Source organism: Prunus persica, chromosome G7, assembly GCF_000346465.2.
Source record: "Prunus persica cultivar Lovell chromosome G7, Prunus_persica_NCBIv2, whole genome shotgun sequence".
Classification (NCBI taxonomy): domain Eukaryota; kingdom Viridiplantae; phylum Streptophyta; class Magnoliopsida; order Rosales; family Rosaceae; genus Prunus; species Prunus persica.
In genome coordinates, this window is record NC_034015.1 from 19,740,685 (window position 1) to 19,878,272 (window position 137,588).

At 37.2% G+C, this 137,588-nt stretch overlaps 21 protein-coding genes, 2 long non-coding RNA genes and 1 pseudogene across 37 annotated transcripts in view; 8 read left to right on the plus strand and 16 right to left on the minus strand.

The window, feature by feature from the left end:
* LOC18770656 (putative ABC transporter B family member 8) lies at positions 3,694-9,657 on the plus strand. Its single transcript, XM_020569470.1, has 9 exons — positions 3,694-4,122; positions 4,263-4,317; positions 4,666-4,844; positions 5,039-5,496; positions 6,226-6,766; positions 6,875-7,054; positions 7,138-8,424; positions 8,518-8,945; positions 9,034-9,657. Exons 1-9 carry the CDS (start codon positions 3,829-3,831, stop codon positions 9,383-9,385), a joined length of 3,774 nt encoding a protein of 1,257 aa, XP_020425059.1. The 5' UTR covers positions 3,694-3,828; the 3' UTR covers positions 9,386-9,657.
* LOC18770146 (histidine-containing phosphotransfer protein 4) lies at positions 9,870-10,933 on the minus strand. The gene is made up of 5 exons (XM_007202893.1): positions 10,874-10,933; positions 10,485-10,615; positions 10,304-10,372; positions 10,103-10,174; positions 9,870-9,990 (listed from the first exon to the last, which is right to left on the minus strand). The coding sequence occupies exons 1-5, from the start codon at positions 10,931-10,933 to the stop codon at positions 9,870-9,872; spliced, it is 453 nt and encodes a 150-aa protein (XP_007202955.1).
* On the minus strand, positions 11,806-15,666 carry LOC18769799 (protein phosphatase 2C 56). Its single transcript, XM_007202060.2, has 4 exons — positions 15,125-15,666; positions 13,437-13,724; positions 12,975-13,080; positions 11,806-12,743 (listed from the first exon to the last, which is right to left on the minus strand). The coding sequence occupies exons 1-4, from the start codon at positions 15,584-15,586 to the stop codon at positions 12,427-12,429; spliced, it is 1,173 nt and encodes a 390-aa protein (XP_007202122.1). The 5' UTR covers positions 15,587-15,666; the 3' UTR covers positions 11,806-12,426.
* On the plus strand, positions 18,985-19,755 carry LOC18771816 (E3 ubiquitin-protein ligase CIP8). Its single transcript, XM_007203670.2, has one exon. It carries the CDS (start codon positions 19,057-19,059, stop codon positions 19,468-19,470), a length of 414 nt encoding a protein of 137 aa, XP_007203732.2. The 5' UTR covers positions 18,985-19,056; the 3' UTR covers positions 19,471-19,755.
* LOC18770472 (2-oxoglutarate-Fe(II) type oxidoreductase) lies at positions 23,210-26,674 on the plus strand. The gene is made up of 11 exons (XM_020568521.1): positions 23,210-23,434; positions 23,546-23,741; positions 23,852-23,953; positions 24,108-24,159; positions 24,498-24,619; positions 24,706-24,806; positions 24,908-24,966; positions 25,250-25,306; positions 25,498-25,543; positions 25,843-25,922; positions 26,274-26,674. The coding sequence occupies exons 1-11, from the start codon at positions 23,324-23,326 to the stop codon at positions 26,362-26,364; spliced, it is 1,017 nt and encodes a 338-aa protein (XP_020424110.1). The 5' UTR covers positions 23,210-23,323; the 3' UTR covers positions 26,365-26,674.
* LOC18769323 (NADP-dependent malic enzyme) lies at positions 27,145-32,238 on the minus strand. The gene is made up of 20 exons (XM_007204155.2): positions 31,979-32,238; positions 31,474-31,776; positions 31,141-31,261; positions 30,861-30,935; positions 30,530-30,681; positions 30,340-30,445; positions 30,161-30,226; positions 29,870-29,965; positions 29,690-29,761; positions 29,504-29,587; positions 29,311-29,409; positions 29,131-29,178; positions 28,938-28,991; positions 28,744-28,842; positions 28,559-28,648; positions 28,375-28,452; positions 28,150-28,224; positions 27,964-28,054; positions 27,642-27,770; positions 27,145-27,531 (listed from the first exon to the last, which is right to left on the minus strand). Exons 1-20 carry the CDS (start codon positions 32,080-32,082, stop codon positions 27,443-27,445), a joined length of 2,031 nt encoding a protein of 676 aa, XP_007204217.2. The 5' UTR covers positions 32,083-32,238; the 3' UTR covers positions 27,145-27,442.
* Positions 33,128-42,834, minus strand: LOC18771238 (probable RNA-dependent RNA polymerase 5). The gene is made up of 19 exons (XM_007204213.2): positions 42,098-42,834; positions 41,764-41,955; positions 41,560-41,677; positions 41,307-41,430; positions 40,541-40,615; positions 39,717-39,909; positions 38,898-39,096; positions 38,712-38,799; positions 38,446-38,586; positions 37,836-37,907; positions 37,550-37,656; positions 37,099-37,247; positions 36,659-36,884; positions 35,702-35,927; positions 35,098-35,246; positions 34,376-34,538; positions 33,844-33,982; positions 33,577-33,743; positions 33,128-33,490 (listed from the first exon to the last, which is right to left on the minus strand). Exons 1-19 carry the CDS (start codon positions 42,570-42,572, stop codon positions 33,254-33,256), a joined length of 3,240 nt encoding a protein of 1,079 aa, XP_007204275.2. The 5' UTR covers positions 42,573-42,834; the 3' UTR covers positions 33,128-33,253.
* LOC109950260 lies at positions 45,028-46,668 on the minus strand. The gene is made up of 2 exons (XM_020568690.1): positions 45,853-46,668; positions 45,028-45,756 (listed from the first exon to the last, which is right to left on the minus strand). Exons 1-2 carry the CDS (start codon positions 46,346-46,348, stop codon positions 45,260-45,262), a joined length of 993 nt encoding a protein of 330 aa, XP_020424279.1. The 5' UTR covers positions 46,349-46,668; the 3' UTR covers positions 45,028-45,259.
* Positions 47,468-54,260, minus strand: LOC18771293 (golgin candidate 1). Of its 4 annotated transcripts, none has more exons than XM_020568758.1 (21): positions 54,004-54,260; positions 53,330-53,407; positions 53,008-53,057; positions 52,143-52,907; positions 51,968-52,030; positions 51,660-51,737; positions 51,349-51,552; positions 51,000-51,056; positions 50,819-50,893; positions 50,659-50,730; positions 50,174-50,236; positions 49,990-50,088; positions 49,420-49,497; positions 49,225-49,293; positions 49,073-49,120; positions 48,888-48,983; positions 48,681-48,757; positions 48,467-48,512; positions 48,294-48,392; positions 48,151-48,195; positions 47,468-48,009 (listed from the first exon to the last, which is right to left on the minus strand). In XM_020568758.1, the coding sequence occupies exons 1-21, from the start codon at positions 54,029-54,031 to the stop codon at positions 47,938-47,940; spliced, it is 2,262 nt and encodes a 753-aa protein (XP_020424347.1). In that variant the 5' UTR covers positions 54,032-54,260; the 3' UTR covers positions 47,468-47,937. The 4 variants fall into 4 exon arrangements, 3 of the variants coding, with proteins under 3 accessions (XP_020424347.1, XP_020424349.1, XP_020424348.1); XM_020568759.1 differs by having other exon boundaries at positions 47,602-48,009; positions 49,420-49,491; positions 54,004-54,247; XM_020568760.1 differs by lacking the exon at positions 48,888-48,983 and having other exon boundaries at positions 54,004-54,247.
* Positions 57,267-58,342, minus strand: LOC18770571. Its single transcript, XM_007202503.2, has one exon. The coding sequence runs from the start codon at positions 58,225-58,227 to the stop codon at positions 57,595-57,597; it is 633 nt and encodes a 210-aa protein (XP_007202565.1). The 5' UTR covers positions 58,228-58,342; the 3' UTR covers positions 57,267-57,594.
* On the plus strand, positions 64,134-66,506 carry LOC18769621 (uncharacterized protein DDB_G0290685). Of its 5 annotated transcripts, XM_020568312.1 has the most exons (3): positions 64,135-64,478; positions 64,574-64,660; positions 64,787-66,506. In XM_020568312.1, exon 3 carries the CDS (start codon positions 65,158-65,160, stop codon positions 66,286-66,288), a length of 1,131 nt encoding a protein of 376 aa, XP_020423901.1. In that variant the 5' UTR covers positions 64,135-64,478; positions 64,574-64,660; positions 64,787-65,157; the 3' UTR covers positions 66,289-66,506. The 5 variants fall into 5 exon arrangements, with proteins under 5 accessions (XP_020423904.1, XP_020423901.1, XP_020423900.1 ...); XM_020568315.1 differs by lacking the exon at positions 64,574-64,660 and having other exon boundaries at positions 64,134-64,478; positions 65,127-66,506; XM_020568311.1 differs by having other exon boundaries at positions 64,574-66,506.
* On the plus strand, positions 66,684-67,623 carry LOC18769175 (lachrymatory-factor synthase). Its single transcript, XM_020568316.1, has one exon. The coding sequence runs from the start codon at positions 66,788-66,790 to the stop codon at positions 67,412-67,414; it is 627 nt and encodes a 208-aa protein (XP_020423905.1). The 5' UTR covers positions 66,684-66,787; the 3' UTR covers positions 67,415-67,623.
* LOC109950273 lies at positions 68,251-70,972 on the minus strand. Its single transcript, XR_002272593.1, has 5 exons — positions 70,630-70,972; positions 69,998-70,108; positions 69,289-69,404; positions 69,108-69,181; positions 68,251-68,600 (listed from the first exon to the last, which is right to left on the minus strand). It is a non-coding gene; the product is annotated as an uncharacterized LOC109950273 (long non-coding RNA).
* Positions 72,253-74,144, minus strand: LOC18769706. The gene has a single exon (XM_020567688.1). It carries the CDS (start codon positions 73,911-73,913, stop codon positions 72,780-72,782), a length of 1,134 nt encoding a protein of 377 aa, XP_020423277.1. The 5' UTR covers positions 73,914-74,144; the 3' UTR covers positions 72,253-72,779.
* LOC18770744 (cell division cycle protein 27 homolog B) lies at positions 75,682-83,420 on the minus strand. The gene is made up of 16 exons (XM_007203722.2): positions 83,215-83,420; positions 82,428-82,500; positions 82,179-82,288; positions 81,934-81,980; positions 81,227-81,324; positions 80,657-80,961; positions 79,892-80,044; positions 79,008-79,221; positions 78,561-78,787; positions 78,413-78,478; positions 77,685-77,804; positions 77,176-77,252; positions 76,948-77,067; positions 76,614-76,833; positions 76,225-76,506; positions 75,682-76,122 (listed from the first exon to the last, which is right to left on the minus strand). The coding sequence occupies exons 1-16, from the start codon at positions 83,317-83,319 to the stop codon at positions 76,075-76,077; spliced, it is 2,265 nt and encodes a 754-aa protein (XP_007203784.1). The 5' UTR covers positions 83,320-83,420; the 3' UTR covers positions 75,682-76,074.
* On the plus strand, positions 84,249-86,766 carry LOC18770814 (protein phosphatase 1 regulatory subunit pprA). Of its 2 annotated transcripts, none has more exons than XM_020569187.1 (7): positions 84,249-84,621; positions 84,719-84,949; positions 85,068-85,214; positions 85,311-85,453; positions 85,544-85,658; positions 86,220-86,371; positions 86,480-86,766. In XM_020569187.1, the coding sequence occupies exons 1-6, from the start codon at positions 84,319-84,321 to the stop codon at positions 86,298-86,300; spliced, it is 1,020 nt and encodes a 339-aa protein (XP_020424776.1). In that variant the 5' UTR covers positions 84,249-84,318; the 3' UTR covers positions 86,301-86,371; positions 86,480-86,766. The 2 variants fall into 2 exon arrangements, with proteins under 2 accessions (XP_020424776.1, XP_007202248.2); XM_007202186.2 differs by having other exon boundaries at positions 86,220-86,367.
* LOC18769327 lies at positions 86,953-88,918 on the minus strand (annotated as a pseudogene).
* Positions 90,215-96,588, plus strand: LOC18769916 (dolichyl-diphosphooligosaccharide--protein glycosyltransferase subunit STT3A). Its single transcript, XM_020569137.1, has 23 exons — positions 90,215-90,499; positions 90,895-90,957; positions 91,165-91,220; positions 91,344-91,415; positions 91,518-91,623; positions 91,708-91,758; positions 91,853-91,948; positions 92,169-92,228; positions 92,312-92,425; positions 92,554-92,640; positions 92,727-92,830; positions 92,927-93,022; positions 93,609-93,729; positions 93,847-93,927; positions 94,022-94,153; positions 94,241-94,471; positions 94,864-95,007; positions 95,137-95,323; positions 95,403-95,500; positions 95,643-95,722; positions 95,848-95,935; positions 96,023-96,112; positions 96,194-96,588. Exons 1-23 carry the CDS (start codon positions 90,383-90,385, stop codon positions 96,254-96,256), a joined length of 2,337 nt encoding a protein of 778 aa, XP_020424726.1. The 5' UTR covers positions 90,215-90,382; the 3' UTR covers positions 96,257-96,588.
* On the minus strand, positions 96,883-102,198 carry LOC18770275. Its single transcript, XM_007204602.2, has 5 exons — positions 100,962-102,198; positions 99,637-100,503; positions 98,934-99,389; positions 98,514-98,703; positions 96,883-98,419 (listed from the first exon to the last, which is right to left on the minus strand). The coding sequence occupies exons 1-5, from the start codon at positions 101,463-101,465 to the stop codon at positions 97,491-97,493; spliced, it is 2,946 nt and encodes a 981-aa protein (XP_007204664.1). The 5' UTR covers positions 101,466-102,198; the 3' UTR covers positions 96,883-97,490.
* Positions 103,930-105,235, minus strand: LOC109950445. Its single transcript, XR_002272645.1, has 2 exons — positions 105,156-105,235; positions 103,930-104,176 (listed from the first exon to the last, which is right to left on the minus strand). It is a non-coding gene; the product is annotated as an uncharacterized LOC109950445 (long non-coding RNA).
* LOC18771671 (pentatricopeptide repeat-containing protein At5g04780) lies at positions 105,461-108,747 on the plus strand. Its single transcript, XM_007204186.2, has 2 exons — positions 105,461-108,445; positions 108,602-108,747. The coding sequence occupies exon 1, from the start codon at positions 105,514-105,516 to the stop codon at positions 107,599-107,601; it is 2,088 nt and encodes a 695-aa protein (XP_007204248.1). The 5' UTR covers positions 105,461-105,513; the 3' UTR covers positions 107,602-108,445; positions 108,602-108,747.
* LOC18771268 (ethylene-responsive transcription factor TINY) lies at positions 118,414-120,539 on the minus strand. Its single transcript, XM_020567714.1, has one exon. The coding sequence runs from the start codon at positions 119,847-119,849 to the stop codon at positions 118,998-119,000; it is 852 nt and encodes a 283-aa protein (XP_020423303.1). The 5' UTR covers positions 119,850-120,539; the 3' UTR covers positions 118,414-118,997.
* Positions 124,254-127,636, minus strand: LOC18769529. Of its 2 annotated transcripts, none has more exons than XM_020568325.1 (10): positions 127,438-127,636; positions 127,155-127,216; positions 126,748-126,880; positions 126,415-126,658; positions 126,074-126,178; positions 125,759-125,887; positions 125,573-125,622; positions 125,373-125,470; positions 125,005-125,289; positions 124,254-124,895 (listed from the first exon to the last, which is right to left on the minus strand). In XM_020568325.1, exons 2-10 carry the CDS (start codon positions 127,200-127,202, stop codon positions 124,377-124,379), a joined length of 1,611 nt encoding a protein of 536 aa, XP_020423914.1. In that variant the 5' UTR covers positions 127,203-127,216; positions 127,438-127,636; the 3' UTR covers positions 124,254-124,376. The 2 variants fall into 2 exon arrangements, with proteins under 2 accessions (XP_020423914.1, XP_007202351.2); XM_007202289.2 differs by having other exon boundaries at positions 126,748-126,904.
* Positions 134,862-137,588, minus strand: part of LOC18770192 (glutamate receptor 3.6) — a 6,544-nt gene continuing 3,817 nt past the window's right edge. For all 6 annotated transcript variants that reach the window (XM_020568323.1, XM_020568319.1, XM_007203173.2 and 3 more), the window contains 5 exons: positions 136,874-137,588; positions 136,511-136,791; positions 136,277-136,308; positions 135,752-136,158; positions 134,862-135,552 (listed from right to left, as the gene is read on the minus strand). The exon at positions 136,874-137,588 is cut by the window's right edge and continues 631 nt beyond it. In XM_020568323.1, the coding sequence (XP_020423912.1) occupies positions 135,103-135,552; positions 135,752-136,158; positions 136,277-136,308; positions 136,511-136,791; positions 136,874-137,588 (1,885 nt within the window). In that variant the 3' untranslated portion in view covers positions 134,862-135,102. The remainder of the gene's footprint in view (positions 135,553-135,751; positions 136,159-136,276; positions 136,309-136,510; positions 136,792-136,873) is intronic.

Here is a 137,588-nt window from a genome sequence, read left to right on the forward strand (position 1 = left end):
GCATAAGCAAAAGCATAAGCAAAAGCAGAAGCTGGTTTTCTACCACCTTTGGCAAGAAAAGTCACGTGGAATATTTGATTTGATTCTAGTTTAAAATTGGTTTACGATCTTAGTTCAATGTTTACGATGACCTTTTGAACGAACCCACCAAAATATATTTATACACATAAAAACTCGGAATCGCAAGACATTGTTATAATTTGTTAGGGATTGTTGGCCTTTATATTATAGTATTATTAAAATTACCTAAAACTTTTTATCATGGGATTAATTACAAAATAAATATTCCATTCCATTATGGCACGTGATTCATGTGCTTCTTTCTTACCATCAATAAACTTTAATATACTCATGCATATTCTGATTGTTGGATTGACTGTTTTTGAAAGATGTGCTCATGGGTTCCTTTTTTCTTATTAATTTGTTTTTAATGATGATGATTAATGACCATCATTACATTTAAAATATAGTTTATAGAGGATTTAACTCTCTTCAAGTTCTAGGTGAAGGTGGGCCAACAAAATGATCGATGCCTCCACAATCTACATTGTCTCTCCACTAGTGAAATTAATTAATTAATTAATTACCACCTCCTTTGTTAATTAATTGTTATAGCTATCATATTCTGCCTATTGATTACAACCTTAGTTTGCGCCGAGAAAACCGCATTGTGAGAAATTAGATTGAAATTATAATTGGGTGAAGATGTGATGGGAGGTTGAAATTTTTTTTTTTTGGGTTGAAAATAAGCGATAGCATATTATTGATGAACAAACAAAAATACAAAGTAATTATAAGCGATAGTATATTATTGATGAACAAACAAAAATACAAAACAATTATGTGCCGAATATGGGTAAATTTTTTCTAATAACTAAATACAACAACATGTTGAATTGATCTGGAGGTTGATTTGAATGACTTCTCACACTCAAACAAGAAAAACCCAATAAGTTGAAGATTTTGGAAAGCAGTATTACGTGTGCATAGGGCAAAGTACCTGCACATGAGATATCTCCTAATTAATTTTTTAAATAATGACATTAAACTGTTAATTAAGGTTCAATATGATATCATAAAGCAAGCAAGCAAGCATATGTTAAAATTATGCAGAAAACCCTAAAATTATGTAGAAACTCGTTGGAAGCATTTTATGGTCAGGGGCAAGCCGAACCTCAAGCAGAAATTAATCTCACCCTTCAAATGTGGGGACACCTTATGATATTTACCAAAAAATATAAAGTTTTCACCCACTTTAAACATGATAAACTTAGACAATATAATAACATTTAGGCTTTTGCTTTAAGTCTGTTAAACTTGTTTTTTTAATAGTTTTTAACGAAGTGGAATTAATATAGAATGTCATATTATAATAGTAATAATAATGGCACGTTAAACACGTACGATAATCTTATAAAGAAAACAATACCTCACTGTCTCCCCTTTTTCAGAGGAATTTTAGTGAACTTATTACTACTGTCTGTGATAAAGCTAACGTGTTGTGTTCCTACAGAAACAACAGGAATCAAAGACGATTTATTCTTTTCCTTATTTTTTTTGAGCAAATCAGGGATGATTTTTCAAACGGAATCCACATGCCAATCTGAGAGCCTGCAAAGCTTATAAGATGCTTCTTTATCTTCCACTCCGAAGAATCATATAAAAATTACTGTGCAAAGGAATATATATATATATATATATATATATATATATATACACCACAGACACAGAGTCCAGATTCCAGATATTGCACAAGATACATGTTATAAGAGTGGGAGAGATCTCATATATATAAATTTTTACCTTAAAAAAATTAAACAAATGGTATCCCATATGATCGTGCATGGAAAATGAGGGACAATTCATGGTTTTAAGAAGAATGTAATTGGATAAGAGCAAGGATGAGAAAAACCGAGAAAAAACCTAGCACTGAAGTTTGATCAGTTGGGTAACTGTTTAATAATAAATTGACCAAATAGGTTCTGGTCTCATGACGTTTTCCTTTTGAATGTTATAGAAGATGTTCTACGTTGGAATCTCATTTCCCTGAGATAGTCTTTATCATAAATTTATATATAGAGAGAGAGTACTCTAATCAAGATGATGATCAATACTTCAAATAATAACAAGAGTAGATCAGTCATGCCAGTGGGATATAACTTAGTGTAGAGGTTCGAAACCCTCAGAAATTCAACGAATATTTGTGTAAACCCACCTATGTCCAATCGCTTATACTAAAAAAGAAAAAGAAAAAGAGTGGATCAGTCATCAGTCATTACTAGGTGGTTGTGGTTGTAGAACCAAACAAAAGTGAAATTAATGTTCAATGTTGAGTTATATATACTACCTTATCAAAATTCCACAAATGGTATAAGGACAAGAATGGTGGAGCATGGACGGCAGGGGAGAAGATCTAAAAGATATCTCCTAGAGATCATTTCATGTATATATGATTATATATCGGACGATCTAGTTAGGTTAGATACATACAAATACCCAAAGGTTACATATCCATCTGTTTTATGTCATGTACAGGTCATCATACAATTAAAGTCAATCTATTGCTAAATTAAGTATGCATGAATTGAATAAAGAGTTTGCTTTTGATTGAGTAACATTATATTGGAAGTCCGATTGAGTTTGTTGTACCATATATGTAGATATTGTGCCTGATCTTTGATTCAAGTTGAGCATTTGAAATAGATGAGAAAGAAAGAAAAAGAAATTACAAGGAAATGTATATGTTGTGAGAGAGAAGAGACTAGACTAAGAAACCATAACAAATACAGCTAAGGGGATGACAGGATATACGAAATGGACATGCAGCTCCCCCTAAACCCTATTAGTTTATAATTAGCAAATAAAGAGGAATATGCTATTCTGAAGCGAAATAAAGTTCCCAATTTTATCTTACCATATCATTAATATTCTGGCAATCAATTAAAGGTGCTTTCTTTACAATAATTTAATCAAACAGAAACTTTTTTGTTGTTGCATTTTTCTATATATAATAGTTGCTCAACCGATGACCTGTTAGTAAGTTAATACGTTGCTAATTACTTATTCGTGGTCACTCCACTTAAACCTGAAAGTTAAGAAAAGTAACTTTTTATCGGCATTTTATTTTTGAGTGGGGGCAGTAAAGTAATTTTCAGCTGTATATATAGAACTTTAGAACCAAAACAAAGTAGTATTATATTTGTGTCTTTGCAAGATACAAATATTAATATTACCATTTTAGCAAGGCTTGCTTGCGCAAATGAGAGCCGAGGCAGAGAGAGAGAGAGAGAGCCCCCAATGTCTCCAAGAACAACATTATATTAAACAATGACAAATCAAAAGCAGACAATAAACGACATGAGTTCGAAGTAAACTAAACAAACCTAAGGGAAATGAAAAAGATGGATGGGGGGAGGGAACAAAGACAAAAGCTAGGTCTGATTGGCCAATGGGTCAGTGGTCATAGTCAACTTTGTTGAACAGTATATACTGGTCCAAAAATGGGTTGCTGCCTGCCCTCGCTTTTGGTCTCTCATGCTGTGTTGAAAGTAACAGCCACCATCAGTATCTTAATTATAATTAAACAAACCATGACATAATTAAAGCATATGATATAATTAATAGGGCTGCTTCACAGAAATCACTTGCTTCATTGCTTGCTGCTCACTTTATTTTCTGTATGTATATAAAGCTGAGTGTATATCATTTCTTTGAGCAAACACGACAAGGAGCTTGAGCTTGTACCCTTTTGTGCATCCACTTTTTACTTTCTTTTCCTCCAAACATACAAACACAAACACATATGCAATATACTTTTGATTTTTGAGAATGAGCAAAATGGAATCTCCTGAGAAGAATGAGATATTGGCAGTGAAGGAGAAAGGATCAGATGAACGCAGCAGCCATGGAAGTAAAGGAAGAAATTCTGTGGTGAAGATTTTCAGATATGCTGATTGGGTGGATGTGGTGCTGATGGTTTTGGGGACAGTTGGAGCAGTAGGAGATGGGATGTCGACAAATTGCTTGCTGGTGTTCGTTAGCCGTCTTATGAATAACTTGGGATATGGTCAGAGCCAACAGAACAATAATCATGGGATCCATTGGATGCACGAGGTTGAAAAGGTCAGTTGGATTATTATTATTGTCTCTCTCAGTCTCAATGGTGCTGCTGTTGGTTTTTCTTTGTCTTCAACAACTAACTCATTTTCTCATTATGTCTCACATTTTCCATCTGTTAATTGTGTGTTTTGTTTGGTTAACAGTGCAGCTTAGACTTTGTCTACTTGGGATTAGCAGTAATGCTGGTGGCTTTTTTGGGTAATTTCAAACTTCTCTCCTTTTTCTCTCTTTTTTCCTCATTTGCTTTGCTTTCCAAGGACAAGGGGCCGGATCGATGCGAGGCGCAATTATATGAAATTAAACCCAGTCCATTATCTTCCTAATGGCATCGATCTGATAACAAAAGTTGGTAACTTCATGGTATAATATATAATGAAAAAAAGAAGAAAAAAAGAAAGAAAAGGAGAACTTTCTTTCTGTGGAACCCTAAAATGCCCTAGTCATGGGGCCTAGCTTGTTACAAGAATTAAACGCATCTGAAAAACCCTCTAAAAGCTGATGAGGGCCAAACTAATTAAAGTAATTAATGATTAATAATGGCTGCAGAAGGTTATTGTTGGAGCAAAACTAGTGAGAGGCAGGTGCTGAAGATTCGTTACAAGTACTTGAAAGCAGTTTTGAGACAAGAAGTTGGGTTTTTCGATTCCCAAGAAGCCACTACTTCGGAGGTCATCAATACCATATCAAAAGATACTTCTCTCATACAAGAAGTTCTAAGTGAAAAGGTAAATTACTCGCGATCACCATCAAATTACTAATTGATGAAACCAAAAGTTATGCAATTACTATTTGGTAATTATTCCAGCCCCAAAATGTCATTCAGAATTTACGAGTGTAGAATGACAAACTAAGAGCGTGAATAACAGTTCCCGATTCTTACATTTTATGGTTTGATTTGTTTTTCATTTTTGGTGATCAGGTGCCAACATTTGTTATGCACTCATCAGTGTTCGTCTCGGGGCTGGCCTTCTCCACATACTTGTCATGGAGACTGGCCTTGGTAGCATTTCCAACACTACTTCTCCTAATAATACCAGGAATGATCTATGGGAAATACCTCATGTACTTGTCGAAAAAATCATACAAAGAGTATGGGAAAGCAAACAGCATAGTAGAGCAAGCTCTAAGCTCCATAAAAACTGTTTATGCATTCACTGCCGAGAGGAGAATTGTGGAAAGATATTCAGCAATATTGGAGAGAACAAGTAGGCTGGGGATGAAGCAAGGCATAGCAAAAGGTCTGGCAGTGGGAAGCACAGGGCTGTCTTTTGCGATATGGGGGTTTCTGGCATGGTATGGAAGCCATTTGGTGATGTATAAAGGTGAAAGCGGTGGGAGGATTTATGCGGCTGGGATCTCTTTCGTATTGAGTGGACTGTATGTGTTTCATCCATCTTATGCATTAATTATGCTTTTTCTTCTTCATTAATTTGTGTTTATCTCAATTAAGCACATGCATGTTAATAATTTCTGATTATATTGATGGTGATGACTGATAATATTGGACTTTAAGAGAAGTTCAAATGATTTGATTGACAAGTACTTATCTTTAATTTTTAGTAGATTCAGTTTAATGTGTGAAATTTTCAATTTTTTTAGGTCAAAATGTGTGAAAATTTCGATAACTCCATTAATCGTGTCGATCAGGAATATATAGCTTCACAAATGAAGTATGTGAAATTCTAGAGTCAATCTCCTAATCCGAAGTTACAATTATGTTTTTTTTTTATGGTTTTATTTTTCTATTTTTTAAACTTCCCTAATTTATATAAATGATGTAGTAGTACAATGATGATTACCTTTCAACATACAGGTGGATTTTCTCAACTGTCACAAGTTAATTTACTCTTGGATTTTAATTTAGCATAGCTATCTATGTTGTTGATGTTAGAAGTGATTGAATCGATGATCTTAATTATTTTTAATTTGTTGGCAATTAAAAGATGCAGTGATGAGATTTTACTAGCAAAAGATTTCATGTTTAGAAAAATTTTATCATGAACAATTTTTATGCATCATATGCCGTGCTCCATGCATAAACTATCCAATATTTACATGAACATATGTACTTTTGGCCTCATATTGTGAATGTAAATTATACAACAGATCCCTGGGAATGGCACTTCCGGATTTGAGGTACTTCACAGAAGCTGCGGTTGCTGCTACACGAATATTCGACCGGATAGACCGTAGGCCCTTGATCGACGGTGAAGACACCCAAGGACTTGTCTTAGACAACATTAGAGGCGAACTAGAATTCATTGGTGTCAAGTTCACATACCCTTCTCGTCCAGATTCCATGGTCCTCGGAGATTTCAATCTGAAGGTTGAAGCAGGGAAGACCATTGCTCTTGTTGGTGCGAGTGGAAGTGGCAAGTCCACAGCAATTGCATTGGTGCAACGTTTTTATGATGCGGATGATGGGGTTGTTCGGATCGACGGTGTCGATATAAGGACACTTCAGCTGAAATGGATTAGATCAAAAATGGGACTTGTTAGTCAAGAACATGCCTTGTTTGGGACTTCAATTAAGGAGAACATTATGTTTGGTAAGCTTGATGCCAGTATGGATGAAGTCACAGCTGCAGCTATGGCTGCCAATGCTCATAATTTCATAAGGCAACTTCCACAAGGGTATGAGACCAAGGTGAATATTTATGCACTTTTGAAAGGGTTTTTAATTTTGAGCATTTGATCCTGATCATCAGATTTACAGTGTCATTTTAATTGACATATCCATACATATATGTGACAGATTGGAGAGAGAGGAGCACTTTTGTCTGGTGGACAAAAGCAGCGGATAGCTATTGCCAGAGCAATTATCAAGAACCCTGTAATTCTACTACTTGATGAAGCAACAAGCGCTCTTGACTCTGAATCTGAGACTCTGGTCCAAAATGCTCTTGATCAAGCCTCCATGGGGAGAACCACCTTGGTAAAAGGAAAATGTTGATTGATATATACCTTAATTAGTGCATTAATTAACTTCATCATCTCACAGCTTTTTAACATGAACAGGTTGTTGCCCACAAGCTTTCAACTGTTCGAAATGCAGACCTAATTGCGGTGGTCAGTGGCGGTTGCATCATCGAAATAGGCTCACACAACCAACTCATCAACTGCCAAAACGGTCACTATGCAAAACTAGCAAAGCTACAGAGACAATTCAGCTGTGACAATGTTGACCAAGAACGAATTTCAGTGTCTTCGGTCACAAGAAGCAGTGCTGGCAGGCTAAGCACAGCAAGATCAAGCCCTGCATCAACGTTTGCAAAATCACCGCTTCCCCTCGAGACCTCACAGCCTTTGTCACACCCTCCAACTTCCTTCTACCGCCTTCTGTCTTTGAATTCCCCTGAATGGAAGCAAGGCCTAATTGGAAGCCTCTCTGCCATAGCATTCGGGTCAGTCCAACCTGTCTATGCCTTAACCATAGGTGGCATGATATCAGCCTTCTTTGTGCAAAGCCACGAGGAAATGCGTGCTCGAATTCGTACATATTCCTTGATTTTCTCTGCACTTTCTGTAATCTCCATCACCTTGAATCTCTTGCAACACTACAACTTTGCTTACATGGGTGAGCAGCTCACAAAAAGAATCCGGTTGCAAATGCTTCAGAAGATCTTGACCTTTGAAACAGCTTGGTTTGATGAGGAGCAGAATTCAAGTGGGGCATTGTGTTCAAGATTGAGCAATGAGGCTTCCATGGTTAAGTCCCTTGTGGCAGACAGGGTGTCCTTATTAGTCCAAACCACTTCAGCTGTCACAATTGCCATGATCATGGGGCTAGTTGTGGCTTGGAAGCTAGCACTCGTTATGATCGCGGTCCAACCACTCGCAATCCTATGCTTCTACACAAAGAAAGTTTTGCTGTCTAGCCTATCAGCCAACTTTATCAAAGCACAAAACCATAGCACTCAAATTGCAGTTGAAGCAGTGTACAATCATAGAATTGTGACTTCATTTGGAAGTGTGGGAAAAGTACTTGAATTATTCGATGAGGCTCAGGAAGCGCCGAGGAAAGAGGCAAGGAAGAAGTCATGGCTAGCTGGGCTTGGGATGGGGTCAGCCCAGTGTCTAACATTTATGTCATGGGCACTGGACTTCTGGTATGGTGGTACACTAGTAGAAAAGGGGCAAATATCAGCTGGGGATGTGTTCAAAACATTTTTCATATTGGTGAGCACTGGTAAGGTTATAGCTGAAGCTGGGAGTATGACTTCTGATTTAGCCAAGGGTTCAACAGCAGTTGCATCTGTGTTTGAGATTCTCGACCGCCACTCACTAATTCCAGGCTCTCGTAATGTAAGTAACAAATTAATATCCTAATCATATCTGTTCTTTTTCTTTTTCTTTTTGAAAGCAGAAGTTTACTTGGGATAATTTTATCTTTTTTAGGTGGGGGATGAAGATGGTTCTAGTGGGAATGGGATAAAGTTAGAGAAAGTAACTGGGAGCATAGAACTGAAGAAGGTTGATTTTGCATACCCAAGTAGGCCAGAGACATTGGTGTTGCGCCAATTTAGCTTGGAGGTGAAGCCAGGCACAAGCATTGGACTTGTTGGGAAAAGTGGGTGTGGCAAGTCAACCGTGGTTGGATTGATACAAAGATTTTACGATGCAGAGAGTGGGTCAGTGAAGGTGGATGGTGTGGACATAAGGGAACTAGATGTTCAATGGTATAGGAGGCACACAGCCCTTGTTAGCCAAGAGCCCGTGATATATTCCGGTACCATTCGCGACAACATCATGTTTGGGAAGCTTGATGCCCCAGAGGATGAAGTTGTAAAGGCCGCCAGAGCAGCCAATGCCCACGAATTTATCTCGTAAGTCTATTATCAAATCGAAAAATCGTTTAGCCATTTGATTATCATAATTATGTTTTTTTTTTAAACATTGTGTTCTTCTATTTAGGTCATTGAAGGACGGTTATAATACAGAGTGTGGTGAAAGAGGGGTGCAGTTATCAGGAGGGCAAAAGCAAAGAATAGCAATTGCAAGAGCAATACTTAGAAACCCAACAATACTATTGCTAGATGAGGCAACAAGTGCACTTGATGTGCAATCTGAGCACCTTGTGCAAGAAGCTTTGGACCGCATTATGGTGGGAAGGACAACAGTTGTGATAGCACATAGGCTTAACACCATCAAAAACCTTGAAATGATAGCATTTGTTGCAGATGGGAAGGTGGTGGAGAAAGGCACATATGCTCAGCTCAAGCACAAGCGTGGTGCCTTCTTTAACCTTGCCACCTGTCAAACTTAGGTGCATGTAAATATATCTCTACTGTAAAAGTAAAATGGTGTATGTTGCTGTAAACTGTAAAATTAGCTAGCAGCAGCATCTTTTGGGTTGGTTAGTTTTGTGGCTTTGTGCCTGAGGATTTAGAGTTCTTTCAATGAGGGGTTTTTGACTCTTAGACAGGAACTTATTGCAAAGGCCTGAATGTAATATTGGGTTGGTCCCAAATTAATGCTGGTGTTGAAAGTCAAGAACAAATAATAATAAAAACTATATATGCTAATTGTATTATCCTGCAGATTTTTTTTATTTTCTTTGTGTCTTTGCACAAACTACAATTTGATTTAACATAAGAGAGCCTAGGAAGCTCATTCTTATACCGTCTGTTACAAAAGCATACAAAGATTTCTGGACAAAACAGCCACAGACGACCTTTGTTTTTATTCCAACATTAAACTAAACACTCTAGATAGAACACTTCATGGCTGAATTTGGTTCACCCTTTCCTTCACTTGGGGCGCTGAGCAGTCTCTGAAGGTCCAACTTGTCGCACCAGATGAAAGTAAGGCTCTACTTTCCCTCTTAGAGTCTCATGAGCTAGCTTAATCAGCTGGAGCTGAGCCTTGGTCCTGCTCACATGCATTCATGGATCACGGACAAGTTTATAATCACTAATTAGCTTACAATACCAGGTCTAATTAAGCGGCCATTAAAAGAAGAAAACTAAAAAATCATCATCACCCTTCGAGGTCCCCTGCCTTGATACTTTCCCTCATCTGGTTCGTCTCGATCCAAACCTTGTTAGCACCAACGCTGTGAATTGATCATGAGAATAATGTAGAAACTAACAAAATGAGCAATGATGATAAATGCTATAAGCACCCAAATAAGGTATCTTTATAACAAAACAAAAAAACTTGAGCCAATCTAACAAGCACCTACCTGGCGCTGCTACCTTTGAGCTGATGGAGGGACTTGTCCAGCTTGTTGACATCATAGGGGGGTTTCTCCCTTTGGAAACAGAAACGAAACAGATCGGATTGATAGATGTTTTAATGTTAAAGTGCATGCGTTGTGTATCATTCAAGAAATTAATGTCAAACTAAGTTGTATTAGTACTCACAGTGCTTGCTCCACAGTAGCTATCAGTTTCGTAGAGTCCCTAAAGTACAAGGTCATAACCTCCTCTGCGAAGTTGGGATTGTCAACATCTTCCAATTGCTCCATCTGCATAAACTGCGTGTCCAGAATTTCCTGCAACATATGTATATTCATCTTCATCATGTACAACACAATATATCTCTGCAACTGCAACTTGTACTTTATTTCAGCTCTTATCTCATGAAGAATGCATTTTCAATTTGTCACACTCAAATCATGAGAGTCTGTAAAACTTCTGAAAACCCATGAAGGAAAAAAAGACCAATGTGCAGCATTATTGAAAACAAAATGAAAACTAGGACCAACATGCCATGCTAATTCTAATTAAAGAAAAAAAATAAAAAATAAAACCTCATCAAACAAAGATTGCCTCATGCTTGCAACTTGTTGGCGCAAGGGATTGCTCCCCATTGTTGCTCAGATATTCAAAGACTGGATTGAGAGTACCACAATGGTAAGCCAAGAAGATGAAATATATATATATTGATGAAAAGAAATCAGGATGCAACACGTTTTATAGGCATGCATTTACTCATTCTGAAAAAGTGCAGATTACAGAATCTAAATAGGAGAAATGGCTGATTGTGTTGGCATGTACGACTGGTGGAACAATATTTGCCATAGTCGTATGTAAGATATGATGTGCAGTGTAGCCAATTATGACAAGGCTGAAACTAGTGTCTTGTTTCAAAACTTGTTTCTTGAGCTTGCTTTGCTTAGAGCACTTGTTGACCAGCGCGTGGTTGGCTGTCAACTGTTAATGTGTGTGACTAATCACTCATGTGCGTCAACTCACGCGCGTTTAGGCGATTGTTCTTAGCATCTTATTACTATATATCCTCCTTAGATTGTAAAATAAATGCATAGAGATTTTGTTTGTTTATTTGCAATAGATATGGATTATGGAATAAATTCAATCCAATCCAATCCGCCCAAAACGGAGCAACAAAAACACTAATTTGGTTCATTTTGATAACTTTTGAGTAGATTGTGTTACAAACATTTTCCAATGTGGTCCTATATGCATTTGATAGAGAGGGAACGAAGATAATCTAAAACCTTTGACACAATTATGTTCGTGTACATCACATGATCAAAACACTTCTGACCTAATTCTTTAAAGGTTGTGTTTCAATTTAAGTCGATGATAGCTTTATTAGTATTTTCTTATTTTGGTGCTCTCTGCGGAACTCATGGTATTTTGGTTTCAAGACGTGTAAACAAGAATAGAAAGAAGCATTCATTGTACAATGCAATATTAAATTATGTCCATCAGAATGAACTTGACAACAGGACAAATATCCATGACTTTGATTTCACATACCAACACATCCCCTTCTTCATTGTTGCAAATAATCAAAATAAGCCTATATTTTCTATTTAACGCATTGAACGGAAAATAAATAATAAAATGCAGGCACATGATGAAGCTTTTGTGTTTCAAAATGCTGAGTTCGCGAATTTCCCTCCCCCCCAAAGAATTCCACATTTTTTAGTCCGAAAGAAGACGGGTGTGTCGAAAGAAAAAAGGCGAGAGCAAATAGCTAAAAAGGAAATCTTTCTTGCCTTCATGCTTTCTTTTCTTTTCTTCATCCTCAAGCAAATATATTATCGAACAACTTGCAGTTTTCTTCATGATCTTTTACTCTTTTCTCGACCAAACCAATTAAAATTGAGGATTGATCTAATGTTTTGTTGTAACAAACTGGTTTTTTTTTTCTTCCAGTTGTTACAGTTTGAAGAGATTGATCGAGTCAGCTCTGTACATGTCAGATAAAGGTAGCTGAAGGATGAAGATGGGGGATGCTACCCGAGAATCACTACATCTTTCCTGTCCTCTCACCTCTGAACTTGAGAGGCTGAGATAGAATCGGATTTATAGGAACAGAGAGAACCAATCCATTTCATTGCCTTTGCTGGCGTTTTCTTTTTGCTTTGAGATCAACAACAATGATGGATATGTTATCGGAACTGTTTCTTCCATATGCTATTTCAGTGAGATGATCAGCAACAGCTTGTGCCGGAGGAATGTCATCAGTCAAACTGGAGATTGACCTTCGCCGCCTTCTTAGAAGATGCCGAGCCACCTCTCCCACTTCTTCATTAGTCATGACATCCCAAAGTCCATCACTTGCCAAAATCAAACACTCGTCCTCATCGGTCCTTGTCATGAATGAAATCTCAGGGACTGGAATTATCCACGGCCTTAGATATCGATCACCTGAAACGTAACCACAACCATTCAAAGTACCATGAAATTATGCTTGCATTAAGCAAAATGAAATACGGCAACTTATCAAAATGAGATTATGGTACTAGTTTAAATGTCTAATTGAGTCTTCTATCTCTGGACATGGCACATTCACATAGTTGCCTCGGTCTGGGAAGATAAAACTTTTGACAACTGCAAAACAGAAGACTGCAAATTAAGCAGAGAAATAGAGATGAAAACCTATAGCTCTGGACATGGCAAGAACTCCAAACACCCTAGCACCATTCCAGTTTATGACTTTCCCTCCCCCTCCTTCAATCCTCAGGAGTTCATCTTCCCTATCAGGCTGTAAAAGCAACAACAAGAAACAGCGGGTCCTTAGTCTTGTTAAGAAAAATAGTGTCAACAATATAAATAAAGAGCCTAACTCATGAATATTCAATAGCTAGCTGTCAATAACTGGCCAAGTACTTCCTCTAATCTTTTCAACCTGCTCTCCATGTTTCACAGACAAAAAAAAAAAAAAAAAAATTGAATGATCTTAATTCTCCCCAGTAAGAAGGATTCTTTTTTCTTACTTAATAGACCGTGCAACTTTAGCTCTAAAATTTGAATGCATAATGAACAATTACCAGAAGCAATGAAGCAGAAGAGTTCAAATCTAGAAAAAAGTTTAAAGAATAGAGGAGTTAATGATGTGACCTTCTGATCAACAGTTAAGGGGATTGTTTCTGTCCCTCGGCAAAGAACTGCCCTCGAGTCACCACAATTAGATGTGATAATCTGGCAACCAGATAGAATGGCAACAACTGCAGTTGAACCAACCATCTCTGGCGCAATAGCCTCCTCAAGGAGCTCATTGTCAGCCTTCTCAAAACCAATTGAGAATGCTGTTTCCCACTTTCTCTGCCATTCGTAGCCATCAACCGTCTCCCGATCCCACTCTTGTGCTATCACTTCATGCATCCGCTCAGCACAAAAGTTAGCCACCTATGTATGGTGTCAAATATGGATAGATTAGCTCTTGTCTCACTAACAACGTACGGGTAGCAGTAGTTCCAATATCCACAAAGTAAAACACTTAACTTGCAGTAAGTTAGGACATACAAGTCTAAATCAACTAAACGAACAGAGTCAGATATGCAGATGTCTGATGTTTGGTTATATGTTAATCCTATTGTCTTCCTGGAAAATATGATGATTAGTTGATAATACAATATTTGTTAAACCATCTGATATGCCATGTCAAAATTGTTATTGATTAAATAAAACATATCTGAATATGCAGTTCCAATTGGTAGTTTGATAATAAACCAATAAACAAAACATTAAGCATCACCATGTACAACACAAGGAAACAACTCAGCCATTGCCTAAACAAGTGCAAGAAGTCTTTCCTCCAATCAAATAAAGTCTTAATTAACAAATTATTTCCAGTAGAAAAGCTGTTACAGAAATAAATGTCAAAACACAAAGGATTTGTCCGTCCATATCCGGTGAGACATCTTGAGAAAGCACCCAAACAATGAGATTCTAAAAAGAAAATAATATAAGGGGACCCAATAAACCACCGTCCGCTTATAATAAAGTTCACACTAAACACACAAAAAAGAATGGTCCCGCCTAGATTTTTTTTTCCAAGAAAAATGGAACCTCTATGATCTTGCTGATTCGTCTTCTTCAGGCAATAACACACTCAGCGCCCCCACCAGCTACCAAAATTATTATTCAATTAATTTTTCCATAAATACAAAAACCAACCAATAATCTACTTAGATACAGTTCACCGATTACTCAATAAGAAAAACTAAAATACTACTCTCTGCAAAATGCTTGGTGAACAATAACAACACAGCCCCAGATTTAATTTGTTAAATTCATGGAGGGCCCAGTAGGTCATGCTGTTGATACATGATGCGCCTGTGACGACAGGACAGAGCATGCGGGTGACGGTAGCATTATCCCCCCAATCCCCATGCACCCGATGCCAAAGAAGAATAGGCGCGCCCAGCTCACTGAGCCCGAAAATTTGCACGGATTCTAAAGCCACGTGTCTATGCTGAAAACGAAACTCCCCATAAACTCCAGTAATATGGACCACTCCGTGCCGGACACGTGTCGGCTTTCCTCAGAAACAATGATGGCTCCAAAATAAATATTCATACTGCTACAGTCTAGTGTTTACGCAAATATTATTTTATTTTCTTCTTCTTCAATTTAGATTATAAATTATATAAAAAATTTGGTCTGAGATTAAAATTATAAATAAACAAATAAATTTATCAGATTTTTGAAACGAACGCGTCACGCGCGTCCAACAAATTGTTCCACTCAATTTTTTTCAAGAAAAATAAAAAAGAAACTCAAAAATAGAGCAATGGAGGGTGCACCTGATTGCCGCCATGGCCGTCGTAGACGCCGAAGAAATGAACAGGGGAGATCTCGGAAGAGGTTTTGGAACCTGGGGCCGTGCAACCGCCCACGTGATCGCACGTGCGAGACATGAAGCCAGGAATCAAAGCGACGGCGTCCTCCATCTCTCTCCGTCTCCCAATCACCGAAGTGAAGCCCCAAGTCACTCCCTTGTTGTTCCTCCCGACGCACTTGGGCCTCGACACCGCCACTCTCAGCTCGTCTCCGGTCAGGAGCGTCCGGTCCACCAGAACCGGCACTAACAACGCCGGAATCTCGCCGGAGCTGCTCGTCGTCGTTCTCGAGACCTCTCCAGAGCTCGTGGTGCTTCTAGAGTCTTCTGTGGTGAGTATCGAGGACGGGCTCGAGCTCGTGGACGCCAGTTCGAGGTCGGGGAGTGAGTTGACTCGCTCGAGTTGCTCGTCCTCTGTGGATTCCATGCTGCGGAGAGAGAGAGAGAGAAAAAGAGGGAGAGAGAGAGAGAGAGAGAGAGAAGAGAGAAAGGGAAGAATGGGATAAAATAAGAGGAAGGGACAGCTAAGAAGGCGACACGTGTGAGGAGATATAAGTTCGATGACACACGCATCCGTAGTGAATGAAGAGAAAGAAAAAAGAGGCATTGATTGCAGTCGTACTCATTTGCTTTTCGCTGCACCGCTACGTGTCTTGTTTACAGATGGCCGTGCCACGCTGGAGAGCTGTGGTTCTCTGCGGCAGCATGTTGCGGCTTCATCTCTGCACCCGCTATCAACGCCTCATCTGTAGTCTCCTGTGCTGCAGATCGTCTGGTCAATCCGTGGACCGTGAGAAGTCAGCAACCGATTTGATGACCGGGCACATGTGACATTCGGCGCTTCCGCGTTTTCCGTATTGTGAGCGCGATGTAGTGGATTTTTTCTGCTATATCCATGAGGAATCTAATGTACGCATGAGGTGGACCCCAGCTAATGGGTACACCATCTCTGTAATAGCTAATAGGTGGCACGTTGGCAAGAAGTGGGGCCAGCCCATTAGGTATAATTTGACATTTTTTACGGAAAAAGTGCTAGCGAGTAAATAATGGATTAGAGCGGTGGGAAATTTCGTAACAGTAAAAACAAGAAAAAGACCTGCTAAAGTGCCACGTGGGAGTTGCGTTCTATTTGATGAATTATAGATGATGGCATCACTCGGTTCGCGTCATTATCCTCTATACCGCAGAGAAAAGAGAATGGAGCCCGTTAAGAATCCCCACAGCGAACGAGGGGAGGTGGTGGATGGGACCCGTTGTATCGGACCATGTCAATTCGAGGGGACCTGATATGATCAGATCGAACGGCACTCAGGCCGAGTGACTAGTTGTATATCAACACGTGGCCCTCGATGGCCCAGTCCGGTATGCGTTCTTTTACATGCAATCATCCATGAGTGGTTAATAGCGCGTTCTTCTCCTCCTTCTCCAATATCGCTTGTATAGAATAAAAAAAATATGCAAATAGTTGTATGAATTTCCATTCCATAGTATCGCTTGTATAGAATTAAAAAAACTTTGCAAATAGTTATATGAATCTAATTGGGATCTCAACTAGAGAGGAAATACTTTTCTACTCCCGTTTGCATTGCCTTTAAGAAAAGATAGGAAAAAGGAAATACTTTTTCTATTGAGGGATTAGGTTCTCTACGAATTTTTTTTCCAACGATTCAAACCATCTATTTTTTAAGTCTTCATTCATAGATATTCTTTAAAAAAATTGGACAAATTAGAAATCGTTTAAACATCTAATTGTGTCCTACAAAATCAGTGAACATGGTACTTCAAAAAAGTTCTAAAATTTCATTAATTTAATTGAGTGGTCAAATGATATCAAATTCAAGTGATTTTTGGCGAAGATAATCTTCGAATGAATATCTACTAAATAGATGATTTTAAATTAATGAAATACAATATATAGTGGGTTATATAAAAATGTCCCTCAAATAAGCTTATTTAAAAGATTTCTTAATGGAAGCTTTGTGTGTGTATATATAGATATATATAATTTAGGTTGGAAATGGGAAGGTGATTTTATTAATCAAGGAAACTTACTGATTAAGATTGTTAATTGGTAAAGAAAAGTTTATTTGGTAAAGCTTTTGCTATTTTACTTACGATTACGTAGTGCCACGTTTTAGGGCCTTTGCGTGTTCAAGTTTTTAATCAAATGTACCACTAATTTTTATATGAGATTTGTACCGACAATTAATCGACGCAGCAAGAATGACCACTAAGTTGAGAGAGAGAGAGAGAGAGAGAGAGAGAGAGAGAGAGAGAGGACGAAAAAAAAAAAAAGGAAAAGAAAAAGGGAGTGGTTGTCTTTCGTATATAGTTTAGAAAGAATGATCAATTATATAACAATGCTGTGACACCAAACTTCAGTTTTATATGTGCCTAACTTTTTCTAAATTGATGGGATACATGATGAAGCCACCTTTCTCATTATTATGTTATAATAACCGATTAGTCACATTTCTTAATTTTATATTTAATAGGTAATAACCATTTAGTTTTGTATCCTAATCTCCACTTTATGGAGAAAACGGAAGGGATTTAGCGAATATATTCAGCGCGAAATATATTTATGGAGTACTGAGGAAAGCCAATGCCCCAATTGCCAACTCTCTTGTCGGGAGGACGTACACCTCAAGATTTCCGAGTACTTGTAATCATCTACAAATCATATCTTAACGAGCAAGTTCATATGTTTTTACACTTATAATACTTGGAATCTAGAATGTTTGAAAGATTGTAGCTCCGTCCTCTCTCAACACTGAATCATTGATCAAGCCTCGTCCTAGGCTTCGGCCCAAATTACGACTTTAAGAGAAATATAAACATGTTGTGGGCCTCAATACAAATTTAAGAGGTTGAGGAACCCACCCACAAAATTTTTGGGAAAGGAAACTTATAAACAGAAACATGGTAAGCCCAAGCAGGCCCGAAATCAACATCCTTTTTTTGAGGCTTTGGTCCTTCCCATCCATGACAGTTTTTTTTTTTTTTTTTTTTTGAGCCAAGGATCCCTTGACAGCATTTGACTCGTGCTTAATTATAAAGTTCCCCGCCGGCATCGCTGCGCTGGCTTCCACAGTCTCCTCCACTTGGAGAGCACCATCCCTCTTTCTTTAGCTATGTTCTTATATTATTTCTTTTAATTTTTATTAGGATTAAGGAGTGCTTTTAAGCCATTACGATCGAAGGAAGTACACTTTGTGTTTAAAAAAGTTGTTAAACTCTGGCTCCCCCTCTCCCACCACAGCATGTCGCCCAAATGATTTATACTTTATAGCACGTGGTGCAATGCTAAATATATAGCAAGGGAAAAAGGGTTGCTTGAACTAAATGGTTTTTCTTTCTTTTGTGTTCACATTATCTTGAATCGAATTTGGATGAAATCAGTTTAATACATTATCTTGGTCAACTCGACTAACTTAGAACGTAAATAAATTGTAGAGCAATATATTGACTTGACCATAATAATAATAAGAATGCGTGAAGTAAGTCATGATGTTAATTAAACATATAGTCCGATGGAGGGCCGGGGCGGCCCTTGCCTTGTACAGAGTCGAAATAAAAAGATAACCTATGTTGCGAGGAAAGCGACTGTTTTCCCATTGCGTAGGTTTGACTAGTTCCATATTGTTGTCTTCCAGCCATACATCCATGTCCATATATATATATATATATATATATATATATATATATATATATCCAATATAGGGCTTCAACTTTTGTACAGAATCAGACAGCTAGCGCAAGAACAATATTGATATATATATATATATATATATATATATATTTGAAGGTAGCTCTCTCCTCCACAGTCCTCTCCATCACACACACACACAAAACAGAACCCATCTCTCTCTCTCTCTCTCTCTCTCTCTAGCTGTCATGGGTACTTTCTCCAACCCAGCAACGAGCTATTCATTAATGGATATGTGGTTTGATTTGGACGAAGCACTGACACTGCCTGAAGAACATATAGGAGGTGCCTGTGGCGGTGGGAATATAAATAGTAATGCAACTGGGACAGTTAACACTTTGGTAGCCAACATGCCAACGGTGGCTGCAGTTGAACTTGAAGCTGCAATTTGCTCAGTTTGTGCTCAAGGTTTTCATCATGATCAATGTTCAGATGATGATGAAGAAGAAGAAGAAGAAGAAGAAGAAGAAATGAATGGTATTGCCACTGGTGTTGGTAAGCAAGTTCCTTGTGGGCATGTTTACCATGAAACATGCATAGCAAAGTGGCTTTCCAATTCTAACTCTTGCCCTCTCTGCCGTTCCCCAATCCTCTCTAATTAAATTATTTCATCATTTCATCGTTCTCTACCATTTTTGCTTCTTGTAACAGTAATCTATATATTTTATAATCAAGATTGCAGATGTTCTGTTCTCTACCCTTGCCAGATGTTCTGTTCTTTATATCATTTATTATGTTCCATTTTCTATATATCCAAACAGAAAGAACAAAACCGCATATGATGAGGATGAAGATATAGTTTGCAGACCTGATAAAATCAATTGAACTTGGCAATAATACTAATGTGTTTGGGCTGAGAATTACTAGGTCAACTTCGTCCCTCATCCAAAAAAAAAAAAAGTCAACGTTGTCTTTGAGCACACACAAATTTCTCTCAGCATATTTATTTATCATTTCCTATTTTTTAGGAGCCATGCTGCATGGACTATGCTATACATTTTGTCATGCTTTCTTTCTTTTGTCGGGTGGAAGAAGTGCGTCTCTTCAGGGATGGCAATGGACCGATTTGGTGCCAAGTATGGTAATACCATTTCGGTTTCCGCTTTTCATCTCTTATAAGTATTTTCGGAGAATTTCTGTCTCCATCCCCATCAGCAGGCTTTTCCCTGAATCTCTGAAATTTTTTTGCTTGAAAAAAAAAATACTTATCCTACATTATAACACTAATTTCACTTATCAAGCACATTTAATTAACCTATAAAATTCAACTAAACTATTCACAACCATCTCAATTAAATTTGACAAAACTAAATAAAAATTAAATTATATATTTATTGATTATATTATATTATAATAATACATAGTTATATTATATTATGTATATTACTTATCGGGCCGAATTCTCCATTTTCAGCCTATATACAATTGGGAACTTTTAAGATTTGGGAATTTCCGTACCTGCCCCAATTTTCTCCCGAAATCTCCTCTCATTAGGACCAGGGACTCAACAGGTATTTTTGTCATCCCTCTATCACGACTTTCATATTTTACAAATATTTCACCTCAATTTTAGGCTGTCTATATTTTGTCATGCTTTCTTTCTTTTCTTTTTTATTTTTGTTTTTTTGTGTGTGTGTGTGGAAGAAGCGGGTCTCATGCCTTTCATATTTTTCATAGATATTTCAGCTCCATTTTAGGCTGTCACTGATGACCCTCTACATTTAATATTACATAGACAAAGAACTATGAAAGCCAAATTTGTTCAATCGGCACCCTACAAGACAAAGTCATCAGGTCCCCAACATGCATAATAATAACAATATCATAAGTCAAATTGCATAGCTTATTGGCTAGTTGACCTAGGAGGATTTAGCAGCAAGCACCCTCAATTAATTTCTCTATGAGTCATGCAATCAAGTATGTGTAGCAACTTGCACCCTTAAATTAATTTTATTCAGGATTGTTTGTCTTTCTATAAATATATATAAAAACGTCGTCTTGGTTGTTCTGTTCACCAGAGCCAACCTCTCTTCCTGCAATATATTTTCCATGGCCGCTGAACCTAAGACCGTATCATCAAATTATCCCATGAGCCTACAGTTTGACCTGGATGAAGCTTTAACTTGGGAAGACAATTCCAATTCCACCCTCTTGAATAGTAATATCAACATACCAAATCCAAACTCAAACTCGTTCATGATCCTACAAAATATGCCAACTCCTCCTCCTGCTGCTGCTGCAGTTGATGATGTTTGTGCGGTTTGCATGGAAGGCTTGCAATCAGGTTCTGATGATGATGAGGAGGATGATCAGAATCAGAATCACAAGGGTAAACTAGTGCCATGTGGCCATGTATACCATGCCACGTGTCTTGCCTCCTGGCTCTTCGTCTGCAACTCTTGCCCTCTCTGCCGCTCCACCATCCACCTCAAATGATCAATTTTGCACTAGTTTCTTGTTTGTATGTAATTTCTAAGTCTGGTCTGTAATGTTGAAATGAAAAAGGCTTTTGGTTTAGTTTGTTAAGTCTAGAAAACTCTGACTTTTATGTGTTTTTTACTCTCATGATTTTAGAAACTTAGTTGAGTTTGTCGAGTGTTCTTAGTCTCTTTAGGAACCGATTAGTTAACGACTAATTTGTCATTGATGTCATTGGGCTAGATTAGGGGAAATTATGGTAGTTGAAAGGGGTTATAGAAAAGTTATTTTCGAGAGTGATTTTATCTATATCGTTTCAACTTTTCGACTAACTCAGGTCATTGAGAAGTTTTACCCATGTTTGTTATATTATTATCGGGTTTACACCTTTTACAGTCTATATCCTTTGTACTCTTTATTCTTATTAATCCAATAAAATTCTATCGCAATTAAAAAACAAAAAAAATTATAATGAACCATGTAATTGTACTTCCTAATCTTTACTTCATATTGATTGTATGTAGTAATATATAACCTTTGATATCTTTCCTTATATATATCTTGTTCTTATTACAAATAACATTTGTATATTTATTAAACATATTTCGGTAATCGAGTTATCCGTCCGAAATATGATTATCAAATTCCCGTTGTACACATGATCATAAACGAAACTCTTCATTTTCTACATCACCAATTAAAGACCATCTCCAATTATTAATTTTTGGCAGAGATAATCTAAACATTATGATTTAGGAAATCAACGGTTATGGTTGCAATTATAACATGTTTACATAATATAAACTTGCGAATCACAATTTGGATGAGCTAATAAGGTCTACTCCAGTGAAAAAAGGCTTGTAAAACTAGTGGTCTCATATTTGAACTCATATGACATCTTGGTAATGTTTGTGTGGAAACTCCCCTTCCTTGATAATTTAAACTATCTTTTATATTAAAAAAATAATAATAATCACAATTCGGATGAACTAGAAGGAGCACCTAAATATTGTTCGTAAGTTTATTCCATTAAGTAATATATATATAGGCATGAACTGATTAGCAAGTCAGTAGTACTGTGGAATCAGGAGCTTGTTCAAGGTATAGATTATTATTATATACATATATAGAAAGGTAGAGAAGGTCAACTTCAATAAATTAGTATTCCCACCACCATTATTATATAAATTGACGGATAAAATCAAAGGATTAGTTTTGTTTTTCTGGGTTTCGTAGATTTTATGATTATCTTTGTGGAAGATAATTCAAATCAAGCATCATGGTTTTGATCATCTCTATTGTCTTTATGTCATTATAGAAAGTAAACTTGTATGACATAGTTAAAAAGATAAAGACAAATATGATTTGATCTGAGCACCACCCATCACCATTATCCCCATTGCCATCACCGTCATCATCCTTTAATCAACGTCGAAGAACATCATCTTATCAATAAACAAATTTAACAAAATTGGCTATAGCATATTTGCTATACAGTCTGCACCTAAGTTCAAATTCCTCTTCCTATAATTTAGATTCGTTTAAAGTAGTTTATTACTTATATAAAAAATATATATTTAGAAATTAGAGGTGTGCACCATCCGATATTCTTAAAATAAAAAACCAAAGCGATGATAACAGGTGGGGAGAAAGCCCAGGCCTCACATGTCTTTGGCCCAAAATGAATACCACTGGGTCACTACTAACTTACAAAAGGGAAAAATGGGCCGCTGACCCAATTGCTTGCTGCTGAATTCATTTTTTTTTGGGTTCGAAAATTGCTTGCTGCTGGATCACTTGTGTGAAAACATAACAAAAATAGAATTTATTTTATTACTTTTTATTTATTTATTGAGGATGATAATTTATCTGAAAATGAAGGTTTTGCATCCAGTCAAATAAGGAGGAGGACCATCCCGCCACGTACGAATTACTCCACTTTTAGCTGCAGACAAAGCAACCGAATAGAAAATACGAGAAAACGCAGCGCAGTCAAAGCCTCCATACTTAATTCTTGGCGGTTCAGTTTCTCCGGAAATGGAAAACCAAATCGCAAACGGTGCTGTTAAAGCTGTAAGAGCCTCCGCTCTCAATTGTATCGATCTCTCAAGCTCCGATATACACCAATCTGTCTCCTTACTGAAACAGGTTCGTTCCACTTCAACTTTCCGACTTTTCTATATTTTTTTCATTAAAAATATCTGGCAAGTGAAGAAAACTACTGATGACTTATATAAATGAATCAAATTCTGGGTTTAGGCCAGTTTGGATTGCGGTTTTTTCTACGTGGTAAATCATGGGGTAAGCGAGAAGTTCATGGACGAGGTGTTTGCACAGAGCAGGAGGCTTTTCAGCTTACCATTGAGTGAAAAAATGAAGCTTTTGAGGAACAAGAATTACAGGGGATATACCCCTTCTCTTGATGAGCATCTGGACCATGAAAACCAAGTACACGGTTTGTTTATATCACTCAGAAACGCACTTTCTGGTTGTTTTTGCTTCATTGGAATTCTGGGTCTTTGTTCTTGTTTTGTAAAGATTGGTTCTTTCTTGTTCATTGAGTAGGAGATTACAAGGAGGGGTATTATATAGGAGTTGAGCTGCCTGAAGATGACCCAGAACCGGAAAATAAGCCATTTTATGGGCCTAATGTTTGGCCTGCTCCAGGTAACCAACTACGACAAGTAGGATTGAATGGCGGATTTCTGGCACCAGTTTGCTGATTGACTTAATTTTGTGCTCTTTTTGTGTCATGGGCCATTGAGGATGTACAAGTGGAATTGCGTTACTGATCTTCCTATGCATTTTGTTGTCCTTGTAGATTTGTTGCCGGGGTGGAGAGACTCCATGGAGGAATATCATAGACAATGCTTGTAAGTTGCACTCTTGTAATTGGCAACTACATACATATGTTTAATAAGATGAGAGTACCCGTGCATAGGTGTCCACAAGCATGTGATCAATGTTCCTCACCCATTAGACAATGCTTGTAAGGATATTCTCAGCAGAATTTCGTAGTGTCCAATTGCTATGAGAATATCCTTTATGTTAATGAGAAGGTTGTTTAGGACACTAAGGTCAGCCCAACTGCCATCTCAAGGCTTTTCAAAACGTTTTACGATCCTTTTCCATCTTTCCTTTAGATTAGTTCTTTCTAGAATGAATGATTGACATACGCTGAATTGAATTGTTTTCATATACATCATTTCAGGGAGGTGGCTAAAGCAGTTGCTAGGCTTGTAGCCCTTGCTCTTGATCTAGACATCCATTTCTTTGATAAACCAGAAATGATTGGCGAGGCTATTGCGACATTGCGGTTACTACACTATGATGGTCAAATTTCAATCAAATTTTTTCAAACCTTAATACGAATCCTACAATTAGTTTAACTAATGATATGGTGTTCATTTTTTATATAGGTCAAATTTCTGATCCATCAAATGGAATTTTTGGAGCTGGTGCTCATTCTGACTTTGGTTTTATAACCCTTTTAGCAACAGATGATGTCGTAGGTCTCCAAGTAAGAAGGCTGCTGTGAATTTCAGCTATATTACCATTATTAAGAAGGCAAGTATAATTGTTGCATTACTAATTTGTTTTTCCATCCATATTTCTTTGCAGATATGCAAGGATAAGGATGCTAAACCTCAAATATGGGAATATGTACCACCAATTAAAGGGTGAGACTTTCTACCCACTCATGGAGATTGATAGCATTTGAGTGGCTAAGTCTGGATGAATCATATGTGCTATAGTTATGTCCTTGTTTGCAGCATATATGGTCCATTAAGTACTGTTTTAACACTTTGCATAATTTAGCTTCATTGCTGGTAACTTGTTTTGAAGCTTTCACGATATAGAAGAGGAAAATAACATATGCCACTGTATTAACAAATATAATGCAAAAACATCTTTTTAATTCATAGTAGTGACAATTTTTTAACTTTCTGTTTATTCTTTCAGAGCATTTATAGTGAATCTTGGCGACATGCTAGAACGCTGGAGCAACGGCATTTTCAAGTACTGCACATCTCTCTTAGTCGTAACCCTAGTCCAATCTCCAAACTACATATATGCTCATAGAAGATGAGTGCTGGCAATTTCTGGAGCTGCACAATTCATTTTGCTCTTTAAGTATGTGCAATCTCCTTTTGGAATTTTTGTATTCAACTATTGTGTGACAGATGCTCCTGCTTTGGTTTTGTACTCAGGTCCACGCTGCATAGAGTTGTAGGGAATGGTCAAGACAGATACTCTGTATGACCCCTTCTCTTTTCCTTTTCTGTTTCATGGTATACTAGGCGTTTTGATTATGCATTAGATTCTGTTTTGTCTCTCATCTGATTCAAATGGTGTACCTTCGATTTCACTTATTATATATGTGCCTTACTTGTACATGGGCTCAAATCCTTGATTTTTTTTTTTGGGGGGGGGTGGGGGGTTTTACATGGTATCCATTATGTACACTTCATATATAGCTCATTCTTTTATCTTACCAGTTACAGCGCATTCCTTTCTTTTTAATGGACTTCTCATTTTCTTCTTTTCTTGGGCAGATGGCATACTTTATAGAACCTAGTCACAATTGTCTTGTTGAGTGCTTGCCTACCTGCAAATCTGAAAAAAACCCTCCCAAGTAAGTTCTGACCGCAAATATTATGCTAGCACAATTATATAGTTATTTTAGCAACTGAAAACATTTAAAAATAAAACATGGCAATCTTTCATCTCTGTTTAAAAACGGTTGATAATTTTAAGATAATTTTTATATGGTAATCTCTGAATTATGTTGATCTATATTCGAGGCTCATTGGCCTTACGGAGTAGTAAGGGACCTCAGTTGATGAATGAATACTGATGGGTTCATTACATCATCTGACTTTATAGGAAATGCATCACCTATAAAGCATGTGGCCAGTAGAGTAGTAAGCACTTGAAATGATGTTTCTTTCGGTTCATGCTTTTCTGCATTTGCCTACTATGCCAGGTTTCCTCCAATCTTGTGTCGGACTTACCTGAGGCAGCGATATTACGATACTCACGCTGATCTGAATGTCTATGATGAACATAAAAAATAAGTTTGCCACCGCTCCTGCAATTGAAGATGAATCCCCTTCTAAGATAGCATAAGATTCATATGGTTCTACCATTGTTGTATTTGATAATGTGTTCCATCGGTGTTCAAGTTGTATTCTCATGTAAATCCATAGAATGTGTCCAATGAAAAACATATCCCTGCCTCTAAATTAATGTACTGCATCTGCATAGTTGACTTCATGGTCAAAGAAAAGGCTGTAGGAAGTCAATCAAGGATCAATAAATTTTATTTATTTATTTATATAAGCTACATTTACCATAACAATAATTGAACAAATCCACTCCCTGAAAGGATTACTTGGTCTTTAGCCATGTTAGTGGCATAACAATGGTGGGGGAGGAGTGTGCTTTCTTTTTCCCTCTCCATTTCAATAATTGTCAAAAAAGATGACAAAAGTTAGCAAAACGACCCATCCGTCACAATTTCTTTTTATGTTTGTGCTACCTGTATTATCACATTTGCTTTGAGGCCTGGTGTAAGATCCAACGGTCAAAATCAATTCATCTAAAGAATGGTGGCTGGCTACCATCATCATGCATTTGAGACACGACTGTAGACTAAGTGACGACTTTCAAACGCATGAACAAGATCACCAAATGCGAGGAGCGGGGCGTAGGGGCTGTTCTCCAATACAATAAGTGAAATCCCTTCCCAATAACAGGTTACGCTTTACATGATACGACATCTCTCACAATAACAGGTCACGCAATATGTAGCTGTGAAAAAGAGACCATATAGTATCATGTTCAATTTTTTTTTAAGGAATCTAAGCATTTGACCAATGCAAGCAATAAAATTGCAAGAAACAATAAGCTGTCAATGGATTTCAATTACATGAACTGATCACATGGTGGGAGGTGGAGATGGGGATAATACAATTAGCATATTTATTTGAACTTAGAAACAGAGGGCTTACAAGCATCTCCTTAACTCATTTAAGCACCAACGTCACCAAGTGACATAACACAACAGTAATAAAAACATACTGCATCTTCAGAAAACACCCATTTAAAAAGAAGTTTGATATTAAACTTCTAAAATGTGGAGCAACACACTGTTCAACGGTAGTTTCGATACACAGGGCTGTACATGCAACTCTCAGCATACTTCACAAGATTCTCAGGACGGGGGAGACGTGTAGCCAGGCCTACAAAGCATACGATGAAAACAAATTACAAATGGATGGAAGAAGTGACATTGTTTTTGGGTCAGAACTCAGAATATACCAAAGAAAAGAAATATATAAAAAAGGCTCACCAAGTTCATATGCCTTAGCAGCTACGTTAGCAGCTATATGGGCAGAAATCTTTCTGATGTTGGAAAATGGTGGATAAATCAGCCCTTTCTCAAAATACTCCTCTGTAACTTCCCCCGCCAACGATTCCGCTGTTTTTAGGAGATGAACCAAAAAGTTGAAGAAAGAGTAAATGTAAAAGTCAATGTCTTGCCAACTAAACCTCCTATATTACAGTTGATTACAAGATTTGTGTTTGGCCTGTTTTGACCACATAATGCCATTCAAGTTTTAAATTCTATGCTTTTTCAAAATCAAATCATTCTGAATTTGCAGTCTACTTACAGGCTGCCAGAAGCATATCATCGTGCACACGGATTGCTCCAGAGATAACCAAACCGAGACCAAATCCAGGGAAAATGTAAGCATTGTTGGACTGCATTGAAAAGGAAAGCAAAAAATCTCAGTCATTGATACTAAACTCATGGTTTCAAACTTGGTCTTAATACTGCGAGATTATATTTGTATAACCTGGCCAGGAACATAAACTTTGCCATTGTATTCAACAGGATCAAATGGACTTCCGCTGGCAAAAATTGCGCGTCCCTAGCGATGAAAGCAGGACAAGAAACATGGAAGAAAAGTTAGCTTCACTTGCATAAATGGAGTAGTCAAACATTCTATTTATTGTATCACTTTGTGCTATAAATCCCCAACCAAGTAATGACAGATCAGACTAAAAAATAAATGTTATACCTTACTCCAAGTATAAGCTTCTTCAGCAGTACATTCAGACTGGGACGTTGGGTTGGAAAGAGCCAAAATGAGAGGTTTCTGCATCATTCATTTCTCAATGTCAATAAAACAGATGCTCAAAAAGTTATCTAACATGAACAAGAAGATAGGCAGGGGATGGATGTAAGAGAAAGGTGAGGAGTACCTCATTGAAGGAGGATACTGCCTCAATCACTTCCTTTGTAAACGTTCTTCCAACACCGGATGATCCAATAAGAACTGTTGGTTTAATTGCCTGATCAAGTATGAAGGGAGAATAAAAAAAACAAGTATAATCAAATAATTATGCATCAAAACTCAAAAAATAAACTTGAATCGTTTGGTTCATACCTTGACAGCATCAAGGAGATTATCAATGGGTTCATGTTCGTGAGCCCAAGGCTTCTTAAACTGTTGAAGAGAATCTTTGCGAGAGCTAACAATTAATCCCTGCAAAAATAATTCATGTGCTTAATGAAGTTTGAGAGAAAGTAAGAAAACTTAAAAGTGAAAGTCAGAATCTTTATCGAGCATGCTACCCCCACCTTTGAATCAACAAGCCAGATCTTCTTACGGGTCTCTTCCACAGGAGTTTTTGTCTACAAGAGACAAATAAAACAAAAAACTAAATAAATGAAGGAAGATCATTGATAAATCAAGACCAGAAGTCCTTTTCATCTCAGTTTGACAATTACATTAACCAGAGATAGCATGCACCTGATTGTAAAAAGTTAATACCTTTTTTGAGATCTCAAGAGCTATTAGCTCTGCAATACCCGTCCCAGCCTACAATCATGAGCAACAGCACGATGAGAATTATATATTAGAGTTAGATTATTCTTAGTTCTCCTTAGTTAATGACATGATAAGCCAGCAATATGACGTAGTGAAGACAGAAATCCATGAAACAATTCTTACTTCCCCAGCACCAAGGAACAAAAACTTGTGCTCGGACAGGCTACCACCAACCAACCTCAGTGCTGCCACAACTCCTGCAAGAACTACAGCAGCTGTTCCCTGAAACAAGGAAACAAACGGTCAGGGGGAAACTAAACAAAGTGTACAAGCCGTAAAGGCTAAAGGGCAAGCTCAAAAGTGACCTACTGTGTACCTGTATGTCATCATTGAAGACAAGATGAGTCCTCCTATATTTTTCAAGCAGCTGGAAAGCATTGTGGTTTGCAAAATCTTCAAACTGCACATTCCAATTCAAAGGGACTAGACAATCTCAGAACTACATGAAAATTTTATACTCTGGAAATCCTACGAATATATAGGATTTTATTTAAGAAGCAACCTGTATGAGAACTTTTTCCCCATAATTCTGCTTGACAGCACTCATGAACTCATCTAAAAGATCAGCATACTCCTGCAGATAGTGTCAACAATCTCTCATCATTAAGTTAAAATTTATAGTTCTTAATTACATAACTAAACTAAACTAGAGACAAACTAGGGTACAGTAGAAGCTACAAACCTTCCCAGTTGTCCTCTTTTGTCGAAGTCCAATGTAGAACTCATCCTCCAGCAGCTGCTTATTATTTGTCCCAACATCAATGGTTATAGGCAAACACTGCAGAAGAAAGTCCAAAGAATTCTTAATTAAATGAAATTTACATGCTGTGATATCAAACAAGAATTTAAATTTCAATCCTTCCTTAATTTCCAATGCAACACCTTGATATTAAAATTTACAAATAAAGGTAAACCTCATGGTTTTGAAGAAAGTTAACAATGATTAGTAACAAGTAAATAGGAAAATCCTTACCGCTGAGGGACGAACTCCTCCAAGCGCCGTGTACAGAGCCAACTTCCCTACTGGAATTCCCATCCCCTGAAACATGTCCAACAATGCCATGTGAGGGCAAGTTACTTAACCACTTGAGGGTTATTTTACTTTTGCCAAAAGATACTCATAATTTAAAGAAAGTGATTCAAACTTGTTACCTGACAGCCTAGGTCGCCAAGTCCCAAAATACGCTCACCATCAGTCACAACAATAACTTGAACAGTCCTTTCAGGCCAGTTCTTCAATACCTCAAGAACTTTGCCCCTATAAAAGTTGAAGGATTTGTCATGTCATCAGAACTTTATGTTGAGAAAACCGAAAAATCACGGTGTAAAGAAATAGTCATACTTCTCTTTCAGGCTTATGTAAAGACCCTGAGGGCGCCTGAAGATGCTTCCGAATTTCTGGCAAGCCTCACCAACAGTTGGAGTGTAGACAATTGGGAGCAATTCCTCCACATTATCAATGAGAAGTTTGTAGAACAGCCTCTCATTCCTTTCCTGTTAACCAAAGGAAACTGAATGATTCTCTCTACATCCTTGTTCCAAAGACAAACAACTCCGCAAAATAGTAAGACAAGTCCCCAGGTCATTTAACACATTGCAGGGATAAATAACACACTTGAAATAGTGTCCACGAATCTTAAGCTAAACCGATACTGGTAAACAGAAAAAACTACCTGGAGCTCTGTCAGAGCCATATATTTCTGCAGTGGGACTTGATATTGTCGAATATTGTTCATCAACTTCTTCTCCTGGTTAACAAATTTTGCGGGAAAAACATAAAAAATAAACAAGAAGTCAACATTTATCCCAACAAAGTCAATGACTGATGTTCTTGATGAATGAAACAACTGAGCTATGCCATTTTAGACTATCACCACAACACCCTAAAAGCTTAAATTAACCATGCCATGAACACTAAGCAAAGCAGAAGGACTAAATTAAATTAATGGAAACCTGAAGTTGTTGAGAGCAAGTTGCTGGAGGCAGAAGGCCGCGCAAGTAATGGGTGTCCCTCTCTTTCTCCGTAAATGCAAGCCCCTTATTGTACTGGGGATCTCTCAGCAAAGAATATCCACTGCATCAAGAGATTCAAATTCCACCAAATTTTTTTGTAATTTTACTTAAAAAAAATTAGAAGTATCAAAGTTTTTACAGGTTTAAATAAATCATCCAAAAAGTAGAACAGAGAAAGAAAAAAACAGAGATTTTCTTTTGGTGAAAAAAGAGAAAAAATACAACTTCGGTGGCAAGCAAGAATTATAAAACAATCAGGTGAAAAGTAGTGACCTGGCGACGGAGTAAGTCCAAGGGGTGACAAGCTGGTCCTCCGTGGCAGTGTCCTCACCGTAGATGTCCTCAACGCCGCCACCAACATCGGCAGATTTGGGGTCAAAGTCGAGCACAGAAGCCTTATCCCCCAACTCATTGAAGGTGCTCTCCATTCTTCTAAGTGAACCAATTAACAGCTGAGGATCAGCAACACTCTTTCTGTTACAATTACAACACAGAAAACAGAGTGATCGCTGGAGATCAAAGCCAGTAGTGAGAGAAGAAGCAGAAGATGCAGTGATCTGTTTTTGTGCTGCAACTCTGTTTTAATAACAAAGCAAACAAACAAGAACCCATGTTACATGTACACCAAAGGCAAGACAAGACTTATGGCTTTTTTTTTTACATTAAAAAGTCTAATAAGAAATGGAAATTAAAGGTAGGGTCATTTTCAATTTAACTAATCATCTTTTTCTCTTTGTTGAATTATTTAGAGAGAGAGAGAGAGAAGAAAAAAGTATACACGGAGGAGAAGTGTGAAACTTTCTTGTTTAATATGCATGTGGAGGTGGTGGAGATGAATGATATGATTGATTTGGGTGAGTGGGTTCTTTTGAAGGAGATCATTACGCAAAATATCGAGATTAGTGGTTGGTAGGGAAATGAATAGGAATTGGATGGAGGAGAGAGAGAGATAGAGACATGGTTTTTTGTCTATGTTCGGCGGTGGAGTTGGTGGAAGAGAGGAGATAGAAGGAGACAATAGTTGCAGACAGTGAGAGATTGGGTTTTTGATTTGGATAATGAAGATTATTGAACGGACGTGTCCAATGGTGGGGACCTCACATCCACAGCTGCCTCTCAATGCCCTTGCTGTCTGTCAATCATGCAAGTATATGCCTTGATTCTAAAATAAATATTTGTTTATATTTCGATTGCATGTTAATATGATTGATGGTTTAAATTATAAATTAAGGGGGTTTTTCTCATACGCTATACTATTAAAGTGCTATAAACGATCAGCCAAAAAAAAAAAAAAAGTGCTATAAATGATAATGTATAAATATTGAAACTTGAAATCACTAATATGCAAATCCAAAGACTTCATAATTCTTCTACCCTTCTTGTGAGCGTTTGACCAGTTTTTTCCTGGTGCTCACTGAAATCAGATGAGGCTGAGGTTTGTGCAGGTTAAGACACGTATGGATTGAAGCATTGACATGTGGTGAATGGTCGTGATTGTTGTGCCTACACATCCTGTGAACAAACACATCCCAATTTCGTCCAAAAAAAAAAAAACAGACACATCCCAAGGTCCCTATCAAACGTTAACCTCCAAGTAATGTGAACGAGTGTTAGCTAGTATGCTACTACATACACGTGAAGATTGAGAGCTCAGACAGCTCTGTGTCTAGTATTTATTTAGTATTTGGATTTTTATTAATAATAGGATTTATTTGCTCCGTTTAGAGCACGGCAAGGTCCTGCTGTCTTGTTAATATTATTCCAAGGTATTGAAAAATTACCAATTGATCCTTTTACAGAGTAATGCAATTAAAAATGTGACACTTATGCATATTTCCCGTAAGCGGAGAGCCATTATTACCGTGTGAATGTAATTATTTTTTACAATTCATCCATACTTTCCTCTCCATTTATAATGACACGTGTGGACATCCGAATGAGAAAACTATATATATTTTATTTTTATATATGCATACACACGTTAATGTTACAATATAATACATACAACATTTCTTGACTAATTACTGATATTATGGTACACCTAAAATTTAATTTACACTAAGTCCTTCAAAACAGAGAATGAGGCTTCAATAGTTCGGGCCCCTTGTTTATTCATGTAATACTTGCAGAGGGCTGAACCTGCAACTTTCCATGCAAAGCAGCATTTACCAACAGCTCCTTGACTTATAGCATGGTCATAAGTCACCCGATATATTGCGAGCGCCTCGTCGAATATTTCATGCAACGGCCTTGTACTATTCTCAAGGTCCTCAGCACCACCATACAGAATCTACAATTGGGGAAAAGCAGTGAGCAGAACAGGCTCTGGCAAAATGTTTTTGTTCATAATCCGGACACTTAAGTCTGAAGTCTCACCTCTTTATACTTTCTCAAGACCTTATCGGCAGCATTATTCTTGCTGTCTCGATCATCGTCCTGCATGGCCGAGCTCATTTCACTCCTGTAATGCTGGTAGTGTTCCCTCCATTTCTTCAAGCACTCCTCAGGGACTTCGACATCGAACATAGGAAGTTTCTTGACTTCTGAAGAGAGGTACAGGGGAAAAATAGCAAGTCAAAAACTCTTGTTTTTATGGACAGGAGCTTTAACAACCAGCTAATATTAAAAATACTTTTATCACACCTTTGATAGAAGCATCTTCTGCTTGATAGGCGTTCACTGTGTCATAAATTAATCCCAAAATGGACGTTGATTTGTATGAGTTTACCCTTTCCATGTAATGAGGGAACAGATTCGACTTCAATTCTCCAGGAACTACCACCTGTTACTCAGAAGTTAAATCGAAGTTTCAAGGCACAGCCAAATCACTTGAAAGGAAGATGTACTTCGAAGATTAAGGATCATGCAAACTGTAAATAACTAGCTACTGATTTCCTATATCGTAAAACAGCAGGAGGATGTGAATGTTCTTCACTCCATGGAAACTAAACAAAGGGTGAACTGAAGACAGACAACGAGTTCCAAACAAATGTAGCAGAACAAGTCAAAAGAAACGAAGAGTATCCTTTTCCTAAACGAAACACCATATGTTTAATTGCATACAATAGGTACGCCCGCTTATAATAACAACATACCGGAAGAAAGTAAAAAGTAACACCAAATCCCTATTGATACATCCAATTACACAGCTGAAGCAACAAAAAACAGAACTAACCTTTCCACCTTTTTTTGGTGCATCTAGAGCTTCGTAGTATAAATCAACCAACCGCAGCATGTTTGCCTTCACATGGGTTTTCTCACTATTACTACTATCTCCTAGAATTAACAACCGATCCATCATAGCCAGCCAGCTATCAGATGCCTCACTCATTGCAAAACTGTAACAGATGAAATTGTTTGTGCCCCAGAAACATAAGATTCATACATTGGATGAAGTGCTAAATCTGTAGAACAAATGTAATACAAATAATAACACAAGAATAAACAGTACTGTTAAGTGTGAATCATAGCCAGAGAATGCTGTCTCAGTTTCAACAACAAAGAGAGATATCCATCATCCAATACCATATCAAGAAGAATGGAACATTCAACTTGATTTATAAAAGTTGGAGGTTAATGTTTTAATTTTGGCCCGATAAATAAGCATAGCAATAATTACTTACACCAGAAAACAAATTACATTAAGGTTCAATGTAACAGTCAACAACTTACTAAATTTTAAAAAGAAAAATTCTAATTTAAAGTTCAATTTTGCCAATATACTTAATGAACTATGCTTTCGTTACATGCATTTTAGACAATATCAAAGGGTACTACTTAGGCTAAAAGCATTACAAGATTGAGCAAATAGTAACTACAACGCATCAGGAACCTAACTAAAGCCAGAATTTGAATGTAATACAATGCAAATGATTATAAATAGAGTCAAATGCATACCTGGGTTCAAACCTAGTTTTCAAGAATAGTTTAATAAGCGCATCCTCTATATGATTAGGCAAGAGCTCACTGGGTCTAGTACTCGCAACTTTTGGAGTTGATGATGAAGCTTCGATCCAAGGTTCACTCGGTTTAAAACATTCCAAAAGCTGAAGCAATACCAATAATAAGTGCTAAATACAAAAAGGAAACTAGATAACACCAATTAATTATGAAATACAATCACATAAGAACTTTGGCAATAGATAACAAAACAGGAACTCACCTTTCAGAAAGACCTAAGTGACAAATTATGTCATTGACATCTTTCCAACATGATCTCACATCAGTATGGAAACAATTTAAGTGCAATCAAGCCACTTCAATCAATGTCATGCCCGAAATTTTTCAAATCCCTTTTTTTTTAAATCATGAAAAGGTATAATAAACCTTAATATAATGGATATCTATTAAGGAAAAAATAGAAAAACTGATAGTTAAGAGGTGTGATAAACAAAAAAATTTCCAATTCCATGCATAAATTGGTTAAGTATTTCTAGAGGGGATGTGCATGTCAAAATTTCAAAATAATGATAGAGTAACCACGATTAAGGTAAATGCCAACCTGAGGGTTTCTTGAGACCCAATAGAGATCACCGTCAAAATCTCCACCACCCATTTCATCAGCTACAGAACGTGGACCTTTGCAAGAGAAGAATATAGCATATTTGGCATTGCCGACAACATATTCTAACTCCTTCACGTATCTGGCCTTTAAAAGGTGAATATCACCAAAGTGCAAACCTGGATGCCGGTACACTAGTACCTGTCCCGACATTTGTCCGCTGTCACTGCACACATCATTGGGCCGAAAAGAGGCCTCAAGCTATAAGTAAATTATATTTATTGACACTAAACTACACATAGATGAAGAACTAACATAGGATAATAAAGAAAGAAAAGATGTATAGTAACACCTTTAGTAAAGAGATACAATTAAGCAAATACAAATCATACAAATCATACAATGCCATATTATACCATATACTAGAAACAGTTCTACATGGAACTATTAGTTCATATATAATTTTTTTTTTTTTTTGGGGGTAAATAGTTCATAATTCATTAGAACATAATATACATTAGTACCACTATAATTTCAAGGCAAGAAAATAACAAACTTTGTACAGCATAACCATATAATACAATCTTATGGTTATGGCATAGATCAAAGAATTTCTGTGTTAGTTGTAGGTTGGATAAATTTTTTAACCAAACTACAAATATTGCGATTACAGATTGCTTCCAATACAAGTTAAAACTTTACACCTTTAATCTAAGTACCATGTCTCACATAGAGATAACCACACAAATGCATTCCTTCTATTACACAAGTTGTAATTCAAGCAACTGTGTTTAATAGCTAATGGGGCATGGACCAGAGAAATGAGGAAATTATTGTGCTATGCAATAAAAAGACATATAATTAATCTAGCTACAGGATAACAGATAGTAAACATATCATCAAATTCCTGAATGGATTTTTAACAGGAGAGTAAAAAAGGCCAGAAATCATACATACAGGATAATGCAAACTTCATCTCTTTCCAGAATCCCTGTTGGATCAGCTGTCCCCATCAACATATAGCTCTGAGGACTACAAATTTTGCCTTTTTGAAGACTCTTATTTTCCTCTTTCTTTAGAATTGATAGACGATATTGCAAATATGATTCTTCAAGAGGAATACCAGAAAGAATCATTTTTACCGAATTGTAATCATCGTCGATCTCACCGTGGTTATAGGCAACTGAAAATACAGAAAATGATGGAAGGAAACCCATCAATAAATTCGAAATAGTGAAAGAGAAATAAGTGGAACATAAATGAAATAGGAAATGACTAGAATGTTATTTAACCCATGGACAGAAACCAAAGCAAGAAATTGGCTGTCAATTTGACCCCAAATGATTCAAAAGGAAAGAAAAAGTTACGATGAGTTCTAAGCACTATCAGCTTCACACCTTTGAATGCTGCACGCCTACTGCAGAAAACACCACGAGTATCTTCCAGATCTTTCATAAGTAACTCCCTGAAGTACTCTTTCGGCACCCCTCCATGACATAGAAGTGCAATTAAATGCCTCGAAAAAAATGTATTCCTATGTGATTTGCTGGAAGATGAAAACTTTAAGTTAAAAATTACACCTTCAACAGTAAAATAATATAAACAGCCCAGCACCTGGCATTGGCCCTGTACTTGAAATTCTCAATTAAGTTATGCTAAAATGTAATATCGTGTCCTTTTCTTTTATCATTTTTTCAATGTTAACCTAGAGAAAAGGTATATAGTGATATGCTAATAAATGCAAATAAGTAATAACCAAGTTGACGCAGGACAACTGATTCTGAATCAACTGCAGGGGGTAAAAGCAATACAAACTAAGCAAAGATAAGTTCTAAATAATGGATATACCTTACTGTCACTATCTCCAACGAATTCACTGTTTGATCATCTGAAATCATTGGATCTGTCTCAACTTTAACCATTGATGGTCGAATCTGGATTGTTTTTGGTGGCAGCTACAATGTTTGACACTTACAATATTAGAAAATAAGAAAATGAAGAAAATACTATCAGTCAGAACTATTTCTTAAGTTTTTCATTTCTATCAAGCATGAACCTGTTATTAGGGTTGTATTGTCTCAGTTCCATTCAGTAATGATGAGGGCATTGTACAAGAGAATGACGGAAACCATACCGTTTTATTGATCAGAAAGGTTCCCTTCACAGCACGGCCTTTGTAAAAAAGTCGGAACTGCAAGAGCAAAGGCTACAGGAGAGGAAACAGAAGGAAAACAAAAGCAAAGGGAAATCAGTTGCAAGCAAGATAAGCCATGCACAGAGAAGAGTAGAAGACATTAGCATTTTGGATTAGGAAATGCAGAAACTAAGAAAACATGGAGTTGTGAGCCAAAAATTCAGAGAGACTCGACCCCTGAGACAGAGGGAAGGAGAAAGAAAATACAGTCAGTTCCTAGGAAAAAACAGAGAGAAATTACAATTGCAGAAGGCAAAGAGTCATACAGGCAGAGCAAGACTCTTGCACATAATACATACCAAGTTTTTGGCTGCATAACAGACTAACTTATACAAGCTGTTATAAATATGCAAGTTTTAGCTGCATTTTGCTAGATTATTATTCATATCCAGTAACTTGATACTATATTTTTATGCAAACATGTATTTCAAAATCTCAATCGTCAAATGCCAATGATGTTGAGGATAAATCAACTATGAGGTTAGTTAATATTTATTATTGCTATGCTTGAACCTTAATTTTAAATTACCTAAAACATAAAATCACAAACCTCAATGTATTCCTTACTGATATAGTCTCTTTTGAGTAAATCCTTCGGACAGAGTAAAGCCAAATCCTCAGATATGAATCCAGTTCCATCTGTATGTATAAGAGGCTTTCCATCTCTATCGATACGATTACCAGATTCATCCTGTAGTTTACACAAAACAAAAAAAGAATAGACTGCATTTGTAAACGGAAAAAATGAAACAAAGTAAAGGACATATAAGTACAGATAGGAAATGCAACATCCATTAAAAAGATTGAGGATCATACTAGACAATACTCATCATCGATGTCCTCAACCTTTACAAGTGACCAATCTACTTCTAAGCTCTCTGTCTTTGACAAAATGAGTGAAAACCTGAATTCCCGAGAAAGATGGTACTTCAGAATCTTTATGGAAAATTACTTCTATACAGCATTAGAAAAGAAATTTTTGAGTAAAAAAGAATTACATACCTAGCCATGTAGTTTGACACACTAGACACAGTATGTGCATGCATAAAAATGCATCTTGTTTCGTGAATTTTTCTGTTAGAGAACTTATAATCTTCACTCCTGTCAATCGCGGCATTAGAGCCCACACAAATAAAGTAACACTTCACAGGTGATGAAGTTGGGTTTTTCTTCTTTTCTTTATTGCCACCATCTTTGAACACTGATTCAAAACCATGTTAATGATCAATTCAGCTAGAGTTCTCAACAACTCAATAAAAAGAACACAACATGTTCATGTATGTTCATGTATCCAAATACAGGTTAAAACTTCACCTGGGAGAACGGTTTAAATAACATAAAATCAGTTTCTGAATATCGAATCCCAAGTCTAAACCATGTGGTAATTCTAAATCCTATTTCTAGCATGTGAAGCTGACAAAACAAATCATATTAACTATCCAGCTTTAAGAATGCCAGAGCATTTAAGAGCAAGTGAGCCATCAGTGACGGAGTATAAAGAAATGTATCTACATATGTGTTGATGCACAGAAGAAAAAATGAAGTGAAAAAGACCCTCAAACACCTTAGCCTTGTTCCGGTTGTTTGGATGGTTTTGAAACCGTACATATATGCATGCATGTGTCTCTGTGTGACCATTGTAACACGGAAAAGATAACCTATAAGCATTGTATGAATATTCTATTTTCATAGGAGGTAATTATACTTATGGGCCAATCAACACAGGTAGAAGAGAGAAACAAGGCCAAAAGTGGTTAGTGAAGTAAAACAGTTTAAAATTGGACATTCAAAATTCACCATATTAAGGCATGAAAGGCATACCAAAGAACTGATATCGACGCAAACCCACAAGAATCCCTTCTCTTGCGACCTTGCTATAATTGGCATAATTATTATCTTTAATGGCAGTTGGAACTCTCTCAGTCACCACATCGGAAAATTTCACCATTAAAACATTGTCATCTCCCAAAACTTTCTGCAGGAGAGTTCTTTTTGTGTTGTTTAGACAGGGTCCCTGAAGGAAATAACAATTTATCACTTACACAACGTCGGCAAAATGACCGGTCAACATTGGCAACAGAAACATTATGATATTACCAAAAACCAGTGGAAATTGCTTATATTGATAGTATACATATTAGGTTCCGCAAGTTGCTGAGCTGTAAAATTCAAACAAGCAATAAAAGAAAAAATCCATTTTCCAGAAAGGAACTGCAGACAGCTGATTACAATTTGCCAGTGAGGGTTTACCACTACAGCACATGTTTTGCACAAATGAATTGCTATCAAATGGCACTCATGAAATCAAATCTAAAAGGTACAAAGTTTCTAAATACTTTTCAATGGGGTAAGATTCAAACGTGAAACCTCCCACAAGACCTAATCAGAAGACCTGATTCCTTCCGTGGACCCATAGGTATGACTGATAAGGCGATATCAGGTCCCATACGTATGACTGATAAGGCGATATCAGGTTTTACTGATACAGTGATACCTAATTTCATGATTGCATGTTAAACTCTGATTACCTACACTACAGATTCTGTCAGTAAATTAACTATTTCTCCTTGTGAGCAGGCAATTATGCATAGGCTCGCACATGATTGTGTGTGATTACACGTATACTGGGGGGTAGATGTACAAACCTTGAATTTGTAGCTCCCATCCACAGAGACTTCACAATGATAGACGTATGTTTTTCCAGAATCCCAATCAAAAGTCTGCAGCACATCGCCAACATGAAAGGGTCATTGAGCATATGTAGTAATGGATACAAGGTTGGATAATGCCAGTAATAAAGACACCATCAATGAGTTATTTTATTTTATTTTTTTTTAAAGGTAAGCTATCAGTGTTGGGGTAGATTTACCCTTCCTTGAAATCTCAAGACCTTCCAAACTGTGTAACAAGTTAATAATTAATTTTGGAACCTTTAAGTTAACTACGTGAAGTCTAGTACTACTTAACAAAACTTAAAAATAAAAATAAAAACGAGCAAAATGGTTTTTAACAGAATAGTTGGAAAATTATTAAATTTCTTCTCAGTAAGAATGGAATTTTAGATGAAGATAACTGGCTATGCAAACTCATTCCTACTCTCTAATCTGACGGGAAATGGCATCATTACTAGATACTAATTTACTTATTCATCCATTTATGTGTACTTGAAGGGGATTACCATGATTCATTCATGCAGGGTTGCTAAGCTCAAATGATCAGAGTGTAAGGATATTCTGTAGCAAACTACCCAAATATTTTGAAATTCTTGAATTGTTAGTGTTAGCGAACATGGATACAATTCCAATTTTCTTTCCAGGAACTTAAAAACAAGTAGAGCAGGACAAGAGTCAAAACCAATTAACAAAGATTATGGTAAACCACTATAAAACAAGAATTGAGAATGATCATCACCGGGTGTCGCGTGCCGATATAGTTCCGACCCAAAGCTTCCCAAACTGTCGTCTCAAACAGTTGCATCGGCAAATCTTTCCAACTCCTAATAGTCTCGGGCTCTAGAACTTTTTCTAACTTATTTCTGAAATAAATAAATAGACATCCAAAAGCAGGTAAACAAACAAGGTAATCTAAGAGGAACTGCAGAAGTAGAACCAAATAAGCCACAGAAGGAGAGAGGAAAGCAAAAAAGGAACAAACTTTCTCATACCCTCCAGCGTAATTCAATATTAGGAATTGTCTCCTGAACTCAAGTTCGCCCAGAGCTTCTAATTGTGCCTGCCCATTGTCTCCAGGTTGGTCTACTGAGGAATTAGTGGAAGTCTCACCTGTACCAACACACACTAGATGGTTAATCACAACGAATGAAAAGCATTTCATTGAGAAAGTGGGAAAAAAAAAAAAAAAAAAAAACCTTGAGGAAAAGGTTGAGGTAGAGGCAGAGGGTCCTTAAAAAGTCGAACAGGAGTAATAGTTGAAGGAGGAGCAGATGATTGGCCTTGATACGGATAAACACGGAGAACTTTTGAAGGTGAGGCAGAGGAATAGGAATAAGGTGGCCTCAACCCTCCATGGTCTCCAGGTTGCTCTGTAACTTCCATTCTTACTGAGAATAAATTTAATAATTTGACCATGAAAATGAAAACAGGAGGCGTAATGGGAGAATCAGATTTTCTTACTGAGATGAATCAAAGTGAAAACAGAAGGGCCCATGAAAATGAAATAAAGTGAAGTAAAAAAAATCTGACCTTTATGAACAGGAGGCGTAATGGGAGAAGCAGACAATTGGGTTTGTAGAAGAGAAGCAGCAGGGGCGGACTTTGAAGGAGAGGGAGAAGGAGAGGCACATTGATATTGTAGTTTATTACGGATCATCCAAATGATTAAGCCACTAAGAGTTTTGATAGTTTTCGCTTCGGCGATTTCACGGAGGAGTTGGAGGGCCTTCTCCTCGCTCAGAAAACTCAGCCTCAGTCTGACGTTTTGGTCTGGCTGGGGTTGTTTTCTGCCGTTACAAATTTGGTTCAGCAAATCCTCCACCGACGGAGGCAGAGCAATGTGCGGTTGCTGTTGTGGCTGTGGCTGTAGACAAACGTCGGGCATGGCCGTCTGGGGCTCGATCATGCTGCTGTGAAAATGGTTGATAGATGAAGATAAATGATTGGAGGCATTTTCCATCTGTGGGTGACTGCGTTTCACGTTCAAATTGCTGTGATTATGCATTTTTTTTACACTACCTTGAGCCAGCCCAGAATCATAAACTCTCGATTAAATGGGTTTTTTTTTTTTGGTCTGAAAACTTTCTACTAAATGGTAAGTCTCAAGTTTCAAGCTTCTATAAACCAAATACCAAAAAGTTTCAAGCTTTAATGGGGATACGAAATTTTCCCCGACAGAAGGTTCCTACTTCGGACCAGATTTTTGATGGAGCTACTTACACTATTTGCTGTGCTTGGATTGATATGTCACTCAACTCTAGTTACTCTCTCTCACTCGAGGTTCCTCTACCTTTTTATAATCAAGGATCACCGACTATGACTCACAGTCACAGCGGACTTCACACGGTCTCTTGTTTTTCCTTACAATTTTGGCAAAGTTTTCTGTTTTTGCTATAAAAGAATTTTGGTTTGTACATGTTAGACGAAGCTCCATTTTTGGACTTTGTTATTTCAATTATTTGTCGCAATTCAAGAACAATTTTTCAATTATTTGAAGACAAATATAACTTTTTAGAAGTGCAAAACACCTAATTCATGTAACTCTTGTACTAATTCTTTTAAAACAATATGAGGAAAATTAAGTTATCATCTTTAAATTACAACAATTTATAAATTATTAGGATCAAACAGTGACAATTAAAGCTGTAGTAGAGAATAAGGTGGAACTTTGGCCAAACTATAGAAACCAAAATCAAAATTTGGCGCCTTTTTTATTTTTTTTTGCACCACCAAGGCAAAGTTGCTGTTCAGTTGTGCGAAGCAAAGCCATTCCTCCTGACTTCCTTGAGAAGTTCGCAAACACTTCGTCACCCACCATCACCAAGTCTATGTCCATCTTCCGTTCAACTTTTTCTTTCCTATTAGCTTTTAGCGTTAACTTTTGTGTCCACTAATCCATTGATTGTTGAGAAATATATGACATTATTGAGTCACGAACCAAAAGTTACGTCATATCATATGCACTGCTCAAGATTCTCGTATCCTCTGTTAGGAAAATTTTCACTTGTCCAATCACCCTTCAAAGAGAAAGATTCTCTCACTTTAAAGAGGGGGTCGAATCAAATGGAGTCATGGCTTTTCTGACTGGGCAAGATTTACAATTACAAAATAGTGAAAAAAACTTATGGGGATAGAGTAATTTTAGAAAGGTACCCTTATCTTTACCGCATTGTTTCTTATTCACCGCATGTCTTACTTCCCCCAAGGCCCAAGTGATGATCTTGGTAAAAAAAAAAAATTTGTCACATGTGTTTACTGTTGGGAATTGAGAGAACAGATTTTGGTAGATAGATACAAATTACAATCGATCTCTGCTTTTGAACCTCTGATAATATAAAAATGATGAATATACACATTCACAAGTCACCATGTAATTCCTGAACAAATACGAACTGAGAATATAATGAAAGAATCAGCAGTTGCTCTTCCTTTCTATAATGGGGGAAATGCCTCTCAGGACTCTTGACTCACAGTGGACTTCACTCCAGTTTTTCCTTATAATTTTGGCAAAATTTTCTTTTTCTTTCTGTGCTAGATTAAAATTTTGGTTTTTGTATGTTAGAAGAAGCTCCATTTTTTGTCTTTGTAATTTCTTCAATTATTTGAACTTTTTAGAGGCGTAAAACACATAATACGTGCCACTCACATGCTAATTTTATTAAAACAATAACAAAAAATTAGTTTTTTTTTAAATACAGAAAAAAAATTAGGTTACTATCTTTAGATTATAACAATTTATAAAGTATCGGGTTCAAATAGTCTATACCACCAAAATCAAAATTTTGTACCTTTTTTTTTTTTTTTTTTTGGTACCAATCTTAGTACCGTTCATGACTCGAGAAGTTTGCAAATACTTCATCAACAAGTAAGTATATCTTCCTTTCAACTTCTACTTTCCTATGAGCTTTTAGCTTTAGCTGTTATACTAGTCCATTGATTGTTTCAGACCAAAAGTTGCATTATATGTACGGGAAAGAAAGAAACTCGCCATCCAGAACCAAAAACAAAAGAAAAGAAACCCGCCACTTCCATGTAGCTGTGCAGCTCAAGATTCTCCTGTGTTATCTCTCTTTAAAAAGGCAGGTTGATCAAATGGAATCATGGCTTTTCTGACTAGAAAAGTGTAAATTTTTTTTGGTGTATGCTGCAGCTTTTCAAAATGTGGGATCTGCTTGGGCTATAGGGGCTCTATCAGAGTCCATAGATTTAGAGACAGCTCCGGTGAGGCTTAATGATATAGGGTCCCAAATCTCTTTTATTGGGGATACCTTTTTGCATATAGGCTCTATATTATAGAGCCCCAAGGAGGTTGAGCCCCATTTAAGAGCACCTCCACCCCAAAAGGCAAGGGTAGACACTATTCATGTGAATAGTGTCAGCCTTGCTTTTTTTGGTTTTACCCCAAAGGGCAAGGGCAAGGGCAAATACTATTCACCTTACTTTATTTTTTATTATACTTAAACCATTAATTTTGATAAGCTTTTTTAGATAATATTTTACCTTTTGCTTGAGCCTTCTTCTTCTCTTTCTCTTGCTGAAAAGCCAATGAGCATGGGCAATGTCGGAATATCATATCCTCAATCTCTGAGCATGGTTGAGAAAACCAACCGGCCGACATTTCTTTCCACCAATGGATAAAAATATTAGAGTCACCAAACCGGGAATCTCTAATCAGAATACTAAAGGATTTCATCAAGTCTTGGTGGTGGTGGTGGTTGTGGTGGCACGCCCCACACTCAAGAGAAGAATGATCAAAAGTTCCTTCCGTTGGCCGCTTCGGCCGAAAAGAGGGAAACAAAAGTACACATTTAGAAGAGCTAGTTGTGTATACTTCATCAAAGTAAAGGTTATAAACACGTTCATTACTAGAACTGAGGAATTAGTGAGAGTCTCACCAACACACGCAGACTCGAACAGAGACATAATATCTTTTCTTGTTTGGGCTATCGACGGATAATTAATCACAATAAATGAAAAGCATGAAATTGACAAAGTGAAAAAAAAAATAAAATCTTGAGTAAAAGGTAGAGGTAGAGGCAGAGTGTCCTTAAAAAGTTGAACAGGAGTAATAGTAGAAGGAGGAGCATATGATGGGCCTTGATACGGAGAAACACGGAGAGCTTTTGAAGGTGAGGCAGAGGAATAGGAATAACGTGGCCTCAGCCCTCCGTGGTCTCGTCCAGGTTGCTCTGTAACTCACATAGAGATAGACAGAGACACGGGTTTAAAACATCATGAAACAAAAAAACCCACGAAAATGAAAGAAGTTTAAGTAAAAATCTAACCTTTGCGAACAGAAGGCGTAAATGGAGAAGCGGACAATTGGGTTTGCAGAAGAGAAGCAGGGCAATACTTTGAAGGAGAGGGAGAAGGAGAGGGACATTGATATTGTGGTTTATTACGGATCATCCACATGATGAAGCCACTGAGGGTTTTGATTACTTTTGCCTCGTTGATTTCATGGAGGAGTTGGAGGGCCTTCTCCTCGCCCAGCAAACCCAACCTCCGCCTGACGTTGTAGTCTGGCTGGGGTTGCTTTCTCTCATTACAAAGTTGGTTCAGCAAATCCTCCACCAACGGAGGCAGAGCAATGTGCTGTTGCTGCTGCTGCTGCTGCAGTTGTGGTTGTGGTTGTATACAAGCATCGTCGGCCATGGCCGTCTGTGGCTCGACCATGTCATTGCTACTGCTGCTGTGAAAGTGGTTGATAGGTGAAGAGAGATGATCGGCGGCATCCGCCATCTCTATGCAACTGCGTTTCAAATTGCTCTGATTATTCATTTACACTTAGCTTTCTGGTCTGACTAAATGGTAACTCTCAAGATTCAAGCTTTATGGGGACCAGATTTTCATTGAGCTACGCTTTTGTGCTTGGATTGACATGTCACTCAACTAATAATAAATCTATTACCCTGACTCAAGGATCCTCTTCCTCTATATAATGGAGGAAATGCCTCTCACCAACTCTGACTCATAGTTGATTTCACTCTTGTTTTTCCTTATAATTTTGGCAAAATTTTCTTTTCTTTCTGTTCTAGATTAGAACTTTGGTTTTTATATATTTGAAGAAACTCCATTTTTGGTCTCTGTAGTTTCTTCAATTATTTGAACTTTTTAAAGGCGTAAAACACCTAATACGTCGTGCTAATTTCATTAAAACAATAACAAAAATTAGGTTATTAACTTTAAATTACAACAATTTATAAATTATTGGGTTCAAATAGTGACTATTAAAGTTGTAGAGAATAAAGTGGAACTTTGGCCAAACTATAGCCACCAAAATCAAAATTTGGTACCTTTTTTTTTTTTTTTTCTGCACCAATCTTAGTCCGTTCATGACTTGAGATATTTTCCTTTCAACTTTTACTTCGTCACCAAGTCTATCTTCCTTTCAACTTTTACTTTCCTATGAGCTTTAAGCTTTCTCTTTTATACTAACTAATCCACTGATTGTTTCATACCAGAAGTTACATCATATGTATGGGAAAGAAAGAAACCCGCGATCCAGAACCAAAAAAGAAGAGAAAAGAAACCCGCCACTTCCATGCAGCTCAAGATTCTCCTGTGTTATCTTTCTCTTTAAAGAGGTCGATCAAAAGGGAATCATGGCTTTTCTGACCAGGAAAGTGAACTTTTTTGGGGGGATACATGGAGGTGGTGGCTGGTTGGGGTTGGGAGGAGAAGGGGAGAGGTTTTATTTTAATTTTTACATTGTACTTTTTTATAATTATATTAATATTGTTTATTTTCAAAAGAGATTAATTTTTTAATAATTCCCCTCAATAAGTACTGGCAGTTAGAAAAAAATTGACAGAAATTGGACGTTGTACTCGGATTGCTTGGAATTAATAACCACATAGGCACAAATGACCAAATTGAAAACACAGGACCAAAAATGACTTCTTGCCAATTCCAATCGACCTCTGCTTTTGAACCTCTGATAATATAATAATGATGAATATTCATACATGTGTATTTCACATTCACTAGTTCAAGTCACCAAGTAATTCCTGAACAAATACAAACTAAGAATATAATGAAAGAATCAGCAGTTGCTATATATATATAATGTATATATTTGTAAGAAAATTTCACATCTGCAATGCAGAAAGCAATTTTGGTTTGGATGTACAGCGCAATCAAGCAGTGCCTACCTCACAAACATTATTAGGATATCAACATTTTGCATGCGCATCCTCGACAAAGAATGGAGATAAAACCATCATATATATCTTCACTCGACAATCAAGGTTCACTTGCTTCCGTTTACTTCTTATAATTAGATATTAGACGCATCACTCTTGGCGCATTCTATGCTTGTTGAACTTGAGAAGACTTTTGTGGGTGTGGCATGAGTTGCTTCTACCCAATCATGGTAAGTTAGTGTTAGCAAGTCCCATAGACTCTGCAACTTCTCTTGCGGAAAAATTGTCCGCTTGTGCCTGCATATAAAGTACACATTTAGAAGAGCTAGCTATGTATACTTCATCAAAGTAAGAGGTTATAAACACGTTCGTTACTAATATGATATGTAATTGGAATCATAGCTTCTTATACAAATTGTGATGAAGTAGTATGCATACCTGAAGGCGATGCAGCAAATACATCAAGAAGAGATGTACAAATACCTGCACATGAATTATTCTGGTTATTTTGTGATTTGATTCACTCCACATAGTATGTCTGCATAGTTAAGACTCTTTAAACGCATGTTTAACTGTTTTACCAGGTAGAATAGCAAGATAAGTCGAGCTGTTGGATAACGCCAGAGAAATCTTGTGGCCCTGACAGCTCCTGAATCTAATAGTTTTGCTGCCTTCTGCAACTGCATGAGACAAGGTGAAACTTAAAGAGTATGAAAAGGAGATCAAGAATAATGATAGATAAGAAAATATGTACCTGTACGCTTGCCCCAACCATATGACGGTGATGCAAGGGAAGAGGCCTGCAGATTTTTTTCTTTTATTAAGCTTCCAAAAACTAAAATAACTATGAAGCCATAACATACATTTATAAACTAACATGTATGCAAGTGCATTGAAGTAAAGATGTAGAGGATAGATGATGGCAAAGTATAAAGAAAGAAAACGCATTACTTAGCGAGTCAACATACTCAAGTGCCTTCATTTCAGCATCTTCTTCCCAGGATGCTGATGCTCGACGGGGAACTCTACTCCTTTCTGCCTCTACCTGTTCAATATAAAGTGAATTCAAATACAGAAGGGAAAAAAATGAGATTTTTAAAAATAAAAACAAAACTGGACTCTAGAATCTATATAAAGCCTATCAACCAAGCAGCATAAAACACCTAGGGACAGACCTGAGCTTCCTGGAGACGCTTCAATTCCTTCTCCAAGTGAAACTCAGCTGCAGCTTTTTCACTAGCCATGGTTTCTAATTGTGTTTGCTTGTAGTACTGAATAATAGATGGAATAAGACATCTCTTCATATAGTACCGATATGTAACTGACCATGTAAATAAGTTTTTTTTTTTAGTGAGATTACCAATAGATCAGTTAGTTCACGGTAGCGCTTCTCTAGCTCCATGTGTTCCTACAAAATGGCAAATATAACCAGTAAATAACATAGTGCTTACGGATAATTCATACCTAGTAGAACTCATTATATATTTTTGAGAGAGAGAGAGCAGATATCACCTGACGCGAGTAATGCTCTGCATCCCTCTTCATGGCAGCCATTTCAACTCTCATTTTTTGCATTTCGGCCTGAAATCAAGCATATCAATAAGTGTTATAAAAACAAGTTGTCGAACGAGGCAAATAAATTCAAAACACAAAGATCAAAAAATTGATCATAACAAAACTGTTAGGCAAAAAACAAAGGACACTTACCTCCAAAGAAGAAAGTTTTCCCTCTGCATCCCTCTGACCTTGGCGTGCACGTTCCACTTCTTCCTGCCATGCCTGCATCTTAGCATCCATTACTGTGAGTGAGTACAATAATACAGTGGTATTTAATCATCCTCAACTGATTGTGCCCATACTAAAGCACTCTATAATATATCAGAATGAATAATGCACATAAACAATTACAAGTTGTCCTTCTATGCTATTTAGATTGCAGGCAAACAAAACAATTAAAATTACTGGAGTTAGAAGCTTGGCAATGTTCTAAATATCAGACTAAAGATACAACAAAGAATATCACGCCTATAAAAATCCTGGCATGAGAAAGAGAGTTCATACACCGGCCAAAGGAAAATTTGGATTCGTACTTCTAACACATGACATATGTGACAATGAGACAGTACTTATTACCAAGTGGGAAAATTCTCACTTGAAGTTCAAAGTATAAATAAAATGTAGTAATTTGCTGGGATCAAGAAAAATAAATTCTCCAACTGAACTATTGAATCGAAAATATGAAAAGGAGTTCAGATGTAAAATCAACAGAAGGAATACCTGAATCACTTGATTTGCCTCTTCTGGTGACTTCTTTTGCCCGCGCCGAGCACGAGCTTCCATATCTTGTAGCTCTTGGTTTAAATTGGCACATTCAACCTGATGGCATATAGTACTATTATCCAAGAAGCTCCACCAATGAACAGAAACATCAATACAAAATAATTTAGAATGTTTGTTCTACCTCAAGCAATGCCATCTTCTGCTCAAGCTCCGATGCCTTTGCTGTCCTCTCATCTGCTGTTCTCTGAATAGGGAAGCATTTACAACAATCAGTAAATTATGGTCAAACTCACAGATTTATATTGCTCTTGGAAAAAAAAACAGAAACACAAGAAAATGCAACATCTTCCTAGACAGAACAATGAATTGTAGGCCGAACTCTTAACTTCATAGATACTTACACAAAGTATAATTCCCTTGATAAAAATCTCAATGAAGAACAAAAATTTGTAAAGAATCAAAAGGTAACACATTCATTAGATATAAAAACCTTACATGCAATTGCATTGCAATAGGGTTCATTTAAAAGCAAACTAAGACGGGTAGTAAACATACATGTCTACAGAGACATGGAGAATAAAAAATAATAATCTCATTAAAAAACAATGGGGTAAAAGTATTCTCATTAATACAAAGAGTCACAAACTTGAAAAGGGCTTACTTTACCTGGATCCTAGCAAGGGCTGTGGATGCCTCAAGGGCTCTGTGTTCCAATTCTACTTCCCTTTCCATTGCAGCCTGTTTTACAAGAAAGTGATCATCACAGTGCAAGAAAACAACCAGGGAGACAGAAAATTATTATTAATAGTTTGTTGTAGATACAAACCATTTTGGTAGCATTATGTGCAGCACGCTCTTCTTCTGCTCTCCGTTCTACAGTAGACAACTCCTCTCGTAAAGCCTGAAGAATATTTTCTCACTAATTTCAGAATCTAATAATAAAAGCAGTATATGCAAGTATATGCTACAGGTCCAAATACAAACAAGGAAGCATCATACAATCTCACCTGCATCATCCTTGTCTCGGATAGTTCCCTATTTCTCATGATAGACTCCACGTTCGCCTGATATATAAAATTAATTAATTAATTCAAAATAAACTCTAACTATTACCAAAGCCTCAACCAGTCGAAAATATAAGTCAAGAGAATCCAAAGTTGCACCAGTTTCTATAAAGGGTAGGCCAAATAAGTAGAAGAATAGAATACTGAAAAAGTTGAACATGGTAAGCAAATGAGCCCTTAGTATTACTAAAGCCTCTTCTCACTGTGTACCACTGACAGTGGCAGAGAGAGAGAGGATACGAGGAAAGGAATATTATACATCCATAATTAAATGTGGTGGGTGTAATGAAACCTGCAGCGAAGCCAGATTCCCTTCAGACAAAGCAGCCTGTTTCTTCAGTGCATCCATGGAACTGACAAGTGCCTCAATTTCTGAATTTTTTGCAGCCAAGGCCTCAACCATATTTGACTCTATTCTTGTCACATCACTTTTGGATGCTGACAAATCTTTCTGGAGCTGTTTTATGCGAGCTTCATATGACTTATTCAGCTCTCTCTATCAAAATAGCAGTCAACAAGTAAGACCAAAGCAATAAATATATCATATGCCTCTACAGTTAGTTATTCACTTAATCCTTGAAATATAGCAGGAATTTGTCTCACTTCTGACACAAGAAGTTCCTCTAGCTGTGCATTTTCAGATTTGTATTCTTGAAGTCGGGACGAAAGTCCAGCACAAACCTATCAATGATAACCAACGGATTAACAAAGCATTGAAACCGAAAATTTCTAACCAGTACAAAACTTCTAAAGGAGGAAAAAGCTTGTTAGAGTATGTGTGAAACAGGTTCATCTGATTTAAGGTGACCTTTTCTGAGAGACTAACTGAAAGAAAAGTGGCATTCCTACTTCAAATTATGACTGTAATATCAAACAAACAATGAAGAAAAACAGAAATTAATAGGGCTTACCCTTGCTAACCTTGCCTCTTTAGACTGACCAGTGGAAACAGCAGTTTTAAGCAATCCTTGGGCCTGCACACCAACTAAAAAAACTACTCAATAATAGCCTAAATGGCAAGTAACAAGATTCACAGCCAAAATAAATGAAGTATGCGAGATATTCACCTCATAGTAAATAACTTACCTCCTCAATTTGATCCTGTTCCTGTACTTTCACAGGAGTGCTACCAGCTTTATGCTCAAGTTGCTTACTTTGATCCAGTTCCTGTACTTTCGCGGGAGTACTACCAGCTTTATGCTCAACTTGCTTACTTTGATCCTGTTCCTGTACTTTCACAGGAGTGCTACCAGCTTTATGCTCAACTTGCTTACTTTGCTCAATTACTGGTTCCTCATTAACATCAGCAACTTTAGATTGAGTTTCTCTGTTACTGATGGCAGTGGTAGTTGTAGACTCTGTTCTATTTTGGTCAGTTTCTGGATGTACATCTGCGTCTCTAGATTTGTTTTCTTGGCCAGCATCAACTGATTCAACTTGATGGTTTTCATCCACAACCTCAACTTCTTTGGCAGATAATGGAAAAGGATGTTCTTCATGACCATCTGAGGGAATCTCATTGACAAGCTCACCATTTGAAGTTGAAGTAACAGCTTCCTTATCAGTACTAGTTGTTGACGCTTCTGCTTCATGAGCATTACTCTGACCAACTTCAATTGCTGTTGTCTCTGTTAAAGGAATGCTTACTGTGGAATCTTTCTCAAGATTCTGTTGCTTCTCATTGATGGGTTGACTTGAAGGATTTACCGATGGTGTCCCATCATTGTCATTTAAATGAGCATCACTGTCTATTTCAGGAGTCGCATCTACTTGTGATGTCAATATACTTGTCTGTTCGCGTGCAGAATCACTTGTATTAGGAGATTCATTCATGGACTGTCTCTTTTGAGCCTGCAAACAACCAATATGTGAGACAAAGAAGTTGATAAATTTCTATGTATGTGCGTTTGTGAAACAGTACTCCGTATTTTCATAGGTAATCTGGCAATACCTTGGTCTTTGACTTTTTCCTCTTGGCTTGAGATCCTTGCCCATTGGAAGCTTCACAAGAGAAAGACAAAAATAAAAATTAGAAACAGACATGGTGCGTCTTAACAGTACATTTTAGGAAAGAAGAAAAGAAAAAGAGAAGGGACCAACTAGATAAGTGGGTAAAGTCACTTGGTGTCATCCCAACTCAAAAGGACTTAGGCTAGGGATGGGGCAGTTTATGGAATGGAAAACTAATACGTAACCCATTTGTGCAATGGAACTCCAAACCAAAACAAAACAAAATGTATATAAAAGATTCCAAGACAATTCAAAGATAATACCTGGTGACTGGGTAGCCAATTGATCGTCTAACTCACTGACAACCAGCTTTGCCCTCCGATCGACAACTTCAAACAGATCTGAGGCCAGAGAAAAGGTGATAAAATTTTACACATCAAGGGCAGAAGAAAAGACACATTATTATAAGGATTTTGATGTGGGGCTTGTACAAGGATGATATAGAGAATAAATGATCGTATTGTTCATATGGATGGTGCAGGCGCTCTTTTCTTTTTTGATGAAAACTCAAGAAACTAGTCTTGAACTGAACCAGGGACCTAGACTGAGCTGACCAAATTTCTCTAGCTCACTTTCATGTCATTTCACACAATTCATGAACTGTGGCAACTCCCAGTTTTTGGGTTTATCAGACATGCAAATGTGTCCAAACTGAATTCGATATTCAACAATTAACTCCAAAATGCTATTCAAGAAACAAATACCCAATGCCAACGGCATCGCAATTATCAGACATGCAAATCTAAACCTAACCCCATTATTGCTACTTTATGCTTAACAACCCCAAACATCGTCCCGCATTATATCATCCACTAAACACCTCGAATAATTTCAATCAGCATAAGATCAAACCCTAAACATATTCCAAATCTAAATGAAAACCAAATTAAATATTAAAAAAACCAGCAAATTAAGAGAAAGAACAGAAGATCCAAACCTTCAGCAGCTTTGAGCCAGGAAGACATTGGAACAAACCGAATTCGGATCTAGCAACAACCGTGGCTTAGAGACCGACTAATGGAGCTTCCATGTAAAAAATGGGAAGAGATTATCAAACTTCGTGAAATGCGTCCCCTCAACTCGCAAGGTGTGAAGAAGGCAGTCGTGACTCGTGACGCAGTTAGTTGAGAAGGTTTTGCGCTAACGAGTAAAACCGAAGAAAGAACAGAAACAGAGAGACGAAGTTGTTCAGGTCAGATCACGACCACCGTATCCGTATTTGGGCTAATGTGTAGGGACTTGGTGGGTTGATAAATGGGCTTGGCCCAAGTTAAGAGCCCATCCAACAAAAGCAATACGGGGCTTCAAATCTTGTAAACCTCGAAACTCAGGCCCAAATTTAATCGGCCTCTCCATTACTTCTTTAGCTAGGCACTCGTCATTTTTCAATCGGTTTTTAGTGTGTTATCATTTTTTTAATTTAAAGATTGGGCTTGAAGGGTCTTTTTCTAATTTGTAAAGTTATCATGGGATTAAATGAGTCACCTACAGTAAGGGCCTTATTTAGGTGAAGTCATATTTCTTAACCGTTGAATGAAATTAACCAATTTGATCCAATTACTAACTAATTAATTTCATCCAACGAGTAAGAGATATGGCCTCATCTAAGGGCCTTAATAAGACCCCCACTATAGAATTCTACGGGATTATATGTGACGTTCTCAAAGTATTGTTATCAAAATAAAGAGATTAATAAAATTTCGGGTTTAATTGACCATATTTCTAATTTTCTATTAACTGAAAATCAACTTGCGTGGACGCTGGATTTTGATAGGGATATTCAGAAACCACAAAATGTGGCACTCAAACTTTGTATAATTATTTTGGGCAATGAACTTTATAAGAATCTCAAGATTTTATAACGTACAATTAATTAATGGTTGAATCAAATTTTGGAAATTGAAAGAGAAAGTGGTTAACAATTAATTTGTGTGTCGATGTCAAGTAATCATGCATGGCGCATGTCTACAAAGACTGGCATTGGCTCTTCAAAAATTCAGAAATTAAACTCCAAAAATTTTAAAAAAATTATAAATAAATAAAGAAGAAGAAAAGTTAATAACCATGAATATTAATTTAATGATGATCTGTACATATATAGTTGCATTCATTTGCAAGATAAGCATGGGAGGAGGGCGAGAGAGAGACTGAGAGAGGAGGCTCTTTAGTGCTTGAGAGAGACTTTTCTTCAATCATGCAACCATACATCACAATCTCTCACCTACTCTTTATAATTAGAGTCATTCTCTTCGTTTCTTTTTTACCATTTTTTTTTTCTTTTACTCCTCAAGATCTATAAAGCCGACAATTGTTAAGTAAGTAGCTGGTTTTAGTTTGTAAACTTTTATATAGTTTGGAGAAACTTTAAGATGCATTTTCATATTATATGTATGCATGTATGTGCATCAATATTGGTGTTGGTGAAAATGTATCGTTATTATATATGTCGGTATGTTTTAGTTGCAGTAATAATATTGATATCTTATCGATAATTCTATTTTTAATAAAGATAGATCGGACATCATGTACAAAGCCATGCTATATTGCGCAAAACTATTCATAGAATATATATATGGTATTTTTTAGGAGTTTATACAATCAATATTTTATTTTAATTTAATCTAAATTATATGAAGTGGGATTCGAACTCGAGTGCAGAGTTGAAAGCACATATACTCTAACCAACTTAACTAAGTCCATGTTAATATACATATATATATATAAGTTTAGAAAAGGTTACAACATGGTAATTCATATTTTTGAATGAAGTTTTGTGCTCGTGATCTGTTAGACAAGGTTAATTTCAAGAGTGGTAGTTGTTAATTTGTTCCTTTGTTTCGTCTATTTAATTTATTTTATGTTTTTAGGATGTGTTTGGGGCAATGTAGCATTCTGATATCAAGTAAAAGACTTTGGTAATGCGATGTTGGGCACCTCTAAATATTATTTTTTTACTTTTTGAAAAGTCAATATGCAAAAAAGAAAAAGTGAGATGGACCCACCATATTACGTATTAATAAATATAGTTGAAATGAAAAAGGCAAAGGAGGATAATAATAATAATAATAATAATATGAAGGAAAATAAAAAGTTCAAGACTGAAATTGATCAGCATAGAATGATTATTCAATATTTTAAGTTTAATGTAATCAATTTGATAAAAAAAACATAATTAAAAAATAAATAGTTCAATATATACAATCAATTGTGTATTAGCTTGTCTAGTGAAGTGATTGCCCCTTTGTCTTAATTGTAACCTGCCCCCACAATCTTGTGAAGATCTATTAGATGGAGCACGAGCATGCACTAATCAAAACTAAAGACAAAGTTGCTGTCAATTTTGATATTTCTTATCGAATTTAAAACCATGATTTGATTAACCACTATATCTAAGCTAACTCTCTTGCATCTTTCATTAACCTTTAAACCAAAACAATAATAGGCCGGAGGATTTCAGTCTGACTGGTGTTTATATCCGTCATTTTATATATGTATTTCTACAAATCAGCATATTATATATATAGTCTATTTTTATTGAGAAATTCTTTAAATAAACTACAATAATAAATGGTACAGATCTTTAAAGAAATACCTAAAAATTAGACGGAGATATATATATATAAGTTATAACTATACTCCAAACCAATTATGAGGGTTAGTATACATGTGACCTAAATTTTGTGCTAGCTGGCCATGGCCACCACCATATATATGTAAATTACCTTGCAAATGAAAATTTGTGGCGATCTTTAATGTCCAGTTCATTGCATTGGTAGTGACCCTCTAACAACGTAACCAAACTGGACCAGAACCACTAGTATCGCCATCACAAACGAGGACTGGACAGACAAACCCTAAACACTAATAAATCCAAAGCTCCTACTCACCAACCTGGAAAGGCAATACATTAAAAACTCACACACGAGGTCAAGACAAACATAACGCTCTCTCTTTAGAGCTCCTTTGCCAGGCAATTAGTCGCAGTAGGTACAAAGGGCTCTCTATAGCTTTATAAAAAGAAGAGAGAGATTCACACAACAACACCCTTTTTCTTTTTCTCCTTTTTATTACCAACAAACACATTAAGACAACAAAAAAAAGGTAAAAACACATCTAGTGGAGAAGAATCAAAATTATTGCTCCAAAGAGCCTCGGTTTCATCTAAACCTACAAGTCTAAAGCAGCTACAACATCCTCACATTAAGCAATCTAGCTAGTACCCAATTCCCATATCATGATTAGAAAACTAAGAAAGTTAATTAACACTCAACGTGTGTCGTATGTGCCGGTCATATATAAATAATTTGGCACAATATGCACTCAGAATCTTGCTATATGGTACAAACGAGATTCATATACATAAGTCGAGCAACGTTACATGCATATATGACCGGCAAATACAAAAATTCCTTGCGTGTGTGAGGATACTTTTATGTGCAAATCACAAAGCTGATACGGTGGCAAAAGCAAATTAATTAACCATGCATTGCTGAAGTTGAAAATAATAATTTTTGGTCCACTGATAATCTCATCGACCACGCATGGCATGGTATGATGGAGATTCAAGAACAGCCGATCTTTTCTGCAACTTGAGATCTTTATAAAACCTGTTAATAAACTCCTCAGCTTCCTTGTCCACCTGGCTATCCCCTTCCTCCTTTAACGGAAACGGAGAGTCCGTTATCCTCAGCTGCCTCACCATGGGGCTCTTCCCAAACCCCGGCAACGTCACTAACGGCGACGCCTCCGCCACCATCTCATTGTTTAGCATCTCCAGCACCTTCTGAACCGCAGTCATTGTGGTAACGTCGTCGTATTGGTAGGCTCTGGTGGTCTTGGTAAAATAGTGGTGGTGGTGTTTGTTGCGCTTGTTGAAATGAAAAGGGTTGTGAATGGCGGGGCTGTTGCTGCAGCTGAACTCGTATTCTCGTGGTGTTATGAAGGAAACGGCGTCGTTGGAGCGGCAGCTGAAGCCGGAGGAGTGGTGGAGCATGAGGTTGTGGGCCATGGCCTTGCCTGCAAGCTTGCCGCGTTTGAGCATTAAATGGAGGTCAACAAGTAGCTTGCTCTTTGATAACCCTTTTCTCACCATGAAGAACACTATGCGTACTAAGTTCCACAATTTTTTGGCCACCATGGGTGGGCTTGGTTCCACTTCCATTTGTATAATTGAATGAGAGAGAGAAAGAGAGAGTTTTTGTCACACAGAGAGAGAGAGAGAGAGAGAGAGAGAGAGAGAGAGAGATGATTGGAAATTCAGAAGGGTTTTTTTGGTTGGTTCGAGCTTGTAAGGGTGAGGGAGGGGAGGTATTTAAAGGGGTTGGAAATTATTATTTAATAATTAAAGATTAAGATGATAATTATATGGTGGAGGAGATGTGTTTCAATCTCTTTTATGGTGCGTGTTGTTGCAGTCTCAAGAGAAGAAAATGAAAAAAGGCAAAATAAAGTGGAGAGTGTTTGTTTCACGCGTGTGGATGAGTGAGGACATAGGCATTCCTAAGTGAGAGGAATTTGGTGACAATTTGCAATAATTTGTGTTTTGATTGATTTTTTTTTTAGTGGTTTATATGATTGTTTGGCTTCGACAGATTACTAGAAGGCCCCTAGGGTGGAACCAAATTACTTAAGTATGCTCCCACATTCAATGATTAAAGATATTTTGGGAAGGTCCCAAGTGTCAAACATAAGCCTTTTGCAATAAGGTACTCATATCTTGGCCTTTTTCGAAATGCGAATCCTCCATCTATTTGTGTTTTTGGTGCTTGTATTATAAATACTAGCCTCTCTGTACGCGCTTTCGCACTTGCGAGAGGTTTTTTAAAAAAAATAAGTAAATTTATTTTAGAATTAAAAAAGATAATGGGTAGTTGTGTTCCATAAAAATAGGATCCATTATCTCCTTTTTCTTTTTCTTTTAATTTTTTTAAATATGAAAAAGTGTGAATTTATCATATTATCCTCATTTAATTAATAATTTGAATTCTTAATGTTTGCATTAACCAAGGGCATTTTCTGGTATTTCGAATGTTTCACCATTCTCTGCCTTTTACTTTATATATATAGATAAAATAATTTGCAATAATTTTTGTTCAAGTCCCTAATTAGAAATCAAAATTCATATTAGCTAGTATGATATAATTAAGCACTAAAAACACAATTAGGGCATTTGGATCCATCATGTTCTTAGAAGGATCATACATATTTTGATGTTCTCCTGACATCAAACGAAATAAAATGCAAAAAATTAAAAAAGTAATTAGGAAAACCAACCAGTTTTTGGTTACAATATAGGCAAGAGGTAAAGATTGCAGGAATTAGTCGATTAGACTTGAGACTCACCCAAAGCTTAGCTCGATCATTAGTCGATTTTAAATGTGTTTTTATTAGCCCCAAATTTCCATTCTTCTTACGTTCAATCAAATTGGTTTCAAGTTAGTTAATGTCGTAGGGCAATGCGAATTTAAATTAATTAACATGCACAAATGGTCACTTTGACTCCATAATTGCCATTTAATTCAAAAATACTTTGAATAAATTCAGGTAACGTGGCTTACTTTCAGCACCAGTTAACCTTCATAGGCAATATGTAAATTAGTTATGATCAATAATTAATCGATATAATGATGAACATTTGAATTTGACATCACTTTCGCCGGGTAAAAATGGTGTTTTTCGAAGCAGCAGGCATTAGACAATGGCGTTGAAAATTTTGGTTGCTACAGCTCCCATGAGAGAGATCGGGGGTTAGACTTGGACCCAGCCAGCCTGACAAGGTTGACAGGATTGAATAAGAGCACCTACTCTGAACACGTGGCCATCTGTTTCATTCCCAAATGAATCTTTCACCGTCCACGGCATATATGAAAACCAACCTTTATGTGTACCCAACAAATAGTATTGGTAGTTTCTGTTGAAGAAAGCAAGAAACCCTGCGATATATTCTATTATTATTTTTTCTTCTCCTCGAAGGATATCATTGGGGCAATAAATTGGATCCTTTTTCGCCACTTTTTCGCCACCTGAATTGGCTAACCTATTACGATGTACATGTTTTCATGATGAAAATGCTAAGAAAACATTGTCGACTTGACAAAGAATAGCATAATTTGGTACCCATCTTGCTTGCTAGCTAGCTTTTCCTTCTTTTCAACCCCAAACAAAATGCTTTTATCTTTCACGATCGACTTCCACCTAACCTGCTTGGAAATTCACTTGTGCTACACAACATTGATTTGCGTGCTGTCCTGGCATATGATATATAATAGAATGTGGAGCATGTAGGGTGGTGGACTTTGAGTCCTTGTTGATGTGTGAGAGATCATTTTGAGAAATGTGCATATAAAGATTGATAGTTTTACTTTTGTATACGTAGGATAAATAATTTTGAACTGTTGATGCATATAATTAATAATTATTTTTGTACACACGTCGATATTGTCTTTGTCGTTTGCTCATATCAAATAGTGAGAATTTAATGGAAACTAAAAATGTGCAACCTGTCAGGGTTAGTGATTTAGTTATCAACGCTGTCTAATTAGTCATGCAAATTGGGCATGTGTGTTAGCCGAGTGAAAATGATTGGACGGAGCCGACTTTGGATGATCATCAGTAGCTTCTAGAACTATTAAGCCATAATCAATTTTTGTGGTGATGAACGAGCCACCATTCCGGATCCCACGCACTCGGCTACATAAAACTTTGCCCTTCCAGAAAAACAAAAGAAAAGGCTGCATATAACTTTGGAAAAGGAAAATGAAAAAAAATCTTCTTTTTATGGTCTTCAGTGAAATTACTTTGGGGTTGGGTCACGAACGAAACCTAAAGGCTTTTCTAGACTTTAAATTCCACCAATGAGCAGTGGCCACGAAGGAATCCTAGTACTGATGATGGTTGTCTAATTTGAAGGCTTCTTTTATATATATATTGATCATGCATGCAATAATTTGTTATTTATTTATTTATTTATTTTATTTTGGGTAATTGGGGTGGGGGTATATATATCATATTCATGGGGCATGTTTTTTTATCAAATTAAGTTGCCAACTCTTTAATATTGTCGGGGACTTGTGGTCTTATTTTAAGTTTGAAATTTCTACTTTCCAGCCTAGAATTTAAGTTTAAATTGTAATGGATGTAAGCTTGCATAAGCTGTAGACAAATATCAGGCAAAACTAACAGTGCCTCTTTTTTTCCCCCCTTTCTGATTAAATTTGTTTTCTTATATATAGAAGTGTTCACATAAGAGAGTAATTGAAGACATGTTTTTTATTTGCTTCTCATTCATTGCTCCTTTCCCGAAAAGAAAAACAAAAGGGTTTTAAAAGTTAACGGACTCATGATTTCAAAATAAAGTGGACTAAATTTACTTTAAGGATGAATTGTTAATTTTGGATTGAGCTAAACCCTATAACCTACATACTAACCATAGGGAAAAAATTAAGCTCGGGTTAGACAACCGATGGGACCGTCAGAAAAAGTATTAATCCATTTGATTTTTTAGCTTAAGATAATTAGTTTAATTAAGCACCTTCATTTGCTGGTATCCTTTATGCTTTCCTAAAATTAATATAGGAAAGACAACCAAACAAACCAGTCAACATCAGTAGGGCAGTGCATGTTTTTCCTTTTTCGTTCAATAAATCATTTAGGCAACTCACTTTTCGTCTTTACTTCGAGTGGAAGAAGTGCAGAACAAAGTGTGTGTTTAATTCAAATGAAGCACTTTATGTGGGGACTTTACGAATTAGGATTGGTTTGAAGTTTGAAGTGCTTTTAGGTTTCGAGGGTCCCTAATTTCGTGGGAAATTATATCCTAACATTAACTTAATGGTCTTAATTAATAGTGTTGTGTGCTACATCCTATGTGAGGAAAAAGAAACTAAAAGAAAATAAAAAAGAGTTCGGGAGGATTTGAATTTGTATCATATATGAGTTTTACATGTTTGTTTATAAATGTCTGATATATCGCGTCTACAATATAAATTTAACTTGTTCAACTAGTACTCTTCCTCGAAGCATATATTCCCATTGATTGGGTTAACTTAACAATCAAAACCAACTTGTCTTATGATGTTTACATGCAGTTAATTAAAGATAATATATATGATCAAAGTCAAGAACTTACATATATATATGTATTATTAGGCCAACAATTATAGAGAGTGATCAACACGGCAGGGACATATTCTAATAATTCAGTGATGAGATATTAGCAGTTTCCAAACTTGGGAAGACGAAGAAAGAGACTAAACACGACATTAAAATTGATTAAGAGCTTGACAAGTTGGTCAGAACGTCTACCATTCTATGATATTTAGCTAAACCTAGAAGATGCATTAATAGTGTCATAGTTTAGGGCATACAAACATAAGCCATACAAAGCGCCACTCATTTCTTTGCTTCCACATCCATCCATACCACACCTACTACGATCATTTTTCCTTCACAATTAATTAATTATGCATATATATATATATATATATATACACATGTTAGATATTTGAGTGTCCTAAATTATTGTTGTGGTCCGGCAAAAGGCAGGTTAACACAGGGATCGATGGATGTAATTTTCATGGAAATGTCCTTGTTTTGAAAGTCGCCTGTGGGCAAACTCTGCTTGCTTAATCATTCATGAAGGTCAGCTGGCTACCTAGCTAGCTTTTGGGACTTTGCCATCGTCTACCAGTTCCAGTCCTCTATGCATGAGATGCTTGATGTTCAATTGATTTCATGGTGGGCTCTGTTGCATATGGATTGGCCTTTAACAGTTGCCATCTGGCCTAAAGTTTGCTTGGCGTTGGTGCTGTTTTTGCGGCCTCAAACGTCCATCTCGGCATTTATTTACAGACCCAAACCTTATCTTCAAGTACATATGATCACTAGGAAGCTAGCTAGTGTTGATCCATATCGATCATCCACCGATCGATCTTATTTTTTCATGCAACCACTCTACAAATAGATCATTTAGTATATGTGATGTCATTTTTTAGGAAAATAATATGTATCTTGGAGTACATGTAACGTTTTTTCTTAGGAATAGAATGTGATGAGTACATGCATATCATGAATCCCAAGCAAGGTTCATTTATATGTAACTGACTTCAAGCATTGTTTTATCTAACATATGAAGTTATGATCAACATAGTTGTTGATGCCTAAAAATGGATGATTAGTTTTGGATCTAATTTAGAGATGTTGCGTCACCTGTGTAGTACCTGTCGAAGGCTCTCCGATACTTAAAGTTAGCTTAAGGATGAAGTAGATAGCAATTTGGACAGAGTAAGGATTAAGTAGCTGAATGTAATAGTTACCTTATTTTGGGGACTTGTGCCCCTATTTATATATCTTAGGAGTTATGATCTTCGAGTGATATTTCGATGTGAAACTATGGGCATTACTTGAGAGGATGCCATGTGTCCTTTGTCCAGCCTGGTTTAACAAGCACCTTCTTTAGACGGATTGGCAAGTCGGGTTGCCGAAGGCTAACCATGTCGATGGTTTGTTTATGGGCTGAATTGCCGAAGGCTCACACCTCGTTGTTTTGACTGGGCTTTGTAGGTTCTTTTGTAGGTCCCATGTTTCCTGTGTCGCAAAATAATTGGCTGGTCAGATATGGTATAAACAATAGCTATAGAAGAAATTAATTAGTAGGCGTTTAATTAACTCTGTCTCTATTTATATAAGGATGTAAGTTAGATGAGAAATTCCGATTTTAAGTGAAATCAATGTAGAAATTCAAGACTTTAGCATCTATTTCTAATATGATTATTTAATTTCTCAAAATTTGAAAGTTCAACCACATAAGATCTCTCACTAATTTCTCTAACTTTTCTTAACTCGATCATCAAATTAAGATGAAGAAAATGTACTTTCCCTTGATTTGATATGCATAGATCACGTGAATTGGAAATTTGGGTTCCAACCGCAACCAATATATGACACTTTCGGGTTATGCTACAACTAATAATTCAGGTCCAAATTTTGGAATTCCTAGTATTGGAGAATGTCGAAACTCTAAATTTCGTGACTGTACACGTGGCGGGGACGCATTCGTCAGAAACGCCCGTCTTCTATTCCCGTAACCAGCGGACGAAAGTGGCAAGTCGTTGTTTACGAAGGCGGCAACCAGAGCACAACAAGCACGAAAGCCGTCTCATTTTTCCCCCCAAAATATCCGCACTACTTCAATTTATTTGCGAAAAGCCCATCTCTGAAAGCGTCTGATCTGCCGGTCAGTAGGGGTACTTTGGGGTTCACGCCCCAAAAATAACCGCTAGTTCATATTTTTCTCGATCCTTCCTTACATGCCCAAAAGAACCAAAACTTGCAAAAGAAGAAGAAAATTTTCAACCGCGGGCGGAGATTGATCCTGGTTCGGGGTTCATTGGATTTTCCATTATTGATAAGAAGGTAAATTTTTCTCTTTTAAAAAAAAATTAAATATTTTCTTGTGGATTTCTTTGCTTTCTTGCTAAATTTCTGAATCATTTATATTTTTATTGAAGCTCTGCTGTAAAGTGATACATAGGAGTATGAGTGTAATCTATTGCTGTTGAAATAGTGGGAAAGAAAGAAATCAAAGTTTTGAATTTGTAAGCACAAATTTTCTTAATACCCCGAAATATTGGATCTTTTGTAAGTTATGAACTTGACTTTAATTTGGACTTTGTTGACTCAGATGATCCAATTTTTCAGTCCCTTTTGCTGTATTTTCTCAGGAACCAAACAGAGAGTTTCTGCTGATCTAGTTCTAATATGAAGCCAAAGGAAAATTGTTAGAACAAGTTTGGTTTTGAAAAGGGGGCGAAAGATAAAAGTTCTCTGGTTGCAAACCCCTTTGCTGATAGTGGTTTAGGGTTTTTTTTTTCTTTCCATTTCTGATGTTGGTAACAAAACCTTATTGCTTATTTTAATTTTGAGTTCTGTCGTTTTTATTTCATATAGTTCCTTTATATCTCTGCATTATAAACAGTGGAAATCAATTTATCTACATGTCAAGGTCATTTTTACAATTTTGTTTTTGGTTCCTGAGGTGAGGTCTTTCAATTGATGAAGCAGCTTATCTTTTGAAGCAGTTGTACAGAATTTGATGAATTCCCAGTCTACTTGCCGCAACCAGAGACCCAAAGGGTTGAAGGTAAAGCTGGTCTTTCAGATTGCTTTGCTTTTGGCTGTTTGCTTCTGGTTGCTATACCAGATGAAGTACTCACATGACAAGGCCTATAGTGGAAGTGCAGAGAACAAGGTTAGTGAAGAACGCGGTTCTAATATTTTGGGGCGCAAAGGGAATGCAGGGTGGTCAAAAGATGGCGGTATATCTGGATCAGAAGATGTAAATCTTGTGGAAGGAAGCATAAAGAAAGAAGATGGAGGTGTTGGAGATGATATGTTAGGTGAAAATGCTGAAGAGAATAATGAAGCAGAATCTAACAAAGTAGATGATCATGCTCATGGAAAGCTTGGGAGGCCTGAAGGGAATGAAATTGAAAGGGAAACAGAAATGCAGTACAAAGTATTGAACATTACAGATGATAATTCTGATGTTGAAGACAAAGGAAATGATGAACCAGTGGGGCTCAACAGGAACTCATTGCAAGAAGAAAATTCTCAAGGGAGACATGGAGATACACAGGAAATTATCTCGGATCACGACGGTGAGAAAGATGTGAAGAATATTAGTCATGATGAAGTTGGAGAGGAAAACGAGCAAAATTCACAAGTTAATCATGATAAGCAAGAAAATGAAAAGGACCGAGAGAAAGAGCCACAGAGATTGGAGGAGTTTAGTACTAACAAGGACATTTCAGTACAACATAGTCAAGGGAAGAGTGACACTCTAAAGGGCCCAGATTCAGTGGTAGATGGAGTCCATGGATTTAATGATGAGAATGGTGTTCCTGTAGATGGCAATGATCTCATAGAGTCCATAGTGACTGGATCAAGCGATGATCATGCAATGGTTCTACATCAGGAAATGAATTCAAGTTCAAACAATCAAAGTGAAACGAAAGAAAACACTATAAAAGAAGAAGTTGCAGCTAAAGAAGGAACAAATGGCGCTGATTTTGAAGCCAAAAGCAAAATCTTAGTAGAAGACTCAAAAATCGATGTGAAACCAAAGGTGGAAACAAGTTCTGGAATTGGTGTTGACACAAACACCTCGAGGATCGATAGCGTTTCAGAAACTACACAGAGAGGCAGTTCAGTTTCAGATTCTTAATAGTAAAACAAAGGGTCATTAACATTACAGGTTTTTTTCCACACGCCGGAAGTAAAAAGAACAAAAGTAGAAAGTGACTTGAGGCACATTCCTTGGTGAATGACATTGTACAATCTAATTCTGAATTTGTTTTTGCACGTTGTTGACATTTTCTTTGCCTACAAAATGAGAATGGGCGATACTTTTATACAATCTGGTCCCATGAATTATTGAACTTACTTTTGAAATTGTCCCTTAAATCTCGGGGTTTTTTTAAATTTTTTTAAAGAAGTTTTCTTACAAGGTCTCAATGGGAAACTGGGGGGCCCTTGTTACAAGGTTCCAACTTACAAGAGATATCTCATTGTCATATTTCTATTTACAGAGGAGCTGGCAACCACTAGCAATGAATTTTGTGTGTGGTGTAAACTATGATAGTACTACTGCAGGACTGTTATGTGCAAATTGAAAATGATGTTTTGGTCCCCTTCCATGATCTTCAACTTCTACCACATCTTAGATGTTAGGACATCCTTGCAAAAGGAAAAGGGAAAAAACAAAAACATTCATTGTTAGCTTTCTTTCTTGTGTTGTGGTCTTGGAGACTTGGGAGTTCTTGCAAAACAGAATGGCGAATGAGAAACAATTGAAATGGGAAGGCAAGGCTAGTGCGGAGCTCAATGGCCCAGAAGCAGAACAAGTGTGGCCTCTTTTGGAGGACTTCTTTGGCCTGCACAAGTGGTTCCCAACTCTCACAACTTGCCTTGGTGTTGAAGGCATATCAGGGCAACCCGGTTGTGTGCGCTACTGCGCTGGGTTCAAGACTCCTGTTGACCATAAGAGAGAGCAAGACCAAGACCAAGAGAAGGTGAATTGGACCAAGCAGAAGCTGCTTTCTATAGACCCAGCACAACTGATATTTAGCTATTCTATTATAGATGGGAATGTTGGGTTCAACTCATACATTTCAACTGTGCAAGTGGTTCCAAAGGAAGGTGGCTGCAGCATCGTGTGGAAGTATGAAGTTGAACCCGTGGAGGGGTGGAAAATGGAGGATCTGGACATGTTTATTGGCACAGGCTTGCAAGTCATGGCTAGCAGAATGGAAGCCTCTCTCCAACTCCAAGTTGGGCCACTGGAACCATAGAGTCATAACTTGTCTTGCTGTCCCTTGTTGGTGTGACTTTATTTCTCTTGGCTCAGCATTAATATTGTTGCAGAAAAGGTGTTATGTGTGTTTTTCTGTGTCTGTTTTCTTCTTCTTCTTTTTTATTTATTTATTTAAATTTAAAGATATGTATGTCGATCCATCAACTATGTAAAATCCTGCAGTAAATTTTATTTCCTTTTGATATCTTTGGATAGGAATTAGAATAGAAGAAAACATGTGGGTGTGGCTTGTGTTGTTCATAAATTATAATTTCCTTTTATGTCTGAATCAAAATTTTCTTTTTAAATTTTCACTATTTCTCAGCCATTATATTCAATCGAAGTGGGAAAACAGAAAATTGGAAGACTTACCAAAGACAAAGGTTAATGAAGAAGTGGGTTTGTATTAATATGGGATAAGAGTTGAAGAAAGTGTGTTAGCTCCATCAGTCCCAGTGCTTCTCAATAATGTTGGTAATATCAAGTTTATTGCAGCTTCTATGTGACTTACCAAATTGCCTGTTGTAATTTGGAGGAAGTAAACCAAATGTCTGTATGAAAACAGAAGAAAAAAACTCTCTAGTAGTATTTTCAGCGAATATGCGACAGTTAGGCTTTTTAACAGCGGTTTTCGTCCTCTAGCAGCGGTGTCTGTACTTTTTTTGACGGTTTATATCTTGGGTCTTAAACATCTTTAGTCGCGGTAAAAGTCGTCGCTAAGCGTTTCTAAAGACCTCTTTCACAGCGTTCTTGATAACCGCCGCAAAAAGTTGGAAAATAATTATAATCCTCTCTCACGCAGGAAACTGGGAGGCGCAAATGAAAAGATAAAAATAAAAACCTCCTTTTTAATATCTTTTATGTATATAAACATATTACATGATAACATTACTAAACGTTTATTAATTGGATACATGAAAATGCCTGTATGGGATTGGAAAGAAATTCAGTGCAAGTTTCTCATGCCATCCACAGTACAGATGACTCCCACCGACATGCCAGCAACTTCTTGCCTGTTATCATTGCTCAATCCTTCTTTGAGATGGTCTCTCTTAGAAATTCCACACCAATAAAAGTCAGAGCTGAAACTGGATTATTCTTAATCCTAGGAATGCTACCTCTGAGCAACCTCCTGTGCATCGTCAGCCATCCTTATGCTACTTTGCATATAACAGCCATTGTACCTAAAGTTCACAACAAACATTAGACGGAAACTGTAAAATCGTTCTTCTATCACATCTAACTTTCATCCCATGAGTTTGAAATATATATCAGGTCGAAAGGAAAGCTCAGTTTGAAATAACAATCAACACAAACTTTACCAAAGTACATATTTTCTGACTATAGCCCATCAATTATGTACCCAATATTTAAAATATTCTTATCTGGCTATGAGATTCAACCAAAATGGTGGGAAAAGGTGCATTATTGATAAAACAACTACAGCATTGTAAAATCCCCTCAATAATCACAAAGGATAAATGGTGTTTGTGTCTGTGGACCAAGGTGGTCAACATTCACATACACAACAGCTGACACAATACGAATGCCAAGCCTTGCTCGGATAACATTAAGTACTCTAACAACACAACATGATGCTTGCAACAAATTTTTTTTTTCCTACACTAATAACTAAAAGTTATATGAAAGTAAAAATAATAAAAATTAAAAACCACATATAGAACTGATACCTCAAGGTTGATCCCTGTACTTGCAATCTTGTTTTGATCACATCGAAGGCACCGGTAAGATATTTGCATAATGCCTGACCAATTCGAAGCAAGTATAAATTACCCTACAGAAAATGCTGAATGCAATTATACAAGACTTAAACCAGCACCAAGTAGGACAAAGTTTAAGCAAGGTACATACCACCAGACAATCCTCCCAGAATGAGTCTCTCAACAGAACTATCAATATGGAAATTGGGATTGCCTGTGGATTTTTACTTCCCATACTGCTGCAAAATTTCAAGCCTTCATAATAACCTGCATACCAGAAATAAGAACCAGAATAAGTTAAAAGCAACAGAATAATGACAACTAAATCATTTAGAGGCCAAAATCCTAACTGCCTATTATTTGCCAATCATAAAAGAAAGTATGTCTGAACTACTGTACTCATGGTGTAACTGGATTGCATGTAGTACAAACTCAAACTAAGTTAACTTCTCTTTTCTTATAAGAAACAGAGCTCTTATTAATGAAAATAGTGCTACAAGGACGATAAACGAGATGTCCATCTAAATACTGTTAGCATCCTCAATCTCAAACGCAATTTACAATAAGATCAAACTAAGAATTCAGAGGTCAAGACTCTTAATTGCCTGATCTCCATCATAATGAAAATAGGGAGAAGAGGGAAGGAGGAGGAGGGAACACCATACATTTGGATACCAGGCTTCATAGGTAAGCTAGCCTTAAGCAGGAAAATAAAATGCCATATCCAATACTTGAAATTTTACTTGAAATTTTACTTTCTTACATACAATTTATATGAAGTTAAAAGCCATCCAACAAAAAATTGACCTTTATTACACATTAGTCATGAATGCTACATCTACAACATCTTTACTCTATACCTGACTTGCACAAAGAATAACTTGCTCTGAATATGTGTCTTTACGGTGCCAACCTGATGCATCATTCCTTCCCCACATGCCCCAGCAATAGCCCGAGAAACTCCTTCTAAACTACATTGACAGATTAAAAAGTCAATTACCAACTTTCCACTTCCACAGATATTTGAAAATTCTACTAATCAAAACATTACAACCGAATAACCAAACAAAATTTTTATACACATTGTCATATACAATTATACGTTCACTAAATATCAAAATCCTTGAGTTCTTTTATTTCCCAACAACATTTTTTCATAATTAAACAGAATATTTCCTTTGATTTCTAACGCTGACTGAATTAGTTTCTTTATTACTGAAAATTTGAAAAATAAAAATTGGGTTTTAAGTTGCTTCAAATTCCAAACATGCGTAGTTAAACCTATCATTAAAATTCAATGGATGCATTTAGCTAGAAGATTAAAGTTTTAATCTTTCATTATAAGTTTCACTGCTTGATGTCTTCCAACGATCCTAAAATGTCAGAATCAAAATTTTCTTTTTACTTTTTAAAAATTCTCTCTGTTTCTAGGTCATAAGATTCCTATAATCGAAATTATTAAAGTGGGAAAATAGAGAATTGGAAGGCTTACCAAAGGAAAAAGATAATGAAAGCCATGATTTTTGATATGCCATGTAATTTGGGAAAAGCAGTCGCAGAGGGATTTTGATTTCGCCGTCGAATCGTCGATCGCACACCTCTCCCTTTCTCTCTCTCCCGATCAATCGTCGATTGGGCCTGTGGCGTCGATTGGGCCTCTGCCTCAGGAGACGAGTTTGGGGTGTAGCTTCTTGGACTTTGGAGCTGTTGGGGTTCTCTGTTGGGCTTTGTTTCTAATCCTTTCCTTGAATGAAATTTCAGCTGACAAAAAATAAAAATAAAATAAAAATGAATAATTACGATGTGTTTGGGATGTTGTTATTTCTTGAGGACCCAAATTAGAAAAACAAGGCAACAGGATTTATCCTAGTAGAAAATAGTTTTGACGTGAAAAACAGTGATCTCAATAGCACATTGATAGTGTGTGTAAGAAACTCCCTTACTATTGCTTATATTTTTTTAAAAAAGTTTAGCCAAGCACACCATAAATTAAAATTTTGCAACAATTTTAAATGAACAACCAAAATTGAGCTATGGGGTGAGCATCAATCATGCCAAACTCATCAAATCGGCGGATGAGAATTATAGTTACCGGGTTGGTTTGATTTTGACCCCAAAAAAAAAAAACCTATTGGTTCAGTTGCGATTTTGGGCCATGTTTAGTTAAATCATGTTCGAGGAAGAAATGATTTTTTTTTATTTTTAAAAAATTAAGTTGAAGGTAGAAGATGGATTACTCATGAAGAAAATTTATACCATCTAATCTTCACAAAATGGTAGAATAACAATATCTTATAACTAATCCCCCAAAATGGAAAATTATTCACCCCTATCTTCATTTCCTCCTTTAATATATCTTAGATTTAGTGACTTTTTCAATTTAATCAAATACTAGTTACTAAATATGGTCTTGATGATGGCACGTTGAACCAAACCGGCCTAAATTCAACCAAACCAGTGAATTATATTTTTATTTTTATATTCTTTTATTTTACACTTGTAGCACTTTCATTAGATAATTACTAGAGAAAGACGGCGATTTTGAAGTTTGATGGCACGTTGAATTCAAGAATCGAAAATGTGAAGGACCAAGAGAGAGCCACAGAGTCAAGGGGTTTAGAGTCTTTAGACCGAACAAGGACATTTCAGTATAACATAGTAGGAAGACTGACACTCTTCGTGTCCAGATTAAGTGGTAGATAGAGTTCATGGTTTTGATGATGAGAATGGTGTTTCTGTGGATGGCAATGGTGCTGATTTTGAAGCCAAAAGCAAAATCTTAGTAGAAGAGTCAAAAATCGCCATTAAACCTAAGGTAGAAACGAGTTCTGGAATTGGTGTTCACACAGGCACCTCAAGGATCGATAGCGTTTCAGAAACTACACAGGGGGGCAGTTCAGTTTCAGATTCTTAATAATAATAATAAAGGGTCATTTTTTTCATTAGCTTTACAAGTATTTCCACACGCAGAAGAAGTAGTAGCATTTCTTTTGGTCAATGACATTGTACAATCTAATTACGAATTGTTTTGCAAGTTGTTGACATGTTCTTTGCCTACAACATGAGAATTGGCGACGGTTTTGTGGTTGACTCTTGCAGGAAAAAAGGATGTATGTACATTAAAACTCACTTTTGAAATTGTCACAAAAATTTTGGTACAAATCTATATGCAGATACACAGCTTTATATAAACCCTCCTTGCAAAGGAAAAACTTACATTGTTAGCTTTCTTTCTTGTGAGCAATTTGTGTTGTGGTCTTGAAGACTTGGAGTTCTTGCGAACCAGAATGGCAAATGAGAAACAATTGAAATGGGAAGGCAAGGGCAAAGCTAGTGAAGAGCTAATAAGCTAGCTGTCACTCTTTTTTAAGGGATTAGAGAAATTAGTAACTGGAGCCACAATAACACTAAGCAGATGCGCTTCCTAGAGAAGCAGTCGGGCCCTGTTACAACTTTCTTACAAAGATTAATAGAAGGAAACACGAGTGCCCAAAAGAAAATACCTCAAAAACAATCATGGCCTTTCTATATCCTTTCCTTCCATGCGCTTCCCAAGAAAATATAAACTCTTCCTGCAAGTTACAAGCATTCATCAAATGCCAGTGCCAGCTAAAAATATTCAAATCGCATTAGGATGGCTCTTCATTGGTCAAGTTCATTTGCATAAGGAACTACAAATTTTTCAGCAAACTTCTGTTCGGTATACTTGCAGATTGTGCTCAAGTTAGGTATTTTCCCAAGTAGATTTCTCTTTTCCAGGTTCTCTATAACTTGTAGTCGTGGTTTCAGCCTGTGCTCAACGCTACAAATAAGCAATTCAGGGTGAATAACTAGAAATGAGATATCAACCTTGCCAGAGCTAAGCAGCATTTCTATTGCCTCCTTAATCTTCTTCTCAGACGTAGCAAACACCTGGGGAGCCCTCCTAAACACCACCAAGATATCGTTTTCCGAAAACCCCAAACTCTGGAAGAGCTTCACCTTCAGTTCCCAGGTCTCCAAAGTCATCGAACTCATGATCCGAATAGCGTATAGGAACATCTTGGACTTCCTATCAAAACCCATTTCATCAACCCTTTTAACAAAACCCATAATGCTCTCCTGCTTATGCAGAAAGAATCTCGGAAAAAGAAAAATGTATTTGACAATCTGCGACGAAGTTATACCCAAACTCTTTAAAACCTCAATATTGGGCATCAATGTCTTCTCCAAGTCATATTTGAGATACCAAGCAGATAACTTTAAAACCTTAAGCACATCTGCATTAGAACCCAGAATGTTCTTCAACACTAAAATAGCAGGGCCAAGCCCTTTATCGACACTCCGCCTTAAAATCCAGGGGTCTGAGGATATAAGATCGGCGATGTCGGAGTCTGAAAAGCCAGAGTCTTGCAAAAGTTTGATTTTGGGTTTGATGGCCGTGTCAAGATTGGCACGAAGAATCCCCGGGACCCTTTTAACTACTTCCTCCAGATGGATTTTGGAGAAACCGCTTTCCTTGAGAAATGAAAGCACCGAATCCGATTCTGGGGTACTTCGAAGAAAAGCAATGGTTGATGAGGCTTTTAAAGCGGCTTCTGGGGAAAACTGGTGCTGGTTGATTAGATATTCAGCTACTGCTACTTTGGGCTTTGATTTTGATTTTGACCTTTTGGGATCGGAGGAAGAGTAAAACAAGAGAGATATTGAGTGGTAAAGAGGAGGCCTGTGAAGCTGGACCGAGCTTCTCAGAGAGAATGAGAGTGAGATTAGCCTTTTGTTCATCTGGGTTATCATATTTTTCAGGGTTTTGGTTGGTGAGCTTTTAGCAGTGATTTCTACATGAAAATTGAATACAGAGAAATTGGTTTTGAAATATGAACTTGCCTGTGATTATGAATTGGGGGACTCAATTGCAGAATGAACAACTTCCAGGAAAGAATTGGTCATCCAAGCTCTGTGTTCTGTACCCTCAGGTCTGCTTGCTTTTGGATGTAACATTTTGAAGTTATGAAAGTTGACGCCCAAATCCCGCTCGTTAGGGCTTTTCAACCCTAAGGGCCCCCCCCTTTTTTTTTTTTTTTTTTGGGTCGTGAACAATTTAAGTTCATTTAAACACCAAAAATGGGAAACAAACAAACAAAGAAAACAAAAGCCGAAAAGGCCAAGAACAAAAATAAAACACCACAAACACAAAGAAGATTATACTAGAACAAGTACAGTCTAGTATAATAATCTTCCACATCACAATTGCTTCATGAGAAAGGAGGCTTCGGAATGGGAAATCAATTGCTTTACTATATTTTGTAAGTCCAGACATGGAAAGTCATGACCATTTTGTACTCATTAACAATTTAGAATTAGAATATCATTAAATGTAATTTTTTAAAATTTGATTTCATATATGGGTATAATTGAAAAATTAAACAAACTTTGTTTTTCATTCCTATACAAACCAAACATGGGAAAAGAAATAAAGTGGTATTTCCTAGTTGCATTACAAAACATGAGAAATGAATTTTATATTTCCTGTCTCTTAAAGAAAGACATGAAAAATTATTTCCTATCAAATATTTTCTGCGAACCAAACATGGGCTAAGGATTTATTGTCTTATCAAGTCATGGAAACCATTTGAAAAAAAAAAAAAAAAACCATGAACTCAAAGTTGTTTGCAAATTGTTAGAGTTCTAGCTCTTGTAGCTCAAACATTAGATTGGTGGTTTGTCAAAAATCTTAACACATTGCATTGGTGGTACTACATATGTGAGTTTCAATTTATTTTATATATTTAAGAAAAATTGAATTGAATTGATTTCAATAATTAAAAGTACGAAATCCTGCTAACGGCTCTAGCCTAGTGAAAGAAGGCATTAACTTGCATACTAGAGGTCTCATGTTCGAATCCCCACAACATCTTAGTTGTGTGTGAGAAATTTCCCTCCCAGGATGGCTTGTGTTGTTTATAATTCCCTAATATGCCATAATCAAATTTATTTTTATATCTTTTTAAATTTTCATTATTTATGTGCCATAATATCCAATTGAATTGGGAAAACAGAGAATTGGAAGTCTTACCAAAGATAAGGTTAATGAATTGGTGGGTTTGTAGTAAAATGGGACAAGAGTTGAAGAAAGTTTGTGAGCTCCCATGAATTCCATGAGCTCCATTCCTTCTCAATGATTGAAGTGTTACATTAGTGCAATAAGTTTAAGTAAATTTAGGTTTTAGTCACAAAAAAACTTTCATTTTTGGAAAACAAACAGAAAAACACAGAGAATATGCGACAGTTAGGCTTTTTAGTTCCGGTTCATGTACTTTTCTTGATGATATAAATGCCTCGTTCGATTAAATTTCTTTAGCCGCGGAGAAAACCGTCACTAACTGCAGCCACCCTTTTGCAGCGGATATATTTAACCGTTGCTAAAGATTGGAAAATTATTTAAATCTTTCCTTCCATTTGGAACTCTTGGATTTTGGGAGGCGCAAAAGATAAAAAAGCTCATTTTCAATATCTTTATCGCATCAAACTTTCAGGTATAGATTATGCTGTAACATAAAACCGATGAAGAAAGTGGAGACTCGTATTAATGGATGTAATAGGGCAAATTAATTATGAATTTTTACAATTTGTGTCAGAGCCAAGCAAATTACAATTATAAACATTATAGTTCAAGTTAATCATACAATAAGTTTTTTCTCAACATCATGATACAACTACCCGTACAAGTATGGCCGCTAATAGCACTTGTGTCACTTCATGCCCTCTGTATGTGAATCACCTACAAAACTGAGGTCAGTTTCTACAATATGCAGACTGGATGTGGTGCCCGAACAAACAGCAGAGTCTCACGAACTAGGCTATTCATACACCTTCGAAAGCACAAGCAGACCACTACTCGGGGCCAAATCTTCTCAGCCGCTGAAATTCAAAAACAAGTAACTTCTCATTCGTAGATCTACACGTCGTCATCTTCATCTGGTACATGTAACTTCTCAATGGCAGCCTGTTGGAACATAAAGAGATGATAAGGGATGAGCAGAGCAAAATTCTTTTGCTCCCTAGGAGCAAGATACAACTGAAAGAATAAGAAGTATGCCCAAATTACCTTAATGGTAGCAACATCGGTTGCTGACGGCTTCAAATCCAAGGCAAAACCAAAATGAAGCATTGCTTTCTCATGCATGTTACGTCGCTTATAGATCTTACCCATCAACGCATACACACTGCTTTCACGAGGAGAATATTCTTTAACCTCCTCTAACACTGCTAAAGCTTCATCAAATCTTTCTAAACTCATTAGTATGTTAGCCTTCTGATACATGGGAAGTGGATTCTTCTTATCTGCTATAATAGCCTTGTCCATTATCACTAACGCTTCTTCACTTCTCTGTCATATGATTTAAACACATTCCAGATAATAGTAATTAAAAAAAGGTTAGTAAATAAACAAACTTCCTGAAGTCATAATGTTAAAATGGATATAGGGAATGCGACCTTTAAAGCATGCAATGCTTGGCCAAGGTAAGTCATAATAATAGAAGAACGAGGATTTATTTGGAAAGCCGTCCGGAAGTGATGCTCGGCGAACTCAAACTTCTCTTGGCGATGATATACCATTCCAAGCCCATACCAGGAGTTATAATGCCTTGCATCAACACGAAGTGCACTCTGATAGCTCTTTATTCCATTCTCAAAATCCTCTAGAGCTACATATCTGCAGATAAGGATAATTGAAGACAATATCAGCCATCAAAATCAGAAACCACATCCAGGAGAATTTCAATTTTACGGATTAAATGATTAAAGGAAGAAAATGGCTGTCTCGTACTCATGACCACAAAGGGTATGTGCATATGTGAATCTTGAATTAAGTTGAACAGCTCGCTGGAAATTCTTGAGAGCAGTTTCATGGTCTTTCTGCAAGCTATAACAATTTCCCATGGCAACCCTGCAATCCCATTCAATAAGAAAGATGCAAGGAACAATGATCAACATGTTGAAATGAAAACGGAGATTAGAATGCCATGTATTATTTCAAAAACTGTGATATAGCTACCAAGATTGAGGAGCTACGCGGTCGGTTGCTATCAGTTCCTGAGCCAGGTAACTTAACTTCATGTCTTCCTTCACATGCTGCAAAGAGTAAGATTAATTTTCAGGGAAGCAATTAAACATTAAGCACCTAGAAAACTAACAAACACATGGATAAAGATTAAGAAACCTATTTCTAGAGAAAAGAAAATCAGGGCTTGCAGAACAAAAACAAGGCCATCTGTAGGTACAGAGAAAAAACTACAGAGTGTAACAATGAATGAAGCACCAAGCTTCATTCAGAATGATTGGCCGGAGTAAACCAACCATGTAATAGATACGATAAATCGTCTTAAACACACGACCTCTTTCTAACCATAGTGCGAATATTGTTTTATTTGAAGATAGATAATACATCTCAGCAGAATTAGCAGGAGTAACCCCACAGGCCATGTTATGTATAATGATAGTATCCTCTGGAAATAAGAAAAAAAACTATTTTCAATTTTGCAATACATCATTATGGGGACTCACATAGAGAACTGTGGAATATATATCCATTCCTTCTAAACTGTAAGGTGATGCTTGACGGGCAAGACTGAAGGCCCGATCAGCTTCTGCATATTCTAGCAGTTCACAATAAGCTTTTCCAACCTGCAGTTGAGGAATGCCAAAATAGTCAATTATATGCAGGTATTAAAATGTGCTGGGAAAAACCATTAAGGGAGCAGTTGCAAGGAATGTGAGTTGGTCTGCATGGAAATATTGAGAACAAAGGTTTAGGTATCTACAAATCATGGAGGAATAAATGAAGCAGAACAAAAGAGAGAACAAATTAAGTCCAAATAAATTCATCACCATTCTTATTTCTGGAGGGTTTTTATTTGTAAATTAGCATAAAAGACCAAACTATCAAAGATGAGATGAACATGTGACGAGAAATTAATCAGGTTCTGAACTGATGTCAATGAGATATTGAAAAAATAGAAAGATTTGTAAGAATGAAGTGAAAACAACCCTTCTTTATAAGGTCTAATGTGAAAAAATTATTTTCTAGTAGTGTTCCAAACTAGCTAACTAACTTATATAGACCTCCACCAAACAAATGTATCTCCTGCAATATCCCTAAATTGTGGAAGACTAACGACAGAAATGGTTGAATGGAATCTGTACTCAGTATAAGTATTCTCCAGTGCTGCATACAAGGTCATCAGAGCAGGAGACAATATAGAAATCCGGCCAAGAAGTTTTTAGACAACTACCTGGGAAAGTACCCAGCCTGTGTTGTAATGCTTGTATGGAAGTTTGAGATAGACATCCAGAGCATCCTGTGCAACACAGTCAATATTAGATAATTAAATACAACCTCAATTGAGGAAAAGAATATTACACTCAATAACCAAGTAGTACCTGACATCTGTACAAGCAGGAAAGTCTATAGCCCTCCCCAAGGGTTCTTAAAAGGCTCAATATTTCTGAAGCACCAGTGACAACTCTTGAAACATTCATAATACCCCCACTACCTGACAAGGTTGTTCCTTCTTGTTCAAGATATCTGTTATCACTAGAGGGAGTAAAACCAGAAGCTACTGCTGCAGTATTTGAACGGGAATCATCAAATGTCTCATTGCGCATCCCTAAACAGAACCCAAATTTAAATTTCACACGTATCAGCTGAAAAGCCATTGGACAGAGCAAACATCGAGGAATCAACAGTATCATAGAGCGGAAAATAACGTATTCGTATTAGCCAGGAAACATTACTGAGCTTAGATGAGCAAAGCAACTGAACAAACTTAAATCACTATCATGCAAATTTGTTGGTTCTCTATTAATAGAAAAGAGAAGATGCATCACCTTCATCAATATTTTCATTGGCCCATGGCTGTCCCTTACGATTTGCCAAGGAACGTGCCACAGAGCTCAGCTTGGAACTTCCAAGATATTTAGATGAATTGGTAGTTCCATTTCCGGCCGTCATTGAGGCACTTGCATTAGTGTTAGCCCCTGCTTCAGCAGCAAGTCTATTGCTCCGTCGGTTGCCAGAATCAAAAGACAACCTGCTTGAAATCTGAAAGGGGAAAACAATCTCAACAATTCATTGACCTCAATATGTCCAGGAAAACAAATGAAAATTCCACCAAATGATATACAGAGTTACTCAAGTGCAGAAATTCCAATTGCCATATCCACGATGGAAATATATAACTACAATAATGCAACCAAATCAATGAACCAAAGGCAACAACAACAGCACAACAAATAAATAACCTCAGCGTTAGCCCACATTAAACCTCTAAAACAAGGAAGGCATAGAAGTTAGGAACTACTGAGTAAGTGCTAACAAGCAACGATAAATAGCAAACTGGTCCCAAAGGACAAACTTACACAACAGCCCTTATGCAAACTTTGAAGAAGTCAGATTGAGTCAAAGACATTAGATTAGATATCATGATAACATGTGTGTTAAAAGAAATAAAGACCCTCCATGCATAAATTTCCCTCCAAGAAAACCAACAGGCCGCAGAAATCAGCCGTTTCACAACAAATTCCATGTTCAGTTCAGTTCATAAGCATGGTCCACAAATCTGAAGAAAAAAGTGTAAAGGCACATGCAATTTACACAACAATGAACTACCTTACATACACTTAGATAATTAATTTATGTTAGCAACAGTGGCATGAAGAATTATATCAATAGAAAGCAAGTTTATTTAAATTATGGATAAGTGGCCCTGTACCTTCCGCAGTTTTCCTTCATCAACAAACTTTCTTCTAGGGGCTTGAATGGTAGAGTTTACAGTTGATCTCGGAGAGCTATCAGTACCTGTGCTCATATTTGGGCCATTTGGCTGTACCATTCTACACAGAGCTGGTGGAGCAACACCTGACAACTGCAAACAGGGGCAGTAAGAGCAATGGTGACACAAAAAGAAAAGGATTTAGCTGATTTTTGTGTGTATATTTTGATTTTGACAAATACCAGTTTCAATGTTTTATTTCTGGTACAACTAAGTCTTATATAACTGAGTGATTATGCCCTAAACACTCTAGCATTGAATCTTTTAAGTTTGAGACCTTAATTTTAGAGACACAGGTGTTTTGTACATAACAGTAGCCAGCGGAATCGGATTTTCAAATTTATAATTCTTCTCTTACAACCCTAAACCCTAAACCATAATTCTTCTCTTACAACCCTAAGTCCTTAAGCCACAACTTTATAAATCCTAAAGCCCATTGCACATCCATTTGTAGGCAATATTTGCACCTATCCTACATCAGATGGTCTACTTTAGAATAATGACACAAACTTAAGAGTAAATTACCAAATGTTTTCTTTCAAAACAAAACCTAATTGAAGAGGTCTTCACCCATAATTGCAAACCAAAACAGATATCATATTATTCAAAACCAAGAGGAATATTGGGCAACGGAAGTAAGGAAAGAGATACAGCAATAAATGCAGGACTACTAGAACAAAAGTGGAGGAGATAACTTATATATACCTGCATGGGCATTGGTGAAGGAGTGTTATAGAAAGATAGGCTAGAACTGCCATTCATAGGCTGACCAGAAGCTCCTCCCAAAATAACATGAGAATTTCCAGACACATCTCTTATGTTATTTCCTTGCATGTGCTTGAATTGTCTCTGACTAACATCTTCCGAGCTAAAATTCCTACCAGAAACTAAATTACAGTCCTCATTTAAGGTAAGTAAACTTTGTGAAGCTAATCCATGATGTAGATACTGCTTTTGTATGGAAAGAGAAGCAGCTTCACCAAAAACTACAGCTGCTTCTTCAGCGGAACCTGGAACAATGGAAATACAAAGCCTTAACTTAAATATGTATTGAAAGAGAAGCCTTGACTTATTCTCCAACTTGCAAATCAAGAGAAGGCTTCACTTTAGGATAAATATCCAGCTACAATTTTCCCATTTCAGGGTACATGGTTACATGCATCCAGATTGATATCTTAGCAAAATGATCAGTTGTTAGACAAAGAGGCATAATGATTAACGCAAAAGTGCTGCACTAAAAAGAATATGAAGTCATGTGTGTAACATTGTCCAGACCTAGCACGCACAGTTCTTCATATGCAGCCCACATAGAAGGATCTATAGTCAAAGCCTGTTTGAAGTGATGGATGGCACTTTTCCTTCTATCAGTATACCTAGAACAAAACAAATTACAAACAATAATATCATGAGAGGCATGCATCACATACAGAAAATTGACATAATCATACAATCCAGGCATGAAATAACTATAAGATGCAAAAAACAGGGATAATGAAGTAGTTGCAGGATGATAAGCTACAAATTCCATAGAATGGTAATAAACCTAAGTTAATACAACACAGCAAAGTCCTCTATTCTATCCCAAGAGACATGCAACCAGAGAGACGGAGGAACAACTTAGAAGAGGACATGAATCTGAAGAATTTCACAAGCACCACCTAAAGTTTACCTGACATTACTAGGACGAACTACATTCAAGCCTATCATACCCCAAAAGATATTTCTAGGAGGTACAACAACACTACCACTACTGTTCACCTCTCACAATTGAGTACAGCTTCTTAAAATCATAGGATTCTGTCAAAATACATCTTGTACTGGAATGCCCTTTTGCCTGACATCTTACTGAGATGGATCCCAATAAAGTGGTCCTTTAGAAAGTAAGTTTAGCCATCATCACAAGAAAGTCCCTTTCAAGAAACTTATAAAGTAGATATGCCTTTGGCTACATCCGCAGAAGCTCCAGAAGAAAGAAGACAAACCTGTAAATAAGCCCGAGAAGGTAATGACCAGCTGCACCGTTTGGAACCTGCAAAAATTATTAAAAGCAAGTCATCTGCTGTTTCGATCACATGATAATGTCTAAAGGGTATATGAGGTTCATTTCAATTCCTGTAGAAAACAATGAAACCCTGAAGAACATTGTGTTATATGAAGTAAGACTTCAACATGTAATATTGTAAATTTTAATTTAGACATAATGCTCCAAACAATTTGATTCTGATACCTCTGCACTAGGCTCATTAACAGGACATAATGCTGCCTCTGCTTCACTAAGAAGATCCATCTGAAAGCATGATATTGCAAACAAGTAGCGGGATTGAGCGACTTGTGTTCCTTCATAAAAATCAACAGAAAGAAGAGGAGAGGTCCATGTGATGAGAAACACTAACTAAAAACCTTAATTAAAAAGAACGAAAGAAACTACAAAAATAAAAATATACTCAAACAGTATATGAACTATGACATTGCCTACCCTTTAAAATATGATAAGCAGCATAAGCTTGATTGCTTTGCAAGTAACAGCCAGCTAACAATTGTAAATTTGTCTGCAATGGAACAACTTGTCAATGAGTCCATAAACAATTAACAAACTGAAAAAACAGCGCTACCCATTCAACCAGGAAATAAAAACGTCACCAACACAACTTCTTCCAATAGACAGTTCTAAATTTTAGAACGGGTACATTTCCTGTCAACTTTCAAAAGTGGCATAACCAATCTGATTAATTCTATCAAAAAAGTGGCACTGTGGAAAGTAAACCACATTAAGAAACCCCATTTTCAAAATACCCACAGCTTCATGCTTCATTGTAAAAAGAATATTACCAAAACAATTCGCAGTCCAGAGCTCCAATAATTTAAAGCTAATAGCAAAGCAAAGAACTAATTCAACTACATAATTACTTATCCTCAAAGAAAAACATTTTATTCCAGAAAAATAATAATGTGAACCCCGGGTAAATATAAATGTTCGAGAGATTCTAAACCCCTAAAACCCTAGATTTCAAATACAGAACACTGAATTACTCAGGTATAACCGTATAAGTAAAATCTTAACGAAGTCGTTGGTTAAGTAACACGAAGCATCGATCATGATGATAAAAGCGGTAATGTTCCCCAGGGTCGCCGTGAAGCACTAGCAGAAGAGAAAATTCCATTTCGAATTTTCCATCTTCGTTTTTCCTTTCCTGGGATTTCTCGGTAACCAAACAAACAGGCAATAAAAGAAAAAGAGTAAAGAGTAGGTGGAGAAAAGGTACCTCGGATGGGTACTCGGCACAGAGTCTTTCGCAGAGGAAAATGGCGTTTCGGTACATGAAATCGCGAAGACTGTGCTGAACACAGTCTCTGAGTATGGCTTCCATGGCTGCTTTGATTTGGTGAGAGGGAGAGAGAGAGATGGTGAGGGGTTTTGGTTTTGGTTTTGGGTTTCAAAATCAGGGCGGCACGTGTGATCTCCCATTTCAAATCACGCGTCAGGTGACATTTATTTATTTATGGTTTAAAATCACGTACCACAAAACAAAATTGGATTTTTATATGACGCATTAACTCCATTGACAAAAATAAAGAAAATTACGATAAGGCTGCAACGGTTAGGAGCAAGAAGACCAACAAAACAAAACAAAACAAAATTTTATTTTGTTTCATGAATAAGATTAATCGGATACTTGTTATTCTATTTGTTTGATCGTAATTGAATCACCAATTTGGATTTTAAGTAGTTAACTTATATTAAATTACAATTCACTTTTTTCGATCTTCATTTTGGAGAGCTTTATTTTGTAAACTTCCTATTTTGATGACTTCTCTATCTTCATCATCTCTAGCATTACGATCTTGAATTCAGGTAGATTAAACCAATTTCTATCTCATCATTTATGGTGCCCTAACTGTACTCTACATGATAAAATTATAAATTTGAACAACTAACTCTTTGTTTAATGATTAACTAGCCTTTAGTCTAGTGGTATTTGTCTCTACTTAATTAGAAGATGTCTCATGTTAGATTTACATAAATGATCATAACGATTCATATTTGTGACTAGCCTTATTGTGAGTGTATGAATCTATTGTGAAAATATATTATAAATATCTTATATTTGTCAAAAACTCTTTATTTAGTGATATTTTTATTTTTTAAATCGAATAAGGTTCTTATTTTAAATCTTCCCGTTAATAAAAGAAGATACCGTACGGCACCAAAAAGAGAAAACAAAAGGTTGAATATGTTCAATTGGTCCGGCCCATATGAACGGCCCAAAAGCTGGGGTGATACCTTAACCCGGGCTTAGAAGAAAAATAAAATGGGTAGGAAACAAAAACAAACGCAAAACGCTACCTCGTGAACACCTTTCACTTCAATGGACGACCAGACCGGAGCACCGCCACCGGCTCCGAATTCGGAAGGCTACGATGATCCGACAATGGAGGACGATCCTTCCTCGACGGTCCTCGATCTCACCAGCTTCCAACTCCACGATCTGGAGTCGATCGAGTTACCACCGACTCTAACCGAGTTAGACGTGACGGCGAACCGCCTCACCAGCTTGGACACTCGGATTGCAACCCTCTCGAGCCTTAAGAAACTCTCACTCCGCCAAAACCTCATTGAAGACGCCGCCGTTGAGCCGATCTCTCGTTGGGACGCTCTGTCCGGTATCGAGGTACTTCCTTTGTTTTCTTTTTTAATGAAATTAAAAGGTGATTTTCTTGGCGGTTTGTTTGGTTCCCGGGAAAATTAACAGTTGATATGGCCTGCAGGAGTTGGTGCTGAGGGATAATAAGCTAACGAAAATACCCGATGTTACCATATTCATCAAGCTTTTGGTTTTCGATGTTTCTTTCAACGAGATTACGTCGTTACATGGATTGTCCAAGGTCTCCAGCAAGCTCAAGGAGCTCTATGTTTCCAAAAATGAAGTTGCCAAGATTGAAGAGATTGACCACCTCCATGAGCTTCTAATTCTTGAGCTTGGTTCCAACAGATTACGGGTTAGTTTTCTTAACAGCAAAGTTTCAAGGAGCATCTGAAATTATGTACATGGCTGTATTGATAGTGTAGCAATTGGCATCCACCTTGTTATGATTGTATGCTGAAATGCCAAATCAGGTGATGGAGAATTTGCAGAACATGACACATTTACAAGAGCTGTGGCTTGGGCGGAATCGAATTAAGGTAGTGAATTTGTGTGGGCTGAAATGCATCAAGAAGATTAGCTTACAAAGCAATCGCTTAACTTCTATGACTGGATTCGAGGTACGGGGTGGCCGGTCCACTGTTGTTTCTTTGAGACAAACTCTCTAATGGATTGGTTGTATAAATATTGAAACTCACTTCCCGCTTCTTTTCCAGGAGTGTGTTGCTCTAGAGGAATTGTACTTGAGCCATAATGGTATTTCAAAAATGGAAGGCCTCTCAACCTTAGTCAACCTACATATCTTGGATGTATCAAACAATAAGCTAACGTCAGTGAATGGCATTGAAAACCTAACAATGTATGTGTTTTACCTCGTAGTCACTGTTCGTTTGATGTTGTTTTGTCTTTCATATTTGATTCTACCTTATAATGGGATTCTTGTTTATAGGTTAGAAGACCTGTGGCTTAATGACAACAGCATAGACTCAGTTGAAGGCATTGCTGAGGTTGTTGCTGGTTCAAGAGAGAAGCTCACTACCATTTATCTCGAGAATAATCCATGTGTATGGTTATCTGCAACCTGAAGGACCTAAAATATTTAAAGTTCTGGGATTTTATTCTTTCAGCATGCTTAGCTGCAGTTTAAGGAAGTTAAAATTAGCGTGTTCAGAAATGTGCAAGGTGGTATGTTAGAGTTCATGCAACTCTAATGCTTTGCTCACATAAGTATAGTGGTGAAATGTAGTAGCAATATTCTGATTGTTTGTTGAAAGTCCAATGTCTGGTAAAGAAAAGGAAAAATAGTGGCAATGAGATTCCGTAAGCATGAATTATCTGACATATACATGCTTATATCTTCTAGGGTTTCATGTCCAGTAGTACGATGAAGGCAGGACGATGGTACTCTGTTTCTATGAACTGGTATATGGTCAAAGAATATTGAAAGCAAATTTTTAGGTGGCAAAGAAGATTGGCAAATACTCTTTTACATATAAATATATATTGATTAGCTGTGCATCTTCCTTTTTGTTTTGTGTTGATAATTTTTTCTTAAGTATGTTGGCAGATGTATTTCATATGCTTTAAGATTTTCTATATATTGATTCTTGCATCTCCTATTCCAGGCGAAATCTCCAAACTATGCTGCTGCCTTGAGACAAATCTTCCCAAATATACAGCAAATTGATTGTCATATATTTGCTTAAAGGTTTCCATGGCTTCAGCTCTGTCAACATAATTTTCATGTGAGCACTGGAAATCCATAACTGCAATGTAGGTATTCTTTCTCAACTTTTTTTTTTTTAAATTCCCAGTGATTATAGTAGTGAGTGTCTTCTCAAAATGACTTATTTTTCGAGTTCTAATTCATGGATGTTGTTTGCAGGCAACCCTGTGGTTTGGGATACCAATTCATTCAGGATACTAATTAGGGACGCCCTATCTCAAAGGGGCAGGTGCTACGAAATAATGATCAATTGCAAAATCATGGATGGCTCAAGAACTCACTTGATGATTTAAAAACAAATTTGCGTTGTATTATGAAGTTCTCTGTTATTTAGATCACCCGGTTTTCCTTTTCCTCTTTCTTGCTAATTTTATGTGGCAGGTAATGTTTGAACTTTTTAATCCATTCATATATGACATGTTGATTGTGTCAGTTTTGGATGTTGAGAAGATGCGTCAATAGCTTTACTGCCTTACGACAGCTTCCTTTGCACAGGAACATCATTCCCAGCCAGTGAATGTAAGTATAAGTTTTGTCAGATTTTCGACGAATGGTTGAGCTTTGTATGGGTGAGAAACTGCAATAAGGAAAAAAAGGGAAGAAGCAGGGATAATAAATAAAAATTAAACAGATGCAATTCTAAAAATTTAACATCTAACAAAAAGAAGTATGAATCATTCACGATTAGCCATTCAAATACCATGGGTCGGATAACTCAAAAATAAATAAAGAAAAGAGGATCAAGAGCTTAGCCGATCGGAACAGCTTAGCGACCCCTTTCGAATCCAATACGGGTTCTGCTGGAGCCCCCTTGGTAGCCATCTCGCATTGAAGGCCCTGCACTTGCTCTCATTGCCCCTCCTGTTCCAACCTTTTCCTTGGCTTTCGTGCTCTGTTTCACCTCTGTCAAGAACCGGTCCAGACCAAATGGATCGGCTTCTTCAGCAGCATCTTTCTCAAACTCGACCGGTCGCCCTCTTGGACCTGCCCTCTCAGCAGCTCCTCCAAATCCTTTGTCAGGTTTGAAGCGATCAGTTTTCTTAATCTTATCCAACTGCTCATCAGCACCTCCGTACATTTCATTATCAACATCCTTCTTAGGCCTGTACAAGGTTGAGAGCGTAGGCGGAGCAGTGGACAAGCCCTTGTCATAAACGTTGTACTGGTCATCAGTGGCAAACCCAGATTCCATTCCTTTCTCCTGGTTGAACAGCCTCTGGTCATACATAACCTCTCCTCCTCTGCTTGCACCATCAGAAGCCATGCCGAGGGCAACTTTCTCACTGATATCCCGATCTCGGTCTCTTGTAATTTTACTTTTCTTCCCCATTGGTGCATCTTTGGGCTCCAACCTTCTCTCCCTTTCCCTTTCTCTTCGTCGCTCCTCACGGATCTTCTCCCGCTTCAACCTCCCTTCTCTTTCCTCTCTCGTCTCCTTCGGATAATCAGTCTCTTTTTCGCTTGTTGGACGCTCATAATCCCCTCCCGCATCATTGTCCATTGCTGTTCTGTTAGAAGGCATTGATGGAGGGGCTGCAGCACCCATTCTTTCGGAACGAGCCCTCTGAGCTAATATCCTCAAGTCCTGCTCCTTCTTTTCCTTCTCCTTCGTCAACATTTCCTCCTGAACTTTTTTTCTCATGGCAATTCCTTCTCTAGCCTTCTGCTCTGCTACATACAAAGCCTCATTAAGCTTTGCCAAATTATCAAGAAACGGACCACCAAGATCTTGAAGGATTTTCCCCTCGGCTGCAAGACGTTTGTCCAATGGGATCGTATACCCTTTCTGGTTCTTCCAATTTGAAATACAAGGTGGAATCTTCCAATCCTTCAGGTCTTTCACAGTCACCGGCCGTGGCGGGGAATGCATGACCGGCACAGGCGGGGACCTAGAAGGCCTCGGAACACGCTTATGCTTGAACTTAGGAGGCTCAAGTGGGTCCACAGGCATCTCCGCCATCCTGATAATCCTCGCCTTGGCACCAGAATTAAACGCCGCTGCCTTCTGCGATGACATGTACTTGATAATTTTCGAGCCAGTCGACTGCTTGGCTATATTTTTCGGCTGTGCAGTGCTCAATCTCACATTCACAATCTTCTCAAGCGCAGCTTTTGTTTCTGCTGTTGTTTCTTCAATCTCCTTCTGCAACTTCTCCTCTTTCTCATTCGCATCATCCATCTCCTCATCCTCATTCTTCAAAATTTTCGGCACAAGATCCTTGTGCTGTGAGTAGACAAGTTTTTTCGAGTTCTCGTTCTGCTTAACAATGGCATCATACCTGACATTCCCCCTGGCATTAACTGTAACCGGAAGTATGTTCGTACCGGGTTTGGACAACTTGTCCCTGCCCATGCCAAGAGGGTACTGAGCTATATGAATCTCAGGGAAAGCACCCCCCTCCCCAAACTCCTCCACCTTCCTAGGAACAAAGCCTTGACGGTTCAAGTAAGGAGGTACAGGCTTTGGCTTGACGACAGCAGCAGATCTTTGTGCCTCAGCAGAACCGAAGCGCTGCTTGAACCACGGATCATTCGAGTGGTCGTAAGAAGCCGTTGTGGTTGCTGCCGAGGCGGAAGGAGCCCTTTCAAAGCCGTCATGGTTGATGAACTCTTTCAACCCCAAACTACTCAAATTAAACAGACTGCAAAAGAACAAATAAAGCAGAACTTTCGAATATTGAAGAAAAATTAAGCAAAGCGATCGAAGGGGACAATGGGCACATAGCTTTGGCTTGGCTTACGTTTATATTGAAGGATGGAGTTTTCCTTCTTATATTGGGACAAGGAATCCCTATTCAAAACGGAGGAACCAAAAAAAGAGTTACCGCCAAATTCTATGGGGCATCTGTCATTCCCAAACCAAAAAGGCCAAAAATACCATGGGCCATCTGTTAGTTTAGCCCAGAGAATGGTCTCAAGGCCCAGGGCAAGCCTACCGAAAAGTAAATTAGCTCGCAACGTAATATTTTTTTTAGTAAATTTATGTTTTAGCCGTAAAAAAAATTTCACTTTTGAAAAAAGCCAAAAATTTTATATAAAAAAACAGAAAAACCTCTCAACTTTCAAACCAAAAACATGCAAATATAAATGATTCCTTAGGAAATCCAAAAATAAATATGGGCAATTTTGTCTATTTTGGCTTCTTTTAAAAAATTTCTCTCTCCTTTGGCCTTTTTCAAAGTCTCCCCATTTTTTTTTACTTACAAGTTATCCTTTTAGAAAGTGACTAAAAATCTTACAATCTTAAAAAACAAAGTACTTATAAACTTTTTGAGAAATTTAAGCTCCAATTTAAAAATTAGAGAAAATAAGGAGAGAAAGAGACGGTCTTTATCACTTATTATGATTTCATGCATGCGGAAGGAAGAAATGGAAGTAAATATAGAGGCCGAAGAGGTCTCCGACCACCATGGTGGCTTGCCTACCTTCACTTCCTTTTTCAATTTTTTCATTTTTCTAAGTTCTAAAAAATAGAACATGAAACTTAAAGGTTAAGTTTGCATTCTTTTCAAAAGTAAATTTTATAGGTATAGTGTAGCAAGAAAATTTCATAATACTTAAAAACAAAGTACTAGGTGTCTATAGCAAATTTGAGGGTGTATTTAGGAATGCCCATTTATTTTTGCTTTGTGGTAAAGTTTTGTGAAAATTAATTAGTCCAGCCCATCAGATTTTATTTTACTTTTTTTCTGAAGGAAGACTCGTTTTCAGCCCATCCCATTTGACAGTTGACAGACTCACCGTTAGGCCCTGCCTCCTCGTATCATATCACGCCACGTGACAGTTTGCGTAGCGCGAAACCAATCACGAGGTTTGCTCCTTGCAACTATAAACAAAAAGCCACGTATAAATGTAGAAGGGCATTTACGTGATTCCGTAGACATTTCAGGGGTAGTTTCGTAGTTCTTGAAAATCAACTTGTCTCACTCTCTCTCTCTCTGTATAGTGTTACAAAGTCTTCTCTCCCACTTCGTAGTCACTGCCCGCAAAACCCTTCATCAGACCTCAGTCTCCTCCATCTTTCTCTCTCTTTCGAAAGCCCGGAGCTCGATTTGGCCGTCAATGGCGGCCTCGGAGACCTCTAATGGCACATCCTTGAGGCATGCTTTTGGAAATGTCCTCTCCTTCTTCATCCTCATCCTGATCGGTGTTCTCGCATTTTCGATCCGTCTCTTCTCTGTGAGCTCTACGATCAATATAATTTCTTCAATTTTCTAGATCCAATCGTTTTTTAATATTAAAACCCAGTGTTGGTGGCTTGGCAGCCTCGATAATTCAGGAAAATGCATAACTAATCAAAGTTATATGTATATATATATATATATATATACTCATGTGCATATAGATACATTTTATTTAAATTTAGACTTCCATATTTTCTGTTATAACTTATAACTCTACCGAACCAAATGGTGTATTTGTAATAAGTTTGACTTTAGATTATTCTGTAAAATTTGGAGTTCTAATTTTCATAACATTGAATTATCATTCATAATTACATTTCTCAGCAATCAAAAGGACTGAAACTGTGTGTTTGTACTCGCTTTAATGTTGCTTTGTGTATTGATCTACAGGTCATAAAATACGAGAGTGTAATTCACGAGTTTGATCCTTATTTCAATTACAGAGTCACTCAGGTTTGGTTTCTTTGTCTCATTTGAGATTGGTTGTCACTTGTCTTGCACTTAGATGGTATAATTCTAACTCAATCCCATGCCATTGCTGTTGGGTTAAATGTATTTGGAAATTTGAAATTTATGATCAGAGTGTGCATCCATTCATCTTATTATATTACGATGATGGGAAGCTATATACAAGATGACATCCTTGTTTGTTGGTTTCAGTTTCTGACAAAGAATGGAATATATGATTTTTGGAACTGGTTTGATGATCGAACCTGGTAATTTCTACTTTTTGTGGCTTATCAAACCTCATGGCAGGGTTCTTGTTTTGATTTTTTTTCTTCGGTGATTTACATAATTCAGCAATATAAAGTTAATATTTCTTAAACTGACATTATAAGGTATCCTCTTGGTCGTGTGATTGGTGGAACTGTTTACCCTGGATTGACCTTGACAGCAGGAACACTATGGTGGTGAGTATTGCAATTTATAATTGAAATGTTAGAATATTCTTTTCTTTTGATTTTTAACTACTGAGTTTGATGTTGTTGATTTTGATATTGCTCTCTTATCAGGTTGTTGAATTCATTAAACATTCCTCTTTCTGTGGAAACTATTTGTGTATTTACTGCGCCTATATTCTCTGCTTTCACATCATGGGCAACTTACCTTCTGACTCGGGTTTGTATTCAGCTTTAATTATTTTCTACATTTTAGTTATTGGCCTCCAATTTGTTGATGATGTTCAGTTGCCTCTTTCTTCAGGAAGTTAAGGGTGCTGGTGCTGGACTAACAGCTGCAGCTCTTATAGCCATGGTAAGTTACAGAGCGGGTACTGTTAACTCTACAACATATGGAAGTGGTAAGCACAAAGGTTTATCTGTGCCCTTTTTTTTGTTTTTGTTTGTAGGTCCCATCGTATATTTCTCGCTCAGTGGCTGGAAGCTATGACAATGAAGCCGTGGCTATTTTTGCTTTGATCTTCACTTTCTATCTTTATATAAAGGTTAGATTTGGGAAAAGACAACTTTATTTTGTTCTTTTGGGTGTTTCATTAACATCTCAGAACATGGTTGTTTTCAAAGAATGATCTGATTCTGTTGACCGTTGAATAGTATCACCTTCTGAATATTTTCTTTTGCCCATGGTTATACCATTGGCATATAATACAGGAGTTCTCTATAATGTGCGTCAATATTTTCTGACTACATTATCGTTATATGCAGACACTGAATACAGGATCCCTCTTTTATGCAACTCTTAACGCCATAGCATACTTTTACATGGTAAGTATATGTACTAATGTTGCTTGTGCCCTTGTAACCTTATATATTCTTATTTCCACTTTCATTTTGTTTCATCCTTTCAGGTTTGCTCTTGGGGAGGCTACACATTTATTATTAACCTTATTCCAATGCATGTGCTTCTCTGCATTGTAACGGGTCGCTACTCTTCTCGTCTGTACATTGCATATGCTCCTCTTGTAAGTATCTGCATTACTTATGAAGCTATCCGTGATTGAAAACAAATTGAAGAATGCATATTGACATTCTTGCACTTCTTCAATGGCATTTCTTGGTTTGTGTTAAAATCTTAACTTTTCTAATGCAGGTTGTGTTGGGAACATTGTTAGCTGCTTTGGTGCCGGTAGTTGGATTTAATGCTGTCATGACATCAGAACATTTTGCGTCCTTCTTGGTGAGCATTTCCCAACTTTATTTTCTCATCAACTTAATTGTCTCATGTTACTTTTATATGCCTGACAACATTGTTTTTTGTTGCAGGTTTTTATTATTATACATGTGGTCGCTTTTGTGTACTATATCAAAGGGATTCTCTCTCCAAAAATGTTCAAAGTGGCTGTTACGCTTGTTCTATCCATTGGCCTGTATGTTTCACCTGTTCTGTTTTCTAACTGTATTAAGGGTCTCTCACATTGAACACACAATTGATCTCTATGCCTCCCATGTTACTTATTTTTCAGGATAATATGTATTGCTGTGATAGCAGTACTTGTAGCTTTGGTGGCTTCAAGCCCAACAAAGGGATGGAGTGGGCGAAGCCTTAGTCTACTTGATCCGTAAGTTCATAGTTCAGTTCATACGTCTCTTCTTTGTTTGACAACCTTTGGTTTTCTGATTGAACTAACATGACCAAAAACAGACATTTCCATTATGGGTACAACTGAATTTGGAGCACCTGGTGCCTAAATTGTCCAAATTTCTGGCTTTGGTCTGATAATGTTATCTAGAGGACCTAATGTGACAAGCTAATTCTTTTAGACTGCACATTGCACAATACTACAAGCATCCCGAATTTTGGATACCAAAGTAATTTAGAAAAATGTATTGGGAATATCTTATTCACTAAAATTAATGGGTTTCACATGAAAATGTAAATGGGACCAAATATGAATAAATAAATCACTGTCACATCACTTAGAATCTAAAATTTGGAATCTTTTTTGGTTGTCTATAGTATTGCTTGTTTAGAATGGCACCCCCATTCTGCCTCCCCAACACCAGCTGCTTCCCAACTCTGAGATGTTGGAAACCATTTGAATTGTTTGCGAATTAACTTCTCTTGAATTACTTGAAATATTTGTTCTGCCTAGCTGAGAAATAAACGAACTTCTATATGTTTATATGTTTGTTTTTTCATTTCAGAACTTATGCAAGCAAGTACATACCGATTATTGCTAGTGTTAGTGAGCATCAACCTCCTACTTGGCCCTCTTACTTCATGGACATTAATGTGTTGGCATTCTTGGTTCCAGCTGGCATTATTGTAAGATTCCTTCAGCCATGGTTTGCTTTTTATTTCCTGAGTTACTGTATTTTGTTTTTTATTTCCTATTTTTCCATGTTCCTAACCACTGTTTTTATTGTTTATATCTGTTGGTAGGCTTGCTTTTCACCCTTATCAGATGCAAGCTCTTTTGTGATCCTTTACATTGTAACTTCTGTATATTTCTCTGGAGTCATGGTAAAAACTATTATTGGCATAGCTAAGTTTAATTTGCCTTTCTTCCAGCTTTTATGTTAATCCATTTTAATATTGTTTTTCACTAATATCACAGGTGCGGCTTATGCTAGTACTTGCTCCAGCAGCCTGCATCATGTCTGGGATTGCTCTATCTGAAGCTTTTGATGTTTTCACACGATCAATCAAGTTTCAGTTACCTGGTTTACCAGGATTTTCTGAAGTTGATGTAAGCATATTTCTTTCCATTGTTTTACATCTGTCCAGCCTTTTTATAGATTATTGAGGGATTAATTTTGTCTTTTTGACCGCTAAGGCTGGGGATACCAGTTCTGAGAGCACTGTACCGCAGACTGAAGTGCCAAAGACAGATAAAAGTGGAGAGACATTGAAGGAGAGACCCTCAAGAAAGAACAGGAAGAAGGAAAAGGAACCAGTTGAAAAGCCTTCCATTAAATCTCAAATTGAAAAGAGACTTCTGGTTTTACCATTTGAGGGATCTGTTCTTGCTATTTTTCTACTTGTGTTGCTTGGAGCCTTCTATGTGGTATATAAATTTTCTTCTTTCCCTATTTTCTATGTTTTCCTCCACATCTCAGTTCTGATTCTGATACACATGAGTTCTGTATGCACGTGTATGTTATGGTGCTTGAACTTATACATCCTTTGAACCTTAATCAATTTGAAGGGCAAGTATATACTTCTAATCAACTTTAACAATGTGAATGGATGGATAATCAAGTTAATAGAGGCCCTGTGGAAAATAGATATGCGTCTTCTCTTACTGAAAACTTATTTAAAACAGGAAGCCATGCAGTCAATATCAAAGAGAGGTTATCATGTCCATATTCAGAAGAGACTTTGTCCTTCCATTTCCTCTAATTTTATTTTGCTTGATAAAAAGATGGCCACTGAAGTTGAGTTATCATTGTTTTGTAGGTTCATTGTGTCTGGGCAGCAGCTGAAGCTTATTCAGCCCCATCTATTGTTCTAACATCTTATTCAAATGATGGTCTCCATGTTTTTGATGATTTTAGAGAGGCTTATGCATGGTTAAGCCACAACACTGAGGTGGATGATAAAGTGAGTTCTTCACCTTTTGTTTTTCCCTATATTATATCAACTCAATTTAATTTTTGACAGACTAAAACCGCGTCCTTTGCCAAATGAAGATATTAACAAATATTCCTTTATGCTATAAACTACTTGCAGGTTGCATCTTGGTGGGATTATGGGTACCAAACTACTGCCATGGCTAACCGCACTGTCATTGTTGACAATAATACATGGAACAACACACATATTGCAACTGTCGGTACTGCCATGTCTTCACCGGAAAAGGCGGCTTGGGAAATTTTTAACTCGTTGGACGTAAAATATGTTCTTGTTGTTTTTGGAGGTTGGCTCCCTTTGGCATGCTCAGATCTTCTTACGAAAGAAAGTAAAGCCTTATTCTGATTAATAATCTCACATATCAGGTCTTGTTGGCTACCCCAGTGATGATATTAATAAGTTCCTGTGGATGGTCCGTATCGGAGGGGGTGTATTCCCTCATATCAAGGAACCTGATTACTTGGTTAGTTATTTCCTTCCCTGATTTCTTTAATTTTTTTCATTTCCCCTTTTTGGGCTAACTAACTGGATGTCAAAGTTTTCTTGTTATATTAGTGTTAATGTTGTGTCATTAACCATGTTTTACCTTGTTTTCCTGTCTAAAGAGGGATGGTCAGTATCGGATTGACTCTCAGGCCACCCCCACCATGCTCAATTCTCTCATGTACAAACTCTCTTATTACAGGTCTGCATTTGCATAAAGTTGTTTGCTTATTTTCAAAGTTTTTTTTCTATTTTTTTAATCTTTTTTTTTTTTGGGGGGTTCTGGCTGTGAGTAAAATTGTGCATCTTGTCTTCTTTTACCTACAGGTTTGTGGACACCGATGGTAAAGGCTTTGATAGGGTGAGGCGAACAGAAATTGGAAAGAAATATTTCAAACTCACCCATTTTGAAGAGGTCAGATGATCCGAACTTTTAGTTTCAGATATGTGGAAGCTGTGGAACATATTATTATACCTTTCACAATATATTTCTGTAATTTAGGTATTCACAACCCACCATTGGATGGTTCGGATTTACAAACTAAAACCACCAAGGAACAGGATCCGCGGAAAGACAAAGAAGTCAAAATCGGTACGTATGATTTTCACCCTTCCTCAATATTCTGTAGACTGAGGAAATACTGTTGTGGTAAGCGGGTTTTTTTCTTGGCAGAAATCAAGCTCATCGAGTAGCAGCACAAAAAGAAGTAGCACACGAAAGAATCCTTGGCACTGAAAGTGATTTATTAAGTGTTGGAAGTAGGGAGAGATGTGTGGTCAATTATCTGTAATTTGATATAATATACGAAGGAATGCGAGGGCCTCAGGAGAGTGGATTGAGCGAGGAAGCATAGTTTTAGTTGATCATTTCTTACGAAATGCAAATGACGATCAGTCAAAGATTTTGTAGTCGCTTCTCATATGATCTTTGTCTTGTATACTCTTTTGCAGTACAATCTTTTTAATACACTGTTTAGGTGAAAGAATGCTCTGCAATATCTGAACAACTGACCCTGGCGCCATGATTGAATGGTGTCATATGATTATGTGAGAACCTCCAACCTAGAACAGCTAGAGTTGTAACTTCGCTTTTTCTCCAAATAATTTGAAGATTATTTAGGTTTCACGTTTCAATTTGGTGAAGAAGAATACTCGTATATATGCGTATATACCTTGTCACCTAAGAAATCCTAATTCTTCAATAAAAAACAAAGTACTAAAAACCAGAATTGTCCATTCTATAATAAGTCAGACATATAGGGATAAACGCTCTTAACCATGTCACCTAAGAAATCCTAATTCTTCAATAAAAAACAAATTACTCAAAACCAGAATTGTCCATTCTATAATAGGTCGGACATATAGGGATAAATGCTCTTAACCATTTAAGCTTGAAAAAACACCTTACCTGTCTTTGTGGCATAGGAAAATAAAATTTGTTCCAAATATGAAATATTAACATACACGCAGAAAAGAAGAAAAGAACCCCTCGCTGTACACATCCAAAATACAACAAAATCCGCTAAGATTTCTCCAAAAAGCAACCATATCACTCACTCACAACTACCTGCTACACTATGAAAAGATATTGTCAACGTTTTCTTTGCATCTTGCAGTTTGTCCGTTATGCTGTGCCGGTGCCGCCAATGTAGTACGATTAAATAAACGGAGAAGCCGACCCACCTCAACACATTCGATAAATCCGAGAAAGAATAGTAATAAATAAATAAATATTTGCTCAACCCTTGAGCACTATAAAGCCTTATTAATCCTCTGCTCCCTTTAAGTTCCTTACTCAGAGACTGGTGAAGGCTCTGAACAAGAAGAATGTGGAGCGATAAATATACTATACATGTCAATGTTCTACCCTCAAATTAAACAGCTGTTTAGTCAAAAACATGATGTCAGAGCTTTGTGATGGATGATGCTGTACATCCTTCGTAAATGAATTTTTCACAAACCAAAGGTTGTTACAGCTTCTTAGGCAAGTTATAAGTCTTCTTAAGAAACTTTGCTGCGGTCTCGTCATTTCGACAACACAAGACACGCAGAAGTGTGTTTGGTTCATTGGAGTTCCACTGACCTGAAGTTGGAGGCATTGGCATCCGGGATTTAGCAGGAGAGCCATCCAAAGTCACACGTTTGAACTGTTCAATAAGGCTATTGGTATCAGTACGGTACAGAGGAAGGATGCCTTTAACAGTGGTTGATAACTTATTTATCAAATCTGTGGGCAATCCATCCCCATTTGACCAGAATAAATCGGTCAGAAACTTAAAATCCTCCTCTATTATGTCAGAATCTTTTTCTGTGAAAGTGCGAGAAGGGCCTCCAGCTAGCAAAACCAACAAGAACCCATCGAAAGAAGCTTTCATCACATCAGTAATTACACGCGTTCTAACTCTGTCATGCACTGTTGATGAAATAATCTCCAAATATTGCTCAAGTTCCTGAAGAAATGGCTCAATTCTAGAAGACGAAACATCCACAACATACAAGCCATCCCAAAGAACATGACTTAGGTCATGGAAAATGACCTTGTATGCTGTTGCTTCACAAAGTTGTTGGATCCCTTCTACAGAAGCAGACGCTGAAAGCTCAAACATTTTGCCTGTTCCATTTGCAATATTGTCCCCTTGAGTGGATTCAGAGTTCCCTAGATGGGCCATTATCCTTTTCTCAAAAACTCCCAACTCCATTCGAATAAGCTGCAAAGTATTAATGCGAACACAAAGTTGCGGAATTCCAAAGGAGCTGTCCCCATTTGTAGTTCCAACCTGAGATTTCCTTCTCTGACTTATATGTGACCTTTCCTTCTTCTTGAATACACCATGAAATTTTGATCCAGCTGAACATCTGGTCAAAGCAGGTAAAGCGGGAATGAAAGTACTTCTGGTCCCTGCGCAGATAACAAAGGAGAATTGGTGGTCATTTTGGAGATTGAAAACTTAAAAAAATTCACCACACCAGTGCTAGCTATGAAATGTACATACCACAGCCAGACTTGGCCTTTGAGATATAGTGTTGAAGACATCTGTCAAGGCCAGTCATCAGTTCTGGAACCAAGGCAGCATGTATAGGTATTGGCAACATAAAGAATGCTTCCAATGTTTCATCTATAATGCGTAAAACTTCAATGGCAGAAGGAGCAAATCGCTCTTTGGTTGCCCTTGGATTCCATACCTGTAGAAAGAAAGTTAACAAGGTCAGATCATGAAACTAGTAAAGGAATAAGTTTCACGTTAGAACAGTGGATTTGAATTTTCATATTTTATAAGAACTAAATGGCATTGGTCAAAACTATGACTTTGTCCACTTAAGTCTAGTGACCTCTGCATTAGAGAAACTGCAAGCACAGACGCTTGTATCTGTTGATTGTTAACCCTTTGTTTGTTGAAACAGAAAATATGTACCTCTTGTTGCAGATTTCTGTCAACCCATTCCTTCAGCCTGTCCACTCTTGTCCTTATCCAAGCCTTTACCAGATTGGCAATTACAGCTTCAGCCTCGTAAGGAGGCATCTCCCTTATGATGGATTTCCCACCATCCTCACTATCCACTGAATCTTCAACGGCAATCTGCACAAGATCCTTCTCCAATTTGTCAGCAGCTCTCAGCACTTGTATGGTATCTGGAGTCAACTCACTGATACCCGTCACAAATTGCTTCAGCTCATTTCCATAACAAGAATGCAGTGTGGCCATAGCAACGCCTGTTGCAAAAGGGTGCCATCTCTTCAATACTGGACCAAATATCCCCTTCTCACTAAAAGCCAGTTCACTAACATCTTGTGCAAGGGCAGAAAGGCCAGGAATAAGATTGTTTTGGCTCTTCGACAAACGCTTGCTAGAACCTACCTTTTCCAGTTTCTGCCTTAATACAACATTCAAAACTTGATCAGTATATTTTATAGCCAAAACAGAAAGCCAGGTTGGTAACATATAAGTATGAACTGGGAACAAAAATTATTAAAATTTATATAGGTAAAGTTCACCACCCTGATTTTCCAAAAAATCCTCTATAAGCAACAGACGTAAACAAAATATTTCCTAGCACAAAACACTTTATTTACGGCCTCTTCATTAATCACAGCAAAAAAATAATACGGGAACTTGCCTGTGCAAAAGCAGAGCGCATTGATGATCTTATGTAAGCATCAACCCTGTCACGAGCCACATTAACTCCTTTCCTCTTCCTACGGTACTCGTGAGAAATATCTTCTATCAATATTTTCGCTGACAATAACCCCAGGGAGAGAATGTTTTGCATTGATTCAATATTGCCACTGTGGAAAATATCACGGTAGGCAAGAAGCCTTTTCTCAGCCCAACCCAATATTGAACTCAATGTTGAACTTAAGATCTTCAAATAAGATGGATCTTTTGTGCCATTGGCATCTTGTTCAACTTCCTCTAACAGGTTACTGGATGCAGACAGCAGGTCATTATCCACTTGGCCAGTTGTAACATAACGATGAAATAAAACCCATGAGAAACAAAGATTATGCAGAATTTGGTTTATTCCGAGGACTGGCCAGGTCTTCTTTATGAGGTCTAAAACCTCATCAAGCTCTTCAATAACAGACGTTTCTTCATTCGGGTCAAAACATGATTCTAGGAGCATTTGGTAGAGCCTAAGGTTCAATGGAAATCCATCTACCCAGTGGCATGTGTCAGAAACAGAACCATCAAATGATCTGCAAGCAAGAGACATAACAACACTGCGGAGAACTTGCATCGACTCATTGTGCTTTCCAGTTTCTATGGGTTTCTCTAAGGCCCCACGAATAATCTTCTGGAGCTGTTGAGGAGCAGTGTCTTTCTTATCTAAAGGCAAAGAAGGATATAAAAGAAGCCCTGCTTCAAGAACCTTCAAATTTCTCCTCTGCCAGGCTTCATATTCTTGCTGACTGGGAAAATCTGAAGTCTTGAACTGCTGTAGTAGCTCAAGAGGCAAAACCATGCACTCTATACGCTTTCCAAGCTAATACAAAGAAACAAAGACCAACAATTCACTAAGCTTGATTTAGAAAACACAAACAGCCAAAAACCACGCATTCAACTCATATCCTTGCCCTCTATTCAGGCTAACAAAATTTGAGACTTTGAGAAACAGTAAACATAATCCAGGCATAACTAACTAAGAAATAAACATGTCTAGAAATGCCAAAATTCAAAATGATTAAGAAGTGATCAAAGAAATAAAATCCAAATTTGATTCCTTCATTACTAAAACATCAGAATAGTAATCAATAAACATTTACAATTCATCTCCTCTTTAATTTCTGCTACCCCTCAAAAGCTGACTTCTCTATCATTCAGAACTTCAATTTCCTTCCTATTCTATTATTTTCTGAGAAACCAAGCACAAGCAGCATCCATAAAATACAAACCAGCAGCACAATTTAAAAAACAGAGTGTTTCACATCACAATTCACAAACCTGACCAGCAGCAACCCTTAAAAGGGCTCTCCTGACCCTGGTATCAGTCTGCTCCGAAACCCTCATCTGAACCCTCATGAGCTCCCAAACCGTCCCAGACCGCTTAGTCTTCCCCTGACTCACTGAATCACCATCACCGAGTCTCCTCCTAGACGATGCCGTTTGCTTCAAACCCAGAGCCTTCTTGACCCGGCTCGCCGCTGATGACGTTGACCTCTGAAGCGATGATGGCAACGAAGTCAGAGTAGTCCGGTCGGACCGATCGGTCTTCTCGGACTGCGGGATGTAAGTAAGCGGTTTGGCTCCAGAGCTCCGGCAGGCTCCGACTAAGATCTCGTAGACGGTTTCTCGGAGCTCCGAGTCGGAGAGGTTCGGACCCAGTTCGCCAAATGGGTTGGGGAGGTCTTCAACTGGGTATACGGGCATGGTGGTTTGGATTGGATTATGGCGTTGGCTGTGTCTCTTTGAATTTCCAAATACTCTGTCTCTGAGAATCTGAGCCATTTTGGGTTTACGCGTGTGGGGGAAAAGGAAAAGGCTTTGTGGGTGAGTGATGGTCCTGCTCTGTAGGGCCTTCGTTTTCTGTTATTCTTGCTTGACTTTGAAGGAAGCCATGATGGTGTAGTGTGACATCGAAAAAGGTACTGAATTTCACGCACACATACAGAGAGAGAGAGAGAGAGAGAGAGAGAGAGAATTTTTTGCAGATAGTGATGTGCTCTTTTGCTTTATGGTACAAATAGAAGAAATCAAACAAGAAAAGCTATGCGTCTGCGTGTGATTAGACAGAGAGTTTTCATGGGTTTGATTTTGAATTGAATTGTGAAAGGGGAAGAAGGAGGGTTGAGTGGGTGATCGGTGTGGTCTATACTTCTTTTGGAGGAGAGGAAAAAGCTTAAGTCTTTGAAAACAAAAACATTAACAATTAAAGGGAGGGAGTTAGATTTGGTCTTAATATATGTATGCCAGACTTGTACGGGATTTTCCAACTTCTTTTAGGCAGGAGAAGGCACACTGAGTCAAAGAGTCTGGGCGCGTAGGAATTGAAATTTACTTGTTTTTCTTGTGTTTTCATGTGTTTTTTCAGAGAATCTGAGATGGATGAAAAAGACCTTTTCTTTCTTTCTGGTGTGTATAAACAATATAAAATGAATGGATCATGAACATGATTATGGGTCTCTTTGTCACCATCCATTTCAGCCTCCTCCTTATCTGTTTGCTACCTTGCTTGGCTTCCAATGCCTTCATTAATTTAATCGATTTTGTACAACAAGAAGCCTCTTACTTGAACTTTATATTGCTTTTTATATTTCTCTCAAATTTGTTTTCTTTATCCAAGCCAGCCGAAAAAAAAGGGAAAGAAATAACAATCACTTCGGACGACCCTTTTTTTCTTGATAGTTTATGTTTAAAGTTGTGAGCCCACAGAAACCTAAGATTGGGGACATGCCACTGGGTGGTACCATGTTGTTTCCCTAACCTGTTACCACTTCCAAACTTCCAGGTTGTTCTAGTTTATTAGGTTTTTTGTCCCTGCAAAGCTTAAAATAAGTCTGGTAATTGTCCTATCCCTGACCAAAATGGAGGGAACCAGGAAAGAAAAAATTATAAAAACAAAAACAAAAGTGCAGAAATGAATGTCTGGTCTGCTTTGATGATGATGCATGCTGCTCTGTAGTTAGGTTAGTTCAGCCAACAAAGGTGAACGCTTTTAATGTCCCTTTCCATCCAATTCCAACCCACCTAATTCCCATATGATATCTCACTTATGAAGCAAAGAAAATGGAATATAACCTACCAACGCCTTTTCTATTTAACTCTTCAACCTTATGGATTGACACCAATTTGCTTGTTAGTTGGGAGGTCACGGGTCAAATGAATTGCTCTGCTGATCTCACAAGCACTGCTTCAAATCTAACAAAACTCCAAAAGTGGAGTAAAAAAAAGCTAGAAAATATAGAGGAAATATTTACAGAGGATAAAAAGAAATTTATTTCTAACGGGTTTTATGCATAATTTCCGGACCCCTATTCTTATTATTATTATACGAAATTAGTAAACAATCAAACTTATATGCTATCTTAAATACTGTTCCCACAAGTGACAAGTCCAACTCTGAAAGTGAATGCCATCTCTCTGACTCTGAGTCTGAGGCAGGCCTGCACTGGCATTTGCCTGGCTTTATCGTATTGGCAACGGGAGCATTTTTTCCATTTGGAACACTTTTGCACGTCAACAGAAGAACGGCCTTCTTTTTCATATCAATGTATTAGTATTTGTTTGTGTGATTGTATTTGTTAAGACATTGCCATCACTTGTCAACCAATAATTAAGTGGTCATGTGGATGAACACTCACGGCGTTGATTACGCGTCGGAGCCCAGCTGAATTTCTTCCTCCACAAGACAATGGCTTCAAGACTAAGCTCAAGTGTTTAGAACTCATAACTAAGGAATTAAGAAATAGTCAAATCTTAAGTATATGAACATAAAATCAATCATATTAATAAAGGAAAGTTACTTGGAGGATATCAAGATTATTATACAAAATATCAAGGGTGACAAGTTATTTTATAACTTAGAAAAACAATGCTCCGTCCCGATTGTAGATATAAATTAATATTGAACAAATGATTAATAAATTATTTTCTACTTGGTTTAATAGATTGCCTGTAGTATTTGAAGGGAAGGAAATTAAATCAATATCCAAATACAGAAGGAAAGACTTAATTCAGCAGAAAAGTAGCTTATTTTGTTTAAATGACGATTTTCCACATTTTGCGACGTTTAGCGGCGTTTTCTGCACCTTTAGTGACGACTTTAGGGTCTCCATTGGTTAACAGTCTTTAGCGACGTTTTATTTCGTCGCTAACCGCCGAAAATAATTATTTTTATCAACAATCCGGAAAACGGCCGCTAAAAGTTGACAAAAAATTAAATCTTCCTCTTCTAACATTCTGGCAGCGTTTGTTCATTCAGAAACTCAATTTCAAGTTTCTCCGCTTGTTTGGAAAAGAAAACCATTTCTCATATGGTCCATATTTATATACATTGTCAAATTTTTTGCTCAAAATATTATTTTTTCTTCATGTTTTATGTTTATGAAAGATTCCGTAAAGATAAGAAATACTTTGCTTCAAGCAGATTTCCACCTCAGAAAACAGCAATAAAACAAGAATGCACCATGGTAACTCCAGAGCAATCTGAAACACTCCAACTACACAAGAAAACCAGAGTGGTGAAATCAAACACCAAGTCATCAAACGCAGACTAATGTCATAAATCGCAACGGGCACAGAAATGATCCTCAGATGCACACCATAATGTACCGAATTCCATATTGTGCCAAATACAACAAACGAGTAACCAACACACACTAACAAAGAATGAGATGAAAAACACTGAGGCAGATTGTTATGAAGGTACAAAATGAAAACGATACACATATGGCAGCTCATTTGCATCACATGAATCAAGCAAATATAGTAAGAAAAGCCTCAAGATGTAAATGATAAAACATTTGCAGAACTTAAATTTACGTTTTCTCAGCTGCAATGCTAGCGTTTGTGTTCTTCGAAGGTTTTTTTTTTTTTTCCAGCAGTTATGCTGATATGGTGATGCCAAATACTTTACCTTCACCAAGTCAAGGAAAGAAACCATATACAACAGAGCCCAGAGGTCATCTGAAAACTATCCTAGGAATCACTTGTTGGTTTCATCAAACAATTTGAAACTACATTATCCATACCAGATCCCAGAGGTGATCTGAAAACTATCAATAACTACATGATCATGCTAATGAAATTGAAAAAAGGTGATCCAAATCTTGAAATTGGGAACAACATTCCCAATTTTCAAAATTAAAGGACTGATACTTAACTAATTTTTAGTTGTTCACAGGACCAACATTCCCAACTTGTTTCTTCTATCTTTCTATAGGACCAAACCAAACACAGCAAGAACCAAAGTGTTCTACTTTAGTTTTTCTTCCAAACATGAACCTAAATTACAGGCACCAAACAACATTACTATGCTTATCCAATTCTAATATCCAAAATTCAACACCATTGAACAATCAGATTGAAGTATATGAACCAAACCTAGCAATTAGCGAATACAAAATCGAAGCGCAGATAATCTAGGACCGCAAAAACTATTGAAAATTAATTTCGCAAAATATGATCCATAAGAATTACCGCCGAGTTTAAATAGGGCCTTTTCCATGCGATCAACGAAAACAGAACACCATTCAGCGCCCTAGACGACGATTCAGAGCCGGTGCAAGGTTATAATATGACAAGACGTCGTCGTTTCATCAAGTTCTGGGTTGTTCACTTCACTAGATGAGCTCATTTCTTGTTTGGGCGTTGGAAAGTGAGCCTGAAGACATGGGCCTCTTCGGGCCCAAAGGCATGAACCTAAAGTAGCTTTACTTTCATCTGTGTGGGTCCTCTACTTTTTTTTCATCTCATTTTTGCCGCCACGTAGTTTGAGACGTGGGCAAGGCCGAGGCCCATATAACGGAAAACTGTAATTCAAATTCAAACGGCAAATATGAAAGCTAGGCATCAGCTTCGCGACGCCGTAGACTTGTTGTACTCTCGCGGCTGCGCCACCGCTGAGCCCTACACGCGGCTTGTGCTCGAATGCGTACGAGCAGACGATGTTTCCCAAGCAAAGAGACTGCAATCTCACATGGACCTTCACTTGTTTCAGCCCACCAAGACTTTCCTCCATAATAGGATCCTCCAGCTCTATGCCAAATCCGGGAACCTTGGTGACGCTCGAGACCTGTTTGACAAAATGCCCAAGAAAGACGTTTACTCATGGAACGCCATGCTTTCTGCTTATGCAAAATCTGGGTCTGTTGAGGAGTTGGGGACAATCTTCGATCAGATGCCTTCTCGCGATTTGGTCTCCTACAATACCGTGATTGCTGGTGCGACGGCAAATGGGTGTTGGGGCAAGGCGTTTGAGGTTTTTGTTAAAATGCAAGAGGAAGGGTTTGAGCCGTCAGAGCATACATTTGTGAGCGTGTTAAAAGCGTGCACCAGGTTGCTGGGTTTTAGGCTTGGGAAGCAAATTCATGGGAGAGTAGTTGTAGGCAATATGGAAGGGAATGTTTTTCTTTGGAATGCGTTGATCGATATGTATGCCAAATGTGGTGACATTGATCGGGCTCGTTGGTTGTTTGACTGGTTGGTTGGCAAGAATGCGGTGTCTTGGAACTTGATAATTTCTGGCTACTTAAAAAATGGGCAGCCTGAGAAATGCATTGATTTGTTTCATGAAATGCAATCGTCAGGGTTGAAGCCTGACCAGGTTACGGTGTCAAATATTCTCCGTGCTTACTTTCAGAGCGGTAATATAGTTGAAGCAAGGAAGGTATTTGATGAGATTAGGGAGAAGGATAAGATTTGTTGGACAACAATGATAGTTGGTTATGCACAGAATGGCAGAGAAGAGGATGCTCTGATATTGTTTGGTGAGATGCTATTGGAAAATGTCAGACCTGATAGTTTTACCATCTCGAGCGTAGTTAGTTCCTGCGCCAAATTATCATCTTTGTATTATGGCCAGGTTGTTCATGGAAAAGCAGTTCATATGGGAGTTGCTGATCAATTGCTCGTGTCTAGTGCGCTTGTTGATATGTATTGCAAATGTGGAGTTACTGCAGATGCTTGGGTGGTTTTCACACTAATGCCATTTCGAAATGTGGTTTCTTGGAACGCGATGATTACAGGTTATGCACAAAATGGGAAAGATCTAGAGGCCTTGGCCCTCTATGAGAACATGTTACAAGAAAACATAGTTCCAAATAATGTTACTTTCATAGGTGTTTTATCAGCTTGTGTCCATGCTAATTTGATTGAACGAGGACAGAAGTATTTTGATTCAATTAGTGAACGAAGTGGTATGGAACCCACTATGGATCATTATGCCTGTATGGTCTGTCTCCTTGGTCATTCAGGTTACATAAACAAAGCAGTAGATCTTATCAGAAGTATGCCCCATGAACCGAATAGCTTGATTTGGTCCACTCTTCTATCTGTTTGCGCAATGACAGGCGATATCGAACACGGGGAGATGGCAGCTAGACATCTCTTTGAATTGGAGCCACTCGGTGCTGAACCTTACATCATGCTTTCCAACATGTATGCTACTTGTGGAAGATGGAAAGATGTGGCATGCATGAGGTCTCTCATGAAGGACAGGAATGTTAAGAAGTTTGCTGCTTACAGTTGGATTGAGATTGATAACGAGGTTCACAAATTCGCATCAGAAGATCGAACTCATCCCGAAGCAAAAGAAATATATGAAGAGCTGAACACACTGATTAGGAAACTGCAGGAAACTGGGTTTACTCCTGACACAAAACTGGTTCTTCATGATGTTGGGGAGGAGGAGAAATTTGAGTCCATCTGTTATCACAGTGAGAAACTTGCTCTTGCATTTGGTTTAACCAAAAAACCTCATGGAAGTATACCAATAAGAATTATAAAGAACATTCGTGTTTGTGGTGATTGCCATGAGTTTATGAAGCTTGTGTCTCAAGCTACTGGACGGCTCATCATCTTAAGAGATTCAAAAAGATTTCATCATTTTATTGATGGGCATTGCTCCTGCAAGAACTGCTGGTAATAAAAAGGCTCTGGCAGAACGAAGGTAAAACACAATGCGGATCATATGCCCATATCGGGCAGGGATGGATGTTTCTTTCCTGGTAGGCTCTGCACTGAAGCCTAACTAAATCGGGCCAAGATCCAGTTGATCTAATTCTAAGTGCCGTTGAGCCCAATTTAAACAGCACCAAGGGGAGAGTGCACAAGAGCCCATACCTGTAGGAGGAGAACAAGCAGCTGGAGTCATTCTATAGTGAGGGCTTGATATATGGCCATTAGGTGAGGCTCTATCTCTTAATCGTTGGATCATATAATGAAGACCAATTAATTTAATCCAACAGTTAAGAGATATAGTATCACCTAAGAACCATATATAAGGCCTTCATTATAAAATGACTAGGTCAAAAGATCATTAAGGGTTGCCTTATAGCAAGGCCCAACTTGCCATACTAAGGTAGGCAGCCTCAAGATTTGGAGCAACACCTAACCTTGCATATCCGGAAAGAGGTTGTTAGCAACAGTCGTCTATGCAAGCATAAGTAGCTCTTAGTCATTGATTTGTTATGAAATCACTTGTATCAACAGCCGACTATCACTCACACAGTATTTTTGGCATTACTCATCTAAAAATTAACCTAATCATCCAAACCGAACCTGCAGCCAAGTCATTTATTTGGCTTTGGCCCAACGAGGGAGTGAGACTAAGAAATACTTTTAAAAAAAGATTTAGACAGAAGTTTCTTTAACTTTCTGTATTTTAGATTAATGAAGATAGGCCAACCATGATGAGACTATCAGACATTGTTCAAAGGGGTCTTTTTTTATGGGACATGGAAACGAAGAATGCCAAGCTCCATGTGCATGTGAGTTCGATTGCTTTAAATTTTAAATAAAATTCATTTTGTCTTGCTTTCAGTTTCCGTCGAGAATTTCTTAACTTCACATGGATGCTTCATGATCTGATATTCATAGAGACCAGATTTGGGAAATATTGTTGATGTGATTATCGTTTGATTTAGGCGCATTTTATCAAACAGTTGGTGGGGGAAGAAGAGTTTAGACCACACGTGGGGTTGTGCGTTGAATTGCGTCCAACGTGCGACTGTCGACGCCGCAAATCCTGAGGTCCCTACGCTGCTCCTCACCATAAGGGCACAACACCGCCCTCCTTTTTACTGCCACGTGTGGTTAAAGCCGAGGTCACACTTTGAACGCGACCGGTTATCCACCGATTAAAGGTCAACAAGATGGGACTGCATTGATTTGACGGCTACTGCCACGTCGTTATCATCGGAATCTGTATGTAGGTCGGCAGACTCCTATTGGTTCATGCAACCTGTATGTATGTAGTCGGCAGAATCTTGTACGTAGCTTTGGTCTTTTTATCCTTCCTAGACAATAATTTAGAAATCTTGACCCAAAAAATCATTACAATAATTTAGAAAAAATAAAAAACAAAAGCTATTGGGTCCAGTTATCGCCATGGTAGGTGGGTCAACCCATCACCACCTTTAGAGCCCGGCCCAGAAGAAAAGAGGAAGCATCTGCCTGCCCCTACCCTCCTTTTTCACTTTTCAGGAGGTGGTTGCACCTATCCCAACCAGTGGAAAAGTTCAAAAGTGTAGTTCCACGATGGAAAAAGCAATTTACAAGTGTGCTCCGCTCCGCTCTCTTCGTTTTCACTGTTACGGTTTTCAATTGTTGGTGCATGTCATTATTATTATATAATTTATATACCTCAAAAAACAATAATGATATGATATGTTATGATCGCGCAAAAGAAAGAAAAATGATCACTCATTTTCTCCCAAAGAACTTTGATTTTTTAGCAAATTTCCACTCACATTTTGTTTCTCTCTTCCTTTTGGCACAGAGTTGTAAGTCTCAAATTCAACTTTGCTATCCAGGATGGAACATTTTGTTATGCTGTCGGCATCATTTTTCCATTAGGAACCAAGATAGATTTTATATGATCTATTTGTTGTAGACCTGACATTTTTTGTACTACCAATTGATGATAATAGAGAAACATTTCCCACATTTTTTATTCCTCCACCAGACATATTGCCTTTCTATTCAACCAAGATACATATCATATACATTTTATAAATAAATAAAAATCAGAGATCTTTCTTTTTCTTTCCTTCATCAGTATGTGTGTTTCTCATCATTGCCTGGTTATTCAGTAAGGACAGCAAGGGAAAAAGAACAAAAGAAAATTTGATAAACATGTCTACGCCAAAAAGTAGACAAAGGGAGGTGCTTTGCATCTTTATTTATTATGTCTCACTTTCTACTATTATGTACCTTCTTCGTGGTCTTCGTCATCATTATTATAGTTCCAATTACAAATATAAGAAATTCTCCTATGCACGCAAAAGCGGAATTAGGAATTTTTTGACAGGTAGGCTAGCTAAACGTTTTAGTTTAAAATCTAATGCTATTTTTTTAACTTACAATTTTCTATATATTTTCTAGAAATAAAAGTATGCATTAAATTATGTAAACCATGCTAGTTCATAGCCCTATGAACTAATTTCTAATAGATTTAACATATAACAAATACAAATTAAATGCAACAAAAGGTTAACACAAGAACAATGTGGAAACTGCCAAGTAGACTACAAAACAGACTTTAGAAAACTAATATTTCCCTATTATTGAGTTTATTTACTAATTTTATTGTCTAAAAAGATATCTTTATATAAATAGTGGGAAAACCACCAAGAAGACCACAAAACAAGGCCCCTAACCACAAGTGAAATGGCAAGTTGATGGGTTTTATAGGTTTAATTTTATTTTTCTTCAAAAACCTTACATGAGCTACAATAGGTTTTTAAAAATTTCTTCAAAAAGCTATATGGGCTATAGCCCAGCGTAGCCTTGTATGTAGTTCCACCAATGAATATGCGATGTGAGATAGTCGTCTAATCGATAACTTGTGATTTAGTAGTGAATGCTCTATCGCATCCCTACATTGGTCCCACATTTTTTCCGATTTCTACTAACAATATTATCAAGTTTTGTGACAAGGAATCAAATAATACAAAAAATGATAAGATTTTGGGCAAGTAATTATGCCCTCAAGTAAAACGCGTTACGTAGGTGTATAGCATATGTGGCTAAAATGGGCACACATATTCATTCACCAAAGCCCATAAGTCAAAACACCATTCGCAGGCCCAATACCCCACTCTATAAATGAAGAAAGAGAGATAAAAAGATGGGATTTGGTGCATCCCAAAAGGACAAAACGCCAAAAAACCATACGAATCCGAAAAGCTGCTCCTGTTAATGTTTGTTTGTCAATTTGTCACTGCCTTTGGTTTGGCCCTCCTCGCTCGGCTCAGCTGACAGGAGCCATACTTTCGGTAATTATCTTGAACGACAAAGCTGTAAAAGAAATTGAAACAAACTAAAGGATGAAGTGGGACCCGTTAGTGCATCCGAAGGATCCATTGACCATTTTCCTCTCATTGACTCTTGCGTAGGAGCCGTCCGGTCCGGGCCACCACACCAGAGGAAGGAAATTGCTACTCATGTAATAACAAAAACCAAGTGACGGTGCAATCCGCAACAGACAGAACAGTACTTCACTCTTATTGCCCAACAATCAAGACAGTCTCGCTTTCAGGCTCAGGTGGCCATGAGGGGAGGTGGGAAATCAGAACTGAAAAGTCTTGTGAAATGTTAAGGCAGGGATGGAGCTTTGACTGGTCCCAATGACAAACTGAGATATGCACGTTCACTATTTCAGGGACTTGGGAATGCCGACAGTCGTTGTTAACTGGTCAGTTTGTGACTACTTTAATTTTAATTCATTAAAATTATATAACTAATCTGCATGTACTAATTTGCACCACCATCAACGGATTGGCAGTGTCATGCACCCACCACAGGACCACCACCACCACCGTCCACCCAACATGGCTCCAATGCCGACGGTGCATAATGTCATCGTGCACGAGTCGTTGCTTAATTTATGACCAAACACAAACAAGGAATGCGTCTAAGTCTACTTATAATACCTCTTCCACATGTACATTTTTTTCAGGGGTCAAACACATATACACGAATACGTGGTCAATGAAATATATAAAATTCTCCCATGCGATCCACTTAAAATTTGATACTAATCAGTTTCAAGCCATGTACATTCGTAATCTCGCATAGATACTGATTCTAATTAAGAAGCCAAGACCACCAAATCTGTTTGCTTAAAATTTCTCAAGTAGTTTACATGTCTTGGGTTTCTCAGTTGTAATGCTCAGTAATGATGATTAATGGAGCTTCATAATTGTACCAAGATTACTTTTTGTAAAGACGAAGCCGCCAGTCGGGCCGGTTGTACTTCTTTGTCGATATGATTATCTGACTTATATATATATATATATATGTATATATTGACATGTTGTATACGTGCCATGCATTCATGTCAATTGTCATCATTTGACAGCCCATGGTTGCCACTCGTAAATATGCTGCAATACTTCTAAATTACCATTCAAAACCAAAATTCTAAATGCACCATCTCCTCTCGTTTTTAGTTGAATGCTCATGTTTTAAGCCCACCGTATTACTTTGACAAATAGAAAGATATAGATGTGAAAGTCAAATTAACCCACAATGATGTGGGAAGACAGCTGTTATCATCCTATAGTAGTTACCATTTTGGGGTTAAACTTACAGTAGAACTTATTAGAAGCTAATGATTAAGCTAACTTGGAAACAGGATTTAGATGTTTCAGTCCATATTGAGGTGGGCCAGAGGTTCGAAACGACAAGACATTGAGAAGGAAGAAATGCCCAAGTGCAGTGCAGCATCGATCATGGGGCCAAATAGACATAGTTAATTAGTTCAGTACCAAAATATACGAGGTAATCATCAAATTAACAATGAGCTTTTTGTTTTTTGTTCGGTTGATTAGAAACTAGAAAGAGAAGAGAAAGAGCGATCAAATTCTTCTAACCTTTATATATTCTTGATTGATCTCATCATGCCCTCGTGTTGCATTTGCTGGTTTAATCCGACTGGAAAGACAGCTAAGTGACAAGCAAGGATATATGGAAATATGACAACTAAGCAGATGTAATTATATCTGATTTTGGATTACTATTATTATTATAAGATGCCACTCAATTATATTCCTCATGCTCTCTTTTTGTTTCTTCTCATTGTCGTGATCACTCATATCATACCATACTAATTTTGTTCATGTAACTAATAATATATTGTAATCTTGAAAAGGTTGCCCTAAATGATGGCATGCAGCGTGACGCATCGTCGGCAAAAGTCTACTGGACAAAAATATTGACACATAATACACTAATCATTAGAGCAAATATCTTATTTAGTTTACTACAAACAAGGCTTAACTGCATCATAATTACATCTTTATATACAACTAAGTAACACATGCATTTCATATTGAATGACGTGAGAGCATATAAAAGTATTGGGTATTCTACGTAGGTATTTTGTACTAATATCAATATGAATGACGTGAGAGCATATAAAAGTATTGAGTATTCTACGTAGGTATTTTGTACTAATATCATGTTAAATATAATCGATTGTTCTACTACGTAGATAAAGCTTTCTTCCTCTAGATTCTAGCTAGATGTGAGTCAATTTAAGCATAACAAGATCAAGGAATGTCACCTTATAACTTGACTTGAGCACAAACACAATTATGGTACATGTTGCGATCAGGGGCGGCCCTGGGGTGGCGTACGTGGTGTCACTGCATAGGGCCCCCAATTCTTAAGGGCCCCCGAAAAAAAAAATTCTTTATATTATATATATTAATATTATAGGAATTGTATATATAGTATAGCGTGCTAGACATTTGCACAAGGGCGTGTCTGGAGGAGTATATATATATCCCCCAAATACTTTTTACTCCAATCATTCTTTAATAAAAAAATTAAAAAAGTTTTCTCCTCTAAGAAAAGTACTTTTTTCATTCAAAATAAAAAACAAAAAAAAACTTCATGGCTTCTTATTTCTTTTAAACTCTGATTTTTTGGTAAGTAATCATCATCATTCATCAATCTCTCTTTGGTTCTTTTTCCAATCCTTTGACAATTTTAGTTATTCTTTCAATTTCAGGAATTTCAACACCAAAAAGAGAAACCCCTAATTCCTATATTCATAAAGAACACTCAAAATCAGATAGTCAGATTCAAATTTCAGGAATTTGTTTGCAACAACTCTTTAATTTGTGATTGCCAATTTCTTTTTCCTATTAAACAGAAATTACTTATTGGAGACAGCAAGGGACCTTGTAAGGGCACAATGAGCGTATTTTTGTACCAAACATTTAATTTTATCAAATAGAAACGTTTAATTTTTTATGAATTTGATTTCTGATTGCCATTACATATTTATTCATGACTTTTAGTTATTAAAAAATTGTTTATAACATTAAATTATTGTAAATTTTTATTTATAATATTTTCGTATTAGATTACGTGAAGTCTCAATTTAAATTCGCACAACACCCTCAAAATCTCAAGTAATGCCTCAGTTGCGATCCGTCAGCCTCAGACAAGTAGCCAGCATCCATCGCTCTAATTAATAGATTAGCTTTGTCTGCAGCTTTAGTGGAGAGTTGCACATCAAACACGTAAACCATCAGACTAAATTGCAGAATGACACGTGTTAGATAATGAATCTTTTTAAATCTTCCCATAAGATAATTAAAATAAGCTAATTAATAAAGAGTAGCTTTTCCGAAGACATGGTACTTATTATATGAGGGTGGTTTTGTGTTGTATTTTGTTTTGATTGTAATGGAGAATATGATTATACGAGGTTGTGTGTTGGTTTTAGTATAAGGATTTATTTGGGAGTGTTTCTATAAATGTTAAAAGTGCTTTTTGATAGTGTTTGACATAAAAGTTTAGAAGTGCTTTATAGGTCATAAAAGTGCTTTTGGAAGAAGCACCTGCTATGTGTTTCTTCATGAAGCAACCCTAAGTGCTTTCCTAAAAAAATTATGAAAATTCAAGATTTTTATAATAAAAGCGTTTATGCGCAGAAGTACTTCCTAAAAAATCTGTCCTAAAAGTTGTGTTTGTGGTACTTTGCCCCTATATCTAGTCTTTTCAGCTCTTTCATTCTTTGTTTATTTCCTTACCATTTTTGGATTTGGAATAAACTTGGATTGATTAGGACAAAAAAAAGATAAAGACATGCATAGATAAATTTGACAAGCAGCCGTGAAGTCAATGTGACATAAACCTTGAGGTCCCCAAAAAAGGGGGACCAATAGAGCTAATTAATTTAATTGTACTCAACGATCAGGACCTATGAACAACTTAATAATTTAGTTGCATACTGACTTACTTGATTCAGTCTATATAATGTAGATAGTTTTATGTGGTTTGCGTTGCTTCTTGATTTTATTCAGGACGTCTTATTATGTGATTTGTTGAGTCAGAGTCAGACGTGTTGTCTCTCCCGTCATAATTCTTCGTTTTATCAATAAAATTTTCCTCGTTCCGTCAAGTTTCTCTCCAAAAAGAGAAAGAACTACTTAATAATTTGGATATCTCATTAAATAATATGCAATTACATGGTGATTGGTTGGAGATGCAATCATAGAGGTCTAGACCTTTATGATTGCGATTAATATTGATTTCAGTTGATTAATCACGTGCCATAAACCATTTTAAAAATATTCAAATAAAGAATGATACAATTTAAATCGATCACGTGCCATAAACCGTTTTAAGATTGCGATCAATATTGATCTCAGTCGATTAAGTCGCTATGCAATCACATGAATTATGGACCTTGATGGGCGAACACACTACTCAAAATTTAGTCAGAAAAAGAGGCAGTGATGCCAATATTCCATTAAAACTGGATGGGAGAGGTCTCTGGAACATTGTTGTCCGACTCCGACATGATTTGATAGGCCCCAAAGTCCGATTGGTTAATTAGAAATTGGCAATACAAACAAGACTTGACGAAAGGGCATGGGATTGAAAAAGAAATCAAATATATTTGAAATATATATATATATATATGTAATATTATGTATGACAGTATGAGGGAAGGGGTGCCTTTTCGAAAGATATGGTGCCCAGAATATACGTACCACCAAATCATCCCAACCACCATCAAAAGGGTGCATGCATTAGATTCATCACACGTTCACAATAGCTATACATATGTAAATAAATTAAAGCCTAATAATATAAACAAATTCGAATTTATATTATATTTATATTTATATTTATATTTATATGTGGAAGTATCTGGATGATTGATTGTCCATCATGTGTGTTTTTAGTATATGCAGGACTTGTCATGGGTTCGTGATGTATATGGGCCACAGATACGTCTACCTCCTTATTAATTTTGATCACTACTTGTACAAGTACACAATCGATAGTTTACATTACTTTAACTTAATCTAATTTACGAAAATGAAAATTCGAATTTAAGTGCAAAAGTATGACCTAACTGACATTTCCAAATACAAAATATTTTGTAAGATGTACACATCGGTTGACCGAGACTTTAAACGTGATATAAGTGAAGTTTGAGGGTCAATATTAATTTGTGTTTATAACAAAGTTAATTATCATTTAGCGACTGCATGTTGAATAATAAAATCAAGGGACACATGCATGGTCAAATTTTGAGCGCATACGAAGGTTTCATGGAAGCATGTACCACGGGATCTTATTAATTAATTACCCATCTTTGCTATCGCTAAGTGCTAACCCTGGTTTAATGTGAATCACAATACACACAAATCTGCGTACGATGATCATATCAATTAATAATAATCAAGAATGATTAGATGAATGATTTGACTTAGAAAGCAAATTAAGTATATTCTATTCACCATCGAAGTTAGTGAGGAAGTCCCTAATTGGAAGCTACATTAATCTATCTATTTACTGATTGTTAATGTGAACATTATCGCCACCCTCTCCAACTCTGCAACATTCTTTGGGAGATTAAAATCTTAATTATAAAAAAAAAAATGTGGGTAACATGGAAATTGCAGGTATGAACGAGCACACCAAATGCTTAAGCTGGGTTTTGGGATACCCAATCAATTCCTTAGATAATCATAGGTCAACTTTCGAATTTAAGTGCACGTGTGACAGATCAATACCCAATCAATTTGTAATTTTGATGCAGATAGATGGATGCTCATTTTGTTGAAGCAAACTGCAACTACTATTTGCACTGCAATCCCTAATAAATAATATGGTGGTCACATATATGCAAAAAGTATGTACTTATTTTATGTCCCTAGCTAGCTTGCTAGTAAGTTTTATCAAATTTCTCAGTACGATAATTGAGATAAATTACGACATATATTATACGCTATTAGAATTAAATTAGGTTAAGAGTTCGATTTCATTGAATCGACAATAATTTAGGGAGGGAGGTACATATAATTTTTCCCATCATCACTATGGGATTATACAGTGAAAATTGTACTTATTTTGGTTTGACAGGTTAGAGATAATTGGTCCATTGATGTTGAATTACTTGGACTCGAGCTAATTGCAAGCTAGCCAGATTTAAATAAAAGGATTCCCACTTTCCAGCCACATAAAATAATATTATATAAGTACTTGCAAAACAATAAAAAAAATAAAAAATAAAAATAAAAATCGTAGTTGGAAGACAAAGATGATAATCAAAGAAGTGGGTCCTTAATTTGCTTTGCTCTCACATCTTCCAGCTAAGCAAATTTCGCAATGGGGTCGGAGATGTTTGACTTCAATTATTTTTAATCATATATTATTATATTGTGTATAGATGGAGGAGCCACGCAGCTAGCAATCTGCAGTGAAAAACAGATTGCAAGTGGGTTTAGGATTTTCTGTCTCTGATAATTCAATAGAAAGTTTCCCTCTGTTCACCAAAATCCTCTTCTCCTTTGTCAGTTTTGGAGCTTAATGCCATGAGGATGCCAACAAAAAGTTAGCAAGAGCAAAAGCCCTGTTTTAAATAGTACGTGAGCTTTGATTTTCAGCTACTAGGGATGCTTATGTACTGGGAAATTCATGAACATGGCTATTGACAGCTTCCAAACCCTCTAGATTATTTGTCAAGTACTTCTGGATTTGGCTTATTTGTTATTGTTTAGGGTGTTTATGTAAAGGATTTGTACTATATATACTATATATGCAATGGAATCAAAGAGCTCACGTCACATATCTGGCTGGACAGCAGGGAACTATTAGGCGATTTATTAGGATTTTCTCTTCTTTTAACTGCATGTGCAACTTTGTTAAACCAACATATTAAATATTAGCCTACCTAATTAGAATTTAGAAGTAGGTTTCTATTCGAGTCTCCCCTCCGGCGATATCGCTTATATCTAGTAATTACAAGTACATAACGAAGACAGGACGTCTCATAATTAAACGATTTTTTAATCTTCTTCTTTTCCATGTCAACAGAACTGGAGCGTACAAACTTACTTGGACAATATAGTTTACTATAGTTAGAACTTTGTTCTTACAAGTGTAATTAAGATGAACACCAACAAACAACCATCTTCAGTCTCAATTAAGGAAGTTGAAAAAAGGACAAAGAAAATCCTAACAACCCTTGGAAACCCTAGTGTTTTGGTCTATGTATATATTTTATAATAATAAATTACCGATCTCTCTTAATAATACATGTCAGTGATTCAGAGGCATCTTTGGGAACCAGTTATGGCATACAGCCTGAAACGCAATTGTCACTGCAATTAGTCCCCTAACTAGATCTTACTACTAAACTAAACATGCACACATGGCCAAGATCATGATTCATGAGCAATTGTCACTGAAATAATGCATGTAGAGAAAATCAAAGACATGGATTATTTGTATGCTTTAAGGTAATAACACTTCCCCATGAATTAACACTTACAATAAATTCAATGGTTTAAGAAATTACTAGTTACAAGAATGTCTCGGAAATGTAGGAAACAGTGAAAAACAACTAGGAAACTGAAGGCCCCTTTCTCTTCGGTTTCAATCAAAGGGGAAGTAGTCATAATCTAAACTCCAAAACAATTTATTGTATTTATTCTTCAAAAAAGTAGAAATATTTGGGACAGAAAGTGACTGTGAGAGAGAGAGAGAGAGAGAGAGAGAGAGAGAGAGAGAGATTGTGTGTAGATTGTAGACTGTGTATACTGTGGAGGACTGTGGACTATGGACCATTGACAATTTGGCAATGGAGTGGAGAAAATACTACCCCAAAACTAATCACTGCAACCACCGATGGCCTAAAAGGATCAAGAAAAAGTATATAGCCCTTAGAAAAATAAATATAAAATAAAAAAAATTAAAATGAGAGAGAAGCAAAGCACACAGGATGAAGAAGAGAGAGAGAGAGAGAGAGAGAGAGCCAAGAAGAGGCAAGCAACAGTTGAGTTGATATTAATGTTGCCACAATAAGGCATCAGCAAAGCACTCTGCAGCTGCTGGTGGCTCAGGCATTAACATTTGATCATCCCTAATATTATTGATAATACTATTATACCCATACTCCTCCTCAAAATAACTGTTGTGCCACCACGGTGGAGGGTACAGCCACCCCTCCACCGAGTCCACAAACACGAACTCGTTCCCTGACTCGGCCGACTCGTAACTCGTCCCCAGACTCGGCAGCTCCACTATCTCACTCAGCTCCTCTGGCGTTCCCGCGTCCCCGCTTGTTGTACTACTTGTTGTGGGACCCACCAATGAGGATGACGATGATGACGATGATAATGACGACGACGACGACTGTGACAATGCCGGTGATGATGACTGTGACGGTGGGGGAGGTGCGTTTAGCGTGATCTCCATGGAAGCGGCTTTGGCAGCGGCGGTTTGGATGTCTCGGGGAGAGTTCGATTCGGGTCGGGGCAGCGACCCGGCGAGTCCGGGGAAGTTGAGGATCGCCGAGTTGCCTTTGATGCACAAAGCCGCCACGTCGTGGGCACGTGCGGCCATCTCCGGGGTCGAGAAGGTGCCGAGCCAGATCCGATTCTTCTTCCTGGGCTCGCGGATTTCGGATACCCATTTGCCCCAGGTCCGCATTCGGACCCCTCTGTAAACCGGGTGCTTGCTGCTGGTTTCTCGAGCTCGCTTGACCCGTTTCTGATCCGGGTCGGGCGAGTCAGAGCTTCCGGGTAATGGGTTTTGGGCCGAGTTTGGCAAGGACTGCGAAAACCCAGATGAGGATGGGGAAGGCGAAGAGGGTGAGTTGAAGCTTGACTCGGTCTCCGAGTTAGTCGGGTCAGCCATTGTTGTTGAGTTCAGAGGAGGGGGCCTTGGTGTTGTTTTGAGCCTAAAAACAACCCAAAGGAAAAAGATTCTAGCTTTGGTTTCTCTCTGTTACTGAAAATAGAAGAGAATGCGTTTGAAGCTTGAAAAAGGAGCAGGCTTTTGTGAGTATGAGACAGTGTGAGAGCAGAGTAGCATATGGCTGAGTCTGTTTGTTGGAGAAGGAGAGAATCAAAGAATAAAAAGAGAGTTGGAGAGTGTGCGTGTTTATTTCGTGTGAGAGTGGGAAAATGAGAAAATGAGAAAATGAGAAGAATGGGAAATGAATTGAGTTGAGAAAGAAGAGCAAGTGAGGAGAGGGGTTTTAGTAGAGGAAGGAGAGGAGAGAGACAGAGAGAGCATCATCAAAGGAGAGAGAGGGAAAACGTGGGGGTTCTTTGTTTAAGCTAAAACCTCACAAAACTTGATAATATAAATAAATTTAATTTAAAAAAAAAAAAAAACCCACAACGCTAAGGTTGGTATACCTTTCCCCTTTTAACCCACCTTTGTCATTAAATCTCCATGACCATCTATTTTATAATTCACTTCTCGTATTGAATCTCGATCGAAAAAATTTCACTTATACTCAATTTTCTTTAATTTAGATTTTATTTATTGATATAATTGATTGTTCAAGAAGCGATAAAATCATCATTTAGGTTCGAATTGAATTAGTAAAATGCTTAAATTATAGGTTTTCAATATCGGATCATTTAAACTGATACTCGTACCCTAACATCTAAGCTTTTAAAGCGTCACTGTATACATTAAATAATCAACCATGTTAACAAAGGACATCAGAATTGAATAAAATTGGAAGTAAACCAACTGTGTGCAGTATTATTATGCAGAAAATACACGGTGTGCAGTAGAAACAGAAGGGGCCAGAAAGCAATGGGAGTGACAAATTGGAAATGGTACGGCTGTTATATTCTGAGGGCTTAAGGGTCACAAAACACAGCTGGCACACGGCACAGCACAGCACAACCTTCTGGGGACAATTAGGATTTCCATAGTAGGATGGGTTAGGTCTCTCTTCTGTACCACCCCATCTTCAATAGGTCAATAAATCTTCCCCTTCCAATTTTCACCTATCACCCCCCTCCTTCTGCTCACTGCACCCACCACCAAAGCAATAATATTAATACCACTCTCTTCTCTTCTCTTCTTCTTCTTCTTCTTCTTCTTCAACCAGCCAAATACCCAGAGACTTCAAAATGTTTTTCTTTTTCTTTGATTCATTAAAACCCAGCATTTACCCCACACCCCACATACATTGCCAAAACCAATCTTAACAGCTAGACTGCTCCTCTGCAAGCCCCTTAAGTACTCCTAGTTTATACTATGTTCTTAGTTGCTTCCCAGTCCTGTCACTTCAGGTTTATTTATGAGTGCCGATTTTCCCACTTTCTTTTTGTCCACTTACACTCTATTTTACTTTCAACATTTTTTTTACTATAATATGCAATTTCCAATTAAGGAAGTGTAAGTGGACAAATGCGTAGTAAAAAAATCAGCTCCCTTATTTATTTACCAAACCATAGAATTTTTTATTATTAGTTTTTGTAAAATGACAAAAAAAGAAAAGAAAAAGCAAAAATGCATTTTATAGTACAGTCTACAGAGGGTTGTACGGTCTCATTATGTTTTTCTAGCCAGATCATCTGTGTCCTTTTTAACTTCGCTTTGCAAATGTTTTTTTTATTTATAAATATTTTGTTTTCATCTTGAGGTATCAATCAACCAACAAAACCCAGACCAAAGGGGTTACTTAAAATTAGGGTGGCCAGGACTCATAATTGAGATCATGGGCTTTTATTACTTTTGGTCCCAGCAAAGAAAGAGGTAATTTAGATTCCATCAGTTTCCCTAACATAATATAATCTAGTAATTAAAGTAGTTTTTTTTCCCCAGAGAGATGCAGATTTCCACGTTTTTATATTCTTTTTTCATCCAAGAAAGGATAAATTTATTAATTTAATGACTTGCAATTATTATTTTTAATTGTAAAAGAAGAAATGAATCCAATGTAATAAGGACAAAAACTGCCTTTTATTTGATCTGCATTAAGCTTGTGATTGTCCAATTATTTGGCCTCAAATTAGAACCAAAAAAAGCCAAAGAAATCAACTCATTGCTAATAATCTGGTCCGGTCCAGCTATGGTGAGTTTCATTTTGTGCTATCAGCATCTGTGCACTCAATAACAACAATGGACCAGTCCTTTATGAAGCACACTGTGGTCTCATGAGCTATCTGTGTAGCTGGTGTGAATTCTGCAAAACAACTTCAGACAATAACCAAACTTTTGATCCATTTAGCTCCTTTTTGCCATAGATTTTTGTTTTACTTGCTTCATTGTCAAACTCGCAGACTAGGTTACAGGTTCGGTTCCCTTCTATTGTAACCACAAAACAAGTGCATGACTTCGGAGGATGTCGGTGTGATTAAAATTTATCTATTCATATGCTTGCTTCATGAATTTGCTTTCATGTGTCCACTTCCCTTGAAAACGTACAGACATAGACTTTCCAAGGCTTCTTTAAAGAGCTCTGAGATAAGGCCCTCTTTTACACTCTTCTTCATTTTCACATAGCTCCAAGGGGATTGTACTCCAAAATTATACAGTATGATGAAAATCGAATCACCATTTTAATCTTCAAGGGACCTAAATCAATTATTGATTTCGATGAACAATACCATGAGATCCAAGAAGTTCCAATGCACCAGTTCAAACAGTTAAAAATGTGGAAGAAAAATCTGAATTGAGCTGGCCAAACTTGAAAGCAGGGTATGCAAAAACTGTTTTAATTTGTTTTCTTCCCCTTTTTGCAATTGGAATGTGCTTATCAATTGGGTCCCCTAGGGTTTGCACCTAGCTTCCATGGCCACACATTTTAATCATCTGCTTTTGATGCATGGTTCAAAAGCCTTGAATAATGTAATGCAAAACATACCGTGTCCCATCCACTCCAAAGTGTCCCCCAATCAAAATGTTTTTTTGCTGTTAAAGCTTAAGGAGGTCAGAATTAATTTGGTTTCCAAGGAAATTCATTGCTCAAAACGTTTCGATCATGGAATGTATCAAAAAACAAAACACTGTGGGGAAATGGGTGAGAAGAATTAAGCCCATGTCCTAAGTTTTCTTCTAATAAAATCATATGGCCAGCCAGCCAGCCAGCTATATTTTTCTTAGCCAAAAACAATGGAGAATGATGCTATATATGTTATGTATTCAGCCATCCGTACAGCTAGGTTTAAATAGGGGACAATATATTTGCTTTTCTTGCACTTTGGTATTGATTTTTACCAAGCATTTGCCCTTTTGATGAAGAATATCTCTTTGACCCTGTTTAGGGTCACTTTTGTATTCAGCCCTTTGTTGGGTTCTGAAATGTGTTTTGGCTGTCAATTTTCTAGCGCAGAAAGTGAAAATTTTGCTCTGGGTTTTTAGGCGTTAGGGGAAAAAAAATTAATGTCCTCATTGATGGCTCATTGGCTTAAGTTTGCTGGAAAGTGTGATGTTTTTAATAGCTGCCATTTCCTTGGAAGCAGCCTACCTGCATGCCAGAAGGTATCCATCACTTAATACAAAAGAGAGAGAAGTTTTTATCCACTCTAGTCTCTATTAACTCCATTCATGTATTGCCAGAAAACGGAAAAAAGAAAAAAAAAAGAAAACAGAGGTCATCTGATATTAGGTTGAATAGTTTTAATAACATGGATGTGGATTGAAGTGCACGTTTGAGAAGTAGTTGTGCAATGTGCAGAGCAGGACCCAACATTTGAGCCATTAAATTTATGTGGAGCCAACAGATAATTTCTTGAATTTGACCATCAAAAATATAAATGCTGTTGCTGTATTCTTCTTCAATCTCATTCACATGCAAACCATGTGTCACCCATGCTTTAAAAAAGAAGAAGAAGATATTGGATTCTCTTCGTTTCAGAATTGGCATTTGGCCCTGCTCTGCATTTTTATTATCTCAGGGCAAAGAACTAACGAGGTTTTTTCTACCTTATGGCATGGCAACATATCATGGACTTTTAATGTTGCACCTTCATGCATGAATTGTTCGTAAAAAATGCAGAAAAAAAAAATCAGACTAGTTGTTTGGGTATGGTTCTTTGCTTCTTTACTTGTACTTTTTCTTCTTATAATATGAGAGAGAAATTAGAGTTCAGATTTTATTGTGAATTTATGGGCAGTTGGCTAGTTGGTTGCTACTTCAATTAAGAAGATTTAAGGGTCTTTAGTTAGAGAAATTTGTATATATTCCGGTACACCACGTGGTTCGGACGCTTTGAGTCTACAAGAATTTATTGTCTTGTTCATGTTCATGGACTTTGCAGAATTTTTTTGTTAATTGGACCTGCCAGATTGTTTTGGGCCTTATGAATTCATTCTTCCATTTGAATGAGATTCTGCAACTGATTGCTTTTGAATATTTTGTTTAACAAACCAAATTAAACAAATGGGAAGCAAACAAATTGTATGAGGGATGGATTAATTTCCTAGCTTTTTCCCTCTTACTTTTAACTTTCCAAGCTCTACAAGCAGAGTTAAAATGGCCTCACACATTTCTGAGGCATTAGCATCACTAGGATTCTTTTTCCTTGTGGAATAAACCATCCAGGCATGGTCAAGCTTCCTGTCCGGTGCGACCACAACCGAACCTGGAACTTGAGCGTCACGGCACATCACCAATCCGTCACTCTTCTCCCCGTACCTGAGTTGTAGATGAAGTGCAGTCACAGCCATTGCAGCAGATAAAGGAATCACTACAGGCAGCTGGCGTCCCGCTTGAACGATTTCGTCTGACTCTTCTTGAGTTCCAAAATTTGGTAGGGGCAGCCAGGGAAGTTCGGCATGTGCTATATGTGTCATTGTGGCAAGCACATCAGGGGCTATGCTTGCCTCAGAGTGGAAGGAAACCAGAGGAATTTGCTCATATGGCAGCTTGTGCTTCATGATGAACTCCTTTCGCTTCTCATAAGTAAGATCCTCCAGTGCCCGAATGTCACCCTACAATGCAAATATGAATTGAGATGTTTCCAAACACAACTTATAATTCTCCACTTGTTTAGTACATACACAAAGGACTTTCAACAAGCTCAGGCATTAGTGCTATTACCTTAATTAGCTTGCATATCAAAAGTTCCATGATCCTGCGGGTTTCTTTGTCCGCAATTTGGCCTTCACGAAGAATATCAGAAGCCAAGGGAGTGCCACCATAGGGGCTCTGTACCAGTGCTAAACCAGCAACTTTGTCTTTCAAATCACACCAGTAGATTGACAATGCAGCTGCAGCATCAACGCCGCCCTTGCTGTGCCCCAGCAGCATCACTCGCTTACCGGATCCCCAGTAAAGCTCCTCGATGTATTGCTTGAGTTCCAATGCATTGTGCTCAACAGATGCCTTCATTCAAGAACACATATGATAAGGGAAGACAAATTTTACAAAACTCAGTCAGCAATGATCACAGAGTAATGACTCATTACCTCACTGTGAATTTTTGCAATATGGCAAGCTAGACCCATCTTCGAAAAGAATTTCTTTGTTCCAACAAAGTATAAGGGGCCGTGATTGCTAAAGAGGCCTGGAAAATCAAAGTTCCCATAACTATAGGTGCCACAACGCTAAATGTGGATTGAACAGGGGAGAAGAACAAAGTCCAAAGGGAAAAATAAATTTTATTTACCCGGAATAAGCAGATAGACAAATGAGCTAGGCAATGTGTGCTCCCCATTCCTGAAGCATATAACATGACATACAAACAATAGGAATATAAAAGAATAGATTAAACAGATATGATAACAAAATTGAACACAGTTCCTTAACAGGTCCAACCATCTAGTGCAGTGGAGCTATTATATTAGATTGGTACCTTATTCCTGCGAGCAATTCCAAGAATCTTGCTGTACCATCCTCCACACCAGGCATGCCAGGAGTGTGCGGCAACCATCCAATATCGTGAGATGAACCTTGCAATGTTTTCTGTACTCTAGATGCCAGGCTGACAAATGCAAAGATGAAGCTCAACTATGAGAACCTAAAAGAATGAAACAATGACTTGTAATTAAAAGCAATGAATTATTTGCACTGAGTAAAACAGAATCCAATCTGAGCTAAAACTAAAAGAAACTATTCTCTATGGAATACGAGTCCATCAGTTTGCATAATTGAAATAAACTTCTTTTACCTACAAATTCGAAGATGAGCACATCTAACGTACACGACAGAACTTCTCCAACAAGAAATTGCCAATCTCCAAGCAAATTGTAAACCGTGTAATGGTAGTGTCAACCTACATCAAGATGAAGCAACATCACCAATCTAACAATGAAGATGACTAGATTGAGATTTGAGAGGGAAGGAGGTGAAAAAGATTAAATAATACAATTAATCATTCAGTTCACTTAGATGGGCTCATGATGTTTTCCCATGAAAACTAGATTAATTGCCTGACCTCAGTTTTTTAACGCATACTCAAGTCTTCAAAGATTGATATTGCAGGAAGCTAATAGCACAAAAAGGTATTACCCTTCAAAAATGAAGGGGACATCTGTATAATTGAAATTGGTTTCTACAATTTCAGATCTTGTATCTTCCGTAGGCTCCGAGGCTCTTCTTTCACAGGTTTCAGGGTTACAAGGTTTTGAAGATGATGAACAACCTTCAGAAAATGATTTACAAATGCCTTGTCTCAATGATCTTAAATGCTGTCCAGCAGAAATGACCAGCAAATCATCTGAGTATCTATCAGCATCTCTGACCGCAAGATCCTCTGCAATAACATCATTTCCAAATCCATCCATAACATTATAAGAAGATGCATGAGTGTGCATACATGTATGAATAGTAGAAAGAACTCACCTATAAATTGAATAAATCGACGACTTATATAACTAGCCAGTGTCAATAGACGGCTGAAAATGTCATCCATTGATGAGTAGAATTCCAGACTATCAAAAAGAAGACTTGTGTTCCACACAGTATCATTATAGGCCTGATTCAAGGACCTATATTAGATCTTTAAACCTATATTAGATCTTTAAGCACAAGGTCTGAATCAAACTGACAAAACTAAAGATGCCATAACCTTATTCCTTATGTGGGATAACATAAAAAAGAAATAAGCAAATCGATAAGCTAATTATAATTTCTTAGCTAATCTTGATCAAGAATAAGAAAGTTACAATAGAGAAGAGATACAACAAAAATACAGAAAAAGTACAGATAATTTGCAATAATGCACAATCGTAAAGTTGAAAAGTACTCACTGCGAGAGGCATTTCAGATATTTCATTTTCAATATAGACATCACCCATTAATTCTTCGAATCCTGAATTATGCAACAAAACTATTAAGGTGATACTGCAAGACAACTTAAAAAGGACGAAACTTTGACACAATCAGTATATAACAATAAGAACCCAGATGAGTAAATCAATCATATGAAGAGAAAAACACAACAAATCAACCCCATTAATTCTTTCAACATACTGAACTTACGTAACTCATCATCAAAACAAAATGTAATAAAGATATCAGATAGCAACTTACAGTCAAAGAAGGATAATCTGCAGAACCCAGAAACAGCTTGTGGCTCATCAGAAGCAAAGCCAATTTAATTTATAGAGGGAAGAAGAGAAGGAACAAAAATCTGCAGACCCCATTTCCAAGGAAGTTTAAGTTTAAAACTTGAAAGCATAAAAAAGTGAACTTAATGAATGAGGAGGACATACAAAAGTGCATGTTGGGAATGGAACCAACCGAATGATAAAGAGAGTCATGGGATGAAATGGTGCAATAGATGATCGTTATCCAGTTGCCTTTTTTCAAAGATTTTCAATCTCTGCTCTGGCCCCACCCCACCATAGGTCTCTTTAACGGAAATTGCATGTCACGAGAGCACTAATTTTACTATCCTCATCTAATTACGTTGACGTGTGTCGAAACCAGATTAACAGCAGCCAAGGAGGCAAGCCAAGGAAACGAGGACGTATCTGCAAAAATGAACTATACGGCTAATGACCAAAGTTTATATTAGGAAAAACAAAACAACCCTCTTGAATGAAGCCATAAAGAAATTCTGTGGCGAAAAGAGAAGGGTAGAAAAACATTTGAGAGAGAAATTTTAAATCTTAAAGCATAAATCTTAAATTTTCTTTGAATGGCACCATACTGTGAAAACCAGATTATGAGCCTTGAAAGCAGTGACTGTGTGGGGTAACATTGGAGGCAAGAAGTACACGTGGTGCATTTCTGGCGTGTGCTGAAAACAAAACAGTCAGAGAGTGAAGGGTATGGGGCCCACAATCAAGTGGATAGCTCGTAATAAACACGCGGCGTGTTGGGAACGAATTCATGAGGCTGGCTTGGAAAAATCTCATTCGGTTCAATGAAGCGTGCTGGAGATCCAAGTCTACTGTCAGCTGTGTTTGAACAAAACCAAGTCATTTGGTTTGACTCCAGAAAGTGGCCAGTTTGGTCTTGTTTCAGGTGCAACAGTAGCTTTTAATTTTGGCTTGGTGATAGCTTTTACATGCATACTTCTTAGCCAAAAGAAAAAAAAAAAAAAAGATAGCTTTTAGGTGTGAGTTTGTGAGTTTTTTCTGGTAGTAACAAGTAACAGTTATGAGCTTTAGCGTCAAGATGAAATCATTTACCAAAAAGGCAAAAGGGAAATGTGTAATTACCATTTACAAGGTGAAAGCTGAAAATAGTACAGAAGCTTTACCTGCAGTTATTTCATGGGCTAGATTTTTAACTGAAACTATTTCTACAAATTCACAGGGAGAATAAGAAGCTGATATATTACAGAAAATAAAAACAGCCCCATTTCTATTTCAGGGACTGGCATTTACATTTCCATCTCTGCCGTCTGCTCTTAACATTTCACCATGCTTAAGCAACCTTACCGGATTTTTATCTGAAAAACTCTGTTGTAACAAATTGAGTGAAGAGTCATGTGGAAGAGATCATACTTGAGGGGTTTAGCATGCCAGAGAAAATGCTTTTGAACCTTCCTGACCCCTACCTGCATCTGAAGATACTTCTCTTCTGGTATTGAAAGCAGTATCTCTTTCAAGTTTGGAATGTCTCTCTCTGCAAGAATTACTGAGAATGGGCCCAATCCAAAACCTCGGAAAATGGCAGAACAAAATTGTCGGATATAATCACAGGTACGCACTCGTAAAGAATTTAGCATTTTCACATTTAATATTTGTATTGCACAAGTGCATACTTATGTTTCATATTTAATACACTTATTTGTTACAAAATTTTCAATAATACACACAAAATACTCACATTATTGAATAAAAATAAAATGTATTAAAATACTAATTATTCACTAAGTAAATAATAATTAAAACATAACTACTAATTTAAGTAACTGAAATGGAGAAATTTAGATTATGCTATTCAATGGGTATAGCCGCACGGCTATACTGTAGAAAAATTCTATTTGTAGAGTATAGCCGCTCGGCTATACGCTTGTTACAAAACCCACGCTCAGCGCTACGCGGGTCCCTTTAAAAATAAAAAATAAATATATAGGCATTTTTTTATATAAAAAGAGTATAGCCGCCCGGCCTTACAGGTGTCTTTTTATTATTATTATTTTTTTATAAATAGTATAGCCTCAGGGGCTATGCTTGCCTCAGAGTGGAAGGAAACCAGAGGAATTTGCTCATATGGCAGCTTGTGCTTCATGATGAACTCCTTTCGCTTCTCATAAGTAAGATCCTCCAGTGCCCGAATGTCACCCTACCATGCAAATACGAATTGAGATGTTTCCAAACACAACTTGTAATTCTCCACTTGTTCAGTATACACACAAAGGACTTTCAACAAGCTCAGGTTTTGGTGCTATTACCTTAATTAGCTGGCGTATCAAAAGCTCCATGATCCTGCGGGTTTCATTTTGCTGTTCTTCTTATGCTGGATGTAGTTCATTTTGCTTACAACACCAGGTGGCATTGGACCAAAGATCTTCATATCTTGGGCTTTGTCTTTCCAGTACTCTAGCAGAATTGGACGTAAATAGCCATGCATATTTCCAGCATAAAGGGCAAGAATCTGCCTATGAGAAGGAGGTTTGCCGCCAAGATCTCTAAGAGGATTTCTCGCAGAATGAACATATGTTTCTGGAAGGGACACATCCCTTCCTATTTTAAAGCCGCTGGTTACATCAGCATATTGCAGAGGGCTTTGATGCAACGTTCCATACGGTGCCTTGTTTCTTATGGAGCCTATAAAAGCCAACCTTTCATATTAAGAACACATGCACACATAAAGAGACACACACATACAAATGTAGGAAATTGCATTCAGTATGGGCTGAAACAAGTGCGCAGACCTCTTCTGAAAATGGTGCTTTGGTTGGTTTAAAAAAAGTCCAAATTTTCTGACTTACTAAGTAAATCTCCTCACCTCCTCACTAGATTGAACCTTGCAATGTTTTCTGTACTCGAGATGCCCAGGCTGACAAATGCAAAAATGAAGCTCAACTATGAGAACCTAAAAGAAATGAAACAATGACTTGTAATTAAAAGCAATGAATTATTTGCACTGAGTAAAACAGAATCCGGTCGGAACTAAAACTAAAAGAAACTATTCATAGACTCTGTGGAATACGAGTCCATCAGTTTGGATACTTGAAATATACTTCTTTTACCTACAAATTCGAAGATGAGCACATCTAACGTACACGACAGAACTTATCCAACAAGAAATTGCCAATCTCCAAACAAATTGTAAACCGTGTAATGGTAGTGTCAACCTACATCAAGATGAAGCAACACCACCAATCTAACAATGGAGATGACTAGATTGAGAATCGAGAAATGCAAAACAGTTACAGTAAGTCATACTTCTGATAAACACTTGTAATTAGAAAGGGAAGGAGGTGAAAAAGGTTAAATATTACAATTAATCATTCAGTTCACTTAAGAGTAGATGGGCTCATGATGTTTTCTCATGAAAACTAGATTAATTGCCTGACCTCAGTTATTTAATGCTTACTCAAGTCTTCAAAGATTGATATTGAAGAAAGCTAATAGCACAAAACGGTATTACCCTTTAAAAATGAAGGGGACATCTGTATAATTGAAATTTCTGAAAATATTTTTTCTATTTTTTCATTTTATTTTATTTTAATGTTTGTGTTATGTTGATGCTTCCAGGTCTGAACTTGAGTCACACAACAAGGCCAAGCATAGTGTTGAGGGTGATACCTTAATTTTGTGAAGGTTTTGGTGGTGATCGGTTATGGTTTTATATGTTTAAACCTCAGTTTTTCTATTTCTTTAACTTTGATTAATAATTTTCTTTAAGAACACTACTTTTAACTGTTTCTTTATTGTCAGCCACTTTGATTTACCACTTTTTCATTCCAAAATGAATCTCGCGCACTAACTGGGTCAAATTACTCTTGGTTTACATTGAACTTATATACTTAATGCTATGGCTATGGCTAATGTCTTAATGAGAAATTGACTATTGGTCGTGAGCCTTGATTGCTATGGCTAATGTCTTAATGAGAAATTGACTTACAATAACCCTCATAGCTATTCATAGTCCAATTTCCTGTAAGCTTCTACAATCTGCCTGTAGTGTACAGAAAGTGCTTGCTCTATGAACCCTTCTTAGTTTTATAAGCCGCAGCATTGGAATTTCCTTCTTGATTTGATATAAAACTGTGACATTGATCTCCATCTTCACTTTTATGCCGAGGCTGCAAACCGTGTGTGCTGCGCTATCACAGAAATGGTTACAAGGCCAAACACATGTATAATAATTTATGTCTGTATATTTTTTAAATCATTAGAAAACATTATATGAGCTACTCATACGTAGAAAAGAAAATAACATTATACAGCTGAATTGAAATAAAATTTCACACCTCTATACATAATCAGGAGGTTTGGACCTCATCATGATCAATGCTATAGCCTATTGAAAGTGAGAACCTATCATCTCAGGTGAAACATTTTAAGTGATGTAGATTTGTGCTTTTCATCTGCTACGAGTATATACACCTGGAGAGAGAGAGAGAGAGAGAGAGAGAGAGAGAGAGAGAGAGAGAATCATGGCTTGTAACCATTTCTAAAAGAATTTTTTTATATAAAAATTATTGACCTAAAGATACTAAGTTTATATTTATTTTTTGAAGAAAACCTCTCCTGAAGAAATTCGGTCGGTAGAGGTCTATGCCGACAAAATTTGCCGGAGGTTTCTCCCAACGAAATTTCGTCTGCAGAAGTAATTTCGTCGGGAGAGGTCTGCGCATCTATGCCGACGAAATTTCACAACATTTCGTCAGAATAGGTTGTTTTGCTTTTTATCTTTAAGTTTTTAAAATTTTAAAATATAAAATTAGTTTCTTTACTTTTGTTTTTTGGCCAACTTCTTTAATTTAGTACATGTAATTAGGTAATACCTTAGCCTTTTTTTCGATTACTTTAATTAGTAATTATGTTTTAATTATTATTTATTTAGTGAATATTTAAATATTTTACTGATTTCGTAAATTACTTGGTAAATAGTAATGAATTGTTTTGAATTATTTTGTGGACTTTGTTTTTTGTTCTTGGATATTGAATAATTATTAAAATACGTGTGTACTTGTACAATACGTGTGTTATACATTTGCTTTCATTATAACGAGTCTTTAAGATGTATATGGAAAACGGAAGTATTATTGAAAAATACATACGTACGTGTATAATACGAGTATTAAATGGGAAAATGCTAAATTCTTTATACGGGTAATAACTCTGGGAAAGTGAAAAATCAAAAGGGGACAATAGCTATACATTGGTAATGGCCTAAACGTATGTCTCATCGACAAAGGAAAATCAGAGAGAAAAAGTTTAAAAAACAAAAAGGCACCCATTAGATATTTAAAGACCCCAAGCCTCGTGGCTATACTCTACAAATAGAATATTTTAAAGGTACAGGGGCCCGGCTATATCTAAATTTCCCTTTTTTAATTACTTATGTTTTAATTATTGGTCACTTAGAATACTAATTATTTACTAGAGAAATAATAGTTAGAATATAATTACTAATGAAAGTAATTAAATCAGGCTAAGACATTATTCAATTACTGAAAAGAATTTTTTTCAAAAAAATTATTGACCTAAAGATACTAAGTTTATATTTATTTTTTGAAGAAAACCTCTCCTGACGAAATTTCGTCGGCAGAGGTATTTTCGTCGGGAGAGGTCTGCGCACTTGTGCCGACGAAATTTCGTGAAATTTCGTCGGGAGAGGTTGTTTTGCTTTTTATCTTTAAATTTTTAAATTTTTTAAAATAAAATTAGTTTCTTCACTTTTGTTTTTTGGCCAACTTCTTTAATTTAATACATGTAATTAGGTAATACCTTATCCTTTTTTAAAAAAAAATTACTTTGCTCCCAGTTGTGGCCTGATATTGATATGCCATTTTCTGAGGTTACGGAATGCGTCCAGATCTTATCATCAATCCACATGCATTTCCTTCAAGGATGACAATAGGAATGCTCTTGGAATCGATTGCTGCAAAGGTACAAGCACCTAACGAATTTTCCTTTTATGATTTGTTAACAGTCTATTCACAAAAAGAAATGCATTGCTGGTGCTCCCCCCGTAGACAAAGTACAGATGTTTATGTTCTGTAGTGGCCTGAACTGTTGTATTGCAGCAGTAATAAAGTGATGGAAGGTGCAATGGTTGGGGAAAATGTGAGAGTTTATTAGGATTTGGAAATGTTCAAATAGGACTTTAGGCGAATAAATCTCGATTGCCATCGAGTTGCTGGAAAGGGAAATTCAGATAACAGGATTTTTGGGAAGTTTCTGGAAAATAAAAGTTTACTGTTAGTTGCTACTCTTGGGTTATAGAGTTACGTTTTAATTACTGGATGAGCATAAATACTAGGACATAAATTTGCATTTTGATAAAGTATTGCACAGCAGAGTCCATTGAACTTCTTGAAATAATAGTTTGTGTATCATATTTAACAATGAAAAGAAAACAATCAAAGATGCTTCCTTGTTTTTTGTCACAAGGAGGTAGCTTGCATGGAGAATATGTTGACGCAACACCGTTTGCTAATTCAAAGAAGGCTCATGAAAAGACTCAACCAAAATCCGAAACCCTTGTTGATGAACTTGGTGAAATGTTTAAGGGTTTAACTACTATATGGTTTAGAGGTGTTGTACAGAGGGGTTTATGGAACCAAACTGACATGTGAGATCTTTATTGGTCCTGTTTATTATCAACGACTACAACATATGGTTTCAGACAAGTCAGGTAAAAAACTTTAACATTCCCTCCCACCCCTACAGATAAAAAGTCACATGAAATTTTAAGATTTTCTCAGTATAATTTTGCATGTATATTTCTCCAATTTCGTTTATCGGTTTCCTTACATGCCACTCCAAATTGGGGTGCAGGTCGTTCCACTGGAATGGTAGATTAGATCACCTGCCAGCCCATCAAAGGACGAAAGCAAGGTGGAGGTATACGTTTTGGTGAAATGGAACGAGATTCGTTGCTTGCGCATGGGGCAGCCTATCTATTGCATGATAGGCTTCATACATGTTCTGATTATCACATTGCTGCTGTATGTTCCACATGTGGAAGCATCCTAATACCCTCAGTCATCAAGCCAGAGAAACGGGTTGCGCGTGCAGTTAAGGGACTGCCCCCTGTAAGAGCTCCCAAGGTCTTCTGTCATGCTTGTGATACGAATAAAGGGGTGGAGACAGTTGCAATGCCCTATGTCTTCAAATACTTGGCTGCTGAGTTAGCAGCTATGAGCATAAAAATGACCCTCCAGCTAAGCATTTGAAGCTTGATCCTGTTCCTAGAGGGAGGATCAGTGTAAAACTTATACACTGAGATGAATAGATCTTAAAGTTTTTTTAATTAGTTTTTTATTCTTTTCTTGGTTGGGTATTATTTCATGCAGAATTATCCACCAAGCACACAAATAATTAGTGAATTTCTTCATCTTTCTATGAAAAAATTGGTATACTTCACAAAGAGCTTTGTCAAAGTATTCCCATAAAAGAGTAATGCAGCGTGAAATTGAATATATAATTACATGAGCTGTGTATACATAAGCTTCTAACCTAATTCATATCAGAAGACGACCCATGAAGTAATAATTGGTGTGGGATGGCTCTGAATCAGAACTTCTGATCCGGCATTATTACCATTATCAAGACTCATTCTTCAAGATGATTGATCAATATGTCTTCTTTTGGAATTGTACATTGATTCATCTTCACTTGCACTTCTATTTGACATCCTTTCCATTTTCCGTCTTTTGGATCGACTTTTTACTTCCTCTTCCTTCTCATCAACAAATGAAATAAAGGTTTGAAGACGTGCAGACGTCGAGCTGCCGGCAGAAATCACTTCCTCAGTGTAGTGCTTGCTGAACTGGCGCAGCATATTGATGAAAAATATAATCAGAGCAAGAAAACAAGCTGAACCACAAAGAACAAAGAGGCCCCAGAAGCTTTTAAGTTGAAGCCTGTCAACTTGTAGCTTTGCGCCTTGTGAGGCACAACCACTGCTTATAAGCCATTTATCATGGATCCTTTGTAGATCCCCATTCTCTGACAGCTTCAAAATAGCAGTAGACATGTCCACTGATAAAGGTGAGTCCCTTGCAAAAGCCTGATTTGAAATGAACATGATAACTATGAGAATCCAGAACATAGGGCAACCAGTTCTGCTTTATATAACACTTTAGCAATATTAAGGTTGTTCTATCAAAATGTCTTGAAGGGTCTGATTTGGTAATATAACAGGTCAGGTTATCTGATAAAAGAGTATTACCAAGGTCATAGATATAATAGATAAAAGAGAAACTTACAAATCCCCAACCGCTTTTGGTGAATTCTTGACCTACAATACTGAAATCACATCTGCTTGAGAGGAATAGCTCAATGTATGGACGCTCATCAATCACTGCAGCAACACCACCTCTTTGGGGACCGTCCCTCAAGGCTTTAGCATAATCGTCTGGCATGATAAGAGGAACGAGTCTGGACTCGTCAACGTTGAGTTCGTCAGTTAGATAACCCCTGGCAAATGAACCTTGCTGGTAGCCAATGGGGTCATTGCTTGCAAGCAAAGTATCAAGGCCTTTGATAGAGGAAGAAAGCTGTTGCACTGTAAGGATTGAGGTCAAACTTGCAGTGTAGCTTGAATTGATTATAAGAACGACAAACAGCCATATAATTAGTACTAAGCGACCCAGGGTGCTGACTGTATTTTCTCCTGCATAAGATCCCAACCAAAAAAAAAGAAAAAAAAAGAAAAGTAAATAAGCATTACTGAAGCAGCTATTAACCCATGGTTGCTGGAAAAGCTACTAAATTAGTACGAATTTACTTACTATGGGCAAAGAACCAAGTTGAAAAGCTAAACCTGCAGAAGGAAAGCACAAATTTTAAGTGATTGTGGGATTATACCAAGAAGATGCCAATCCTAGTATGGCGAACTTCACAAATAGACATTATGAGAAAGTAACACCAATTGACAGACACTATCTCAATGTCTTGAACAAAGTAGAGAATTATACAGTTTCCAACGTAAAATGAGATAACATGAGATACTTCTTATTACTCACCACAGAATAGTGACAATTTGTTTTTTAGGAGGCCCCCGAAAATCATCGTTCAACCTATGCTCTAAAATCCAAACAACTGTTCCGACAATGAGAAAGAAGGCAGCCGTGACGCCCCACATTATTGGATTGAATGGCCTCAGAAAAGCCCAAGGATTAGAATTCAACGTTGTCCTAACAGGTGCAACAACTACTAGCCCAGATTCAATAAATGGCTGTGTAAAATCTGCCATCCTTGTTCGGTTGGTGATGATTGCAATGTCACCTATTGCTCCATCAAATTCCTGTAGGGAAGAAGCAAATGGAAAATCAGAAAAAATATTTACCTTCTTAAGTTTAAAGAAATGCTCTGTATATGATACTCACACCCGTTCGGATTTTGTGCACAAGTTCAGTGCTTCTTGGGTTCTTAACGCCATCACCAAAAGGAATCAACTTGTATGGAACAGCATAGGGCAACATGTTCAATGCAGCAGTAAAAACATCAATGCAGTACCCAGTGAACATGTCATTGCCTTCTGCGTATGAAACAAATTCACGAAAACTAACATGTTTTGGGACTCCAATCTTCAAGTGCCTTCCATTGTTTGGAAATACCCAACCACGAGGCTTCTGTGTTGTTTGTCCAGGCCAAATTACGCCGTACAGGCTTTGATTTGAACTAGAACGGTTTGGTGGCTTTGTGTATTCTGGAGGCACAACTGATAAACCCGAATAATTGGACCAGTAACCAATCTTCCTAATCCCTGTGCCAATCACATTTATGATTTCAAATACTGGATGAATGAGGTTCCTATCCGGAGTGAACTTAACAGGGCCAGATATGCCAGTCATATTAACCTGTAAAATGTTACGCAATAACAGATTCCCTCCATTAAAGATACTCATGGCATCAAGATTCAGATCCCCTCTGCGCAGCTGAGTCAACCTTGAATCATTTGAAAATGAAATGTTTCCTCCTTGATCAAAAAAGGCATTAATTGCATGAGCAAGCAACCACACAGTGTCGTAGGCATAAAGACCATAAGCATTCAACCCAATTTTGCCTTTAGATGTCTGTCCAGTAGTCAAGTTGCTCCAC

Bases quoted from the DNA above. Each gene is read 5' to 3' on its own strand.
- LOC18770656 (XM_020569470.1), top strand. From the start codon at position 3,829: ATGAGCAAAATGGAATCTCCTGAGAAGAATGAGATATTGGCAGTGAAG. The intron at 4,318-4,665 runs GTAATTTCAAAC...TAATGGCTGCAG, and splicing joins AATGCTGGTGGCTTTTTTGG to AAGGTTATTGTTGGAGCAAA. The intron at 6,767-6,874 runs GTGAATATTTAT...TATATGTGACAG, and splicing joins CACAAGGGTATGAGACCAAG to ATTGGAGAGAGAGGAGCACT.
- LOC18770146 (XM_007202893.1), bottom strand. From the start codon at position 10,933: ATGGGGAGCAATCCCTTGCGCCAACAAGTTGCAAGCATGAGGCAATCT. The intron at 10,373-10,484 runs GTGAGTACTAAT...CTGTTTCCAAAG, and splicing joins GCTACTGTGGAGCAAGCACT to GGAGAAACCCCCCTATGATG. The intron at 9,991-10,102 runs GTGATGATGATT...GCATGTGAGCAG, and splicing joins AAGGCAGGGGACCTCGAAGG to GACCAAGGCTCAGCTCCAGC.
- LOC18769799 (XM_007202060.2), bottom strand. From the start codon at position 15,586: ATGGAATCCACAGAGGACGAGCAACTCGAGCGAGTCAACTCACTCCCC. The intron at 13,725-15,124 runs GTGCACCCTCCA...CACCATACATAG, and splicing joins ACGGCCATGGCGGCAATCAG to GTGGCTAACTTTTGTGCTGA. The intron at 12,744-12,974 runs GTTTTCATCTCT...GTTACGTTTCAG, and splicing joins TGCCATGTCCAGAGCTATAG to GTGATCGATATCTAAGGCCG.
- LOC18771816 (XM_007203670.2), top strand. From the start codon at position 19,057: ATGGGTACTTTCTCCAACCCAGCAACGAGCTATTCATTAATGGATATG.
- LOC18770472 (XM_020568521.1), top strand. From the start codon at position 23,324: ATGGAAAACCAAATCGCAAACGGTGCTGTTAAAGCTGTAAGAGCCTCC. The intron at 24,620-24,705 runs GTCAAATTTCAA...TTTTTTATATAG, and splicing joins GCGGTTACTACACTATGATG to GTCAAATTTCTGATCCATCA. The intron at 25,544-25,842 runs GTATGACCCCTT...TTTCTTGGGCAG, and splicing joins ATGGTCAAGACAGATACTCT to ATGGCATACTTTATAGAACC.
- LOC18769323 (XM_007204155.2), bottom strand. From the start codon at position 32,082: ATGATCTCCTTCAAAAGAACCCACTCACCCAAATCAATCATATCATTC. The intron at 29,179-29,310 runs GTAAGAATTGTT...TCATGATTGTAG, and splicing joins TGTTCCTTGGTGCTGGGGAA to GCTGGGACGGGTATTGCAGA. The intron at 27,771-27,963 runs GTAAGTAGACTG...TCCTAAAAACAG, and splicing joins TGATATGCTTCTGGCAGCCT to CGGAATCGTTGGCGGGGGAA.
- LOC18771238 (XM_007204213.2), bottom strand. From the start codon at position 42,572: ATGCATAATCACAGCAATTTGAACGTGAAACGCAGTCACCCACAGATG. The intron at 40,616-41,306 runs GTGATGATCATT...GATGTGCTGCAG, and splicing joins ATATCGGCACGCGACACCCG to ACTTTTGATTGGGATTCTGG. The intron at 38,800-38,897 runs GTATGTAATTCT...TCGGGAATTCAG, and splicing joins GTGTCAAACTACATGGCTAG to GTTTTCACTCATTTTGTCAA.
- LOC109950260 (XM_020568690.1), bottom strand. From the start codon at position 46,348: ATGAATAATCAGAGCAATTTGAAACGCAGTTGCATAGAGATGGCGGAT. The intron at 45,757-45,852 runs GTTAGATTTTTA...TGTGAGTTACAG, and splicing joins TACGCCTTCTGTTCGCAAAG to AGCAACCTGGACGAGACCAC.
- LOC18771293 (XM_020568758.1), bottom strand. From the start codon at position 54,031: ATGTCTTCCTGGCTCAAAGCTGCTGAAG. The intron at 51,553-51,659 runs GTGAGACAAATT...CTATTTTGATAG, and splicing joins AGGAACTTCTTGTGTCAGAA to AGAGAGCTGAATAAGTCATA. The intron at 48,393-48,466 runs GTACATATTTTC...TGTCTCATGCAG, and splicing joins TGGTTGGGGCAAGCGTACAG to TTGCAGAAGGCAGCAAAACT.
- LOC18770571 (XM_007202503.2), bottom strand. From the start codon at position 58,227: ATGGAAGTGGAACCAAGCCCACCCATGGTGGCCAAAAAATTGTGGAAC.
- LOC18769621 (XM_020568315.1), top strand. From the start codon at position 65,158: ATGAATTCCCAGTCTACTTGCCGCAACCAGAGACCCAAAGGGTTGAAG.
- LOC18769175 (XM_020568316.1), top strand. From the start codon at position 66,788: ATGTTAGGACATCCTTGCAAAAGGAAAAGGGAAAAAACAAAAACATTC.
- LOC18769706 (XM_020567688.1), bottom strand. From the start codon at position 73,913: ATGATAACCCAGATGAACAAAAGGCTAATCTCACTCTCATTCTCTCTG.
- LOC18770744 (XM_007203722.2), bottom strand. From the start codon at position 83,319: ATGGAAGCCATACTCAGAGACTGTGTTCAGCACAGTCTTCGCGATTTC. The intron at 82,501-83,214 runs GTACCTTTTCTC...GTTCCATTGCAG, and splicing joins GTGCCGAGTACCCATCCGAG to ACAAATTTACAATTGTTAGC. The intron at 80,045-80,656 runs GTATATATAAGT...CCCTGTTTGCAG, and splicing joins CTTCACCAATGCCCATGCAG to TTGTCAGGTGTTGCTCCACC.
- LOC18770814 (XM_020569187.1), top strand. From the start codon at position 84,319: ATGGACGACCAGACCGGAGCACCGCCACCGGCTCCGAATTCGGAAGGC. The intron at 84,950-85,067 runs GTTAGTTTTCTT...ATGCCAAATCAG, and splicing joins TTGGTTCCAACAGATTACGG to GTGATGGAGAATTTGCAGAA. The intron at 85,454-85,543 runs GTATGTGTTTTA...TCTTGTTTATAG, and splicing joins GGCATTGAAAACCTAACAAT to GTTAGAAGACCTGTGGCTTA.
- LOC18769916 (XM_020569137.1), top strand. From the start codon at position 90,383: ATGGCGGCCTCGGAGACCTCTAATGGCACATCCTTGAGGCATGCTTTT. The intron at 95,324-95,402 runs GTTGGCTCCCTT...CTCACATATCAG, and splicing joins TGTTCTTGTTGTTTTTGGAG to GTCTTGTTGGCTACCCCAGT. The intron at 95,936-96,022 runs GTCAGATGATCC...TCTGTAATTTAG, and splicing joins AACTCACCCATTTTGAAGAG to GTATTCACAACCCACCATTG.
- LOC18770275 (XM_007204602.2), bottom strand. From the start codon at position 101,465: ATGGCTCAGATTCTCAGAGACAGAGTATTTGGAAATTCAAAGAGACAC. The intron at 100,504-100,961 runs GTTTGTGAATTG...TCTTTGTATTAG, and splicing joins TAAGGGTTGCTGCTGGTCAG to CTTGGAAAGCGTATAGAGTG. The intron at 99,390-99,636 runs GCAAGTTCCCGT...GTATTAAGGCAG, and splicing joins TGCGCTCTGCTTTTGCACAG to AAACTGGAAAAGGTAGGTTC.
- LOC18771671 (XM_007204186.2), top strand. From the start codon at position 105,514: ATGAAAGCTAGGCATCAGCTTCGCGACGCCGTAGACTTGTTGTACTCT.
- LOC18771268 (XM_020567714.1), bottom strand. From the start codon at position 119,849: ATGGCTGACCCGACTAACTCGGAGACCGAGTCAAGCTTCAACTCACCC.
- LOC18769529 (XM_020568325.1), bottom strand. From the start codon at position 127,202: ATGGGTGATGTCTATATTGAAAATGAAATATCTGAAATGCCTCTCGCA. The intron at 126,179-126,414 runs GTAATACCTTTT...ATCTTGATGTAG, and splicing joins GTCCCCTTCATTTTTGAAGG to GTTGACACTACCATTACACG. The intron at 125,888-126,073 runs GTAAAAGAAGTT...TGCATTTGTCAG, and splicing joins GCTCATCTTCGAATTTGTAG to CCTGGCATCTAGAGTACAGA.